The sequence below is a fragment of the Pyrus communis genome, chromosome 3 (genome assembly GCF_963583255.1).
Source record: "Pyrus communis chromosome 3, drPyrComm1.1, whole genome shotgun sequence".
Taxonomy (NCBI): domain Eukaryota; kingdom Viridiplantae; phylum Streptophyta; class Magnoliopsida; order Rosales; family Rosaceae; genus Pyrus; species Pyrus communis.
The window spans coordinates 2,094,943-2,235,157 of record NC_084805.1 but is presented as its reverse complement, the minus strand read 5'-3'; the positions used below and the strand labels follow the sequence as shown (position 1 = coordinate 2,235,157).

At 35.8% G+C, this 140,215-nt stretch overlaps 13 protein-coding genes and 2 pseudogenes across 18 annotated transcripts; 7 read left to right on the top strand and 8 right to left on the bottom strand.

Moving 5' to 3' along the window:
* The first annotated feature begins 660 nt into the window (after nt 1–660).
* LOC137727612 (uncharacterized) lies at nt 661–1,171 on the top strand (annotated as a pseudogene).
* A 2,525-nt stretch (nt 1,172–3,696) lies between these two features.
* Nucleotides 3,697–4,908, bottom strand: LOC137727607 (uncharacterized mitochondrial protein AtMg00810-like). Its single transcript, XM_068466438.1, has one exon. The coding sequence runs from the start codon at nt 4,906–4,908 to the stop codon at nt 3,697–3,699; it is 1,212 nt and encodes a 403-aa protein (XP_068322539.1).
* Nucleotides 4,909–13,718: 8,810 nt separating this feature from the next.
* LOC137727791 (pectinesterase inhibitor-like) lies at nt 13,719–14,246 on the top strand. Its single transcript, XM_068466612.1, has one exon. It carries the CDS (start codon nt 13,719–13,721, stop codon nt 14,244–14,246), a length of 528 nt encoding a protein of 175 aa, XP_068322713.1.
* Nucleotides 14,247–34,932: 20,686 nt separating this feature from the next.
* LOC137728901 (ethylene-responsive transcription factor ABR1-like) lies at nt 34,933–37,745 on the bottom strand. Its single transcript, XM_068467697.1, has 2 exons — nt 36,718–37,745; nt 34,933–36,188 (listed from the first exon to the last, which is right to left on the bottom strand). The coding sequence occupies exons 1-2, from the start codon at nt 37,271–37,273 to the stop codon at nt 35,404–35,406; spliced, it is 1,341 nt and encodes a 446-aa protein (XP_068323798.1). The 5' UTR covers nt 37,274–37,745; the 3' UTR covers nt 34,933–35,403.
* Nucleotides 37,746–60,302: 22,557 nt separating this feature from the next.
* On the top strand, nt 60,303–62,393 carry LOC137727602 (tRNA(His) guanylyltransferase 1-like). The gene is made up of 6 exons (XM_068466431.1): nt 60,303–60,406; nt 60,520–60,768; nt 61,232–61,486; nt 61,682–61,851; nt 61,995–62,080; nt 62,165–62,393. Exons 1-6 carry the CDS (start codon nt 60,303–60,305, stop codon nt 62,387–62,389), a joined length of 1,089 nt encoding a protein of 362 aa, XP_068322532.1. The 3' UTR covers nt 62,390–62,393.
* Nucleotides 62,394–62,588: 195 nt separating this feature from the next.
* Nucleotides 62,589–65,470, bottom strand: LOC137729008 (prohibitin-1, mitochondrial-like). The gene is made up of 6 exons (XM_068467824.1): nt 65,336–65,470; nt 64,864–65,045; nt 64,090–64,206; nt 63,651–63,821; nt 63,276–63,488; nt 62,589–62,993 (listed from the first exon to the last, which is right to left on the bottom strand). Exons 2-6 carry the CDS (start codon nt 65,032–65,034, stop codon nt 62,799–62,801), a joined length of 867 nt encoding a protein of 288 aa, XP_068323925.1. The 5' UTR covers nt 65,035–65,045; nt 65,336–65,470; the 3' UTR covers nt 62,589–62,798.
* A 967-nt stretch (nt 65,471–66,437) lies between these two features.
* LOC137728964 (uncharacterized) lies at nt 66,438–78,598 on the bottom strand. Its single transcript, XM_068467780.1, has 21 exons — nt 78,047–78,598; nt 77,816–77,945; nt 77,089–77,420; nt 75,987–76,068; nt 75,571–75,892; nt 75,013–75,071; nt 73,527–73,616; nt 72,706–72,797; nt 72,483–72,581; nt 72,296–72,373; nt 71,446–71,530; nt 71,310–71,368; nt 71,101–71,170; nt 70,847–70,938; nt 70,330–70,392; nt 70,052–70,118; nt 69,367–69,633; nt 68,071–68,187; nt 67,271–67,423; nt 67,044–67,190; nt 66,438–66,731 (listed from the first exon to the last, which is right to left on the bottom strand). Exons 1-20 carry the CDS (start codon nt 78,490–78,492, stop codon nt 67,095–67,097), a joined length of 2,799 nt encoding a protein of 932 aa, XP_068323881.1. The 5' UTR covers nt 78,493–78,598; the 3' UTR covers nt 66,438–66,731; nt 67,044–67,094.
* A 1,111-nt stretch (nt 78,599–79,709) lies between these two features.
* LOC137729004 (uncharacterized) lies at nt 79,710–84,114 on the bottom strand. The gene is made up of 9 exons (XM_068467821.1): nt 83,816–84,114; nt 83,601–83,684; nt 83,279–83,388; nt 83,091–83,141; nt 82,502–82,645; nt 81,576–81,665; nt 81,025–81,131; nt 80,579–80,663; nt 79,710–80,159 (listed from the first exon to the last, which is right to left on the bottom strand). The coding sequence occupies exons 1-9, from the start codon at nt 83,925–83,927 to the stop codon at nt 80,061–80,063; spliced, it is 882 nt and encodes a 293-aa protein (XP_068323922.1). The 5' UTR covers nt 83,928–84,114; the 3' UTR covers nt 79,710–80,060.
* A 1,615-nt stretch (nt 84,115–85,729) lies between these two features.
* Nucleotides 85,730–88,746, top strand: LOC137729310 (protein NONRESPONDING TO OXYLIPINS 2, mitochondrial-like). Of its 5 annotated transcripts, none has more exons than XM_068468219.1 (4): nt 85,730–86,001; nt 86,103–86,221; nt 86,686–86,727; nt 88,507–88,746. In XM_068468219.1, exons 1-3 carry the CDS (start codon nt 85,850–85,852, stop codon nt 86,703–86,705), a joined length of 291 nt encoding a protein of 96 aa, XP_068324320.1. In that variant the 5' UTR covers nt 85,730–85,849; the 3' UTR covers nt 86,706–86,727; nt 88,507–88,746. The 5 variants fall into 5 exon arrangements, with proteins under 5 accessions (XP_068324320.1, XP_068324321.1, XP_068324319.1 ...); XM_068468220.1 differs by lacking the exon at nt 88,507–88,746 and adding an exon at nt 87,652–87,831; XM_068468218.1 differs by lacking the exon at nt 86,686–86,727.
* A 1,731-nt stretch (nt 88,747–90,477) lies between these two features.
* On the top strand, nt 90,478–95,767 carry LOC137729180 (protein LIKE COV 2-like). Of its 2 annotated transcripts, none has more exons than XM_068468031.1 (7): nt 90,478–90,795; nt 91,604–91,656; nt 91,760–91,869; nt 92,301–92,468; nt 93,226–93,323; nt 94,372–94,498; nt 95,320–95,767. In XM_068468031.1, the coding sequence occupies exons 1-7, from the start codon at nt 90,691–90,693 to the stop codon at nt 95,424–95,426; spliced, it is 768 nt and encodes a 255-aa protein (XP_068324132.1). In that variant the 5' UTR covers nt 90,478–90,690; the 3' UTR covers nt 95,427–95,767. The 2 variants fall into 2 exon arrangements, with proteins under 2 accessions (XP_068324132.1, XP_068324133.1); XM_068468032.1 differs by having other exon boundaries at nt 95,290–95,417.
* An 809-nt stretch (nt 95,768–96,576) lies between these two features.
* Nucleotides 96,577–99,258, top strand: LOC137728079 (proteasome subunit beta type-5-like). Its single transcript, XM_068466966.1, has 8 exons — nt 96,577–96,706; nt 96,837–96,972; nt 97,092–97,221; nt 97,511–97,617; nt 97,897–98,031; nt 98,111–98,214; nt 98,752–98,852; nt 98,929–99,258. The coding sequence occupies exons 2-8, from the start codon at nt 96,856–96,858 to the stop codon at nt 99,045–99,047; spliced, it is 813 nt and encodes a 270-aa protein (XP_068323067.1). The 5' UTR covers nt 96,577–96,706; nt 96,837–96,855; the 3' UTR covers nt 99,048–99,258.
* On the top strand, nt 99,079–100,314 carry LOC137727601 (citrate-binding protein-like; annotated as a pseudogene).
* A 1,737-nt stretch (nt 100,315–102,051) lies between these two features.
* Nucleotides 102,052–105,258, bottom strand: LOC137730234 (NAC domain-containing protein 82-like). The gene is made up of 5 exons (XM_068469300.1): nt 105,096–105,258; nt 104,102–104,483; nt 103,699–103,976; nt 103,046–103,456; nt 102,052–102,599 (listed from the first exon to the last, which is right to left on the bottom strand). Exons 2-5 carry the CDS (start codon nt 104,262–104,264, stop codon nt 102,285–102,287), a joined length of 1,167 nt encoding a protein of 388 aa, XP_068325401.1. The 5' UTR covers nt 104,265–104,483; nt 105,096–105,258; the 3' UTR covers nt 102,052–102,284.
* Nucleotides 105,259–107,841: 2,583 nt separating this feature from the next.
* Nucleotides 107,842–108,904, bottom strand: LOC137729767 (large ribosomal subunit protein uL6m-like). Its single transcript, XM_068468788.1, has 2 exons — nt 108,791–108,904; nt 107,842–108,407 (listed from the first exon to the last, which is right to left on the bottom strand). The coding sequence occupies exon 2, from the start codon at nt 108,391–108,393 to the stop codon at nt 108,085–108,087; it is 309 nt and encodes a 102-aa protein (XP_068324889.1). The 5' UTR covers nt 108,394–108,407; nt 108,791–108,904; the 3' UTR covers nt 107,842–108,084.
* A 4,194-nt stretch (nt 108,905–113,098) lies between these two features.
* Nucleotides 113,099–119,414, bottom strand: LOC137727384 (cellulose synthase A catalytic subunit 2 [UDP-forming]-like). Its single transcript, XM_068466251.1, has 14 exons — nt 118,839–119,414; nt 118,152–118,347; nt 117,828–118,063; nt 117,621–117,723; nt 117,341–117,524; nt 116,695–116,961; nt 116,207–116,552; nt 115,820–115,957; nt 115,583–115,708; nt 115,277–115,489; nt 114,898–115,165; nt 114,570–114,766; nt 114,119–114,469; nt 113,099–114,040 (listed from the first exon to the last, which is right to left on the bottom strand). Exons 1-14 carry the CDS (start codon nt 118,917–118,919, stop codon nt 113,459–113,461), a joined length of 3,288 nt encoding a protein of 1,095 aa, XP_068322352.1. The 5' UTR covers nt 118,920–119,414; the 3' UTR covers nt 113,099–113,458.
* Between the last annotated feature and the right edge of the window lie 20,801 nt (nt 119,415–140,215).

The window sequence follows — 140,215 nt, the reverse complement described above, 5'->3', positions numbered from 1 at the left end:
GAACAAAAAAATTGACAATATCACCTGATCCAAAGCCGGAATGAACCTTCTCTTCGAGCTCCTCAATCGTGTATAGCAGCGGAAGACCTAGGATCGACAACGGCAGTGAGCCAATGCCGGCGATGATACCATATTAACACTATTGATTTACAGAAACCTTAAGGAAGGAGAAGCTAAAGAACACGAAGAGGAAAGTAAGAGAGAGAAACTTTTGTGTTGTATTTCTTAAGAGGAAATATTACATCATCCATATCTGAGTCTCTAAGACCTTTCTTATATAGAGACTAAGATGTACAGTTTTACACTTTTACCCTTTCAACTAATTCCAACAACCTCTAACTGTATTGAAGATAACTCCCACTTGATTCTTCCTGATTCAGTTTTTAACTAACTCACTTTATTTGGTTAATAAGGAACACTAAAATATTAGTAAATCCATAATACTCAACTAAACCTTTTAATTGAGCGCATATATATATATATATATATATATATATATATATATATATATATATATATTTGGATTGATGTTGCGTCGATTTGGATCCGTCCCATTAATATAACCAAAGCTAAGACTCTTATGAAACCCTAGCAACAGCCATATCTCACTATTATTTATAGCATAATCATATCGGCTTTTCAAATTACAAATTCCATACGATGGAGTCCCCTCTTGGTTATGCGTTAACATTCTTCTTTGCTTGTAATCTGTTTTTTCTCCTCATCTCCTTCACCATCCGATGCATCAGCAGATCAATTGGTCGATGGTATTTGCCAAAAATCCATAAATAATACTGAGTGCATGGAAGTTCTCCACTCCGATCCATTGAATCGGCATCCACTTACATATTTCTTGCTCAAGTCGCCCTCGATCTAGCCATAGTGAATGCAAAAGATAGCAAGCATTCATCAACAATTTGCTCAAGAGTGATCCATCGGAGCCTATTAAGCAATGTGCTGCTTCATACGAATCAGTGGGTGCTTCATTCCGGAACGGAAAAGTTGAGGTATACGAGGATCCTTTGACGGCCAACTATGAGCGGGAAATGATGCGGGTAACTGTGAAACTGTCTTAAGTTCTAAAGGAGTAAGATTTCCTAAAATATCTGCTAGAAACCATTTTGTACTGTTATATAGTAGTATTGGGGATGTAATCACAAAGTCAGAATGATATTGACTATCTGTTTGCAGATATATTCTAATTAAAAGAATCAGAATTTCTTCTAATACAAGGCTTTTTTTCTTATTCATTTTTGGCAACAAGGGGTGATTTCTCCTTAAAATATATTTCTCACATCAATTTATACATAGATCTAATATTATATAATTTGTTAGCAAACCAACTGTTGTCCGATTCTACTGTACAAGTACAAAGCGCTCTTAGTTTCGAATGATGAGCAAGCAAAATTTTGAGCTTTGCGAATTAAGTCGATTAAATTTACCTTCTAAAACCCCATGCAGGGCAGCCGAAAGTAGCGATTACAGTCAGGTGTCCTCCTTTCGAGTAAATGGAAGTGTTGCGGGGTGCAAGTCCAATCAACCATTCAGGTATTTTTATGATGTACGTTATATGGCTACTTGTTTGAGGACTGTTGTGTTTTCCTTGCTATTTATATTTAATACTTTCTAAGGATGTAAACGTTTCCATTATTAAAAAAAAAAAATGTTTGCAGTCCTCAAGCACAAAGGAGCACATACATAGTAAAAATGATCACATAAATGATTTACTTTATCTAAGTGACACTATTTTGTAAAATATTTCAACGATTCAAATAATCTATATTTTAATTTAACATTCATATATTATCCTTACAAAAAATTAGACAAAACCATTACGACATTCAATTTTAGTGAATAACATAGATGAATATGTTTCTTGAAAGAAATACTAAAATGACTACCATTTAATTCAATGGTCATATGACTACCATTTAGCCCAACTTACTTATAAGCTCATGCAAGGTCCCTCCTCCCATCAATATGAGATTCATTCTTAACACGCCCCCTCACGTGTGACGAATTTTCAAGACTAACACGTGGACAACAAAAATGGGTGACGTGGAGCACGTGTGGCCATTAGGCTTCACACATAGGACAACATGTTCTGATACCATAAAGAAAGTTGAGGTTCCACCATAAAACCAATTGGCAATATGGGGAGTAGGCCAACCTCTTATAAGCTCATGCAAGGTCCCTCCTCTCATCAATGTGGGATTCATTCTCAACACACCCTCTCACTGGAGGCAAATTTTTGAGAAGATTACGGTCTAATGGTATTCTTCTTCACTTGTAAATGCGAGGTCTTAGGTTCGATTATCACCAAATGCGGGTTTGAACCACATTATTGCTAGCCCATTGTGAGGCTAAGCCAACCCTCCTCCTTAGTGTAGATAATATCGTTTGTTCAAAAAAAAAAAAAAAAAAACATATCATGAACAACTCGGACCTAAAAGGTTCATTGCAAAGTAGATCGAAAAATATTACAATAAAGCATCACTAATTGCAAAGCAATAAGTAGACTTCTAGCACTTAGCCGAGCTCATCGGGAACCACATGAAAATCATATGAGAACAAAATCTCAAACCATAAATTGGGATAGGGAGTACGATGCCCATGGGTCGATCGCATCACCTAATCACTTGCCACGGAAATCTCAAACCATAAATCGGGATAGGGAGTGTGATCCCATGAGTCTATCACAACATCTAATCACCTGCCACGATCCCATAACACCAAATGAAGTAAGTCCAGCAAATCAAACGCTTCAACCTTCACACATAGATCCAAAATAGTTAGTACACCAAAACGAAAATCACAATCAGGCACACTCTTATGGAGAGCAATCAAATTAGCACAACTCTCCTACATAGAGAAATTAAACCAAACTCTAGGACAATTCCTGCAAATTATTAAACATAGAAAAAATAAAAGGATAAAATCATGTCGTCACTCCACATCCTCTGAACATTCGAAAGTCATATCACTGCACCGGTTATACCCAAAGTGTTGTACTGACTAAACTTGAAGATGATAACTGGACTCAACCTTGTGTAACTGTGTGCATGGACCAAAAGATGAGGATTGTCACATGACAACGTCGTTTTACGGTGGTAATTCAACACCAAATAACGCAAACGAAAAAGCAAGAGAGAAGAGATTGAGAATGATTTTCAAAGAGGTTGCTGCTGACCCCAAAGTCAAAGGGAGGAGTCGGCTGCAAATAATTTTTCCTTTGCCTTTCTGTAGACGGCTAGGGTATTTAGAATTGGTCGCGTAATATGGACGGTTGAATATTCGAAATGCAGTGGTGGTTGTGACCCACAAGAAGTCTGTTAACTTTTGAAGTTTGTGTATTTTGTATTTTTGTTATTGTCCAGGAACAGAAACATGATACAAATATATAGAGGAGTTTGAGTGAGTTGCAAACTACACTCAACACTCAAGACTCTAACCTAGAACTTCCTTGAATCAAGCTGAGAAGTCGGCATAGGAAATATAATTAAGCTCCTTGAATTAAGGAGCTGCCAACCAGCTGCCAACAAGATAAGACTCTTATACATAATTAAGCTCCTTGAATTAAGGAGCTGCCAACCAGATAAGACACTTATACAACTAGATAAAGCACTACTAGGGTTGACACAAACCCTATTGCACAGATAATATACAATATACCCAGAGGACTTTCAATACTCCCCCTCAAGCTGGATCCAGGAGGTTGATGGATCCAAGCTTGCCGAGAAGCCGCTGAAACTGAGGTGATGCTAAAGGTTTAGTGAATAGGTCTGCGAGTTGATCGTATCTTTTGACAAAATGAGTTTTGATGACCTGTGATTGTACCTGTGCACGGACATAGTGACAATCAACTTCGATGTGCTTGGTTCTCTCGTGGAAGACGGGGTTGGACGCAATGTGTATTGTCGCTTGGTTATCACAGAAAAGAGACATGGACTGAGTAGTAGAGACACCTAAGTCGCACAGCAAACCTTTCAGCCATATTAGTTCACAGGCAGTAGATGCCATGGCGCGATATTCAACCTCAGTGCTGGATCGAGCAACTACGGCTTGCTTTTTACTTTTCCAGGTAACAAGATTGCCTCCCACAAATGTGCAATACCCCGTTGTAGACTTACGATCAATAGAGTTGCCAGCCCAATCAGCATCACAATAACCTGTGATCTCAGTGCTCTCATTCTTTTTCATGATGATGCCACGACCTATTGAACCTTTGAGATACCGAAGTAGTCTCTTGACAAGATTAAAATGCTCCATGGTGGGAAAGTGCATAAATTGGCTAGCAATGCTTACTGAATAGGCTATGTCAGGCCTTGTAATAGTCAAGTAGATCAGCTTACCCACAAGACGCTGATAATAGCTGATGTTGGGCAGTGGTTGCCCTTCCAAGCTAAGTTTGAGTTTCGTGTCAAGGGGTGTATTGACAGGTTTAGCATCACTCATGTTTGCTTCCTTGAGAAGGTCAAGAACATATTTCCGTTGGCTGAGAAAGAAACCCTTGGGAGAGGTAGCCATTTCGATGCCAAGAAAATATCTAAGTATGCCAAGATCTTTGATGGCAAAACGTTGTTGCAGTGAATGCTTGAGCTTAGTTATTTCATCTATGTTGTCTCCTGTGATGATTAAATCATCGACATAGACAAGAACGACCAGTTTCCCAGCAGTGCCCGTGCGTACGAACAATGAAGAGTCTGCATTGCTTCTTTTAAAACCAACCGTTGTGAGGACTGAACTTAGCTTGGCATACCAAGCTCTTGGTGACTGTTTAAGACCATAAATTGATTTGTGCAATCTGCACATAAGATCAGGTTCATGACTTTGAGGATGGCCTGGGGGTAACCTCATGAAGACTTCTTCTTCAAGCTCACCATGTAAGAAGGCGTTCTTTACGTCCATTTGAAACATAGGCCATCATTTGTTAACAGCAACTGAAAGGAGTACTCTTACAGAGTTCATCTTTGCAACAGGGGCGAATGTTTCTTTGTAGTCCACATCAAATGTTTGAGTAAAGCCACGAGCCACTAATCTTGCCTTGTGTCTTTCTATGGATCCATCTGAGTTGAATTTAACCTTGTATATCCACCTGCAACCTACTGTCTTCTTTCCCTTAGGCAGTGTCTCAATGCTCCAGGTTTTGTGTTGATCAAGGGCATGCAGTTCATCTTGCATGGCTTGCTGCCAAACTGGTGATTGATTTGCTTCTTGGAATGACTGAGGCTCAACATGCTCAGATATAGTACACAGGAAAGCAGTGTGTTTAGGAGACATTTTGTGATAGGATACGTAGTGGGACAGTGGATGTCTTGGTTTGTAAGTGACAAAGTCTTGCAGTCTTGCTGGAGGATGTCTTTCACGAGTAGGATTGCGTCGAGGTGCAGTCGATTGCAACTCGTAGGATGATTCCTCAGGAGTAATACTGTGGATTGATTCAGAATTGTTGGTATCATTACTTGAGGCTTGGTTGTCATTTTCAGTAGGGATATTTGTGTGATGAACAGGCCCCATTGCATCAGGTACTTCAGTGGCAAGGGTTTCAGTTCTTGGCAATGGAAACAAATCCAAGTAATTCTCCCCCTCACTTGAACTATCTAGAGCTTGGCTGTAATAAGGGTTAGTTTCATGAAATCTGACATCCTTGGAAACAATTAACCTCTTAAGTTGTGGATTGTAACATTTGTATCCCTTTTGTGTGGATGAGTAACCAAGGAAAATGCATTTGGTTGCTCTCGGGTCAAGTTTGTCTCGATGCAAGGACTGAACATGGACAAAACAAATGCATCCAAAGACTTTAAGGTGTGACAGGTCTATTTTCCTGTTCTTTACAATTTCCATTGGTGATTTGAACCCCAAAACCCTGCTAGGTAACCTGTTGATCAGGTAAGTGGCTGCCATAACACTTTGAGACCAAAAACGTTTAGGTACATTCATTTGAAACATCAATGACCTAGTTTTTTCAAGGAGATCTCGATTTTTTCTCTCGGCAATACCATTTTGTTGAGGTGTGCCAACACAACTAGTTTGATGCATGATGCCATTGTTGCTCAAATATTGAGTCATGACTTGGGACATGTATTCGGTGCCATTATCAGACCTTAGAGTTTTGATTTGAGAGGAAAAATGATTTTTAACAAGACTATGAAAGTCTTTAAACACTTCCATCACTTCACTCGTTGATTTTAACAAATATAACCAAGTTGCTCTTGAATAGTCATCAACAAAGGTTATGAAATATTTGTAACCATCAAAAGACTCACTAGTTGGTCCCCATACATCCGAGTGTACAAGTTCAAAAAGATGAAAAACTCTAGACAAAGATGAATGAAGGGGTAGCTTTGTTGCCTTTGATATGTGGCAAGTTTCACAATGAATTTGTTCTTTGTCTAAATCTGGAAACAATGTGGACAAAACATGTTGAGATGGGTGTGCTAATCGCTGGTGCCACAAAAACTGGTCTTGAATGGAGACATGTACGGGTATAGACTTTGCTTGTAATCCACTGGGAGAGCTTTTCGAGATGTAATAGAGACCATCTAGGTAAAATCCCTCACCAATCTTCCTCTTGGTGACAAGATCCTGAAAAATGACATTTTCTGGTGAAAAAATGGCTAAGCAGTTTAAGGAATTTGTGATTTTTCCTACTGAGAGAAGTTGGAATGGAAACGAAGGCACGTATAAGGCCATGGACTCTATTTGATCAGATATCAAGTGAATTTTTCCCTTGCCTACAATCCTAGCACCTTCACCATTAGCTACAGACACATGTGATGGTTTATGAAGTTTCTCGAATTTATGCAATTTTGACACTTGATTAGTCATGTGATCTGTGGCACCTGAATCTACAACCCAAAAATCATGCAACTCATTCATTTTAAGAGCAGTTTTGAAAGCATTCATGATACCTTTCATGCCTTGTTGAGGTAAGCGATCAGCATCAGCCAGGAAACCAGCAAACTTGCCAAGCAATGCCGAGGTACTTCCATCTTCATGTTCAGCAGCACGATCTTCCCTACCCTTCTTTTGATGGAGATAGGCTGCGAACTCATTTATAAGAGTAGCAGGATTTGCAGTGAACTGTTTGTATGGATCAGAACTGTTGAAAGATGAAGATGATGAGGTGTTGGCACGAGGATGTGCTCGACTTGTCTTCTGCGTGGTTTTGTCCTTCATGAAATCTGGCTTAAGTTATGGATGGAGAATCCAGCACTTATCTCTCACATGCCCGATGTTGTCACAGTGTAGGCACTTTAGATGGGGGTTTTTTCCTTTGTATCTTTTTTCATTTGTCAGATACGCCCTAGCTTCAGTCACAATGGTTTTTGTACCATTGTTCATGACTTTTCTTCTTACTTCCTCGCGTTGGATGGTTGCACGAATGCTAGTGAAGGATGGTAGCTCAGGATTCATGAGGATATGGCTTCTCAAATCCTCATAGTCTGAGCTCAGACTAGACAGCAATTGAAATATCTTATCTTCTTCAGTTCTTTTAAGAAGCACCGTGGGATCAGTGGTGTGAGGTCTATAGACATCCAGCTCATTCCACATGCTTCTTAGAGAACCAAGATGTTGAACAAAGGTTTTACCTTCTTGTTGAACGCTGGAGATATCCTTCTTGAGTTGAAAAATGCGGGCAGAATTATTTTGATTACCATACATCTCCTTCACTGTTGTCCAGAGAGTGAGTGACGACTCGGAATAGCTGAAGATCTCAGCAATCTTCTTTTCCATGGAATTAAGCAGCCATGACATAACCAGCTGATCTTTGCAAAGCCACCCTCCATATTCAGGAGAAGTGACTCCAGGAGCAGGAAAGCTTCCATCGATGAAACCCAGTTTGGATCTTCCACCTAGTGCGAGACTAACCGCTCTTGCCCACGGTAAATAGTTGAACTCATTCAGTAACACTGAACTGAGTCGTTGATTTGGATTGATATCCATTTCAGAGATGTGAGTGGAAGGAGAAACAATGATGCTCTCTTCCTCCGAATGCTCATCAGCCATAATTTTGCTGAAGAGAAATCACAACGTAAGATATTCAAAGACAGGCTTCAGAGGGATGCCTGCTCTGATACCATGTTAACTTTTGAAGTTTGTGTATTTTGTATTTTTGTTATTGTCCAGGAACAGAAACATGATACAAATATATAGAGGAGTTTGAGTGAGTTGCAAACTACACTCAACACTCAAGACTCTAACCTAGAACTTCCTTGAATCAAGCTGAGAAGTCGGCATAGGAAATATAATTAAGCTCCTTGAATTAAGGAGCTGCCAACCAGCTGCCAACAAGATAAGACTCTTATACATAATTAAGCTCCTTGAATTAAGGAGCTGCCAACCAGATAAGACACTTATACAACTAGATAAAGCACTACTAGGGTTGACACAAACCCTATTACACAGATAATATACAATATACCCAGAGGACTTTCAATAAAGTCCTCAAACAAGTTTATTTGAAGAATTCATCAACAGAAGAGGACTCTATAAATTGAACCAGTTACTTATTTTTTGTGTCATGTTAATTTCTTCACCAAAAATACTTCCTCCCTTATATGGCAGGCAGTTTATTATATTTCATATGTATTTGGTCACCTCAATACTTTCGAGATTGACCGTAATGCTAATTAATTCACTTCGAGAGTGCTTACTTTTATTTTTATTTTTCACAAACGATACTAACACACTAAAGGGGGGTAGATTTAGCCTCACAATATGCTAGCAATAATAGTTCAAACATGACTACTAGTGACATTTAAACTGTATCTAGCAAACATATATATATATATATGCCACAAAATTCACCTTTTTGAAGATGTGCTTCCATTTGATATTAGAGAATTTGTCCACCAACCACCTAATACTTTCAACAATGGTCATGAGATTCTAGGGCACAGAACAGGAGCCAAGAACAACTTGAATCGTTAAAGAGGTGTCTCCTTCCACCATGATATGTGAGAAACCTTTCTACAAGGAGTACGCCAATCCATCTTTCCACGCTCAAGCCTCAGTTGCAGAGATAGTAGCTCTATCCAGGTTAAAAGCTCCAGCACCGAGGGTGTGCCCATTCTCATTTCTAACCACAAAACCCGCACCCGCCTTCTGAAGCGCCACTGAACCATCAAAATTCAGTTCAAGGAACGTGTCACCCGTGCAAATTGCTAGGAGCGTAGCAGGCAACACTTCTAAAATGCTTATTATCTCATCCTTCCTTTTGCTATTCCATTGATTAAAACCCTATTCATTTTCAATTTTTGATCAAGGTCCTTGGGTATTAATAACATCATTAATTATTTCAATAATAAATTTTTTTTTATTTCTAAATATATTCATTTAATGTTAAAATGTTTATTTCTAAATATATTTATATTTATGACTAAATTTTTTATCATATATTTTTAGTTTTAGTTTGTAGCCATTTTTAATTTGTAATTCTTTTTAATTTGTACCAATTTTCTTTTCAGTTTTAATTTGTACCCATATATTAATTTCTTTTGGTGCCTATATTTTTCAAAGTTTATTTGTTATATGTAAAATGTACTCATTCTTAAATATACCAATTTGTTGTATGTAAAATGTACAATTTTTTTTATATAAAATCTATTCATTTTTTTTTCTAATCCATTTTTAAACTTATATGGGTACATTCTTTTTTCTTTGATTTTAAAATGTATCAATGTCAAGTTTAATCGAAGAAATTTACTAATGTTATTAAGCCTAATATCTTCTTTTTTTTTTGTTGTGATTTTGAAGAATGTACCCATGTTTTGATACAATTAATTTTTTTGATGAATGTACCCATGTTTATACACACACACACACACACACACATTAGTATATTTATATTTTAATATTTTTAATCCCACAAATTATGGTTTATTTATTTATTTAAAATCTCATTTATATAAACAACTAAAATTTCTAATTTTTAATTTAAAAAATATAGTAACGTACATAGAAATAAAGTATCACATTAATTTCAGGGACCTTGATCAAAAATTAAAAACCAACAAGGTTTCAATCAAAGAATATTCATAACTAAGGACCACATCCAAAGTCTCCCTTATATATATCATCCAAAATTAAATATGGGTACAAATAAAATAAAAGTTTAAAAAATATGGGCACAAAAAGAAATTAATATATGGGTACAAATTAAAACTAAAAATAAAATTGGTACAAATTAAAAAAGGATTGCAAAATTAAAAATGAGTACAAACTAAAAATGAAAATATATGATTACAAATTTAGCAATAAATATAAATATACCCTATGTAACATTTCTAACAATAAATGAATATATTTAGAAATAAAAAAATATTTTCTTATTGAAATAATTAATGATACTTATTTTAAATATTAAATAATTGTTTTTTAGTTTTTAATAATTTTTTAATAGAAAGTATGTCCCGAATCAAGCCACGTCAGCACTTAACAGAAAAACTAACAGAAAAATTGACAGAGGTATGACATTGTCACAAATTTGTAAGATGCGGTATGACATTGTCAATTTTAAAAGATGAGGTATGAAATTGTCGTGACCCTAATAGTTGAGGTAGTTTTTTGTACTTTACCCTTCTTTTTTTTTTAATTTTACTTTTATTTATTATTTTAATATTTAAAAAATATTAAATATTTTTTTTAGTTTTTAATAATATTTTATTAATTTTTTAATAGAAAGTGGTCTCTGTCTCTTGCCACGTCAGCATTTAACAGAAAAACTAACAGAAAAATTGACGGATGTATGACATTGTTACAAATTCGTAAGATGCAATATGACATTGTCAATTTTAAAAGATGAGGTATGAAACTGTCGTGACCCCAATAGTTGAGGTAGTTTTTTGTACTTTACCCTTTTTCTTTATTCTCACATATACAATTCACATAATAGCAATATTATGGATATAATGTATAAACAATTTATGTAGAATCTAAAATTCGTAAAACGTAAAGTTGGGTCATGCATTATAGTGAAGGTTCATGCAATCAAGGTTGAAAAAATATCGAGATAAAAACAGTTGTTTTAGAAGAACCTGGATTGCATGATGAATATTGTGAACGGGTTTGTAGAAATTCTTTCTTCAATTTCAACTATCATCTTCAAGCTTATATCATGTTCAACATAAGAAGAAAAAAAAATTGAATCAATAAAAGTATATGAATTCAATAAAATTAAAATTTAATCAATTAAAAATAATTGAAATGTAATACTCCCCTGATTGAAGATAAATAAATTCTCTTTAGCACAGTGTGAAGATCGTGCTGATAACGTGTTGTGACCTATATTTAACTGACAGGGGAAGGAGAGCTGGCGGCATAGAGAGAAAAAGAGTGGAGAATAGGCTTGAGGAATTATGTGCTAATTCCCCAGTTCTTATGCCTTTATTTATAGTAATAAGGAGGAAAGAAACTTACTCTTCAAGTAATACGAAGTCTATTAGGAAAGATCTTCTAGATCCCAAAGGATTCCTAATCTATCTCTACTTAGGATTTACACAATCACAATATTGATAAGAACATATGTCACAACAAACTTCTTATTTTATAGGGGCTTTTTGCATAAAAATTTCGTATATATTTATTGCACGGGTAATTAAGTGGGATAAATTTGATGCTACTAGTGCTGGATCGTATCTCGTCTCTCTAAAACTTTAGCATGGTTCCAAAGTGGGTTTTCAAATTTGGCCCCTTGTCACTCTAAAAATTTAACATGGTATCAAATCAGGTTTTCAAATTTGGACCCTAAAAATTGAGTTCATTTACAAACATGACCGACGTAGCTCTGCTTGTGGCCCACTCCAAAGTGGTTCGATATAAGCGGTATGTTGAATAAAGCAAAAAGTCACACATCAGTTATCAAAAAACAAATAACAACTTATATCATATTGTTCAACTTAAAATTTTTTTTTTTTGAACAAACGATATTATCTACACTAAGGGGTGAGGGAGTGGACCAAACCTCACAATGGACTAGCAATAATGTGGTTCAACTTCTAATTGAATCAAGGCCTTTTGCATAAAAATCCACATTGATTGATTCAATAGGTGAATAAGTGGGATCAATACCATTGCTATTAGTAGTGGACTGCGGCCCCGTCGCTCTTAAACTTTAAAAAAATTTCACATCTGCCATCCCACAAAACAAATCACGACTTCTATCAAATAGTTTAACTTATAACTGAACCGATGCCTTTTGCATAAAAGGACTACACTTAATGTTTACATAGATGATTAAGTGGAACCTATCGTTGTTATTAGTAATGGACCAATTCTATCTCTCTAAAACTTAAAAAAAATTTACCTCCAACAGAAAGGGATGTGGTGATATTCATCTTCAACGGGGAGGGTAGTGGTGATTCGTTCAGTGGCGTTAGTTATGTCAATTTGTGCTATGTCATGCTTCAAAATTCATGTCAATTTGCGTAGAGCAAGTGGAAGGGATCATGTTTTGCATCCTCAAAATTCCTGTCAATTTGTGTACAGGAAGAGGAAGGGATCATGTTATGTCATGCTTCAAAGGGAAGGGTTCATGTTATGTCATGCTTCAAAATTTCTGTGAATTTGTGTAAGGAAGTGGAAGGGATCATGGTGAGATTTTGGTGGAGTGAACGAGTTGCAAATTAGATTTGATTCCTTCTTATCATGAGTTTGAGGTGGTGTTGGAAAATATAAAGGAAAGTATTATAAAGATTTGATTTAGGGGGGTGTATTCAATTGGGATTTTGAGGAATTTTGATTCTTTTAATGAATCTAGGGGTATTTAATCAGGAATTTAGGTGATTCTCTGAAATTCAATGTGTATTCCATCAGGATTTTAAGATAGTTTATTAAAATCCTTAGAAATACGGATCTATTCAATTAAGATTTTAAAGAAGTTTATAACATTCTAGGTGTATTCAATTAGAATTTGATTTTAAAGAATTTGACAAAGTTGAGGAATTAGCGGGAATTGGAGAGATTTTGTAGTGTATTTGAAGCATCCACAAATATCACCTCTCCCCAAGAGATTTTGAGGGAATTGAATCAAAATTTTTCATGGAATCTCTACAAATCAATTAGACTCCATAAAAATCCATTAAAATCTCTCAAATTCCCAATTGAATACACCCCCTTAGTTAGGGATTTGATTTGAATTCGTCTAGGTTTTATTGTCATATGGACAAAAATGTGACTTGATTTATTTCCTTATAGAGAAGATTAAGGTAGTCGAGTTTGTGAGTGAGTTTATTGAAGAATTGCCCTATGGACTTTGTGGACATAGACATAAGATGAGAAGGACAGTCTGCTTCCGATCCTTATTATTTTTATTTATTTTAATAAACGATATTATCTATATTAAAACAGAAAATCTAGGTTAAGCCTCACAATGTGCTAATGATAATGTGGTTCAAATTCGCCATTGGTGATAATCGAACCTAAGACTTCTCACTTATAAATGGAAGGAAATATCACTAGATCGTAATGCTAAGTAACCTTTCGATCCTTACCATTAAGTGAATCATAATCTCAATTTTTCAAAAACTGCCCTGAATTGGTCGCCAGATTGCATGCATTGTATGAATCGTGATAGTATCTCATTAATATAAAACCTAAAATAAGACTCTTATGAAACCCTAGAGCCATATCTCACTATTATATATAGCATAATCATATCAACCTTTCTATGAAAAAAAAAAATTCATATTAACCTTTTAAATTACAAATTTCCTACAATGGAGTCCCCTCTTGGTTATGCGTTAACATTATTCTTTACTGGTCATTTGTTTTTCTTCCTCTCTTCTCCTTCACCAGCCAATGCATCAGCCCAATTGGTCGATGTTGTTTGCCAAAAATCCATAAATAATACCGAGTGCATGGAAGTTCTGCACTCTGATCCTCGAGTAAAATGGGCATCCACTTACATACTTCTTGCTCAAGTCGCCCTCGACCTAGCCATAGGGAATGCAAAAGATAGCCAAGCATTCATCAACAATTTGCTCAAGAGTGATCCGACGGAGCCTATTAAACAATGTGCTTCTTCATACGAGTTAGTGGTGGCTTCATTCCAAAGCGCAAAAGTTGAGATATACGAGGATCCTTTGACGGCCAACTATGATGTCAAAATTGCAGGCGATGATGCGGGTAATTGCGAAACTGCCTTAAGATCTAAAGGAGTTAAATATCCTGAATTATCTGCTAGAAACCATGTTGTACTGTTATATAGTAGTATTGGGGATGTAATCACCGGTCAGATTGATTGACTACCTATTTGTGGATCTATTCTAATAAAAAATTAGAATTTCTTCTAATACAAGTTTTCTTTCTTATTGATTTTGGCAACAAGGGGTGGTTTCTCCTTACATTCCTCACGTCAATTCATATGCATGATACATAGTTCCAATATTATACACTCTGTTAGCAAACCAATTGTTTTCCGATTGTACTGTACAAAGCACTTTTTTTATTTTTATTTTTTTTTTTTAATTATGAGCAAGCAAAATTTTGAGCGAGTAATGGTGGAATCAGACGCACAAAATCAACTAATAATAGTGTTGCGAGGAGCAACTCTAATCCACCATTACTTGCTTGAAGGGATTCTTTATGAAGTATGTAATATGGCTACTGGCTTGAGGACTGTTCTGTTATCTTCAAATGTATTAGGTTACCTGAATACATTGGAGATTATATGACCTTGGCGCTAATTAATTCCTTAAGAGATTTGTGCTCACTTAAACTTTCTATTATTTCTCTCATCAATATATTCAAATTATATCAAATAAGCTATAAAGAAATTTAAGCAGTGATGAGAGAGAATAATTAATAAAATAATAATTTTAAAGTTTCAACGGAAAAGAAAAAATTAAATTGAAGACACCACCCCCCCCCCCCCCCCCCCCCCCCCCCCCCCCGGCGCGTCCCCCCGGGCAACCAATATAAATGGAGTTAATGTGTAAGGAATTTCCTATCCTTGTCGGAACAATACCAAACGAGAAATTTTATATGAACTCATTGAACCTCTTTCTACACCCAACTTTTTACATCCATATTGTTTTTAATTAAACTTTCAATATTTCTTAAACCCAAATTTATTGCCTAAATTATTCTCACAAACCCAATTCAAAGATGTAAATTTAACTTTACACCCATTTAAAAAATAAAAAACGAAAATCAAATGAAAAGAGCTGGGAAACATGCCAAAACAATGATGCAAAGAATGTAGATGTTGGTGGTTTGGCTAATTAGAATTTAGATTGCAAAGCAAGACTAATATTGTCAGTAAGATATTATATGAACGCAGACATGAGGAACTTAGCTAATCAATGCTATCTATTATCTAACTGTGACTCTCGAATTAAGTAGTAGCGGTTTGATATGTAACCCAATAACACAAAGCTAGATGTTATGGTTATATGTAAATTAAGAAGTAGAAGACTTGGTAAATGGTGTCCAAAAAGAATAAATACTAGGTAAACTTATACAGCTAATAGTTAGAATGTTAGTGTATGGCATATAAATCAATAATTCAACTCTCGCATAAATAAATTCATATTTTAGTTGGAGGATTAAAACTTTTAAAAATCACTCTCCATCCGTCAAAAATAACTTATTTTTTCTTTTTGAAAGCGTCTTAGGGTTTTTGCTAGAACAAAACGCACGTTAAAAGTTATGTAATGGTTAGAGTTTAGTTATTGATTGTGGGTTTATTAATAAATCTTATTTTTCTTGTTAATTTTATCTTGTACTTGATGGTAATTATGCAATAGGGTAATAAAGATATTTCACATCTAAAGTTTAAGTTGGGTGTAGAAAAATGTTAAATGGGTTCAAATAAAATTTCTCATACCAAATACAATTTGAAGTTAAGAAATGACCTAAACGGGGAACAATATTGAACCAAATACCATTTGAAGTTAAAGAATGTTCTAAATGGGCTAAAGCATTTGTCACAAAATTAACCTCCCTCCAAACATGATGATTGAAGCAATCTGTCATTGTAATCATAGGAAAACTCATGGAAAAAATTTCAAAACTTTTAGTTTTAACCAAAAAAATATCTAATAACTTTATTTAATGATAAGGATACGGAAAAAAAAAAAAAAAAAAAAAAAACCTAATGAAGGCGCGTGCAACTCAAACCCAACTGATACCCATCATTCTTTTGATAACCTAGCCAGCACCAATTCCTCTATTTGAAAACCGCAATTCCATGGATATATGCCATCAGAGATTTCTTTTACTGTTTGCACATAGATCTCCATAGGTTGATTTAGAGGTGGGCATGGTGCGGTTCGGTAATTGGTTCCATCTTCAAAACGGAATTGGAATCGAAAAATATCAACGGTCCAGTTCGGTGAGGTTCTATTTAAATTTATTACTAAAATCATATGGTTCGGTCCACATCGGTTTCAATTCAGTCCATACCGGTTTCATTCCGAATACTAAGTCATTTGAATACCAAATCAAAATGGTATTCAAAGCAACTCAAAATGGAATAACGAAGATTCCACAAAAAAGTTGTGCGTTATTTCCCATTAAAGCCTATGTTACAACGATTGTATATGTTAATGCATACTACAAGTGACATGAGATGACATAAGGAATGATGCGTAGATGACAATGTTATAAGGCATCCTATTGACGAAGAGGCATAGAAAAGGTTTGTTGGATGTACCTTGATTTTACAGTTAACCCGCAGAATGTCAGATTGGAGTATACCACTTACAGATTTAATTAGTTTGGGGTTCCCTAAAATTACAGCACTTGGCTTATCACTAAAGATCCAGGATAGTCCATTAATATTTATTTGTGGCTGTTGGTCAATGAGCTAAAGGATTTATAGGAAAACATCGTTCGTACATATGATAAGTTTACTGGAAATATGTTCACCTTGCGAGCAGCAACAATGTGGACTATAAACAATTTTTTTTCGTGTATACAATGATTTCCAACTTCAGCACTAAAGGTTATATGGCATTTGCAGTATGCAAGGACAACGTAACATCTTCTTGGCACGTGGGAAAAGTTTGTTATCTTAGTCATCTTAGATGGTTGTTATGGGATGACGAATGACGTCAGAATGATAAAGCCTTCGACATGCACAACAAAGACTCGCCCAAGACCTAAAGAATGGTTAGGAGATGAGATTTTGGACTAGGTAAAATGTTTGGATTTTGGTCTGTTTAGCAAAAGGGTAAGTAGGACCAAACTGACTACACATCTAAACTGGACACACAATAGCATGTTATTTGAGTTTCCGCACTGGTATAAATTAAAATGAGACACAACCTCGATTGTATGCATGTTTTGAAAAATGTGCTTTGATACACTGATCGGAACAATTCTAGACATTAAGAAAAATCAAAAGACACAGTCAAAGCTTGCCTCAATTTGAAACGAATGGGCATAAGGAGAAGTTTATAGATGAAGAGGGATGATGACAAACTTAGAAAGAGTCTTTCATTATTTACGGTTAAAACTTGATGACAAGAAAAAGTTTTTAAAGTTTCTATTCTTCGAATATTGCACGTTGCAGTAGCTTGGATGGCAGTAAATTTTCTGGACTAAGGAGGCCTGATTTTCATGTGATAGTGCAACGCCTTCTTCTGCTTGATATTTGAAACATCTTGCCTCTTAATGTAGTGAAGCCAATTACGTTGTTGTCGAGATTTTTTTTTGCAATTGACTGCAGGGTCATTGCGAAAGTCGGATGTTAAAAACTTGCTTGGTGACATTGTGCACGTCTTATGCAAGTTCGAACATATACTTCATCCAAAATAAAAAGTTATTCACTTGTTGGATGAAGAATTGCTTGTCAGACCAATCAACTATCGATGAATGTATCCAATAGAAAGATATTTCATCGTCCAAAATTTTTTATTTTTTGACTCATGATCAATGGATGCTTTGAATAATTTGTACCATAACTTTTTATTTTTACAAGCTTCTTGGTGAGTTAAAAAAGTGTGTATGAAATAGGGTGAAGCGAAATGATCAATTGTGGAGGCATGGACACATATGAGTTGCTTACTTTTTGTGCAATGCATCTACAAGATGTTTAGACGGCTTTTAATCATCCTCAATGGAATAATGACGATGGTATTAGCAAAGAGAAACCTTTTGTTTTTGCCCAAAACGCACGACTCTTTGGCGATTTAGTAAAAGGCGAGTCGTTTTCCCAAAAGTACATGGTGCTAGCGCATTGGTTCATACTTAACAATTGTGATGAGACTATGTCATAACTTGAGGAGAATAAACAGTTGTTGAAGCTAAAGCATCCTTCATATTTATATGCCAAGAAACACCTTGAATTGTTTCCTTTTCAGTGTAGGTATCAAGTAATATATTCATGATGTATTGTTCATTATTTGATATATTTGAATGTTTAAACGATCTCTAATTCAAATTGGTCTTCAAATGAAGTCTAGATGCATTATTCACAAATGCGGAAATATTTGCAACCCCAACATCGGCGATACAAGTATTATCCTAAGACCTATAGTATTTGAAGTCTAGACTTTAATCAAATGGTTTATGTAATATACGAGTTGACTAATTCATAAAGTAGCATAAAGGAATCATATATTTTTAATTCCGACAAAATTTGAATCGCAAAAGAAGACTTTTCATAATATGAATTTGTGGAGCTAAAAATAATTCGAAAAATTCTAGAGCTGACTTGTGAATTTTTATTTATTAGTGAGGCCCACATTCATTCTCCTAGCAGTTCAAACAACAAAGAAGATTACAATTTCTCCAATCTTATTTGCCCATGACAAGAAGAGAAGGTAAGAGAATTTAAGGTAAAATTAATAATTCATTACTACCTTTAAGCTTTCCTAAATGACGACATATTCCTTTAAGACATCTCTAAGGATTATTCTCGAGCGTCTTTAACATAGTTTGACCAATCAGACGTTGACAGATGGCATGGAAACCCTACACATGTGGTTGGCTTTATCCTCTATAAATACCTTGTTCTACATACTTCTCGAGTAAGTTGAACAAGGTACAATTTTGTCAGATCTGAAGACGGCAAAATTTTGCAACTCCAAAATCCACATATTATAGTAGGCCTTGATTCACATTTTAAAGAGTTTTTTTCCCTAATCTTATTTGATTCTATGATTAATCTAATATGCAATACCCTTACTATTTTGTGAACCTCATTCTACATGGTATAAAAAGTAATATTCCGAAAAGAGTCTTATTCAACTCTAAGAAGTCCTTTTTTTTAGTTTTATTATTAGAGTTATTATAATCTAATCTTTACTAATTAATGAAATCCTCTTTGTCAATTAAAAGAGGGTGAAAAAAAACAATTTAGTCTTCTATCTCACAAAAAAATTGATGGGCAATAATGTAATTTCATAGGTCCAAATTTTACTGTTTTTTATTAAAGTCTCACCTATATATGATGTTAAAATATATTCAATATTAAAATAAAAAAATAAAAAAAAAAAACCAAAAACCAAAAACAAAAACCTCCCACTCCCCCCACGTTTTCTCTCTCTCTCTCTCTCTCTCTCTCTCTCTCTCTCTCTTTTTCTCATTTTCTAAAAAAAAATGTGTTCATACACACAAAGTGTGTAGGCAAATACTAGTATCAATTTAAAAAAAAAAAAAAACTAAAAATGACACGTTCCTATAAATCTTGCGTCCCATGAACGACATGTTCAATTTAAAAAACTAAGAATGACATGTTCCTATAAATCTTGCATCACATGAATGACATGTTCAATTTAGAAAGACTAAGAATGACATGTTCCTATAAATCTTGCGTCACATGAAAGACATGTTCTATTCTTATTGAGGAAATCAATTAATATTCATTTGAGTCATTTTCTTGACTCAATTTTTTTCACGGTCCTTTTGGTGTGTCTTTAATTTTAAAGTGGCCCATGTGGTAAAAAAAGTGGTCAAATTCGTTAACAATGTGGATTCAATTATTAATTTCCGCCATTCTCCTGTTAAATCTCCATTAAAATATGGGAGAATAAATGCCCTTCATCCCATTAGTCGTCTCTTCTCCGGCAAAGGATGACTCACTTGGTTATTCTAGACAAAATTAGGTTGAAGGTTGATAATTGATGAGGAATTGTCGTAAGTGTAAACTTCTAAATATGTTATATCCAATGTATTTTATATTCTTTCAATTCATTAATAAAAATTATCATTTCTAATATAACTTTATGTATGCTAATGTCACCGGCGGTGGTGGGTGGCGTGGTTGGGGAAATGGAGAGAGATCGGATCCTTTTCCTAGGGATCCTAAGGATCCCGTGATAATGACCATTCATCGTACATTGTGCGGTCAGAAATCATTTCAAAATTTAAAATTTAAAATTAAATATAGATAGTACCTAACGCAAACTGTTCACACGATTTACAATGAATGGTCACGATCACGGGATTCTTATGATTTCCAGGAAAATGATCCGGCGAGGATCTTTTTCCAGCTGTTGTGGCTGAGATGTGTGGTGGTTTTCTTTTTCCGTTTTTCTTTGTTAAATTTGTTGACCAAATTGACATTTTTGTCCCTACAGGTCGAAAATGTATTTTTACAACTTAAGATTGTTTAAGAAAATATTACTTTATTTTGTTAATTTTCTCTCCAAAGATGGCCAAAAATGGAAGGGGAACTAATGTTCGAAATCTTGGCGGGATAAGTTCTTATAACCACTAGAACTGAACTTTTCATGATTGTTTCTCTAGTTGTAGAATAATTTAATAACTAACATATTGCGCCGTGAGTTCATTAATTCTACACGTACGAAAATAAAAAAGAAAATAAAAATCCAAACATTGGCAAGTTGTGGGAACAGGGATAATCATCAACCAATTAGTCGTATAGTACAGATGATATACATTTGATAATAATACATTTGCTAGTAGTACAGATGATATACATCGTAATCTCTAATTGTTGCCTCGTATATATTGCTGCTGCTAATTACACAGCTTCCATTAATTACTTCCTATGTAAAGTCACTCCTAGACTAGTATAACATAACATTGTATTATTCTTTGTAAACTTACGAAAGTAAAAGCTATTCTTCCAGTTTTAACCTATTGTTAAAGATCAACACCAGCCCAAAGAGCCCACATTTAATCCAACCCAATCTATTTGTGAAGAAGCTCCTACATAACTCTAGAATGAAAAGTTGGTTAATAAAAGATATTCAAGAGTAGTCTAAACACTTGAGCTTAAGAAATATCTAGAACAATGGTGGGGTCTCCACACATGCAAGATTACTCTAGAAAATTCTAGTAAAGAAAGATCGTAGAATTAGCTAGATATTTCTAGCATGATGTTTCCATGCTTTTTCAAGGTTCCATCCATGCCTATAAAAGGTGAAGGCATCTACTCCATTTGTATCGAAAAAGAGAAGCAACCAAGCAACCAAGCAACCAAGAAGTAAGAGTGGTCTTCTAAGTGAGTAGCTTTTGTGAGGAGTGTGAATGGTCTAGAAATTGTCTCTAGAAAGTGAGAACAAAGACGTAGTGAATTGAAATAAAAAGAAGCCCTAACTACTAAAAAAAATCACCAGATCCTAATTTTAACAAGTCCGCAAATTCTCATGTTCCTAATCAACGACTCCACACCTACATCAATTTGCTTCATTATATTATTATCTTTTATATCAATTTTCTTTGGTACGGTAGGTAACACACATGGTTGAGATTTCAAGTTCTCGTATTCACATGTTATAAATTCTTTATTTTTTTAAGAAAGACCCCCACACCTATAATCGTGTGCTTTCATCCGTCACCATAATCATAACTATAACCAACATATTAAAAGACTCCACACCTGTTGTCATTTACTTTATAAAAGTTGTCAATAATCTACTAATATTACGTTGAGAATGTGTTAATATTATGTCGATAATGAAGATATTTTCGTTAAAAAGGGCTAGTAGAGATTGTGTGATGGGAGGTGGGCTATTTTTGGTTGGTGGATTTGTAAAAAGGCTAGCAAGCCCAATTTTCCTTAATTATTTGGTGGATTTATATTATAGGTCACTATAAAACGGTCGGCTTGAGTTCTTAATCAATTTCTATACATTCAAATGTCTAACAAAAGAAAAATTAAAGACTAATATAGTTTCATCTGCATTCAAAGCCTGCATTTGTTTGAATCTGACCGCAAATAGAGAAGAAAATTGAGTCTTTTGGCTAGTACAAAAAGAAACTTTTGTTTAAAACTAAAATTGAAATAAAAAGAAACTTTTGGCTAGTACAAGGAACCAACCAAGTGAGAATGCAAACGCAGTGACGGAACATTAATGGAAATTTTTAATTCCTATAATGCGTTTATTAATTTTAAAAATGTCAAATCGGATAAATGGTCTATGTGATCATAAGGTATTCGGAAAATAATCTTTATGGTAAAATAATTCAAATTTAAACTTATGTGGTGTACTTCGTTAGCAAATTTAGTCCAAAATTGTTTTTCTGGTTAAATATCCGTTAAATGCATGGATAAAATTGTAATTTGACATGTGCACTCTTCCTCGTCTCTCTGATAGACACATTTTATCCTTAGAGAACACAATGATCACCACCACCAGCACTAAAATCCTATACTACCATTGCGATTACCACCACCATTGTTGTCGTTGCCACCACTACCACCACCGCACTACAATCGCGCAACCACCACCACCACCACCACTGTAACTACCACCATAACCATACCCACCACCACTCCCACCACAACTGCAACTGTCTCTATCATCGTTGCCACCGCCACGACCACCACAAACACAACTGCCACCACTACTATCACAACCACAAACGCAACTGCCACCGTTGATGTTGTCGTCGCCCTACCATCATTATTACCTTTGCAACCTAACCACCACACCCTTTCATTGGTGGCGCCACCACCACCACCATCGCCCACACTATTACATCCATTTTTGTCATTATATACAATTATAACATTTTTACATTAAAACTTACCAAACATTTTCCATTGCTTTTCATACTTACAACACTTTTATAAATACAATTATCAAACGCTTAACTGCTTTATTTTACACCTGATTATTCTTAAAGCACAACAACAACTGTTTTTTATTTTTAAAGCCCAACAAGTCCAAACTGGCCCTTACAAAGTGCATATTGAATATAAGTGGTCTTTGAATCAGTTTTGTAGTATAAATTGCAGCAAAATGTCCATAAGTTTTATTTTTTTAGATGTATAGGGTTTTGAGATGTTTAGGTAGATTGTGTACAATGTTATACTCTTTGATAAAGACCTACAGTGAGAAGCTCCCATGCAGAGATCGATGATATATATATATATATGTAATTGAAGGCTTCAGTAACAATAAATCGAGGCTTCATCAGAACAAAAATAAGGAGAAAAAAAAAACAAAAACAGAAACAAATCATCAACGCTAGAAGAATAACAATAGATGGTCCCCCCCCTTCTACATACCCTACTAATTTAGTATCATACCCGCCTTAAGGTTCTTATATATGTACTACTCCATTCATTCATTGCTTTACCCAAACAAATAATTAATTACAAGTTTATCTAGCTTCTTTAATTAGCTAGCTAGTCTTGGCCAATGGAGTCCTCGCGTATGCTTGCAGTGTTCTTCGCTTGCATCCTCTTATTATTTTTCTCTTCTTCTACACCAGCAGATGCAAGAGCATCTCCATTAGTTTGAAGTGTTTGCAAGGGTAACCGAGACTCTTTCGGTCAAAACTACACTCAATGCGTAAAAACTCTTTAGTCCGATGCTCGAATACGATCGTCGGCAACATGTAATGATCTCAAAGAACTTGCTATAAACATTCTTGAGGTAGCAGCAGAAACTACAAAGGACTCCAAAGAGTTGCTTTACAATTATCAACCCATGATCAAGAGCAGCAAAGAAACCAAAACAACTCAACAATGTGCACAATCGTATGGATAAGTGGCATTGTGTTTCCGAGGCACGTAAGATGAGGTAAACGAAGAGGACACCATGGCCAACTATATCGTAGCAAGGATCTTTGAAGACATCGGTGCTTGCGACAAATGTTGGTGGATAAGCATGGCAGCTAGATCACTGATGCAGCGCAGCAGAAGAAAGGAAGAAGAAGAAGAAAAGGTCGAAAATGTTCCAAGGTGTTCGAGTAGTTGTTAGTCAAATAATGTAATGGATGAACAAGATTATAACATCTCAATGGTATGTAGCTTGCCATATATCTAGTTTGTTAGGTGTTAAATGAAAACATATGAGCTGCACATGATCGCAGTCACGGTGCAAGCGTGTGTGCATGGGTAGCAACGGTTATAAACCCCACATTGTATGCCGACTTTGGTGGATCGAATCCAACGTAGATTCGAGGGAGCAACGTACTACTTCTTCTCGAAAGTTCATCTCTAATATTCAAGCTTTGAATCCATTTCAATTACTTGTTGAATTGATTATAAATACATAAAGAAATCTAGCTCAAAAGTTGATCAAACACTAACATGGCCTCAGAGCCAGGTTGGATTTGAATTTGGGAGTGAATCTGTGAATCTGTGAATCTGTGAGTGTGCGTCTGGGTTTTCAACGAAGAACTCAGAAGCATAAAAATGGCTTAATCTAGCACTGATCTTCATGCACTAGTATTCACTAAAGTCAATTACAAATTCTGGTGTATCATGATGAAAACAATTTTCAAGTCTCACAATATGTGGAGCTTTGTTGAAGATGGCTTCACATTGTCGAAGGAAAGGAAGGAGACAGATGAGAAGCAAATCATTGATGATCAGTATCTCATCTCTAGAGATGCAAAGGCGTTAGGACTGATACAAGGAGCTGTGGGTGATGAGATCATTCCTAGAATCGCAAACCAAGAGACTGCAAATGATGCTTGGGATGTTCTTACGCAAGAGTTCAAGGGTGATGCTCAAGTCATGGCTGTGAAATACAAGGTATTCACCGTGATTTTGAATATGCTAGGATGAACATGTTTGGTGAAACCTTGCCAAACAAGAGACTAGTTGAGAAAATGTTAATTAGTCTAACCTTCTGCATATGATAATATTGTTTCTGTCATTAAGGGACTAAGAAATTGGATGAGATTAATCCAAATGAGGTTGGTGTAACTTTGAATGGATTTGAGCAGAGGTTGAAAAGACATACTAAAGATGAGGATGTGAGTGATAAGGCATTTAGCAGTCTTAGTATCCAAAACAAAAATGGATAACAGACCACTGGATACAAGGGGAATAAACCTTTCAAATTTAGAGATACGAATGGTGATTTTAAAGGTAATGATAAGTCTTAAAATGTTGTCAAACCCTGGTTTAACAAGGAGAGTTTAACAAGGAAAACACAAAAGATGCATGTAAAATCTATTGGAATATACACTATGGTGAATACATGTTCAAAGGGAAGCCTAAGTGTCATAACTATGGCAAATTCAATCATTTTGCCAAAGATTGCAAAAGTAAACCAGTTCAACAGGTTCAAGTTGCACAAAGAATGGAGAAGGAAACTTCAATGTTCTTTGCTTGTAATTTTGCTATAATTGTTAAAAGTGAACATGTCTGGTATATTGATAGTGGATGCAGCAATCACATGACTTCACATGAGTCAATGTTGATTAATCTGGATAGAAGTGTCTTAAGAAGAATCAAAATAGGGAATGGATAGATTGTTCAAGCTAGTGGGAAAGGAACCTTGGTATTGAAACCAAGAAAGGTACCAGACACATTAAAGAAGTAATGCTTGTTCGAGGACTGGATGAAAATCTCCTAAGTGTGGGGCAAATGATGCAGCATGGTTATTTTCTATTATTTGGAGATGATCAAGTTGCAATCTTTGAAGATAGAAGTTTAAAGAGTCATGTTGTTACAATATAAATGATTGGCAATAGGTGGCTCTAAGGCTGCTGGCAATCTGGGTCAAGGGGTGAGCAAAGCCCAGCAAGCTTTGGGCTTGCTGTAGGCAGCCTAAGGCATGAAATGGACCCAGCAAGCATGTGTACTTGTTGTAAGGTAGGTCGTGACTCAAGGCAAATCCCAGCAACATAGGGATTGCTGGTTTTTGAGCCATAAGCGCGAGGGCGGAGCCCAGCAAGCAGCTGTAGGCCGTGCTAGAATGTGGGTTGAGGCTGCATTCCCAATCCAAACCAATCCCAGGTTAGAGGCCTGGTTGTTCTCGCATGCATCAAGCCTAGTGGGATACTGCCTTGGTCCAAACGTCAAAACAACATCGTCTTGATGGCGTGCTCAACTCTGCTGGGTTGCAGGCCAGCGACGATGAGTCGCGGCTTATGCCGCAAAAATCCCATATTTTAATATATTTTTTTCGACTTTTTCTAGGGTTTGAAAAACCCTAATTGCTTTTAATTTATTTTTATGCTTTACTCACAAATTCCACATAGCAAAATAATAATTGTGTAATGGATGAAACGTGTGTGTGTGTGTGTTGACAAATATATGAAACATATACAATATATATGTCAAAAGGTAAATATAAATATAGGAGGTTCATGTGACATCCCACATCGCCCGGGGGAGTGATTGTAACATCCCACATCGCCCAGATGAATGATCCTTATATGTATATTCCCATCCCTACCTAGCACGAGGCCTTTTGGGAGCTCACTGGCTTCAGGTTCTGTAGGAACTCCGAAGTTAAGCGAGTAGCGCGCGAGAGCATTCCCAGGATGGGTGACCCATCGGGAAGTTCTTGTGTGAGTTCCCAAAAACAAAACCGTGAGGGCGTGGTCGGGGCCCAAATCGGACAATATCGTGCTACAGTGGTGGAGCGGGCCCGGGAAGTGGTTCCCCCTGGGTCGGGATGTAACAATTTGGTATCAGAGCCTAACCTTGGCCGAGTGTGTGTCGAAGAAGACGTCGGGCCCCTAAGGGGGGTGAATTGTAACATCCTACATCGCCCAGGGGAGTGATCCTTATATGTATATTCTCATCCCTACCTAGCACGAGGCCTTTTGGGAGCTCACTGACTTCGGGTTCCGTAGGAACTCCGAAGTTAAGCGAGTAGCGCGCGAGAGCATTCCCAGGATGGGTGACCTATCGGGAAGTTCTTGTGTGAGTTCCCAGGATGGGTGACCTATCGGGAAGTTCTTGTGTGAGTTCCCAAAAACAAAACCGTGAGGGTGTGGTCGGGGCCCAAAGTGGACAATATTGTGCTACGGTGGTGGAGCGGGCCCAGGAAGTGGTTCCCCCCGGGCCGGGATGTGACAATTTGGTATCAGAGCCTAACCCTGGCCGCATGTGTGCCGATGAGGACGTCGGACCCCTAAAGAGGGTGGATTGTGACATCCCACATCGCCCAAGGGAGTGATCCTTAAATGTATATTCTCATCCCTACCTAGCACGAGACCTTTTGGGAGCTCATTGGCTTCGGGTTCCATGGGAACTCCGAAGTTAAGCGAGTAGCGCGCGAGAGCACTCCCATGATGGGTGACCCACTGGGAAGTTCTCGTGTGAGTTCCCAGAAACAAAACCGTGAGGGCGTGGTCGGGGCCCAAAGCAGACAATATCGTGCTACGGTGGTGGGTCGAGCCCGGGAAGTGGTCCCGCCCGGGCCGAGATGTGACAATTCATGCATCATGGAAATGTATTCATGTTTTGTGGACGTTTCAAATTTCTTTATTTTAAGTGTACCTGATTGGCAGAAAACAAATAAAAGCCTTTGACTTTTGTAAAAGAAAGCCTCCCCCACGATTCTTCAATTCCTTAGCTTCTGACAAGAGCATGCTGATAACGTGTTGTAAGCCTAATTTACTGAACTATTCTAAAGGAATAGAGAAGGGGAGGCCGGTGGCAAGAGAGAGAAGAGAGAGATTTAATTGTGAGTTGAGTTGTATTTCATCCCATTGTACCTTTATTTATAGTAGTATAGAAGGTTAATTCTTTACCCTAATAGGATTACAATTCTAATAGGATAATATCTAACTTAGAGAATATTCCTAGATATCCTAAATAAACTAGGATTTATATAATCACACTCGTATATTAAATATGACTACAACACTTTAATTTTTATTGGAATTGAGGTTTACTCTTTTTAATTTCTTACAAAATTTCTTTTATATTTTAGGCCATGAAATTAAATAAAAGTAAAATCTCTAATTCAAACAAAATTCATGTGAAGATAACAAAAAGGGTGTGCTTATTATTATTATTTTTTTTTCATTTTATGTATTTAATATTATTTTTTAAAAAAAACAATATTATCTACACTAAAAAGGAGGTGGTGAACTTGGTCTCACAATGAGCTAGTAATAATGTGGTTCAAACTTACTTTTGGCTAAAATCGAACCTACAACCTTTCACTTACAAGTGAAGAGAAATATCATCAAACTATATCTTTCTTCCCATCACCCTTTCTCAACCTTTGGCCATTTTTCTTAAATTTCTTATATTTTCATTGTATTTCTAACTAATAACCAAAAATCAAAAACTATAAACGAAATAATTATCACGATTAACTCTACATTATTGAGTTATCAATTTAAAAGTGTCAAGCTAAAGCCTGACCTATCCCGAGAGTTGAGAGGATCCCGTTTGCCCATAACCACAATGGTAGTTGAACCACAAATCATGATTCCTCCAAAGCTGTGAAATCACACATTTTGGCGGTTTCTTTCGGGGCAATTATCAATAGTTAAAGACAAAGAACTAATAATTATAGCAGGTGTCCAAATCTGTGTATACCAAACTTGTGCCATATGATCTCCAAACCGGACACGTCTGGCCATAGCAAGGATACGTATCCCTCCTATCCATGTGCATGCTTCCCGGGATTATATACAATTTCTTGCAATTAAACTAAATTACATTTCTAACCATTACTTTAATTTAGTATCTTTCTTCGTTTATAAGTAAGAGAATTAAATTTAAATACATAAATTACAAGAATGTCTAATATTTGTATTGTGTTAGGTACTTACAAATAACTTCTTCTTAAAAAAGTAACTATCTATGTGCTTCACCACTGTAATCTATCGTTTCGGAAGTTAGAAAAACTCATATAAGCATTGTAATCTTCTCCGAACCACAATTAACACGGGGTTGACACCTAACAACTATCTGACGCATGTGCGGCGGTCCAATCTCCCGTTACTTAGAGTAGAATATGGTGTACCAAAAAAATTAAATTAAATACTTTCAAACAATCCACATTGTGTCATCAACCACGATCACTACCTCTCTTCACACGTGTCAAGTGGGACCCGCATTCTATTTTTTGAGTTTTGACCTACTTTATGGGTCTCGCTTTCTACTGTGCTCCCAAGTGGAGATTACCTCTTCGAATAAAAGCATTTCTTTCTTCGCCAAAAAAGACATTCTAAAGGAAAGAAATTGACACTGTGACACGCGAATCTTGTGTCATACGGAAACTTCAATTTCAGATTAACCATGCTGTACGAAATCAAACTATGATGTAATCATCCGACTATTAGACATGATAATACAAGGGAATGGAAACTTGCAGAAAGCAATAACTCACTGACTTGGTTTTAATTGATTTTTTTTTTCTTGACAATATCATAATAATTTGATCTGAATCTTAAATGCAAGTAGTTTATAGCTTATTGGTTAAGAGTATGTGTCTCTGCCCTCAACATCTCGTATTCGAATTTTCTTTTCAGTAATTTAGTGTAGATTATCCTTATCGTTTGTCTCAAAAAAAAAAAAAAAAAAAAAAGTATCGTCCAGAAAACGGCTTCAAAATATATTGTAGCAATTTTTTATTATTAAGTGAAGTGGAGGGTTTGAAACTATTCAAGAATCATGCATCTTTGAATAAATTGGGCAAATAGAAAATTATATTATCATTTAGTTGTGATCAAATAAATAAACAAATATATCGATAATGCGCAAACATCAAATTTTCAAGGTGAAAATTTTGAGTGATGCCACAAAATAAGCCAACAATAATTTGCAATTCAACTTAAAACCTTCAACAAACATGTTAAAATATGTTGAAGTATCCAACTGAGAAGATGTTATCACATGCATGAAACAATAATGTCATATAAAAGTAAATTAGGACGGTTTAATATAAAGTAAACTCTCTCACAAGTAAAAAAAACTCCTTGCGCGACGAAATTTTGGACGACAGAACACACATCATTGTGCAAAGTCACTTTGAGCGATGAAATTTTGCACAACGAAACAAACATCATCGCATAAAGTTACTTTGCACAACGAAATTTTAAACTTCGTCGTGCAAAGTCTTTACAAAAATAAAAAATTATTTTTTAAAACCTTTGCACGATGAAATCCAAATATTTCGTTGCCTAAACCTATTTATTTTCTTTTTTATTTAATTTTATATTATAAATTTTAAAATATAGTTATTTTCATAAGTTTTTATTATTTTTTTCAAAACTTTGCGCGATGAATATCAATATTTCGTCACCTAAACCCTATTTACTTATTTTTTATTTAACTATATATTTTATATTGTTAAACTAAATTATTTTGTTTATTTTTTAATATTTTCTTTGCGCGACAAATCAACATTTGGTCTCCTAATTCCTATTTATTTTAATTTATTTATATTTTTAATTGTAAAATAAAATTATTCTCTTTTTTATTATTTATAAAAAAAAATTTTAATTTTGCACAACGTGTGACATCCCACATCGCCCAGGGGAGTGATCCTTAAATGTATATTCCCATCTTTACATAGCACAAGACCTTTTGGGAGCTCACTGGCTTCAGGTTCTGTAAGAACTCCGAAGTTAAGCGAGAAGGGGGCTAGAGCAATCCCATGATGGGTGACCCACTGGGAAGTTGCTCGTGAGTTCCCAAAAACAAAACCGTGAGGGAATGGTAAGCCCAAAGCGGACAATATCGTGCTACGGTGGTGGAGCGGGCCCAAGAAGTGGTCCCGCCCGGACGGGGATGTGACACAACGAACCTATATTTCGTCGCCCAAAATCCTTAAATTTGGGCGGTCGCCAAAAATGGAAGCGAGATTTTTTTTTAAAAAATTTTTTTTAAGCCTTTGCATGACCAACATTTCATCATGCAAAACCTTAAAAATTTGGGCGGGGGCCAAAATTGGGACGCGAGAAATTTTATTTTTTAAATTTTTTTAAGACTTTGCGCGACCAACATTTCGTCAAGCAAAGTGTTACGGTTTTTAAAACCAAAATAACTCCTCCACAATTTTCTCAATGTCTTTCTCTATTCTCTTACCTTTCCTCTATTTCCATTTCCCCAAATCTGACCCTCTCTCTCACACTCACTCCTCTCACTTAATCTCTCTTCTCTATCTCTCACGCTCACTCACTATCTCATCTCTCTCTCTCTCTCTCTCACTATCTTCTCTAGCTCTCTCACACTCATTCCTCTCTCTCATTCTCACTCACTCTCAATCTTGCCAAAAGGTATTTTCTCCCAAATTTTTAATTTTTTTCATTAATATGTGTTTTTGGAGTTAATTAATTGGGTTTGGTGTGGAGCCAAGTTTGGGTAGGATTTGGGGTATGCCAATTTTAGGGGAGATTATGCCGATTTTTGGGTATTATTTTATGTTGTTTTTTGGTTATTTGACCATGTTTGTTTTGTTCGTAGGGAATCATCAAGACTTTGACGGCGAAAGTTGAGGAATAGGATGCTATCGGACCATATCCCCTGCCACTACCACCACAATAAACTTGTATTAAGATTTTATTATTGCACTTTGTTAATTTATGAGTACATTTTAAATATATTATATATATTGGATAATTTGGTCACTATTTCTCATATGTAATTTTATTTTGAATATATCAATTTAAATTAAAGTAATTAAAAAAATAAAGTCATACAATTAAATTAAATTAAAATAAATAAAATTTTGAAAAATCTTGTGTGTGATGAAATTAAAATAAAAGAAATCATAAAACAAAAAGTCAAAAACCTTGCGCGACAAAATTTTTCGTCGCACAAAATATTAAATTAATTTAATTTAATTAAAAAAATTAAAAACCAAAAATCTTTGCGCGATGAAATATTTCATCGCCCAAAGTACCTTCGCACGACGAAGATTAGTTTTCATCATGCAAATCCTATTGTTATGAGCTTTGTAAGACGAACCATGCGCGACAAAGGTTTTATTGTGCAAGGTTTTGAGTGACGAAATCATACTTTGCGCAACAAACTTATTTCATCACACAAGTGCTTTTTGTAGTAGTGTCAATATAGTCATAATGTTAGGATTAAACCAATTTTATAAATTTTGGGAGCTTATTAATTGATAGAGGAATACTTTTAAAAAAAAAACAACAACTTTTTGACTTATTTATCCTTAACGAAAGTTGTATGATACAAATAAATGATTAGTAGTGGAGCATGCAAATTTTCAAAATGTAGCATTGAAAAAAATGAGACACCTAATATTGAAAAGTAAGTGCATACATTTATGTAGCGCTCTCTTTGATATTTCTGCTTCCTAAGTAAATTTTATAAAACATTGTCCATGTTGGCGAGGTATCAATCCTAAAAAATAAAGCATTGTCCCAAATAGCTTTAGAGAAAAATTTTACTTCATCTTAAATTTATCTTTGTGACATTGCATAATTTTTTGTACCCTTTGACAATTTTTACTATGTAGAGGTGAATTTTCTTAAGACGGTACCTCAAAAGATTATAACTTATTACAATACGGAGTTTATTCTATACATAACTGACTGAAGTAGAGACTAAATTTTTTTATGACTATAAGGAGATAATTCCTTTTTAGAGTTATTATGTAGAAGTTTTACCGTAATATGAAAATAAAAAGAAGCACACGTTTCTGGTAAGCTGTTGGGAATAATCCATAAAATAATTTGATATATTTAGATTTGATCTTCTTGTATAAGATAATGACCATCCTTATATCCCCTCAAAATGTTTTTTAATGGTGAAAACAATGTTTATGATAAGGTTTGGGTGTCCTAATATGACACTAAACCCATAGCTTTTATAATGCTTTAACAAAGATTATAACTTGAAATGGGGCACTTGAGATCAACAACTAAAGCAAGTTATAAACCAACAAAATTTCAGATCAAGCAACAATCTTAAAAGCAAATGTTTAGCACGTTTATTGTATCTAGAAGCACGTTCCATTCGATAAAAAAAAAAGAAAGAGACACATTTCCTTGAAACGTAAGATTATTGTTAGACGTGGGTCTCATATATGTGCATGGGGTTCCATATTTTAAATACTATAATTATATAATTGTCTTGTTCTTAATCTACTTCATACTAAAATTTGATTATTATCACTTAGTACTACAGTCTAGTAATTTTTTTTCACTTATAAATAGAAGGTTTTAAGTTCAACTTAAGTGAACGGCGAGTTCGATACCAAATTATTATGGTTGACTTATTATGCGACTTTAACCCCACGCATCTAAATTACTAAAATGTACAGGAATTTGAACTTGAATGAATATAGTAGAACACATTGTCCTAGCCAATTTAGATAAACTCATGTCCACCATTTGAGTTTTCTACAGATGAACTGCAAGTCCTCTTCGCCAGTTCGCCATAAAGGAACGAAGAAAATAGTTGCAGAAGCTTAGGCTTTCAAGTGTCAAAGCTTAGTGGAATGGATAACCTATTCTAACTGTATTTCTCATTGATTACCAAGTAAACAGACGAAAATTAAACTACCTCAAATATTCAAATGTAAGACTGATTCAAAATCTGTACAGAGTTTGAATTGGTTTTAGTTTGGGCATTCTCTTTGAATTTTATAATTAATATTAAATGGATAGTATTTGGATTTTCTTATAGGATGAACTTAGTTTACCACTTGCAAATAATATATGTTCATGGTAGATATTTTAAAATCGAAATCTTTCAACTTCTTAATCAACATTAAATGATCATCCTTACAAAAAATCAATCGAATAATCGAATTAAAAATCGCGATCCATATCCTATTAATTACATCGAAATCGGGTAAAATATGAGTCAAAATCTAATCCATTTACATATCTAAGTCAAAGTTTTACTTTCAAAAACAATCAAACTCTTAAAATTTCCATGCAACAATCCGCCAACAGATTAAATGCGCTTAGGCCAAATCTTTGTTTTTTCTCTCCTTAATTTGATACAAGTGTTTTTCTCTAACAATATTAGTTTCAGTGAGAACCAAGTCTAAAACGTTAAAAGAAAAATAATTTACTGTGTGGACCTCATTTTACTAGTTTGCTTTTGTGTGCCTAAAATTGTAGGAGTGGCAAGCTTGATATCCTAAATTTAGGCCTAACACATACGAGACACGAACCTCTCATGTCGTGCTTCGATACATGCATACACGTATATGTTTTCACTTTTGTTTGGCTACAATTCGTTACTAGTCGTCTCAGTATTACAAAAGAAGTACAAAGCTATGGGGCCTAATTTTTCTTGTATTAATATTTTTTTTCTCGAAATGTTAGAAGATGCTCGAAATTCAAAGTACATTTCTTGATATGGTTAGGCTCGAGTCACTCCCGTATTAATTTGAGCCTAACACATGCTTGAAATGTTAGAAGATATTCAAAACTTAAATTACTTTTCATGATATAGCACTCAAGTCACACCCATATAATTATGAGCCTAACACATACTTTGGATTCAAATCTCACCCCTGATAAGATGTTTGGGGGTAATAACTGAAAAGAAAGGACACCACTAGATCTTGTGATACATTCATCCCCTCCAATATGATGGGTTTGAGTCTTATCCATATGCCCTAATTTGGATAGGATCCACCATGAATTTACAATTTAGTATTCTTTGTTCAATTTGATCCTCATCCACAGTTTAGGTGTGAAGATCAACACAAACGGGGTAAGTTGGTAATATTAGAAAGGAGCATATTTGGATACCGATAACACAAAGGATAACCATGAAAGATCACCATCAGCACAAAATTATTATACACAACACACACAGAGACATATATATAACATGTAAATGTATCCTTTAGTTAATAAATTTGCAATTTTCTTCCACGATACATACCACTGATCGATTTAGAAAATAAACTATGTATATATTGTATATATAAATCTAATTAATCTTTACAATGTTTAAATCTTGCGTAAAATCTGTACTACTAACCAGTGGTATGTATCATTGTGATAATTTGAATGTAAAGCAAGATGCAGAAACGTTAAAAAAGAAGGCTTCTACATCTTTCCATAGATGATGACTGACAGAAGAATGTAGACATCAAATCTTTTGAGATCAAACTAACACCTAAATCCTAAGTGCCTCCCTTGTTTTTATCTCTTTGCTTTATAAATATGACATAAAAATCCAAATAATAATTAATAAATAAAACAAAAATGCAACGTGCAAAATACATGGTGTATTTATGATATTAAAATCAAAACCTAGTAACAAGAAAAATATTCTAAATTAATAAAATAAAGGAAGGAAAGGAAAAAAAAAAAAAAGTATTCATGAAAGTATCAACCGGATGAGGATGGATTGTTGCTGGAATGTGACCAAGATGGTGCCTGGAAATCAGACGAACCGCCCTGATTCGGATCCTGTGGCTGCAGGAAAAAACCCTGTTGCTGATTCTGCTCAGAGAAAAACAGAGGAAATGAAGAAGAGGAGGCCGAGGACGGCAATGCAGAAGATGGAGTGGATGACGTTGTAGGTTGTAGCAAAGAAGATTGAAGTGACGCCAATTGGGAATTGTAGTAGTACATCTGTTCCAGTAAATTTGAGTCGGCGGAGTTTTGAAGGAGCTGAGAGTAGTCAAAGTAATCTCGGATGGGGTCAGAGGAGGGATGAAAAGCTTGCTGAGGGTGATAGAGTTGCTGTTGTGGCGGTTGTGGCGGCGGAGGCGGCGGCTGCAATGGCTGAGCTGATTGTGTTGGTCTAGAATTTGAATTGAATGTTTGGACAGCTGCTGGTGGTTGGATGAGTCTGACGTTTTCTGGGAAGTTTAATTTAGCTCTGTTTCCTCTGAATCTTAGAGCAGCTTCATCATAGGCTCGGGCGGCGGCTTCGGCCGTGTCGAATGTGCCGAGCCAGACTCTTGCAGCTTTGTGTGGATCGCGTATCTCAGCTGCCCATTTACCCCACGGCCTCTGTCTAACTCCCCTGTATCTCCTCCTCCTCTCGCCAGTTTCTCCAAATGAAACAGATTCTGCACTTGATGGTGTGGTTGGTACCGCTGTGGTAGCAGATACGGTGGCCGTCGTGGTGGTGGGGGCGGTGGCAAAATTTGTAGTTTCTTCTGTCGCTGTATTGAAAAGCACGTATATTAATTATATAGATTATTCATCTTGGTGTATGATGGCACTGTTTCATTGGGTTTTTCTTCTTCTTTTATGAATAATTTTGGAAAAAAATACATTCAAAATGTAAACTTGTTAGCCTAAAAGGCTCAAGAAATGAAAGTTTTAATCTTTGCAGGATTCAGCTAATTAAGGTAAACAAGTAACAACAAACTGCATGCAATATTGGATAATATATCATGTTATAGTAGAAGAAAAAATCTTTGCAAATCTTCAATTTATTTTTCCACAAATAAATCTCATGAGAAAGAGAAATAATATGAAGGAATGAATTATTTTTATGTGATTAAAATGGCATTAATTTATTTTTTTCTTCTCAAAACCATTGATTATTATTAAAAATGGTTGAGAACATATGATAAAGAAAACCAAGTTCTAAAAATAAAAAATAAAAAACAATAATAATAATTATAAAAAAAAAAAAAAAAAAAGAGTTTGAAGGATGATGATTTGGATTATAGATTGAAAACTGACCCGTTGCACCACCAGATGAAGACTCTGATTGTGTTCCTCTGTAATCCCTATAGCCACCTCTAAATGCTCTATTACCAGATTCCATGAATTGGCTTTGAGCAGAAGCAGAAGCAAAATCTTCTTCGCGCCCTCTCTTTTGACCGACCCAATAGTGAGAACCAGAAGCACTTGAAGGAAAAGCAGCTGACAAAGGAGAAGCAGAAGATGAAGATGCAGAAGAATAAAGTTGGCCTAGACTAGACGTAACTCCACCGCCTCCAATATGCCCCCAGCTATCGCTGCCTCTCTGTCCCGAAACGACATGCGTCAAAGCCGACACCATCGCCGACATCTCCGTAGCCGCCCGACCGTACCCCAAAAACATTGTCGGCGTCGAAGGCGAAACATGTTGTTGTCCTTCTTGTTGTTGATACGGCGGCGGCAACTCCAATCCTCCGCCGTAGTTAATATTATTAATATTTGCATCAACATCGCTAGCGTCGTTTGGAGAGTCAAACCTGTCGTATTGACCGCCGCCTCCTGAGCTCCTTTGGTTCGCCACCTTCAGTAAGCACATGTAAAACCCAGCCGCTCTTAGCTCTTTTTATTTTCTTTCGATGTGAAGTTTTGATCGACGGAGAGAGAATTTTAAGGATGACCCGGATCGAGCTTTTGACAAATTATGAAGACTCTTCTGAGAGCAACGGCTATATATATCTGTGGACCGGTTCACGGTTCACAATTCGAACTTGACGAGCCGCCATTAAAATAGTGTTGCCTTTGAGACAATCTTGTTCATTTATCCACGATGCACCTTTCTAATAATTTTATTTTCTTTAACTTAAATTTTGGCACAATTAAAACTTGTGTTTTTGCAATTTCTTATGTGAGATGTGATATGTACCAAAACCCCATCAAAATATAGATCTCAGAAGCCGACTATGAAGGTAGTGGAGATTATGTTCACACAGAGGGGTTTTAATTCGATGCATATATGTACATGGGGATTATAAAGTAATGGGAATTCTGTCGGTTTACTTGTTGAAGAAAGCAAGAAAGAGGACGGTGTTAGAACTTGGAGAGAGAAACGAGAGAGAGAGAGAGAAGTTCATCTTTGAATTGAGTTCTGTATTGCAACGACTATGCCGACATTTAAAGCTAGGAATAGAATACTTTTTACTGTTGGGCTTCAGTGATTAGCCCATAATTGGCACTTTTGGAAACATGGGCTTAATTCGGAAATGTAATATTATTAAATGTGAAAATGGTCCCTGTGTTTTATCCTATTGACCAATTTAGTTCTTATACTTTCAATTTGATCAATTTGGTCACTGTGTTTATATCTGTTAGTCAATTCAAGACAATCTGTTAAAAGACAGTTAAAATAGTACTCAAATGAATTGAACGAAACATCAATTTCTAAAGATAGGCATCTTATTTGTTTAGTGGGTGTACATAAAATTACGTTTTTATCCTCACATGTGCTTGACAACTATCAATTTTACTGGTCCTTTAACGAAATGTCTTGAATTGGCTAACAAATGTAAACACAGGGACCAATTTGGCCAAATTGAAAACACATGGACTAAATTGGCTGATAGAGTAAAACACAGTGACCATTTTGACATTTAAGCCTATTCTTTTTATTGGGAAGATGCATTAATCTTGTTATTATTTGTCTACTTGCATGTTAAAAATGTTTTTCAACTAATTCGAATGGGAGTAATGTTAGAGAGTCCAATTTTTTAAAACTAATTTTATAAATTGTATGACGTGGTTGTTGTAATTAATTGAATTATTACCTAACTGTTGATTAAAATGTTTATTTCTTATTAGTGACACATCATATGATTTGTAAATTTGGTTGCCAAAATTAGTCTACCTAACATCACATTCAAATGTGGATGTTCTTGTTGATAAAGACAGCTTGTAATATTTTAGTGCTCTTTTTCGTTCTCTGAAGTTTTATCATATGATTTTTTTTCACAGTAATTTTTACTATCGAGGCTTGCTTTTATTTTTTATATTTTTGTTTTTAATGGAAACCACCGTAGATTTAGTTTTGACATGGAGTTCAGTGAGAGTTTGATTCGATGAGAATTGTTTTATTTTTTTCTTTCTTTTTTATTCACGTACCCTTATTTTCTTCAGGCAGATGATCTTTTAACTTATAGTGTTATTTACATACTCATTTTTATCTTACACATACTTTTGTTAATTTCTTACCATTCATCTTCTTCAATTCACTTAATTCGATAGCCGAAATTGAAAATAATGTATGAGAAGTAAAAATGAATATGTGGTTAACATTACCCAAACTTAAATCATACTTTTGTTATTGATTTTCACGTTTGAGTTTGAATGGACATTGTGGCTGTCCTTTATACTATTATTTGTACTATTTCTTAATTCCCTTGTACTAGCTTATGATATTTAAATAAAGCATCTTATTCCAAAAGAATTAAAGTTATGTACTTGGCATGTAATTTTAATTTTGGTTCTACAGTTTTTGCGGGACTTGGATGAAACCCAACTATTTAAAGGCGCTTGTACAATTTGTTGATGAATCATCATCAACCATTCATCATGCATGACGATGTTTGGGTGTGACCTTGATCACATTACTTTTTATTTTGTAGTTGTGAGCAAGATGAATATTGCTTAAGTCGTATTAATTTAAACGGTAGGAAATCTATATAATTCTCCTGCCTAATTAACTAGGAGGACTGGTTTAATTTGGTGGTTACACATTCACCTTCCAACCACGCGTCTTTTGGATTTTAATATAAAATTTTGGCGGCATATCTTAACAGGCAAACAATGAATATTTGAATACTCAAGTGTTCTTAAGCTTTCGATTAAGAAAAAAAAAAGGTGTTCTTAATCTATGTCTAAAATATTTTCTCTGGAATTTTTCCTTAGTTCTCTGAATGGATAGAATATTAAAAGTCAAAGATATAACAGGGTAACGTTTGCAACTTTGTATCACCCATAATGTGATCAAATCATTCGTTGATATGATGTTTCTAAACAAGGATCGATGGAGGTAAGAAATTAAATAAAGGGGTAGTTTATTTTCTTGTAGTATGGTGTGAAATTTACTAATTTAGATATCAAGAGTAGGCTAAATTTTTGTTTGTCAAGCCACTAAGTACTACGGTCAATGAAATATCTTAAATTCGATTCTCGTCAAATGCAAAGTTAAACCACATTATTGCTAGCTCATTGTGAGATTAAGTCCACCCCCTCTTCTTAGTGTAGATTATATTGTTTGCTCAAAAATAAAAAAAATTATGTTTGTCAAATATTAGACTTAAATTTTCTCATAACATGGTTATTTTAACACCCAAAGTTCCCATCTTTTAAAATTTCGGGTGTGCTAAAGTCTAGGGCAGCCACTAGTTGGCTCTGCTCTTGTTTACGGATCACTTGTCACGTCTTATACTATTTAAATATCTTTGATTTGAACACCCTAATATGTCATGTAACTGTAACATATCTTTAAATAATATTTAGGGCAAATAACAAAAAACTACCTCAACTATTAGTCTGACGATACTTTCATACCTCATCTTTTAAAAGTGACAATATCATACCTCATCTTACGAATTTGTGACAATGTTAGACCTCCGTCAGTTTTTCTGTTAAATGCTGACGTGGCTTAAGACGGAACCCACTTCCTAGCCAAGTGTATAAAAATATTAATATTTTAATTAAATATTAAAATAAATTATTTTAATATTTTTATTTTAAAACATGTGGGACCCACCCCCCATAATTCTCTTCCTTTTTCTTCCTGATCCGAACCCATCTCTCCTTTTCTTCCCTTTCTCCCATGTGTTCCATCTCTCTCTCTCTCTCTCTCTCCCTCCCTCCCTCCCTCCCTCCAATCTCTCTCACATCCAATCTCTCCCTTATCTCTCTCACCTTCACCATCACCTTCACCTTCATCCATTCTTCACCTTCTTCCCTCGTCCATTCTTCACCTTTTTATTTAAAAAAAAAATTGGACCAAAAAAACCCAGATTTTGTTTTTTTTTTTTTTTTTTTTTTGCAGCGGGTCCGTCGGCCCTGGGACAAGATCGGCGAGGCGACGAGGATGCAGGGCCTAATTCGGTGGGGCCCGGCACAGAGGATCGACGGGTGGGGAGACGGGGTGTGTCCGATTCAGGAGTGGGCTCGGGTGGGGAGAAGGGGGTAGGGAAGACGAACTAGGTTTTATTTTTTTATTTTTTTTTATTTTTTTAACTTTTCTGCTCAGGTCGAGGGCCGATTTCGACTCCAGTGTCATCCTCAACGCCTCCTCCATCACCCACGATAGGTTGTGTGCCACCAACAACGCTGTCATGGCTGACGACGATGCACATGAGAGGAAGGTTGGGGGGGACGGGTGGGAAAGGTTTCTGGGTTTTGGGATTTTGGGGATGCAGGTGCCCAGAGATAAAGAGAAGAGAAAGAGGTGAGAGAGAGAGAGGGTGGTGGAGGAAGGTTGGGCGGAGGGACGGGTGGAAAGGTTTTTAGGTGCGCAAAGATGGACAAGAAAGAAAGGCGAGAGAGAAAGGAGAGAGAGAGGGGTTCCACAATTTTATATAAAAAAATATTTTAATTTTTAATTTTTTTAATATTTAATTATTAAAAATATATTTAATTATTTTTTAATCCAATTGGATTAGTGAGTGGACCCGTCTCTAGCCACGTCAGCACTTAATAGAGAAATTTCTATTAACTATTAAAACTGACGGATGTTTGACATTGGCACAAATTCGTAAAATGAGGTATGACATTGTCATTTTTAAAAGATGAGGTCTGAAAGTGTCGTTTGACCTATAGTTGAGGTAATTTTTTATAATGTTCCCTAATATTTAAATAAATAAATAAAAACGAAAAACTAAAAGAAAATGCAAGCCTTGGACATTCATTATCTCCTTCAAATCACACATGTCCTTAAAATCATCACATCCCTTTCATAATATCTCTTCCTACTCAAATCCGCACCCCCCCCCCCCCCCCCCCCCCCCCCACCCTCTATTTTCACTGATATTCCCTACCACCCACCCACCCCCTCCAAATGCCTAGTATTCATATTTACCGCAGCACCGCATAGGCTCCATTGAAGTTTCTTGCCTCTATCTATCACACACTGTTTCTTCCTCCAACCTTTATGATGATTGTAGCCCAAATCTTTCCTAGCCTCTCTCCAATGCAGATATCACACCCCACACACCATTATTTATTTATTATTTTAAATTATGTTTTTTTTTTTAATTTTTGTAATTAATTAAATAGGGATTTAAAAGTCTTCTTTTAAAGGGATAAACATGTCATTAACATATTTATTAAATGGTGGGTGGGAAAATAAGATACTAGGATGGGAATATCAACACTCTTTCTTAATTAAGTTTGGCTTTAAACAATTTGTGTTTTTTAGATGCCTAAAATACCCCTAATTACTTATTTATTATCTACAATTAATTATATCGATATTATGTGAATTAATATCATGAAATATTTTTCAAACTATGAAAATTGAAACAGAGAATTAATGATTCTGGAAAAAAAAATGTGTAAGAGGTATTGATGTATTGGCCGGCGTATAAATTTTAGGGTGATTTTATGAAAAATCAATAAAAAGTTACAATATTAACAATAGATCAACAATATTTATATTAATTATAAATATGTCAATCATGTATTGTAATACTTAAATGCATTTAAAATAAACAAAAATTACAAAATCTGCAACTACAGCAGGCACCCACTTCAACTAACACTCTCTTTCTTATAATTCTATATTTGGAATAAATCAATACAGATCAGACACTGCAATGCAATGTCTGTTTCTTGATTTTGTTTTTTACATTTGGATTCAGACACTGAGTTATAGTGTCCATTTATTGGTTTCGTTTTTTCCATCACTCACACGCCTCCTACATGTTCCTTTGTACATTTGAATTCAAACACTGCAATGCAATGTCCGTTTCCTAGTTCTATTTTCCACTTTTAGATTCAGATACTGCGTTGCAACGTCCGTTTCCTGGTTCTATTTTTTCCATCACTCACACATCTCATACACTTCACACCTCATGCGACTCCTGATTTTACATTTAGATTTAGACACTGTAATGTAGTGTCCGTTTCCTGGTTTTGTTTTTTTACAATTGGATTCGAACACTGCAATGCAATGTCTGTTTCATAGTCCCCTTTTTTTTTTGTTTACTTGAGTAGACTCCTTCATGTAAACGTAGGGCGAGAGAGATATTGTCACATCCTAGCCCAAGCGGGACCACTTCCCGCGCCCGCTCCACCACTATAGCACGATATTGTCCGTTTTGGGCTTACCATTCCCTCACGGTTTTGTTTTTGGGAACTCACGAGCAACTTCCCAGTGGGTCACCCATCATGGGATTGCTCTAGCCCCCCTTCTCGCTTAACTTCGAAGTTCCTACGGAACCCGAAGCCAGTGAGCTCCCAAAATGCCTCGTGTTAGGTAGGGATGGGAATATACATTTAAGGATCACTCCCCCGGGCGATGTGGGATGTCATAATCCACCCCCCTTAGGGGTCCGACATCCTCGTCGGCACACCACGACCAGGGTTAGGCTCTGATACCGATTGTCACATCCCGGCCCCAGCGGGACCACTTCCCGAGCCCGCTCCACCACCGTAGCACGATATTGTCCGCTTTGGGCTTACCATTCCCTCATGGTTTTGTTTTTGGGAACTCACAAGCAACTTCCCAGTGGGTCACCCATCATAGGATTGCTCTAGCCCCCTTCTCGTTTAACTTCGGAGTTCCTACGGAACCCGAAGTCAGTGAGCTCCCAAAATGCCTCGTGCTAGGTAGTGATGGGAATATACATTTAAGGATCACTCCCATGGGCAATGTGGGATGTCGCAAATAAAATATACATATTCTAACTATTTATTGGATTCGGATCCTCTCAAGATCAGTTCTATAGGAATAGAAATCCAACGACCGAATCCTCTTCCCCCTCAACTCTTATTTCTCTCTCGCACCCCCACACCCCACCGTTGTTAATAAACCCCAAATTCAATTGCAGGTCATCTGTGCTCTAAGTCTGATTTATTTTTTCACTATCCCTTATTGTTTTAGTTTTTTATTTGTCATCTCTTTCTTCTTCTTCATCTTTGAGATCTCTCTCACTCTAATTCTTCTATAGTTATGAAAAAGATCTTTGCAACCAAAAGATATTGTTTGCACGACCCCTCTCTTTGTTGTTTCATTAACATCGGTTGAGATTTTTTTTTCAAATAAACGATAGTATATACATTAAAGCGGTGGAGGAGTGCGCTAAGCCTTACATTGGGCTTACCATAATAATGTGGTTCAACTTCACCTTTAGTGAGAACAGTACCTAAAACCTCTCACTTTTAAGTGAAGAAGAATATCATTAGGCCGTAGTCAGTGGTGGAGCAAGAAATCAAAGCTAGGAGGGGCCTCCAAGTCATATGAGAGAAATTAGACAAAAAATATATATAACTAATGGGAAGGTTCATTTTTTGTAGTGGAAAGAAAAATATTAATCAAAAGAGAGTAATGAAGTCACCAAAAAAAAAAAAATGAAATAGTTATATCATAAGCACTTAACTTCATTACAGGTTCTTACATTGAAGTTGAACAAATTAACAATCATGGTTCAAAACTGTAGTTATGAAAATTATCTTTCAAAATGGATTCTTTCTCTATTCCATGTATGCGTGGTTTCACTGTAAAACAACACTCTATCATACAAAATAGTGAACTAACTAAGAAAGGCTAGTTGATATAAGACTTTCGTTTCATACCAATACTACTTTAAAACACTTTTTTTCTTCTTTTTTTTTGTCAATTAGAGAAACAAAATAAAGGTAGTTGGGAGCAAAAGCGTACATAAGTCGAAGAATGCAAAGTATCCAACCAAAAACACACAAACAAAAGCTACAAAATGCTAAAACTTCAGGGTAGGCCCAGACCTTTCCTGGTCCTGGCTCTGCCACTAACCGTAGCACTAAGTGACATTATTTTGTTTTTAATGCTTTGATTGGAGCCAAAATTCAAATGTGGGTGAGAAACTGTTTAGAAGAGATGTGGTATAAGTTGTAAATAATTTGTAATACTAGGTTACTTTATTTTTACGTGTTAAATTTTGAATTTTTGTCGAATGTTTATACATGGAAATTTTTTTTCTAAGAAATATAAGTCATAGGCTAAACCAATTTCCTTCTCCTTAAAAATTGTCATGTGAATAATATCGTTTATTAAAAAAAAAAATGAGTCAAAAGGGCCTATTTGTAATTAATGAACCCTTAGTAAAACTATGACTTGTATTTAATTTGAAAAACCATCATGGTTGTGTAACAGTGCAAGCAACAGCATAATATTCCTTCCTTCTTTTTATGAGTACGGCAAATAAATGTCAACCCATATGCATAAACAACGGTCGTTTATATGAACACGAAATAAGAAAAAGTATGCAGAACCCCACATTGTTAATCCTAATTATTACAAAAGTATAAGTTGGGTATACTACACATTCCCAATTGTTTTTTTTTTTTTTTAATACCAAATTCATTTAGTGTATTTTTTTTCCCAACTTAAAAAGAAGTATTGCTAAAATAAGAGCTAATTTAGTTATTAGATTAAACAATTATTATTGCTTCGACACAAAATAAAAAACAGTCTCTTGAACGCATAAATGGTTGGAAATTAACATTCTAATCACCTTTGGTTTGCATTTAGTTGATGGTCTGCCGATGGTGAGAGAAGGTGTTGACGATGTTGCTGGGATGAAGGGTAGTTTAAAGAGTGAATAGACAACAAATTACATTATAGAAGTATAATCACAACCACAAGAATAATAAATAAAAATGAAATGGGGTTATGCTATTGATTTTGTTTTCTTATAGATCTTTAAAGGAGATGTCCAGTATAATATGTTAAAATTTTATTTGATGACTGATATGACAAATTGTATACAAATGCTAAATTCTCTTCTTTTCTAATGGATGTGTCAAATATTTATTTTATTATTTTATTGAGCCTAGAGTTACATTAACTATTAAAAATAATCAAAATTAATTGTAGTTTTTATTCTATTGGTTGTTAATGGGAATCATGTATTAAAAAATTCAATTAAATATATTTGACTCTTTCTTTGTTTACCATAAAAAATGCAGCTAGAAAGCAAAGAGTCAAATGACTCACATGCCACATCATAGATAGCTTATTTATTGAAAAACACTTGAATGTCTTTTAATTCTATTTGACATATTTGACATTTATTGTCTTAGTTGCTTAATTTGTGGATTCATGGTTTGTACCCAATATAGTACGGTCAAAGCACGTCTACCTTTCCTGCATGCATCATGCGGCATGTGCGCTACGAAACTCCATATCCTTTTTCACATTCAAACTCATATATAATAATATCTGACATAATAAAAAAAAAAATAAAACTCAGAATATAAAATCCTTGAGTTGAACTCGTTTAAAAGAGAGAAACACTATTTCAACATACGTCAAACGACTGACATAGTCAGGCTGGTCGAGGACCCGCCATTCTTTGTAAATTAACAGAAAGATTACTAAATAATTTTGACTACATATTTTTATGAAAATAAATATATTAAATCGGAAACTACGAGCTTCAAAGAAAATATATAAGAATGAAAGTCCTTAGAACCAGGATGGCCGAAGAGCAAATCCTAAATGTGTCCGGGGTTGATCATCAATGTCAGGGACGATGAAAGAATGCGAGCATTGATGTAAGATAACAGCCGTCTTCATAGACGTTCCATTATGATAGTCACCTTCTACCCAAGTACTGTTCTCACTCGTACAATCAAACATACAAGCACGATAGCTAATTAAATCAATGATCTATCCTGAATATTAAACAAACAAAGAAGAATAAAAAAACAAAATTAAGAGAGATGGATGAGTAGGATAGGCTAATTGAATAAGTGATCTACCCTAAATATTGAACATTCAAAGAGGAATCAAAGAAAAAAAAGTAACGAGGAAAGATAAAAAATAGCGTACATAAATGACTATATATTTTTATAATTTATATCGCAAATGGTCTTTTATGTTATGACAGCTCATCAATTTGGTCATTTATATTTTAAATTCATCAGTTTGATTCTTTATTTATTGTTTTGATCATCAATATTGTCGGACAATCTAATTTTGTTATGTAAAAATGTCCTTTATCTAATATTGTTAAAAAGTCCATTAGTGCGTTGATGTGGCAATAACTGGGGCCCACAAAACAAATTAAGACATAGATTAAATCAAAATAATAATTTATAAAAAAAAAAAAAAAAAAAAAAAAAAAACAAGTATAGTAAAAATTAAAGGAAAAATAAAACGTTGTGCTTGTGAGGGAAGAACCTGATGGGGACATCCGTCCCTCATTCATCACAATTCCATGGCTTATTGATTCGTTCTTGTGTTGATAAAAGACTGCATATTTTCTGCATCTTTTGTAAATTAAGACCGGGTCATACATACTAGCAATCTAGCATGCGAGAAAGAGACCATCTATGAAGCTTTGTTTCGTTTTTTCTGAATCAAAGTAATAAAATAAAATAAAAAAAGCTCCCTCACTCTCCCTTTCCAGTCTCTGCAAACCACCAACCACACACTTCCTAACCCAGAATCGGCCAGATTGACCCTCCCCTCCCTCTCCCTCTCCGGCTCTCTTGCCGTCGCCCCCTCCCCCACCCACCCACATTTCCCCGTTTCCCAACCCACTACTTTCTCTTCGTCTAAATCTTTTTTGGATTTCAAAATTTTAAGGCATTTTTTTAATTTCTATAATATTTTTAAAAATTAATTTTTTATACTTAATACACGTAGCAACACATGATTTGTTATGTTGATAATATACAAACGTCACATCAACATATTAATAGATTTTTTTTTAACAAGAGTTAATCACTTGAACAATTTTGACGACTAAATGAATAGTCGAAGAACCAAAGTTAAATAGTCAAAACATAGAAAAACCATGTATGAGTTTGCACTCTCTTTTCACGTTTTGCACTTTCCTCAAATCTTATCTAGTCATTGTATTGATCAAACATGAGTCAAATCACAAAGTTCAAATAGTGAGTGCAATACTTAAAAACAGAAGTGCGAAAGTCGTTACACTTGATTATACGGTATATAATTCATCCTAGGTTGGCGTTAAATCTAAAGCTAATTGGCTTGACGGAGCCAGATTATTATTCCAACTTTACTGGACCCTATGTTTGTACTTTGTACATGCTCAATCTTCTCTCTCATGATTCGGTGGGGCTTCTGCTTTATAGCTAGGATAATGACAATAGGAGCTTCGTGGCAAATGTGACCTTAGACAATAGGAGCCTCGCCGGATCCATTCCTTAGGGATCCTAAGGATCACGCAATCGTGTCCGTTTATCGTATATTGTGCTACCAGTTTTCGTTAGGTACTATTTATATTTGAATTTTAAATTTTAAATGATTTATGACCTCACGATATACGGTGAACAAACATAATTGCGTGATCCCTATGATCCCTAGGGAATGGATCCGGAGAGGATCCTGGTTCATATGATATGTGGACCAAAGGGTGCCGCTTAAAACATTTAGCAGCATATGTTTCTCTTATTTGAATGATCAGGGTTAAGCTACGTTAACATTTTATATTAATTTTTTTATAAAAATAATAAGATAACAAATAATATGTGAGAAGAGAAGATTGAATGGAATAAGAATAGAATGATAGAGAATTCTGTTCCACGCATGAATGTATCAACAGTCATCACCTTGGGGTGGTCTAAGAAAGAATGAATTTCCCTACCTACTTACCTAGTTTCTTAAGATATTGGTAACCTCCTTCGACCACGAGATGCTGACATTGACAATTCACAGGTTATATATGTTACCACCTTTTAGTTTTGGCCAAAAGACACTTAAATTTCCATCTTTGTCTTTTACTTACAGACGTGGTGCATCAAGTATTTCCCTTTCATTTGTCTATATTATTGTTTAGTTTTAAGAAATACTCGCTACATTCCTTTTTTTTTTTTTTTTCCTATACTTTTTTTTTTTTTTTTTTTAGGATTCATAATGTGATTTGAGGATCGAAAAAGTTTATTTCGCAGATCACATCATAAATGTGAAGTCTATTAAACATTCACGTTTATGATCATTAAGTAATAAACATTCACGGTTATGATCATTAAGTAATATATAAACTTAAAAAGTGAAGAGAAGAGAAAAAGAAGAATGTAAAAATAAAAAGTAGCTAGCATTCCTTTTTTAATTTACTAACAGATGTACAGTTCACTTGGGGCGCCATTCTCCAATATCTTGCACAAACAGACCTCTACAAAGCTAGACCCAACGCGTTTATGGAGGACTTAGGCCCACTTGCTATCATTTGAATCAGATTATAAAAGAAACTAAAATTCAACAAAATACAATTCAAATAGTATTGAATCGAACTATATTGCCCCACTTTACCACATAGTTTAGGGGATAAGTTGACTTGAAAAAATAGTTCATGGGAAAATTGGCACTTACTTGATAGTCTTTGAAGGGGGGAAGTGGGGACATCAATTTACTCTTTTTTATATGATGATATTAGAGGTGATGAATTTAGACTCAATCATGCAATGAATTATCCATAATTTGGTATCAAACTTGCCATTAAGAGGAGCCGAACCCAAACCCTCAAACTAACAAGTGATGGGAAAAAAAAATCCAACTGTATTGTTAATGACTACTCTTTTATAAAAAAAAAATTTATACGATGATATTGAGAATGGAGGATTTGGATTAAGTCATTGTTGACCCTAAAAACTACCAAACTTACGTGGCACGCAGGTCGAGTAACTAATAAGCTAACTACGTCCTTCGGTTATGTGCGGGGCGTGCCAACTCAACGGTTGAGCTTGACCGGGGAGTAAAATGTGTTGTTGTGTTGAGCGCGTTGCTGACTTCTTGATCCTACGATTGCGGCCGAGGAAGGAACACACCTTGGCCTTTGGGTTCAAGAGCCTGAAGACAAGGCTGGTAATCCTGCAAAGTTTACAAATTGTCAACACCGGGTACTATCACGGTGATTATATTCGTGAGAGTATAAGCATGCCAAACTGGCACCAGACTATACGGACACAAATACTCAAATGAGATGTAAGTCTTGATTGTAAATGTGGTTCGGCCATCGGAATGCCGAACTCTAAAACATACTTATGAATATCCAATCATAAAATAAAACTCAGCGTTCTATGTGCCGAGCCTAGGACCTGTAACACCTCACTTCGCAGATAAGGCTAATGAGATGACCTCTACCAACAAGGACTCGGAAATCCTTATCGACCGAGACTTGGATAAATAACCAATTGGCCTTGAAGCAGTGATATCTATTCAAACTGAAGTTGCTTCTCAATCGGCTAATTATACGGCTCCAATGTTGTCTATCCAAATTGACGATGTTGCCGGTTGCCTTCACAGTGCTGTCTATCCAAACTGAAGATGTGTTGGCAAGAAGAAAGGGGGAGAGGATAAAATCTCAAGGTTGTTGAAAAGCTTTGCGCAGGGCAATTTGTGTGTTGAACAGGAGAGGCTTGAATGATGCACTTCCTTCTCTATTTATAGAGCAAAACCCCATCATAACCGAACTAGAAATGTACTCAGATTAGAACTCCTTAACCCAATCTGATTAGGTTTCGGCCAGTCCTAGCTCCAATAGGACTTTGAACCAAGCTCCATAACAAACCAAATTCATCTCCTGATCCCAAGCACCTTCGATTTCAAAACTCCTCGTACCACTAGGAATCGACTACTTAACCGTTTATCTAAACTAATTCTCTTCGCAACAACATTCAACCGGCCCTAACTGGACAGCTCACAAGAAAATTCTAGATAAATGCCATTGGGTTGAGAATAATCCTAGGCTCGGCCCAAAATGTTATTTTGGGCCCAAACAGTCACACATTGTGTTATCTATAATTTGGTATTGAGCTCACCCTCCAGAAGAGTTGAACCTAAAGCCTGACAGTGACACAAGTTATGAGGAATACCACTAGACTATAGTGTTAGTGTCTTAACAACTTTTTTTTTTAATTTGAAAGCGTTTTTTTATCATAAGTGCAATTTGAACTACTGTCAACAAACAAAGTACAAGAATTTTAGGGGGCAAGGGAAGCCTCATTAAAAACCTTCAAAGAAGAGGCCAAAAGAGTGCTTCACCAACTTACTTACAACTTACAATTAGTTGTCATTCTCCAAATCAACTTCAAGTAAGGGGGATAGCCAAAATGGTTGCTCCTCCATCCATTCATTTTACTTTCACATTTACTTCCACACAATTTTTGTTTGTTTGTTTTGGAAATGCTAGCAACCCAAACTGAGTTGAATCGTAAAAAAGTGTTTACTAAAACTTGATTATCTTCCCAATTATATCGGATTTCGGCGGCCAAAAGTTGCGGTCAATAAAATAGAGAAGGAAATTCATGGAAAGTTTATGAAGATTTGGTTGGCTGTTACAATGATGGTGACCCCATTCCCACGTGTATTGTATTGTGCAACCTGAAGATTTTGCATTGGACATAAGCTAGTAATGCATGCATGAAAAACATAACGTTATTATCTTTTTTTTTTTAAATAAAAAAAAAATTTCCTAAGAGAAACATTTGATAAAATAATGTTTTGCACGAGGCGTTATAATAGTATATCATTCTGCTTTTGTTCTTTACTTTCCTCACTACATATATATATATATATATATATATATATATATATATATATATGTTAATGAGACCTTTTTAGGATTTTTTTATGAACTCTTCGTCACTTCATTATTTTGGCATAATTCTCGTGTCAAAAATTATGTCATAAATACGAGGATGTGAAGAATCCATAAAAAATCCCACTTTGAAAAAATCACCTTATCATTTCTCATATAAAATCTTTCAGATTATTGGCATCTCCTTTTGAGACCAACCAATTAATTTGCTGCCACCACTAAACCTTGTCAATTTTTAATTGGAATTAACTTGGCTGCTGAACAATTCAGCAGCCACTCATGCTTATATCTAATCCTGTGTGAACACGTATCCAAATTTTGATTTTTTTAATCAAATTTGGACACGTGTCTACACGAAATATAAGAAGGAGTGGCTGCTGAATTGTTCAGCAGCCAAATCTTGCTCTTTTTAATTTGCACGTGATTTTTGTTTTTTGTTTAAAAGAGAACGTCATAGATTAGGGATTTGGATCATCTCCTGAGCTAATGGAGAGGATCCTCCTGACCAATCATCATGAGCCATTGGATTTTTATCCAACGGCTACAATCATTATAACTTTAAAAGGACCTCCTGTTTGTAGCTGTTGGATAAAAATCCAATGGCCCACAATAATTGGTCAAAAGGATCCTCTCTATTAGCTCAGGAGAGGATCCAAATCCATAGATTAGCTCACCTTTGGAGACAGATTGACTGATTCTTTTGACCACTTTGTGCCATTCCATCGTACAAATAAAAATTATCAATTAATTTATGTTTTGTGGGCAGATTAGCAATGTTTTTAGACCTAAAAGACAAGCCTCTCATTTGTTTTTGTCGCCTCACACGTACATACATGGGGTTGGAACCGATAGAAGCTTAAACACCATAAACCTTAAAAACGTGAAACAAACGCTCTGATTAATCTTCAGGTGGGAAGCTGCCAAATTTCGTCATTATATACTTTTATTAATTCATATGAAATATTATAGGGTAAAGTACAAAAAACTACCTCAACTATTGGAGTCACGGCAGTTTCATACCTCATCTTTTAAAATTGACAATGTCATACCGCATCTTACGAATTTGTGACAATGTCATACCTCCGTCAATTTTTCTGTTAGTTTCTCTGTTAAGTGCTGACGTGGCAAGGGACGAGAACCACTCACTAATCCAGCTGGATTAAAAAATAATTAAATATATTTTTAATAATTACATATTAAAAAATTAAGAATAAAAAAAAATTCCTAGGGGTGCGCATCCCCTTTTCTTCACCCGCACCAATTTCAATTTTTTTTGTTCTTCTCTCTCCTCTTTCTTCTTCTTCTTCTCTTGGGCCAAAACTGGATTTGTCACTTTTTTTTTTCGTTCTTCTTCTTCTTCTTCTTCTTCTTGGGCCGAAACTGGGTATGAATTTTTTTTTTCTTTTTGTTTTTTGTTTTTTGTTTCTGGGTTGCAGGTAGAGGAAAAAGGGGACGAAGATGAAGATGAGGAGGAGGGGATGAATAAGGTTTTTTTTTTTTTTTACTTTTATTTATTATTTTAATATTTTAAAAAAATATTAAATATTTTTTTTAGTTTTTAATAATATTTTATTAATTTTTTAATAGAAAGTGGGCTCCGAATCCAGCCACGTTAGCACTTAACAAAAAAATTAACAGAAAAACTGACGGAGGTCTGACATTGTCACAAATTCGTAAGATGAAATATGATATTGTCAATTTTAAAAGATGAGGTATGAAAGTGTCGTGACACCAATAGTTAAGGTAGTTTTTTGTACTTTACCCAATATTATATATAAAGCAAAAATGAGTAATAATCGTGGATTATTAATTCATAAGTGGGATTTTTTTCAATGACCAAATGACGTGAAAGAAGGTGAGCTCGAGCATCACACGATCCTTTGTCGAACTACTGGTCAAAATTTTAATATATGTTTTTTTCTAGTAAATTATATTTAATAGATTTTGTAGTCAAATTATTAGATGGGTTGTTGTAGTTACTATCTTCTATAATGTAAAATCCCTCTCTTTGGGATTTTCCTTTCACGTGCTCACAGCATCAATTCTTTTCTTTATATAAGAGTAATTTGATATTATAAAGATATATATATATATATTACAAAAAAAAAATCTAATGTAATTACTATAATACTTCATTTACTTGAAACTAACGAAAGAATTGACGCAAAACCTAGCGCAAGGGCGTTCTATGTTTTATACAACCAACCTCACTTTAGTGAGATAAAACTTGATATACCTCGCAATTCGCTATTCTAAATATACAAAAATGTATAGAATATAAAATCAAGCAAGCTTGAGAGAGCAAGTGGTTAAACTTCTGTGAAGTAATTGACCAGACGAAAAATTCTTTCAAGTAGAAGTCCACAAAATATTTTTCCCCTAATTCCAAAGAGCACACACAAAGAAATATATAGGGCCATTTGGAACTATTTTTTAAATAACCAAAAGTTTTTTTGGTAAAAATATTTTTGAAACCAATCTTTAGTAAAATCTAAGTGGATCATAGAAGGCTTCAGGTTTGATGTCCCCAAAAGTGTGTCTCATTCATGTCTCCTTGCTGATATGTTGACACATGTCCTTTAATTTAACTTAAAACTTGACTTTGTTAACTTTATTTATTTAGCATTTAAATTTAAAAAAAATCCAAAATAATAAAAACACTGTTGGGTTAATGAGGTGAGCAAACCCAAACAATTCCGGTGGAACCCAAGCAATTTTGACAATTCCAGCAGCCTCGTGCATCTTGGATTTTGAGGTGCAGGAGAAGGACGAAGAACAAGAGTCATGTGAGTTGAAGATGGCGAGGGTTCCGTCAGCGGAACCACTAGCTAATCTCTAACCGGAGTAGTTCCACGACGAGCAGATGGTGCCTTTATCAAGTGCCACCAAAGGTGTCTCCATATCCGCGCAGTCACTGGAGCTCTGATCTACACCCACGACCTTGTCTTCATTAATCCTTAACTCCTAGAATCATTTTTGTCTTCATTAATCCTTGTTCAACTCAACACCCACGGAAAGAAAGTGAAGAATTCTATTTCAAATATGGCTTTTCATATCCTGTCCAGTGATTCCTTCACCTGCCGGCAAAAAGCCACAAGCCATCATCAAGTTCTACTAGAAAGCTTGAACAGATAAGTTTGTGCACTGAACAGCCACGTAAAAGAAGGTGAAGAATCCTATTTGGGTTTGCTCACCTCGTTAACCCAACTTTTTTTTTTTATTATTTTGGATTTTTTTTAAATTTAAATGTTAAATAAATAAAGTTAACAAAGTTAAGTTAAAGGACATGTGTCAACATATTAGCAAGGAGATACAAATGAGACACACTTTTGGGGACAACAAACCTGGAGCCATCATAGAAAAGCTTTTAAGTGTTTTCTGCTAGAAACACATATCTGATACTTCTTCCAAAAAAAAAAACGCTTAGCATTTTTGGAATTAAAAAAACATTTCAATCTTTATTTTTTTGGCAAACAACATTTCAATCATTTTAAAATCACTTCCAAACAATTCCATAATATTAGTCTCAGTGAAAGTCCCATCATCAACCTAAACAAATTCAATACGTATTTCTAAAAAGGAAATTGGGAATGTTAAACGTGAGTTGGTGATGAATATACCAAAACAGGTTTAAGTTCAAAGCTTAGATCTTAAAGAACATCAAAAAAAAAAAAAAAAAAAAAAAAAAAAAAAGTCACACAGACTTGACTTTATATATTTGGTGATAGATTGGATATATCCAGATTTTATGTTCCTTAATTACTTTTTTGATAGATAGGATTTGCATGCATGCATTGCCTCCAAGTTACGTTAATTAATCATTCTTTCTAGCTAGCTAGTTGTGACAGTGAGTGAAGTTTGTTGGTCCAAGTTCTGCACTCGGGCCGTATTGAATAATTACTGTATCATGCTTCTTCTTTTTTTTCCCTTCGTTTTCAATTTTTGGCCGTTGATTGAAAAGTAGTAAAATATCGGAAAGAATCATTTCGTATGAAAGTGGGGCTACTCGATGTGTCAACACATTCATAAGGGAGAGGGCTCTCACTTCTTTCTTCTTAAGTTGATGCCGCTTTAGAGCAGCCGTACCAACGAATTATGAGTTTCTTCTACAAAAAGAATTTCGATCGATTTCAAAGCGAGGGCAAGATGGTGCTTTCAGCATATGCGAGAAGTAATAATCATTGGAAAATGACAGGAATAGAGCACCATAAAGGTCATCTAAAAGCAACAATATTCTTGGGGAAAAAGCAATGTGAATTGCAAGACAGAAAATAATCTTGACAATGAAGTTATGATCATCAAAGATGACCACGTTATGATCATTATAATTAAGCATGTTAATTTCATGACATACAGATTTCGCGAATCAATCCAGCTAGGGGTTATGAACTTATAACACTCGCGATACTTTCCTTATTCTAGTTAATCAGCTTTATTATTCCGCACGTTGGAAAATTCCTGAAGGACCTGAAGCGATAGTGACCGCGATGTCCACATATACCATGGTGGAGTGAGTTGTATTAGGAATCTGAATCCCGTCAGATCTAGAACCAAACTTCGGCGTCGCAACACTCATGCAGATACTGTGGTAGTTCTGGATTATTTCGAGGATATAGTTAACAACATCGTGATCCTTCTTTATCTCCTTGATCGCAACTTGAAAACCTTTTTACCACAAAACTGTACATACTCGCACACAATGCGAAATCTCTGTTGTCGTTGTTGCTGAGAATGTTGTTAAACGGAGCTAGGCTTACATTCGCCTTTTCTTTTGCTAATTCAAGGGTGGCTATACCAACATCATTGAGATTCGATGCTGATTTAATTCGAGCATCTGGCCAGAGAGCCTTCATGCATACACGATAGTTTCGGATTTTGTAGTGTAGAACATCCTTGCAAACACTTCTAATTAATGGGGAAACTGTTGCATTTACAGGTGCAGGAGAAGAGAGGAACAAGAGCAACGAGTGCATACTTGTGGTGGTGGGGAGTTCATATTGGGAAATAAATTTCTCTGTGACTAATTAAAAAGGCTTAAAAATACAAAGCTAATTATTTGCCAGGGGTTGAAGCAACCAGTTTTTTTAGTACTATTTATAAGAAACCCAGGCTAGTGTATGAGGTATATGGGTCTAAAATTACGTGCATAGAAGGTGGGGAACCATATACTTCTATAGCGTTGATGAAACTGTCTCATTGTTTTTTTCTTTTACTGAAGCTTCGAATAAAAATTATAAGAGTAATGACGTAAAAAGATACACGTCTATACTTCATTACTTTAAACGGTTAAATTTTTTGTTAAAGATACAATGATCAAAATCTAACAGTTAAAACCACTTCAGAGTATAAGAACAAATTTAAGACTTAAAGTTCATCATCCCCATAGCAGTATCCAAATTTTTTTTTTTAAAAAAAAACACGTCTTGAAAATTGGTCAATTTCAAAGCCATTTATAGAACTCAAACTTAGTGTTAGGGTCAAATACACTGAGCATAACCTTCAAATTTCTGATTTCTCCCTCAAGCAAATATCAACTTTGAATACAGATTATTTACAAGTCAATGAGATAAATATTAGATTAAAATAACAGCTAGTTGAATTTGATTCTAGCACAAATTAAAAGTGATGCAAAATCTTCAGCCTGCACAATATACATGCAAACGGGATCACTATAATGCTAAAATCTGCTGTTGGGTTAGTAGCCTCGGATGTTATATATCCATCGTAACAGGCAACGAAACTTTCATAAACTTTCCAATTAGATGATCTTGCACTCGAGAGTCGTCAAGTAAGTGGGATTTCAGAATATCAATACGTCAGAATCAACAAATAAGACCCTCATTTGGACACTGCTATAACTACTGTTTCTGATGCAAGCATGTTATTTATGTGATTCAAGAGCTTGAAACCTACAAAACTCAACAGACGCATTTCCTCAAATAGCCTGAGCTGATCCTATCTCCGGGGCCGTTGGAAACTAAACTCTACCTTTCCGTGGTGAAGGAGCACCATTTCCTCAAGTTGGTAGAGAAAAATGTTCCAATGTATTGGATGATTCCAGCCTGCAAGTACATATCGTCATTCGTCAGTAACATGTAATCAACAGATGATGGCTTTTTGGTTGCAGACTTCACCTTAAGCATCAAATAAAAGGAGCTCGTATAGACAAAATAATTAGTAAACCACACAGACCGAGTGTACAGTTTCCAAAATGTAATAATGTATGCCATACTATAGAAATGTTCAAGTTAAAAAGGGCGATCCAAGCCAACAAGACTTCTTGCTTTGTGAGGCTTAGGGCAACACCTTTGCTTTGTATAGAGTAAGACAAACATTCATAAACACATTGCACTCCCACCCGGACCATATCTGTTACATTGCACCAAAAGATGGTGTCTTGTATCTTTTCAATCCAAACACCTTAATGCCAAACAGGTCTGTAAATTCCAGTATGCAGAAAAAGGATAGAAAAACACAAGAAATATATAGTTGTTATGCATTTGCAAGAAGCAGGCATTTTATTAAATAGAGGTTGAGGAGATCATGTGAACCATGATAATCCAGCCACTGTCACTTGCGGGATAACCTAGGCTGCAATCCTGACGATGGGTGAAATTATTGGCTTATATGCACAAGGGAAATACAGCAGCCTTGAGGCTCCCACCAAGGAATGTTTTAAAGTGGTACACTTAAGGCAATTTACATGTTCTACCAAGTGAGATAAAACATCAACGGTTTGAGAACTCATGAAAATTTTCAGGATGAGTTGCAACGTAGAATCATCCATGTTGTCATGTTGATGCAGTTGTTAAAACGGTAAAAGCCAAATAAGAAACTCCCAGAGAGAGAGAGAGGCTAAATGCAGTACAATAACAGAAAGAATGACACGATATCGATAAAAGATGCTATAGAGTCTCAATAACACAAAGAAGGACATGAAAGCAATAAAAAGATACTACAAAGTATGGCCACTCTCTAGGCACAAATCAATGGCCCGGTTCTAGGCACTAATCATTAGGAGTGAGTTCAAAAAACCGAAAATCGAACCAAACCGAAGCAGAAAAAAATCGAGTCATAACTGTTAAACTGAGCCGAACCAAACCAAACCAAAGTATTGTTAAAACAACGTCGTATTATAATTAATTATAAATTTAATATTTTTATTGCTAAACCGGTGTCGTCCTCCTTTCAATCTGAAAGGTAACCCTTACCCTTCCCCTGTACTCTGTAGTCTGAAAGGTAACCCTTCCCTTATCCTTCCCAAGTTCCCATTCCCTGCCTCCGCCACTCCGCGCACCTGCGAACTGTCTTCATCTTCTTCCTTCCCAGCGACCTGCGAGGGTGTGACCCGTCTCACTCTCAGTCAGAGTCGCCGTCTCACTCTCAATCTCTCACCCCCGTGACCCGTGACGGCGTGACCCGCGACCTCCTCTCGCCGTTTCCAGTCTCGACCCACGACTTCCTTTACAAGGATAGTCAGTCAGTCTCTCATGTTCTATAGATTTTCTTTGATGGTAATGCTTACTATTGTTGTCAATTAGAAGAATCTGATGGGTGAGGAAGGGGTTGTCAATTAGAAAAAATGTGAGGTTTTGATTTAAGGATTTGCAACCATTGGCTGTGCATCTGATGAATCCTGACAAGGAGGTGCTTCTACTTTCGCTGCAGCTGCCTGAAGAAAGTTAAATTTTAGGAACAAAGCAAGTTTCTGTGAAAATCATCGGGCCAAATATATATGTATAATTAGTCACTAATTTTGAGAAAACTTACTGAAGAAAATTAAATATAATATTGGATTTATTGGAGTGCTAATTAGAATTTCGTAATTATCATTTCTTACGTTTTAGGGTGCCAGATTTTTAACAGGAACATAATATTGTAAGTAATATATGTAAAACATCATCAAATCCTTAATTCCCATAAATTTCATTTCTTGATATACACACGCACATAAATTTTCAGATTTCAATTTTTTTCTTTTTTTTGAAAAAAAAAAAAAAAAAAAACCGAAGAAAAACCTAAACCGAACCGGACAAAACTGAACCGAAATTTCGGTTCGGTTTCGGTTTTGGCAAAAAACCAAACCGTTTTGTACCCAACCCAGCCCTACAATAAATACCAGATTTTGATCTGGTTGTCATAGGATGAATGTTAGTATGAGTACTGAGTAGCAGTGATGTTAGTATCAGTACTCAGTAGCGGTGTTGGAGACTGAAGGACTTGGATGCCTTTTCACCCTAAAAGCCCGATCTGGCTTCATATTTCAAATTTTGAGGCTGAGAGACGGTAAATCCGTATAATCAAACTATAAATTAGAGAAATTTAATTGAAGATGAGTTTAATAGTTTCAGTTCAGGCATGGCTTTGAATTTCTTTATTTCTTGAATACATGATCACATTGTTGATTGGCATCGTTTATTTCCTTCAGATTTGTTGATCATGTCCAAACGCCAAGCGAAGCTCACAGGAGCCGTTTCCCTTTGCTTCTTTGGCTATACATGGTTAGAGTGCTTGGAAATTTTCTTATGCCAATTTCGGAAAAATGAATATGCCAATATTGTTTACTTGGTATAATGGTGATTTGTGGAATTGTCTAACGTGTCCAGTCAGTGTAAAAGAACATATATAAGTGTAGTCTGATTGTGTTGGAATCTCCAGTTATCAATTGTAATCTGCGCAAAACCAGTGTCGTTCTAGAATTCATATAGCTGACCCCACTTAGTGGGGTGAGGCTTTGTTGTTGTTTTAATTGTAATCTGCACAGGTGTATACTTTCGCAAACTGATCGGTCACTGCTGTTCTCTGAGCTAAGTAGAGGCGGTGGAGATGGCAAACAGTAAATACGAGTATGTCAAGTCGTATGAAGTAAATGACGAGGTTTTCCTGCCCAATTTGATCATTGTTCGAATTGATGGTTGTGATTTTCAAAGGTGCTTACTACTTTCGTCACTCCTTGCCTCTGTGTGTTTGTGTATGAGTTTGAGACGATGTGGATGGTGACATGCTCCTTTTTCTTTTTATGTTAGGTTTTCCCAAGTTCATGAATTTCAGAAACCAATGACAATGGTTCTCCTGTCAGGAGACTTAGGAGAAAGTCAAGCATAGTCCATTCAAAGAATATAGCCGACAGAAGGTTTTGGAACAAGCAAGCCCATCTTCAGAAGGAACTCGGTAGCTTTACAAAGGATATTGAAAAAGTTGAACATGATTATATTAGGTCCTTCCAGTTTGAAGACAAACTGATCCCGTCAACATGGGTTGTAGTTAGGATCGATGGTTGCCATTTCCACAGGTAAACTGGTACGTGTCAAGGGAACGTAATTATGATTGTTGTTACTGTGTCTGTCTTCACTTGGGCTGCTAATTATTAGGGTGGTGGAGTCACCTTGTGAGATATCCTAACAAATGGTTCCAATCATAAATCTAAATAGGTTATAAAAACTTGGATTAGAACACTCTGTGAGGATTCCCATGTTATATTATCAAGTGGGTGCAACTGAAGTATTAGGTCCTTGTTATTTCATCCGTCGTGCAAATCAGACAGCTCTTTTAAATTTGTTTGTCATTCAGCTCATTAAGTACAAAGGAACAAGAATGGTAGTCTCGGCTTTAACAAACTAAGGGATGCAATTTTTCTGCCACACCGCAATTAACTTACAACTCAGAATAATCAAGTTTTCTTTATGGATGCATGTGATTTATGTTATTATCTCGAAAGAATCTAGAAATGATTCTCAGTTGTTTGGTTTTGGAAGGTTTTCTGAAGTTCATGAATTTGTGAAGCCGAATGATGAGCAAGCTATCAACCTTATGAATTCTTGTGCAGTGGCTGTTTTACAAGAGTTCCAAGAATTGGTTTTCTCTTATGGAGTCAGTGATGAATACAGGCACAGAATATGTTTCGTATCTGAACTTTGTCGTCTATATCATTATCATCTGTTATCTCATTGTTCCTGTTATTGCAGCTTTGTTTTGAAGAAGGATTCTCAATTCTGTCAAAGGCAAGCCAGGTTTTGCTTCCGTCACCTTTCTTATTTCATAAATTTCGTATGCTAACTGGATACACTATAATACTGTTTTCACTGGTTTACGGAACATTATTTCTCTGCCAGGGTCCTTCATAATGCTTATGCTTGAATCACTTTTCTTCCCTGCAAATCAGATTGATCTTTCTTACCTATATTGGAATTACTAAAATTTTGCAGTGAGATGGTTTCTGTTTTTGTGTCATTCTTCACTTCCATGTACGTTATGAAATGGAAAGATTTCTTCCTGCGGAAAGAGTTGAAGTACCCTCCTTGTTTTGACGGGCGTGCTGTCTGCTATCCGTCATATGAAATTCTTCGAGATTATCTATCCTGGAGACAAGTCGATTGTGAGTATTCAGCTCTAAATGTTCCAAAACATAATAGGATTAAGTCTTGTCATTCCTAATACGTAAAATCTTGAAGCAATACATGAGTTCAAATTTGTTAAAGGCGGTAAGGGTATTGGACTTACATTTCTTATGGGTTTCAGGCCACATTAACAACCAATACAATACTTGTTTCTGGGAGCTTGTTAAGTCTGGAAAAACAAAAACTGAAGCTCAGAAGGCCGTAAAGGTATATGTTGTAGTTGATCCAAAATTCGTTTTATCATGTTCTTGTCGTTGCCCTCTCGTAATGTTTTTCGAATTTGAATTGCAGGGTACTCAAACAGGAGGCAAAGAGAAATTGCTTAGGCAATTTGGTATCGAGTACAACGAATTACCGGTCATGTTCCGCTGTGGATCCTCTGCTTTCTGGGGCACCACAAGGATAGACAAAAACGGAGAATGTAATGGGAATTCTGGGAAAAGAGTTGTTGTAGAACATTGTAATATTATTGAAGCAAGCTTTTGGGATGCACTCCCAACAATTCTTTCTGGGTAACTGCTCATTCCGCCAAGCAATGGGGGTCCCTTTTTTTTAGCCATTGAACGTTCTGCTTTCTCCTGAGCTTTACAAATTGACCCGGAAATTTCCGGTAACATCAAAACCGCAAAGGCTCAGGAAGGGCATGACTATGAGCGAAACTTACAAATTATCAAACATAAAATGAAGCAAAATCTAGAAGGCAGGACAATGTGGATAACATGCGAAACACCTAAAAGTAATCGCATCAGAAAAGTTTCATTTAAGTGTTTCAGAATTTATCTCCGCGAACAGCAATTGCCATGCCAACTAACGGTGCATCAAAAGACTTGAGAAACTCTAAGGTCCATTGCTCAACTCTTCCAAGGAGATATTTCCACAATTGTACAATCTGAAACGAAATTATTACAAGTCCAACCTGCATTGTCTATTTCTTCTTGTTGATATCCAAGTTCATCTCCTGAAGGTTCAGCAACAGATCATCCGAGTTCAAGAAAACTTTGTTTGCTGAATTTGAGATTGTATGCGCAATCTCTCTGGCAGCTTCAATCTTCCTCAGTGTTATAAATGCTGGATTGTTCGCAATAGCTTCACCAATCAGCTTGGCACTAGTGGCCTCTCCCTGATCAACACAGATAAATGATTTAAGCAAAATAAAAAGGGGAACACCAATATTCATACAGGAATATTGCGACACTATGTCCATCTTATTCTTTACCCTTGGACGTAACTGGTTACATGTTATTTTATTCTATAATCTATATATTGGTTCATGCAACATGGCTTTCCCATAACTTTCAGCGAGGTATACGCTTAAAAACCAATAGTTTCGGTTTAACGGCTGGTAAAATTGCAATTAAAGATCAGTAGATATTATCTATTTTGAGAATGTGTTATAACTCACCTCTGCTCTGATGATAGCACTCTTCTTGTCTTGTTCAGCCTTGTCCACAACAAACTTAGCTCTCTCAGCTTCCTGTGCAGCCACTTGTTTGGCCTCAATTGCAGCCGTGAACTCCTTCCCAAAAGTGAGGGTGGTAATTGACACATCATCCAGCGCAATGTTGAAGTTGGCAGCTCTTTCTGTCAAAATCTTCCGTATTTCCCTACTAACAGTCTACAAATAAAAAGGACAATCAACACTACGGAAACATATGAACTTCTACCTTTTCATCTAAATAACCATACAAGTAGATAAGGTATGAAAAACGCGGAAGAAACTTCAAAGTGACTAGAAAGGAAAACGAAGACCGTGTATACCAAAAGCGTTGCTCCCTACCTCTCTCTGAGTAATGAGTTGACTAGCATTATACTGTGCAACAACAGCTTTCAAAGTTTCATGAACAATAGAAGGAAGGACTCTCTCATTGTAATTCTCACCAAGAGTCCGATAAACTGTAGGCAGCTGGTCTGGTAAAGGTCGAGTAAGCACTCGAAGCCCAATTTTCACCTGTACAGCACAACGAGAAAACCAAAATTAAACATTGAGGACGACAACTGCAGACAATATTGACTGAAATAACAAAATTATATCTATTATTAACTTGTTGACGAGTATTTCCAGATGAAAGGACATTTTTTTTAGCATGGGATACAGGTTTAAGCATATGAAACCACAATTTTTTTTAAAAAAAAAAAAAAAAATAGTTGAGCATATATCTCAAACAATGAAGTTGTCAAAAATCCATGTCACTCTAGGGAAGAAAAAAGAGATCAACCATTTGGAGATCACGGCTCCCAGAAGTACTCTCCACTAGATGAGGTCGTGCACGGACATCATAAATGATTGGCCTCTCAAACCATGGAATGATAAGGTGAGTCCCCTCCGGATAAACCTGAAACGTGAACCATTAGTATACTATTAAAAAAAGCCAAAAGCCAAAACATTTTACAACATATTTATATTGAAACAATAAACGAACACATTCTTAGACCTAAAAGATGTTTCGCATACACACAGTAACTCTACATCTGTGTTAGATTCATCCTATAAGGTAGACAAATTAAGCACATGACTTTGGAAAACCCCATTAGTTTTATAAATGGAGTGGCCAACCTTGTGTACGAAAAATTGTCTAACAAATGATACAATCATCCTGGACAGTTTCTCTTATCAAAGTTACCCCAGGAAGTCTGCTATTGCTACTCTATGAATATAGTTATTAATGGCCAAGAGCTTTCGGGTGACCTTTTCGATCAAATCAAGCCATAGTAATACTACATTTTAAAAATGAATGTCATTCAGAAAATCAACTGAAGTGTGGATCATATTAGCACTCAATCGTGGAATAAATTAGTATCTCGTTAAAAAACCAACATGCAAATATCATTTACATTCTTATACTCACAGAATTACGTAGGAAGAAAAAAATCACCAGACGAAAAAGATGTTTTTGCAAAACAAATAAAATGATGGATGGCGAACCACGAAATGATTGAGACGAACAATTCCTACACCGAACAAATGCAATAATACAGATTAGACCTATAACCTTGTCTTTGACACCGACTATACGGTTGAACACAATGGCTCGATGCCCTCCCTCGACATTGTACAGACTGTTGGCAGCTCCATACAATCCAAGCCCACCAATTAGCAAAGCAGAAATTGCACCACCACCGGGAACTTTCGGAACCTTAACATTAACGTTCTTGAAATTCATACTCCTTCTCGCTGCGAAAACATAAAGAATTGAAGAAAATACCAAATTGAACAAAAATAAAGATTCGGGAACGAAAAATGTCAAGCAGCAAAATAGTCCATTCGAAAACAAAAATCATGGAAGAAAAAAGAAAAATCAATATAAAATTGAAGCAATTCAGGCATTGATTAAATTTGAGCAAATAAAAAGGCGGAGCCGCGAGATCTGCTTCGATCCCGAGCCGCAAATGGTTGGGCGGAGGGCGGCAACATAGAATATCATCTAACAAAGAAGAGGGAGGTGGAAGACGAGTGAGACGAACCAGTGAGAGGTGAGGAGCGTGGCGGTCGTGACGGTGGGGATTCAGACCCCAGTAGCAGACGCAAGGGTTTAGGGTTTACAGGCGACGAGCGAGAACTGGAAAGGTTTAAGCCGTCCTTTCAGACTTATAAAAGGCCTAGAGTGTTGGCCAAGTTCCATCTCCACAGCCCAACATTTTTAAGGCCCGTTATCCCATTTTTTTTTTTTTTTTTTTAGACTTTTTTAGCTAAAATGATCTATGAGATTTGCATAACTCATTACTTTGGTTCTTGAGATTTGAAATCAATAAAATTGGATTGTTTATCATCAATCATTTTGGTAATTTCATGAAAAATCTCCATTAAATAACAGTAAATGATAAAATTACCCTCAATTTTTTGTCAAATCATTTTGGCCTATTGTTTGTTAAATTAAAAGTATTTTTATCATTTTGATCCCTATTTAACATAATTTTTCACAGAATGACCAAAATGATTTATGGTGGACAATCTCAATGACTACTTCTATTGATTTCAAATCTCAACGACCAAAATGAAGAGTTATGCAAATCTCATGGACCATTTTGGCTAAAAAGCTTTTTTTAATACAACGATATTCTACCACAAAAGGAGCAGATATTCAATTTTAAAGAGAGGTAAATTAGGCTAAGCCACACAATTAGGTATCAAACTCAAGACAAATATAATGCATCATCACCGTCCAAGATACTCAATTATTGCCTACGGTTTTTATTTCCTTTTTTATTTTTATTTTTTTTCAGCAAACGGTTTTTATTTCTTTGTTATGGAGAATTAATCTCCTAGCTAAGGCTAAGGCTAGGGGGTTGGGAGAAAAAAGGAGGGGGGGGGGGGTGTTACCTGTTTGATTTGATTTGAATAGTGTTATTCACATACATTTTTACCTCTAATACACGCATCTCAATATCTGGCAGTCGGATCAAATAAAAGAGGGTTGTGAATAACATTACTCTTTGATTGTTGCATTTTTTTTGTAGGTGTCATGGTATGTGCTTTGCAGGGGTTGTCATGGTTGTAGATGTAGGAACTTGGAGCTACGGGTATGTTGAATAAATTCGTGCAAATACCTTCAAAACTAGACGACGGAAAAAGATAAATTTGATACATTCATCCCCTTCACTGAAACAACGAAAAATGAACTTGTTCTTTACATATGGCTAAGAATCCATACGGTAATGTCGATTAATTCTACAAGGATCACTGAAGCAAAATGAGTTGCACGAAAAATGGGTGCAAAACGATTAGATGGTAAATTAAAAAGAAAGAAAAAGAGTATTTCTACGCGAACAAACTAATATATTTTCCACACGAACGTATGATGATCCATCAAAGATAGCCACCACATTCCAATTCCATCAAATATCGTTGTCTTTGGTGTTCCTGAAAATTACAAGGCCAAAGGTCAGTCATATAATTGTCTACGCTGTAACTTCACTTTCTGACAGTACTTGCCTTTTCAACTTCCAAGTCGAGTACTGTCAACGTGAAGCAACAGATGTCTTCTGCTCAAAAAATTTAGGAGTCAAAAAGGTCGTGGAATGGATACGCAAAACCATCAACCAGAACAAGTATTGCACACATGTTTATTTGGTTTTGGAAAACATAAAAGCTGGAATTACTCAGAGATTAGCACAACCAGCTAAAACACCTTCAGAAATGCTTACGAACTGAGATATTAAGTGCAGAACTAACCTTGTCTAAAAAGGTTCACACAATTCCAATTAGGCACTACCAATAAAAGCTCTATGTACTTGGGGAACTGGATTCAAGTTTTGACTTCACTTCGTCAAGGCAAGCTTCAAGATCCCGATATTCTTCCATGTCCACGAAACTCCCCGCCTGAAATACCCAATTGTATTTATTTAGTCAAAACAGAGATTCCACTATTCAATTTTTTTCTGAAATACCAATTGTCTTGCCTGTCTAATTATGTTCTTCAGGTGCATCTCAGCTGCAAGAAGTTCACGACGGCTACCAGAAGACGCAGAAATTTCCATATACACCTTGCAGAGTTCCAAGGATGATTGAGCAAACTTTTTAAATCGACCTTTATCTTTCCACAAATCAGATCCCTGACAGTAAATCATTGTGAATATATGGCACTATAACTGGTTTTGAGATTTGCATTTTCTAGAAAGAAAAAAAAAAACTATAAATAAATGAAAAAGGAAAACATATAAATCAGAATAAAAAGAAACTCCATGTTCATCACAGCATGCAATGCGCTTACCCACCGTGAACTAATGAGTAGAACTTTTATCACATATTTATGTATCGTTTTAATTGTTTTATTTGTTCTTCTACAAAAAATTGTGACTTAAGGTAAAAATCCACATGCTTCTGAAACTAGTCTTTCCAAGAATTTTATAATGCTCTAAATAGTGAGTACGAGACCATACAAAATGTGTCAATGCACATGCCTCACTCTTAACAATGCCACAGTTTTAACCTTGGTTTGTTTTTGTATCAGTAGTTGTTATACTCACTCTCCGATATATATAAATAAATAAATAAAGTAGAGTGTTATTAAGATCAATCAGGAAAGGAAGACTGAGATAACCAACAGATGCAAAGACACTGCAAGTGTTTAACAACTTCCCCACACGTGTAGAAAATATTTTCGGTTTTACAACCATATCCTACTTATTAACCCATTTTCAGTATAAAGCACTAAACTTAACGTTAGATAGAAACTTAAAACTAGAAAGCCACTGCCAACCTGGTATGATCTAACTTGCTTTAATAAAGCTTCCGAGCACATTGTCAGGTCTCCTTTCATTTTGTGCCACCGTGCATACAATCCCCAAATATCTGCTCCATTTCCACTTTTAACTACCTACAAAAGGGGAAAAAGATGAAAATATTACATGTTTTTTATTGGAAACTTAGTACTTAATCACCAACCAAAACAAAACTCATTGCTTCTTCTTCAGACATAAAACTCGCAAAAACACTATCAGACAGATGGACAAAGAAAAACAAAACTAAAAATAATAAAAAATGAAACAAAATCTTGAAGGAAACTACATAGAAGAAGATAGCTTGATAATTCAAAAAGCTTTGAAATAGATATTGTGCAACTGTTCTATACCATTTGATTGGCACACTCCATCCAACGTATACATATTCAAAAAATAAACCCGGAGTCAAATGCCCAGAAATTTCTTGTTAGTAAAGTTACACACCCTTGAGAGAGAGTGTGGGCGCTAAACTCTTATTAGTAACACATCGACAGAGTATGGAGAGCCACATATATGACTCGTGTATATCTAAATATGCCAGAGATCTAATACCCCATCTCTGTAGCAAGGTGCCCTAACCTTACTGGCCTTCTCATTTTCTACGCGAACAAAACAAAGAATTACACATCCTATACCCCAAATCGTAAACTATAACTTACCAACTAGTACTATGGTCTAGTAGTATTCCTCCCCCTTCAAGGTCTCGAGTTCAACTCACAAGGATGGCGAGGACGTATTACACTGTGATGAGTTTGATACAGTGGCTGGCCCATTGTGTAGCCTAGCCCAATCCCCCTCGTTTAGAGTAGAATATCCCCCTACCCTTAAGAGTAGAATATTGTTGTATCAAAAACTATAATTAAGTTAACCTATGTTAAAATCTGAAATAATTGCCAGCCCACTTCCTACTTAAGCTTTTGAGAATAGAAGAAAAAACAAGATTTACATTCGGTATCAGAGCAGACTTTCACCTCTCTGTAATAAGATTCCCACTATAAAGTATAAACTGAATTTGACATGTTTGACCACCTAGATATGGAGAGGAACCCACATGTGAGGCAAGTATTAGTATATAAAATGACAGTTAGACCTTGGCCAACATCATAACAACTAAAATTTAGAATATAGTGCTAAACCAACCATGACAAGCAATAACAGATGCCAGTAAACTGTCTTTGACTCTATTTGTTTCTCTTCATACAAACATATACGGTAAAAATTTGGGTGGGGAAGCATAAGCAAAAAACATGAAATTATATTAATGTAAGTCATACCTTCTGTAAAACTTTTCCGAGGAAATCTACTAAGTGTTTAATTTCCCGAGATTTTGCAACCTCAGATTCTGCATTTGATAAACCATTCCAAATATTTATTTGAGAATTTAGAGAACACTCTTGATTGGCAGATATATTCTCATCCATCATTGCCGGAGTCGTATTTGAAGACATTCTTTCCACCTCAGCCACAACTCTTTCCATAAATTCAGCATCAACTCTTTTATTATTAGTCATATCCAAGACCATCTGCACAGCCTCTAGAGCCTATAACAAATAATAAAAAAAGTAAGAACTGCTGAAAAGTAATACAGAATGATGGGAGTAATAACCATCCACACAAAGAAAACTGAAAGCGACAAAAGGATATAACAATGGAAGCCCTAAGATACCCAAACAGTGAATGTGAAAAGAAGGATTATAGATTTAATCTGAGGTATTTAATATTTATAGAACGTAAGAGCTTTTGTATTGAGTCTGATAATCATTCTCATCAAGATGCAGTTTTAATTACAGAAAGACTTGCCATATCACTTTAGAAAAAAAGAAGGAAAAACCCCAGTTTTTTGTATTTTCCTCAATATTTCTTTTCATAGCACTTTCCAATAAACAACCTACGGAGGCAAGCTTACACAACTACGTCAAGTAAAAATAAATATGCTACTTCTCCAAACCAGACAATTACCTGACCAATATTGCCAACGTCCAAGGCAACATGACTGTAGTTCTCCCAAAGTTGCCAGCTGTTTCGCCTGCCACAAGTCATGTTCAGTCAGCACATAATCCAAACTGTCAATGACAAATAAAAGTTTTCAAAAGTTTGGGTTTTTTTTTTTTTTTTTTTTTTTGGGGGGGGGGGGGGGGGTGGGAAGGGTGGGGGTTGTTGGTGTGGGGAAGGAAATGTGAGAGAGAGAGGAGAGAGTGATATAAAATAACAGTTTAGTCAACAGAGAAAGACAGAACTTGAACTTCAGGGCTTCTCTAAAGGCAACAAAGGATTCTTTATTCCTCTTTTTTATCATATGCCTGCAAAAGTGGTACAGCAAGAGGAAAACAATTAGTTTTAATGATTTTCCAAAATAATAATCAATAACTAATACATCATTACCGCTGTATTATTTACAACAAAAAGAAAATCAAAATGACCTCTCACTAACTTTTAATGACTTGGAACATATTCATCATTCATTATTCCATTTATATTGCGTAGAAGAAAATGTTTTATGCAATGTTTCGCCAATATTTCCTAGTTTTAGACATTGATCAAAGACATGAGCCCCCATTAATCAAGATGTCCAATTCCAAGATAAGATTTGTACATAAAATATGATTCAAAAGCTCAGAAGGGCTTCAGCACCCACAGTAACCGTAAAAAGCAAACACTAAAATGTTATGACAATATTAAGTGAGCAACAACAAACAAAACCAAAGAGGGCAACTTAAGAGTGGAATGTAAGACAGTAAGGTGAAGAAAGCATACAAGCAAGCAATATTATTCCATGCCTCCCCGTTTTCGGGATCAAGTTGAACAGCCCGAGTAAAGGCATCCAATGCCTTTTCAGTATCCCTAGCCTGTAATATCCCCTCAGCAATAAGTTTACAACTTGTAAAAAGGAATAAAGATAAAAAGAGAATATACAGTATGACTCTTCACATTTTCATAGATCATGACAATCTATAAAGAGAATATTAATGGAAAGTGATAAGGCAACATTTCATGGATCCCATAACTACCTTTAATGCAGCAGACCCAAGTGCAAACCAGCCATCAGGATACAAAGAATTCAAGGACATTGCAGACTCCCTGGAAAACGACATGCAGAATATGATTGAACATCTAAATCAATTATGAAATACAAAATTCTCATATAAACAATTCATTTCCTTCACATGAGGGTGGTGAGGGGGACAAAGGATTTAAAAGGAAAAAAGAAAAAAAATACCATAAGGTTTTTGAGATTTCGTAATCCCCTCTATTGTATGCACTACGAGCAAGAGACCGCTGTCAAATAGAAAAGAAATATTAAAAATCTATAATAGTGAAAATGTTTATTATACAGACAGAGTTCATGACATAACCTTTGCTCGAGCCGATCTATCATTTGAAACTTCCAAGGCTTTTTCAAAGCAGGCATCATCATTAGTAACATCACCCAATGAGCACCTATATATTATTTCCAAGATGGAAGCAATTTGCTCTTAGATATTCTGTCATATAAATACACAGATATGTGTAAATAAATAAAAACTACTAAACGAACTAAGCAAACGATTAATCGCATGCATGGAGACAACAAATAGTGGGGCCATCCATACTAAATAGAGACTCAAGACAAAAAAGATGGAAACAAAACGATGTGCCCCAAGTTAGTACTGCTATTAAAAAAAAAAAAAAAAAATCTCCATTTTACTTACAGGACGTATAAGATTTCTTTAAATCTGAAACTTAGTATGTTCTTTTGGTTTCAAGTCATGCATTACTATATAAGTAGCATGAAGATATGGATGCATCTCAATATGGTAAAAAAGAATACAAGCCATGGAAAATGGATACAGAAAATAGGGGACCTGGAAGGCCACGTCAAATTTAATAATCAAATAACAGTAAATTCACAAACAGTGCACAAAGATTAGGCGTGCAAACATAAAATATCTCATATTTTGTAGATGTAGATGGATCATTAAATAGGCTTCAAACTGTGAACAGAAAATATCTTACTCGTATTCAAAATTTCAAACACTCCAACTAATGAGGAAAATTAAAGGTAAATCTATTAGCAGTCTATTTTGAATAAGAGAAATGTCAAAATTTGCATTTAACCTTGAGGACTTTAGAAGAGACCAAACAATACATTTACTTAACTAACATGAGAAAAGAAATTTCTTGATAAGTTAAAACAATTCACCAATGAAAACTTAAAACACATACCATAACCTGGGGTCATTGGGTGTTTCAGAAAGTCGTTTCCTGATTAGTTCAACAGCTGCTGCTTTCTTCTCCAATAGGCTGTTTTAGTATGATAGCTCACATGAGACTATTTGGATACAAAGTTGAAAAATAAAAATTGATACATGTAGGAGACTTCCAATTTACAAAACTGTCATGTGCATCATACCGGTAGCAGAATATAAGATTATCCCATAACTCTAGATCCTCAAAAGTTTTAACCGCTTCCCCTATCAGACCACAGCTGACTAAAAGTTCACCATATTCCCTACAATGAATCCAGAAAAAAAAAAATACACAAAATGAGAACTTTAAATAAGAACCAACAGATAGAAGAATACAGAAAAAATTTGAGTTAAAAGAAAACCACTATGTGAAAGATGAATATATACTTCCGCAAGGCAGGAATTGTGGGGATATAAACGTCATAGCAGAAAAGAATCCTTTCCGCCACTCCTGGAGAAGGGTCAGAGATACCCTGAACCTGAAATAAATATAAATATTTTCTGACTTTGTAAAACGAACTTTCAAAAAAACTTGACTAACTGACATGCAAGAGAAACAGAACTGATCTTTAAAGCATGAACACCATAAAAAGAAGGAGGGATCAAAAAAGTGCTCAATCCATCAAACAACATATATTAAACAGGCTATTATATGTGTAACAACTCCACATGCAAGGAATCGTTGCCCAAGAAATAAGGTGACCACTTAGGACAGCGAAACCAAGGTTGTAACCTTGTAAGAGTCAACAGTACAAAGCATGAGCCAAATCAAGCTTCTCTCTTTACATGATAGTGTGTGTATTTGATGTGCATATATATATATATATATATATATATATATATATATATATATATATTTTACTAGTGGCTTGTAAAAGGTTGAAAAATAAGCCATGCTTAAAGGAAAGAAAAACAAGCAGGTGATAACATTAAAAAATTTGGGAAAATTAGATTTGATTTTTGGATGAGATTTTTCAAACTTCTTAGAAAGAGTGCATCAATAATGTAAAACTCTCACTGCCATGCTGTGTCATCTTTTAAAATTTCTCAGCTACAAACTAAAAAGGACATCTGAGGCTTAAGAAGTAAATGCATGATCCTGTGAGCTGGATAAATTTTATAAACAGGAGAAAAAAGTCTCTGATTGGGGAGAACATAAAACATGCCAAAGAAAAAGCTTGCAATCTTCAAAAAATGCCAGGTCATACCAATTTTTCCATCATCAGTAATGCACGTTCCTTTGTGCGACTACGTGCCGACTCCCACCGAATCCGTAGGATGTGACAGAAGCATCGTATCTGATGAAAAGAAAAAAAACTACACCTCATTACATATGACCAAGTTAGGCAATATCAATTAGATACAAAATAAGTGTAATTGGCAATAGAAGTTGTCTATTGAGGTGGGGAAGACATAAAACGAAGTAAAACTGTCAAGGTGCAATTACTATGATATGATAACATTTCAGATATGAACTATGTATTTTGGGTGCTGAAATTGTTTGTTTGCTGGATGAACTTAGTAAGTTCACAAGGATTAGGTTCCCAGAACACAGAATTACTAGTAAGAAAAAAATTTTACCTTTTGGAAAGTAGCCCCAACAAATGAAGACTTGAAAGTACAAAAGAAAATTCTAGAGCAATGTCACATGGTCTGGACCTGATGCTGACTGAGGACAAAGTCCCACATCCGTGAGGGACCAAACCATGCAAGGGCTTATAAGAGGTTGGAACTTGGGCTACACCCCACATTGCCAATTAGTTTTATGGTGGAACTTTGATGACCTCCTGTAAATTTGTAATACTGATGCGGCCATATGACAAAATTTTAGAGAAGGCTTACTTTAGTGAGTGTGGTTCTTGACTCTTGAAGATAAGTAAAATTTGTGTAATTCCACGTATTAGCACATCCACATGTCACATGGTATCGTATAAATCAGTCATTATTTTTTGTGTATAGATTAATCGACCAGGTCCACTAGATATTCAAGTGACTCCTGAGGAATGTTTTCTTAAGCAGAATTTTGTGTTTCAGATTTTTTAAAATAGAAAAGAAAGAAAAAAGAAGCAAATATTATTTTCTGCCACAAGGTGATGGTACTTAAACACCATAAATACTTCAGATTTATATATAGAATATATAGAAATATGTACATATGTAATACCTCAAGATAGTTCTTGAGAAACCCATATAGCAGCAGAATTCCTTTGGTGGCAGTACTTTTAAAGATCCAGTACTGATATGAGACTAGTAATCTCACCCCTCTTGGTAATTGTACATCTAAATGGTCTAGTAAGTTGTTATAGTGCCTAAAGATACGAAGGAGTACTCTGCGTAGACCTTATGTCACTTTCTCAGGAACTCTCCGGTTGATGACCTACGCAAGTTTTGTTTGCTGTTTTTTATACTAAACAGAGATTATCTCTTAGTGCATGTTTTAGCTAAATCAACTGGCACTTGGGAGACTTCATAAAGCTCACCGACCAAAATAGTTTCATTTCTAACAATATGAAAGATAAGTAGTCAAACTTTTACAATATATTGAACACTGAAATTGTTAACTGTCATCAAAAAGAATGATTCAAGAAAACTAGAAGATATACTGAAAATAATAAACCATAAAAGAATGATTCAAGAAAACTAGAAGATATACTGAAAATAATAAACCATACAATGTCGTGATGTCATACTTACAATAAAGTATGATGACTGCTGAGAATCAATTGCCTCTATGTACGGAGCCATTTCCCATCCTGAAACACACAGTGGGTTAATGAGAAATCAAGGAGTAGGGGGTCAACCGTATGTAAGAAAATTATTGTCCTCCAAGAATACAACTATAAAATCAGGGAACATGAAATTTAAATTTTGTTACTCCACTACGTGTACGTTGTACGGATATGGCCAATATACTAAATCGATAACTTTACCAGGTAAACAAGGTATTTCTAGCAAAAGAATCCTCAAGAATATGGACCTGAATAAGTTTACAACCTCACTCAAGTTCCTAAACTCAAGGTCACGTTCTCAAGAAGATGATTCTGATTCGTATACACCAAAAAATCTAGTACTTGCATACAAATATATGCTTGTGTTTCTACCAAAGCTAAAATAACACAATGCCCATCCCCGAACTTTATGACATGAACACAGGAGAAGTAGTCAGCTCTGCTATTCGCAAGCGCAGGCACACACTTTTAAGAGTACATATACGCATAAGAGTACATATATGTATATATAAAGGAAAATTACTTTGCATGTCATCATGCCGTGTGCTCTTTTCAATTAGAAGGCATTTAGCCAGGATCACTGCCTGATGGATTGCACTCAAAGCAGCAGCAGCAGTACCATCAACTTGAATGCCTTCTGGTTTAGTTCCAGAATTGTCATCATTCGCTAACAATTTTGGGGTCATCAATATGTCAGAGGCCTCATGGTTTTCAGATGGATGTATATTCTTTCTGCCAATACTAGAATCGCATGTCTCGGAGCCAGGGCTTTCTGAGGGGCAGCTACCGCCACTGCTCGATGAAGTTGGGTTTGCTAAAAGTATCATTTGTGCCTTTGGTTCTACCTTTAGGGAAAAATGATATGTAAAGATAAGAAGTAACTTTGATATTAAAAAAACAGAAATAACAAAATTCCTGTTGAATGCATTCAGCATTTACCTGATGTACAGTACGGAAGCCAAGAACACCTGTAAGAGAAAGCTGAAGACCAGCTGCTGCTTCAGCTGATTCAAAATGTACCCTGCACCACAAAGGACACTCAGAGACAATATTGATAACTAAAATAAAAGAATAGCTTAATCAGCATACAAATAAAAATACGGGTTGGTTTAACAACAATGATAAAGGGAAAAGAAAATTTTAAAAAGTGAAAATGTGGAGATTGTACTTCTTGCGAGACACCCAAATTAACTTCTCACTGACTGAAAATGAAACTTGTACTTCTTTTGAGACACCCAAATTAGCTTCTCATTGACTGAAAATGAAACTTCATGCAGTTGCAAACAAAATTACACCACCCCTCACCCAGCACACACACACACAAGAGCACACAACAATACCCCCATTATGAGGACATAAAAAATAAAATAAAATTAAAAGAAAAACAATTTTATGCTGCAAAACAAAAGTACCTGGAATGCTTAACTTATCTAATAATTATATAGACTATGCTTAATAAATTTGAGTTTTGGAAACCCTCTTTCCGTACCACAAAGAAAGGAACTGCATAAACTTTAATTTCTATAAATGTTTTTAAGATTACCTCCAATATGCTAACTGACTGGTTAATACAATTTGCTTTATTTACACATGTAAAATTATCTAAAATATTAATCAACCATTCAAAAATCTACTTACGCAGTAACACGCACATAGAAACTCATTCATATATGCTGAAAATGAATAATACAATGGATTTTAGTAATTTTGTGCATAAGTTAAATCTTAAACATATTATTCAACATTTAAAATGTGGGGAAATTTGTATAGTCTATAGACTGATGAGAACAACACGTCTCAATAAAATTTGAAACCTATTGTAACAATCCTAGAAAAAATAATATCAAGTACTTGTATTTTACTGGAGGAGTTAACAAGAAATATCAGTTCAACTTTATTTGAACATGAGCAAGAGCTTTCGCAATTACACAATAATACGATGGTAAACGAAATGGTTTCTTTAGAACGTTGTTATTAAGATGTTTAGTAATAACAAAATAACCAAATTTCCAACAAGATAAAACTATCCTTGACAAATCACCTGCATGACTCAACTCGTGCATAGGTGTATTCCATCATTCCAGCTTCCAGATTAATCGATGAGACAAGTGATGATCCCTCGCCGTTTTGTAAATTGTTACCCCAGTAGCTTGTTACTTTCTCCAGTGTACCAAAATGATTCAAAGTTTCACTTGTAAAGACTTGCAAAAGATTGAACAGAGAAGAAGAACGGTCATCAAGAATTCTTTGATGGAGAAGGGTGATCCTAATGAGCCACCATGAAATGCTCCTAATTCCATACGTAGAAGGCACGCTCGCTTCAAATAGCAAATCTTTCACCTTCATGGCCAACATCTTCGCATACACTATATACTACAAAACAACAACAAACCATTGCACATATCAATTATGGTTGTATATGAGTCTACAAGACAACTAAAAACAACTATCACTCAAGTTTTGTACAGAGTCAAAGACTAGAAATACCAAAGAAAAATGAAACTTGAGAAGAGACACAACACGGGCACACGCACACGCACATATAGCCGGAATTTGAATACATAGTTGCTTCTAATTATAAGTGATGAAAAATGAAGCAAAACCCAGTTCAGAATTCGTGTGAACTTTCGAAGAAATTATTGCACATGGTAAGTAGTTAAACTAATTAAGAAACGAGAAATTATAGCTCTGTCTTAAGGAAATACTCCAAGCATATAAATAAATTCACAATTTTAAAATTGCAAAAAAAAAAAAAAAAAAGTTGGTACCTGAATATTGATTAACTTTCCAAGCAAGTCAGACCCAGCAACCATAAGCTGATTGCGCGCCCAATTGTCCCACTCATCGCATTTGGGCACCGCCAGCGGCAGAGGACATTTCGGCAACCCCTCCAACGGTCTAAATTTCCAATTTTCCAAAAATTTTAATTAACCCACAAAGAAAAATCAACTAATTAACAAACAAAATATTAAAAAAAAATTTAAAAATTGGGGACTTACCCAGTGACGTTGCATTGAGTGAAAGCGAAAAAGGCAGCCACAGCAATGCACAGAACTACTATGACTCTATAGGCCTTGTCCTTGCCACCATCGTTTTCTTCCTCTTCACATTCCTTGGATACAAACGATTCCATTCGGTCGAGCAACTCGGAGTACACTCGGTCGGCGCACTCCGCTGAGTCTCCGAGAGATTGTATCGAGTCAGACTCGGCGAATTTGAACAGGACGCGTTCTAGGTCGGGGGAGGTGAGGGCTTGGAGGTATTGCCCGGACTCGATGGAAGTTAGGAGGTCGTTGATTAGAGGGTGGAGGGGGTGAGCGGGAAGTGTTTCATCGCACCTTTGAGAACGGTGTGAGAAATCGGACGGCGGAGATGGGAGGGTGCAGCGGAGGAGACGGAGCTCGTACAAGCGGAGGATGGCGAGTTCCGGCAACGTTTCGGACATGTTGCTGTGAGGTGTGGAGCGAAATGTTTCGGGTCAGTGAGAGAAGGGAGGTTAGGGTTTTAGAGGGAAGTAGAGCGCGGGGTTTTGGGTTTTAGAGTGGACTTGTGATTGAATGCGGTACGGTCTGTTGGAAAATATAAAAATAAGTATTCTAGGGATTTGATTTAATTAGTGATTTACTTTGATTTGGTTTAGATTTCTGTCTAGTGGCAAATTATGGCTTTATAAAAACCTTCTAATAAAGTATTTGTTGTAGTCTTCGGCTCGTTTAGATATATTTTTAAAATGACTGGAAGAGTTTTTAGATAAAGTGTTTTTGGATTCCAAAAGCACTTGAAGTGTTTTTTGCACGAAACATCAGTTATGTGTTTTTTCTAGGAAACATTTGAAGTACTTTTTCAGGATTTACTTGCATTTTTACTGAGGATTGATTCCAAAAATATTTTCACCAAAAGCGTTTTCAGTTATTTTAAAAGCACATCTAAACGAGTTCTTAATTTAGTTAGGATGTGATAGTGTGAATCCTAATAAATTATGATCGAATTCTACAAAATATTTTTGACAGTTTTCTTATTGCAATGTATTACTTAAAAGGTAAAGATTTTATCCTCTTCCTACTAAAAATAAAAAATAAAAAATAAAAAAAATGTATAATTCACCAAATTCTCTCCTTTCTCTCTGTTTGCCGCCTTCTCCCTTTCCCTATAATTCTTAAGTTGAATATGCTTACAACAGTGTTAAAGTATTGTAAATTGTGAAATTGTAGAGAATTATAAATTTATCAAAAATTCTTTATTTTCAACTCCAAGAAAATGTATTGCAATGAAATTCTACCAACGTAAGTCAAACCTTGATCTAGCAAATAAAACAAACTTTACCAACTCAACCAACCCTCACTAGCCAAGGAGAATTAAGTTATTGCAGGAGAAATAAGAAAAAAGAGAGTGGAGAAAAAAACGTGGGAAATTTTTAACCTTTGTCATTTACCATTTTGCCTTGATAAAATTGGGAGTTGAATTTTACACTACTCTCCCACATCTATTTTAATTTTTGACCATCGGATTGCATACAAAGACTGCATCCGTCACTCTTTTCACTCTTCGTCCCTCCTTCCAACAAAAAAATTCACTATTTCTGGTCCCAAAAAATGAAAATAAAATGATTATCAAACAGACTCGAACAATTGTCATTTCCACTCAAAATGCAGTCAAATTGTCAAAATTATGAATCGAAAACACTTGGGGCATAACATCTGTTTGTTTACATGATAGAAAGAACCTTGCGACGAGATATAACAAATATGTTAACAGAAAAGCGAACGAGTGAGTGCAGATAAAATTAAGACAACCACCATTTACAGCTGATTTCACCTCTCTCATCTATCTCTTTAATTTAAAGGAATAAGTTGGAAATGCAGCAAAAATAGTCGCCCTGAAGGAAATCGGGAAGACGTTAACAGGCTGTTTAGTCCCATGCTATGTTTCGATGGACCGATATAAAAGGCGAGTTGGTTGAACCATACTAAGGACCAGTTACACAAAATTGTTAACGAAAAGCGCCAAATATTATCAATCCCCCATATACTTCTGTTTCTTGGCTGTGTTCATATATGGTCTGATGACCCATTCATTCTGGGCTTCATCCTGATCCATTGTTCCTAACCTTATCTGCAACATCAAAGCGAAAAATAGAGTGTAAACACGAACAAGTAATGCTACGAAACATTAAACAGTCTACTAGGAATAAACATAACACGAACATGACCAATAAATCTAAGTGATTTGATTAGCACCGGCACGACTTAGTAAGGAGGTATTGGGTTCGATAGGTAAACAACACTTATCAGTATGCTTGGTGTGTGTCAGTGATGTTGCTTTCTTTGTATTAAACATAAAAGAAATTTAAAGTAAAAAATCTCAGCAGACAACGGGAAAATTTTGAGCAAATTAGGTAAAGCAAAAAAATTCTAACTAATATCCAGACGACATAATCAACAGCAATATGTGAATGCAAAATGAAACACGAGCCATATCCTTGCAAGAAGCACAAATTTCTCAACAATGAAGATACAGTAATGAGTACTAACCTTAAAAAGCCTCAATTCAAACCGAGGACCGATCTCCTTCAGCTCAATAGATTTAGGACCTCCAGGCTTCTCATAAGTATGGTGCCTGTAAGTTCTCAAATCGTTAATGGAAATACAAAGCAACCATTTTCACTTAGCAAAAATTAGATCCCTTGATATAAGAAATATAATGAGTACAATGGTACAATTGCTCCTAAGCAATGGTTAAAGACAACGGAAAAAAAAGGGGGAAAAGAAAATGCACAAAAAAGGAAAAAACAGTTATTAAAATATAATGACCAAATAAAACAGTTACATAATATATGTTCTGACCAAATAAAAGGCGCCCGAGTTCGTATCATTCAAGAAAGCCCTATCTACATTCACCAACATGTGCATTTAGTAGAATTTAAGGGAAATGTGAAAATCATTGTTGATATATCAACAACCATCCTTAACAAACCAACCTGAATGAAATGTAGTCAGCGCGATTGGCAAAAGTGATTATGCGTTTTGTATCCGGCTTTGGCACTGGAAAGAGATGCTTTAAAATATTTGCTGCCCTCTCACCCAACTACGAACAATCAAGAAAAGAAAATTGTATTCAATAAAAGAGTCAACAGGTTAGTCACTACAAAGGCCAACTCAAAAAGATGCAGAGATGCAAGTGTGCATAAGATTAAGACGTAGCAGGAGTGGATGGATCAGCATTAGTAGGAATAGTAATCAGAGAGAGAGAGAGATGAAAGATGGCCTCATCTAATTATATCACCATCAAGGTAGCTTATCAATAGCTCAATATGTAGTCATAGACAGAACAGCAACATTGAAATTCCTCACATGATTTTCATAGTAGGAGGTATATCATAAACTCTTTGGAGATAACTATAATCAATCATCCTCATCTCTGAACCTTATAAACTATCTCTAATTGGATCAATGGGGTCTGATCTATCTTGGCATAATGTACGGAGTAAAGTAAGTCAAGCTGCTGGAATCTTTAATTGAGCTATGATACCTTGGTCGTGAAATTGTCAAGTATCACGTGTGGATAAACCTGAGGCATCGTTCCCATGGCCTTCTTGTCTTTGATGTCATGTCTTGTGACCTATAACAACAGTACTATTAGCAGAGTGCTCAAAATAAATAAGTCAGAAAAGCAATAATGTATTCTACAATTGTTCATCATGATTGGCAATCTACAATTGTTGTCAGTATCAAACCTTCATTTTATGGTTCTTTGCACTAAGAAGCTGCTGCTTTGTTTTTACCAATTTTTTAAGGGCTTTGTTTTTATCATTTTTTTAAGGAATTAGAGTCGCTCAAGTTTCCTGGAGGACTGTAATAGTGGTACATGGATCTTTCGTGGGTGATCTCAAGTCATTGACTTGCCGATTATGATTGATTTTGAATCTCTGGATCCAAGTTTACCAATAAATATCCATTTAACTCTTTTCATTCAATAAAAAAAAAAAAAAAAAAACCATTCTAGTAAATGATTTAGAAGCTATGAGGCCTTCCTGCTGGGTTTAGGCAAACAGGTTCATCTCCAATGTGAGGCCAAGATTGATCCTCTTCAACTTCCTCTTCATTTTTTTCACCTTACACTCTAGCATTAACCAGACTTGTACAATCAACCATTGAAAATCACAAATTTGAAAACCCAAGGCCATATCTCCCAAAAGAACTGTTACTAGAAACCAAAGCATTCTCTGATTCCTGAAAGCAGTGAAATGAAATCCTTTCTAGCCCTATCCAAACCTCTAGATCATGATCCTTCTTTTTCATTTTTCAAAATTCTATCTTGGCCTCACTTTCCTAATTTTTGCTGCTGAAGGTCCTAAGAAATTCTAATTTGTCCGGATTCCTTTTCTGCTGTCCTACATTAGTCTTAATACCAAGGTATTTGTCCAACAATAACACAAAAATTATCACACTACGTACCACATTGAGTAGTTGAAAATACGCTGTTGGACCAAAAGGAAGGTGGCTTATAATCAAACCATCTGGTACACCACGATGTTCATGAACCAGCACAACATCCGTAAATTCGTGTGAACGGCATGTTTCAATAATTTCAGAAATAACCTGCAGGATTTGGAGAAATAAAATATCAATGTATGCTCAAGTATGAAAAGGGACCAAAGCATCAGAACCATCAACGATAGGTACCTCCTTAAATGTCATCGTGTTCTCAAGTAAGGGGGTCCATCTAGCATTACTTAAATGTCATTATCTTCCCACAACACATCGGTTGGGTAATGCATGTTGAATTGTTGATTCATAAGAAGTGATCAAACAGCACCGTGCAGAAAAATATGTGCAAATCAATTCAGAGTACCGCTCTGTCTATTGTCTATTTTCTAGTTGGAAGGCTAATACAAATAACGTATAATTACATAATGATTCATTAATACAGTTTTGATGGAGTAAATGATTCATTAATGGTTAGAAGGCTCTTTAAGTGAGAACAATATATTATATATCTCCATAATCAATAACAATATAAAACTAGGCAGAAAAGTGGACCAACCTGACCACCACGATTCATTTGTTGCGCATTGGGAAAAACGAGTTTCAGTTCCTGCAACAAAAGTGTCATTGAACAACAATCAATAATCAACACTGGCCTTGCATAATATTAGTACCACAAAGTGAACACAATAGAGCAGCAAAACTGATTACAACAATGTGAAACACAAGTAAAGAGGCTAAGCCAACCTTAGCAAATTGTATAAGAGGAGCACTCGGATCCCGGGAAGTAGTCAGCAAAATTTTCGGATCTCTCTGAGTTGCGTTTGCATACTCGTCATCTATATGTGACCTCGGGACTGGGATTCAGAAATGAAAGCCATGAAGAATCGACATCATAATCGAATGAAAACTAAAGAATTACATGTTCAAACTACCCAGAATATTACAAATTGTCAATTACACAAGAACTTGAATACATTACTACATTATTTACACACACACACACACACACAAAAAACTTTCATATATAAATGATCATAAATCGAAAAACTTTCATAAACCCCCATACCGGCAGTGTTTTCGTCCTCTAAATCGATCTCTTGACGAAGAGCAGCCTCCTCATTCCGAAGCTCGGTGGGTATCGGTTTCCCCTCTGCAAAGAAATCAAATGTCCCAAAATTGTTACAAATTCAATCACTTCCAAAACAAAATTTCAAATTAGAAACAAAGAACATACACACACATATGCATCTAGAGAGAGAGAGAGAGAGAGAGAGAGAGAACCTTCTAGAGCTTCTTTGATCTTGCGCTTCTTCTCATAGAGCAAGCGTTGTTTGCCTTCCAAGCTCTTTCTGTACAAGTACTCCTTCGTCAACCTAATTTTTCGGCGCAGCATACTTGCTCTCTCTGCAACACAACCTAGAGAGAGAAAGTGAAAACGAAGGGGAGAGAGAGTGAGAGAGTAGGGGTTTAGGAAAAATGACTCTGCGTTTTGTTGCTCTCTCTGTAACACAACCTAGAGAGAGAAAGTGAAAACCAAGGGGAGAGAGAGAGAGCAGGGGTTTAGGGATATGGCAGGTCACTCCCTCTTGCTTGCTCACCTGCCAGAAGGTGCGGAGATAGGGTTTTAGCACTTCAGTTCGAATCCTAGCCGTCCACTTTTTGTTCCGTTACAATCTTAGCCGTCAATGTTTGATCCCACGATTTCTATTAAAACTTGCCCATAAAATGACGAAATTGCATTAAATCCACATAGTTTACAATAACTCTCATTTTCGTCACTATAGTTTATTTGCTGCATTTTTGCCCTTGAATTTTGGTTTTTTTCACTTTAGAAATTTTGCCGTACTTAACACATTAGACTAATAAAAAAAATAAAAAAAACTAATGAAAATGTCTTGAAAACTTTGAGTTTTAATGATAAGAACAAAATAAAGGGTAAAGTGAATAGTATCATGATTGATTTTTTAGTGTAAAAATATGGTTTTTCGTTAAAGTGAACGGCACCGTGGGTTTTTCGTTAAAACTCTCAACTAAACACATTAGACTAATAAAACCAACATAATGAAACTGCAAAGACGAAAATACAACAAAAATAAAATACATATATAAATTTGAAAACAAGGCAAAACACAATGACAAAACGCTTATAATCCCATTCATAAAAAATAAAAATAAAAAATGTAACCCTTACCTTTGACTTTTAGAGAAGAAGAAAGACAAGACTGAATAACATACGTGATCATCTCACCATTTTGTTTTTCGGATTTAAAAAGGTTATAATAACAGCTGCAAAATTCCTTAATAATTCTTACTTCCCCTCCTCATTTCTTTGTTCACTTTCATGTCTAAAATCCTATTGGGTTGTACTTTAGGAGGAAGATGCAACAGAAGCCAATTTGTCTAGCAACAGAAGCCAAAGAAAAAAGAGCACCTTAGGAGGAAGATGCAACTCCCCTAAAAGTTCATGGTTACTTGTTCATATTAGCGCCTAGGATAAACACGCAGACAAACTTCACAGTAAAGTTACCATCACTAGTTGGTCTCCATATATACTTGTCTAGTTACGCAAACAATTCAAGTAATTTTGTGCTCAAATTCAAGCTACGTTAGAGCTTGACCCTTTTTTATAGGGAAACTAATGAAAATGGCTTGAAAACTTTGAGTTTTAATGATAGGGACAAAATAAAGGGTAAAGTGAATAGTACTACGATTGACTTTTTAGTGTAAAAATGTGGTTTTTCGTTAAAGTGAACAGTACCGTGAGTTTTTCGTTAAAACTCCTTTTTTTATACAACAATATATTTACAAATGAACATAGTAAGCTGTAGTACTAAGTGAAAGAGCTTGAGAGATTTAAATAAAGCAAAATGTGAACATCCAAATAATTGTAGCTTCACTCAACTTGCATACACTTAAGTAAAAGAAAAAACTCACGTACATTTTTTTCTTCACAATTTAAATTAATCTAATCTGTAGAAAGTAAATTTAAAATAAAACGCACTATCTAAATTAACTGATCTAACTCATATACATGTGATTCGTTTCTACTTTGCCATTGCACAAAAATAACAAGTGGCTGAGAATTTGACTCGGGCCAAATTTGGCCCAATACCGAAATTATATGAACAGACAAAGCCCAACCAACTAGTGCAAAAACTAAAAGAAGAAAATGGTGCCTTCAGAAACGAGTAGGGTTTAAGCGAACTGCTGCCTCCCTGCTTCCTCCCTGCTTCCTCGATCGACCTGCGATACATTCAACCTCCATATCCTCCTTCGCACTCTCGCTCTCTCTCTCTCTCTCTCGCCGAACAATAAATGGCTTCCTTCTGCAGATCAGCTCTAATGGCGGGCTCAAGGTCCATAGCTCGCTCAAGAGCTCTAAGCCAAACCTCCCTGAACTCCCTAAACCCTGCAGCCATGGCATCCCCGTTTGCTTCCGCCACCAGAACAATTCCTTGCGCTACAAGGTACAGTCTTCTCAAATCCCTCCAAGTCAGCCAATTTTGTCAATTTCTGTGGCTTCAGAAACCCAGTGTTAACAAATATCTGTTATTGTTATTGTGATTAGATTCGTTTCGGTATTGGGATGCATGGAGTCAATGATGCCGCTTCACAGTGCCATTGCTTCTGCTCGGCTTACATCCAACATTGCCGTCGATTCCACCTGCTGGAGCTCCCTTTCTCTTGGTAACCCACTTTCCCAATTTTTAAATATTTTAACTGAACTTTTTCTTGTTGAATTGTTTTCTTTATCTGTGTTTTTGGAATGGGTGTTTAATTTTGTTAGTTGCACGTATAGCTATATCGCTAACGAGATGTAGAGAGTGTTTTCTAGTCCTTTTTCGTGTGAATAATTGGGATTCGTTGGATTTTTTTAATGGTTGAGTAGACAAGATGAAGAGTTAAATCTCAACAAAGTTGTCCCTTTTATCCATTATCCGTCGTTCTCTCATTCATTTCCAGAATCAAAACTCGGTTCAGTGTCAAATTTGGATAATAATTCAAGTTTCTAGTGCACAGATGTGATTAATGCATTCTGTTCATTAACAAATAGCTCTTAAGCTAGTCATTTCTTGTCTAGTGGCGCACTGATTACCTCTTTCTGCATTGGGTGTCTATTTCTGACTCATTTTTTCAACATCGTGGTATAGGTCTTGCATCACCGTTGTGACTAGGCCCGCTGGCTATGTGAGGTAATCGGTGCTTAGGGTTTCCCTTCCGAGTCATGTCTTGAAATTTTGGACACTGTATTGCGTAGCTTATGCCAGCTCGGTTAATTCAGCTATTTAGTTGCTGCTGCTAAACTTCTGTTAGATTGTTCAGTGGTACCTTTGAGAACCGTTCTTATTCTGCTCTTGTTTTCAGTTTACATGAGTAATTCATGGAATTGCAGTTTCTTATTGTGGTATAAATGATCCACATGGATGCATTGAGTTTTCTTTTCAACTTTCTGTGGTGTGTATTTTGTAATGTGATGGTGAAACAACTAGATTATTGTTCAAGGCTTGAGTTATTTAATAATTGATATTTTGAGCAATTATATTACTACCTATGGTTATCAAAACGAAAATTATACATAAATAAATGTGCAAGGCTGGTTGTAAATCGATGGGGACGGAGAAATTTAAGCCTATTTAGGTGACAGCGTTATTCAGCCATACCTGTTTGCGTTCATTCTATTGTTCATCACCAATTTCCACTTAGCTTTGTAGCAGAAGAGTGAAAAATGGGATATTCTGTTGCAATTTTGCATATACTTAAAATATTCCTGATTGAGCCCTTGGTTTAGAAACAGAGAAAAATAATAAAACAAGCTAGAGATCTTCAAGTTAACATCTTCTTATTGTACTCAAAACATCCTGTCACCCGTATGGTTATGCAAGTCTGGTTCCATGAAAGAACCACTGACTTTGATTTTCACCTCACTAGAAATACGATGCAGTTAGTTGTCATTTTCCTTTTGAATTTGTTGTATTAAATTTAGGCTCATCTGAGACACATTCTTCTTCAACATATTATATCCTAGTATCCTACTCACCAGTACAATTTGTTTTTCTCTTTGTCGGTAGAATTTCTTCGTCTACTGATCTTCCTATTTGCTTCATTGGTTTTTCTAGAGGCTGCAGTTCCTCGGTGACAAGGACTCCATGCTCCGATCATTTCAGGCTTTCAAATTGGCTTGCATATTGGTTCCTCCATCCTTTGTTCTTTTCCTTTTTCCTATGCTTTATGGCAATTGCCTTGTGTAAGTTACATTAGGCATTCCTGAAAAACAGTTTTACTGTCTTGAATGTTTACATGCTAGTGTGCACATTGACATTTAGTCCAGTACCTTTCTAAGGACCACCGAGGACATTTGCTGTGTTTTTTGTTCAACCACAGCTTGTGTTAGTAAGTGATTTCGGGCATTTTGACTAACGTTAGACTTGAGATTTGCCTATCCTTCAATGTGGGACTTAGGGATAGTCAAAATCAGGAGTTTAGAAACGAATAGCTCTTCATGGGTTTTAAAGTGACCAATGACTAATAGAGAGAATTGAGATAGTCCCTTAGGAATCACCCTGATGTTTAGGAATTCGGTTTTCTTTTAGCGGTCCTAAGTAGTAAGTTATAGTCACATTAGTGGCTCTTCTATGACTGTTGCCAGTTATTTACTACGTACGAAATGTCCACACCAATGATTGCTGGACAAGAATATCTTATTGCACTGTCTGTTTTGAATGATGCAAATTGCTTAATTACCTTATCATTTCTGCTATTACTGCATATTCTGATCATCTGTGAAGTTCATGTTCTAATACTCTCCAATAAAACCTAATGACGGGGTTAAGGCACCCTCCACCTAAACTACTCAAACTTCTCATACATTAAGTGTGTGATCTCTTTTACATGTGCTTCTTTAGTAAATAGCAATAGCGTGATTTCTGTTGAATGAGTTCAAGCTCGGCTAATTATAAATTATTCTTGGATAGGGCTCCTCGACCGAAGCTGAGCATGAACCGAATTTAACCAAACAACCTTGCCCTGATTCGGCCAAGTTGTACTGTAGTGCTCTCCTTCCTTGTGTGCCCATGGCATATAAATTGCTATTTGTTAAACGGTTTCCGTTATCAATGTTTGTTTTTGCTTAAACTAGACATTTTGATTGTGACGGTTCGCGATGTAATGCTTGGCCTGAAGAATTAATGGAACAATAGGAATGTTGCATTCTCTTTGTATGGTTTGGTTACTGCTTACAAGTATAGGGTCTGTACCAGTTAGGTTCATGTGATGCACGAGCTTATTTGGGTTGAGGGCCTTCAGACCATGCTCATTAATAAAGGGTAAATGGCTTTGAACATTCTGAATTGTATCTTCTTTTCGGTCAATGCAAATGTTACGGCATTGTCCTTGTCCGTTCTCGTTCTGCCTTGTAAAAGCGGGAAGAATGGCCTTCTAGCATATATATTCGATTACCGAATCTATAGCGCAAGGATAACTACGAGTTGGTGATCTAGTCATAAATGGCGGATTAGGAGGCTTCCTTAAAACTAAAAACTAGAGGTATCAAGTTCGAAACCAGCTGCTGGTGTGGAAGCTAGACTTGTGGCCAGGGGGAGATTAAAATGCCTTTGTGAGTCTTCCTGCCCCCGAAAGGGGTGGATAATCATGGCTTGCCACTAGTTGTCTTCCTTTCAAAAAGAAAAAAAAAATCTATAGCTTATGGATAAAATGTGAAGATGTTATTGCAACTAACAAAACGTAGTGGCGTGTTATAGTAGGACGGGCTTTTAACAATTTTGGTGATCGTTCTTGTGTTGCGTATGGCATTGACACTCTTGTTTACAACATCAACTAATTCGGAACTTAATTTTAAAGCCATATTTGACTGGTATGTGCTTTGCCTTGTGTGGATCGTATTTCAATGGGAACTTGATGAGTAATACCGTTGAAAAATTCCTTTCAAAATAAAGAGTTCCAAACGGAGTAGACCATTGCTCCACATTATAACAAGTTTAGAGATTAATACTAACAATTTTTTAGTTTAGGGGCTGAACCTCCAATTGAATAATTCCATTTTGAGTTCGAAAGTTTACATAAATTTTATATGGAATTTATAATTTACATATTTGATGTAAAAGTTTGAAATTTCTTAAACTTATTACTATAAAAAATGGAATTGTTATTAGTACTTCAAAATTATTATTTTGAACTTCAAATTTTCTATAATTGAAAGAAAAATACACTTGTTAGGAGTGTAAAATGAAATTTTTGAAGTGCTAATAAAAATTTCTGAAAAAAGTTCATGTATATTCTTATTTTATCAAGTTTATTGTTAGTTTTATTGGATATGCTTCATTTCTTATTTTGTATATTCAACCACATTAAAAGTGATTATATTCATATGTACTATTTTATCTTGACATATGATTTTATGTTATGCACACCTGCATATGCCTGCAAACATACTTATATAAAATCGACTAATTAGAAGCATACCCAAATCTATAGCAAAACTCAGAAGAAGAAAAAATATTGAATGGTAAATACATGAAAGTTTGAAGGTTTCCAAAATCTTGCAAAATGTAGTTAATCCAAATAATGTATGCTTTTGAGATAAAATTGATTACGAAAAACCCAATAATCCGATATTCTAAATGAGAAATAATATTTAACAACGAAAGTTTTAGTATTAGCTTGAGCTTGAAAAAACATTAAACAAACCAAGCTTGAGCACAATGACATTTGTTTATGGCTATATGATTGCTACAAATTTCATGCTAGTATTTTAATTTTTAATGACGATGAATCACACGATAATGATCAAGAGTTGCTACAATGCCTTTATAAGTCTTATGAACTCCCGAGAAATGGATTGGCAGCAAAGCCATCGGTTGGTCTTTTATTTTTATTTTTATTTATTTATATAAGAAAGTTGTGCTGGAAATTGTCTATAGCTAGATCAAGAGAGAAACCAAAAAAGTTAATCGCGCAGCCAAACAGGGGCTCAGCAAAACAGTAGGAGCTTTACCAAGAGAGACAAGAGAGTCCACTCAGCGTCCGAGTCCGACGGTTCGTGGCAAACTGAAATCAGTTGCTCTTCCTCTTCTGCCTTCCGTCTCCGCCTCTCTGGTTGCTTTGCTGTGTAAGTAACACAACGACGGAGAAGCAGCCAAATGGCGCAAGCTAAAGAGTCCACGTCGTCGAGTCCGCTGACGCAAGCTGACTCTGAAGATGTTTCCAGGTCTCCGCCAAGCTCCCCCAACTCCTCCACTCGCAAGGTCTGTCTGTCTGTCCGTCACCTTCCCGCCACTTTAGAAAACCTCTTCCCCAATTTGGAAATTGAATCATTTTATTTTTGTGGCAGTTTGGGGATTTGATTAGAGCATGAAATTTGAAAGAAGCATAATTAATAGTTGAATGCTGAAATTTTCCTAATTAGGTTTGGGAGATAGAGAAATGTTGTATTAGAAACCTGCAAGAACAAGATGATTTTGGATTGAAAAATTGGGGGTTTGGAATCTGAATAAAATCATGGAAAGATATAATTGTTGGGTAGCTATGATTGAATTTGTTATGATGGTAAGTCAAGGGGCTTGTAGCTCAGTTGGTTCCCGGTCCCCCTTCCCCCAAGTATTTGCTTGTGTAAAGAAAAAAAAAATTGGTAAAAACTTATTTTGATCTCTTGGATGAACTACAAATGGGTAGTCTTGGGAAATGGATCTGCAGTAACAACTCGAAATGTAAAGTGTTGCTAATTTCTTCGTACTCGTTTCAAGTTTGAAGTTCCAGTTGTTGTGCAAATATTAATAGCTTACGCTTTCATGACCTCTATAAAGAATGTCATAAAAGGTTCGAAAAATGCTAAACAGAAGGGGCTGTAATAGTCCATGATAGTGGTGCGAAGTAGATTAAGTACCAGCGGGTTTTAAGCACTTATGTTAGTCCTTTTCCTCTATCTAGTCTTATTTAAAGTCATCATTTACTGAATCTGTTTGTGCCAGAGTTTTTGTTGGTTGTTTTTCAATGCATAAAGTATACCAAACACCTTGTGTCTTCAGTATAACATTTACCCTTGAATTTGATCAGGCATGCTATGCAGTGCTTCAGAGTTGGGTCTCCAAGAAATTCATGACTGGATGGTAATGTGCATAAATTGGGTTTGGTTATTTTCTTATTATATAATCTTTTGTAATATATAAAGTTTGATCGTAACAACAAAAGATTTGAACTGTGAATTTGCAGTATGGTTCTCTTTCCTGTCGCTGTTACGTTCTTCATCACTTGGTGGTTTGTTCAGTTTATAGATGGTTTTTCCAGTCCAATATATGCCAGGCTTGGGGTTAGCATATTTGGTATGACTCCAAAGACTTCTTACTTACATTTGTTTCTGCATGTTTTGAAATACCAGTAATACTTTTGACCAAAAAAATTGGGGAAAATTCTGGTGGTACCATATGCCTTGAATAGGTTTTGTGGAAGTTTCCAAGTAGTTCAAGTTGCAGTAACTATCGAAGAGGAGCAAAAAATTAGAAGAAGGTCAATGTGAATCATCAAGCCTCTTATACACCATTTTTGGGTAGCATTTTTCAGTTCATGTAGGGAAAATTTTTACAATGTGGAGTATCTTTAATTTATTTGGTCCAAGTAGAATCATATCTTAAGTTCATACCAAGTTTTGCTGGATAATGGATTAAATGTTTGTCAATTTCATCGTGGGTAGTTAATTGTTTAATCTATGTCCTTGTGTGCTTCAGTATTGATTACTTCTTTTTTATTGTTGCAGGCCTAGGATTTGTTACATCCCTACTTTTTATATTCTTGATTGGTATTTTTGCTTCATCATGGATGGGTGAGACAGTTTTCTGGATTGGAGAATGGTTCATAAAACGTTTGCCCTTTATGAAGCACATATATTCGGCCTCTAAACAGATTAGTTCTGCGATCTCTCCAGGTAATTGCTTTTATGTCAATTTATGTGTCCATTCTTATATGTTCTTGTAAAGCTTTTGCATGTCTCTGTCCTAATTATTTTAGGGTTTATATTTTCCTCTATCACATCTGGGCTATAAAGGCGCTTAGCTACTTGCAAGCATGTTGGCCTCACTTGATAAAGGCTACACCTGAGCTCGTTTGTTCAACAAATGAACCAATCCAAGCTTAACTTCAGGCTTGTAAAAATAACAATCCAAGCCCAGAAATTGGTTGGTTAAATCATAAGGCTCACCAACCTATCTGAAGTGGCTCTTTGTATGATTTTTCCGCCAGAAAGTATGCCATATAATGGTAAATTCTGATGCTTGAATGTTTTTGTCAACTCCCATGTAGGCTTTCACTACGCTGTTTGACTTAAGTTGAATAATCATGTGAACTTGAAAAATATAAGTTCCCTTGCTTGGGTACTAGGGAGACACAGATGATTCCCTATCTAAGATAAACCTCTGACCCCTGTTATTGCCATTGTAAAGAAAAAGTGGTGAGCGCACACATGCAATGGTCTTCCTAATTCAAACAAATAGTTTTGTTTATATTATTTGGTAGGCTGCATTAGTTTCTCCGGAGCTAGTAAAAGTTTGTGATGCCGTCTACTTTCTGAGTGTGTGGTGCATGGTAGATTTAGTGTATTTCTGATATGGAATTCATTCAGTGTTTTTCTTTTCTTTGTCTCCATTTAGCTATACTCAGAAATTAATTCTCTTTCTATTGGACAGATCAAAAGACCACTGCTTTTAAAGAGGTTGCAATTATCCGTCATCCTCGACTTGGTGAATATGCATTTGGTTTTATAACATCATCTGTAACCCTTCAGGTATGTTGAACTGTCCAGCTATTAGAAGATCTACCTTATACATGTTATGTTAGAACTTCATGTATAACCACCTCGACATAGTTTAATGTTCTATTTGTCAACAGATTGGTGTGTGTTTGGAAGAAGCAGGTATAGTTTGTATGTTCAGATTTTTTTTGTCCCAATTTTGACCTTGCTGGTTTTCCCCTTATATTAGAAGCTGGTGGTGGCTTATTGGTTGTTAATGCACAAGAGAGATATCTGTCAGAAAAACTATTTGATCCCCTTGAAAAGCAGTTTCTTGTGTCTGAAAAAGGTTTCCTTTTTAGCTGTTCTTTCTTGAAAAAGTAACGGTTGGTTAGTTTTGGCACCTTCTCGGAAGTACAGAACTGTTTTCTTTGGCATTATTATCATCTTTTCCTATACAGTTCATGTGGGAGATTTTTAAGTTCGTTAAATGTAAAGAACTGCTTAGAAGAAGGTGATGGATTATGTTGGTTGTTAATGCATTGGAGAGGAATAACTTTGGGAACAGCTATTTGATTCCCTCAAAAGACAGTTTCTTGTGTCTGAAAAAAAGGGTTTTCTGTTTGCTTTTCTTTTGTCGAAAAAGAAAAGGTTGGCTAGTTTTGGCACCTCCTGGAAGTACAAAATTGGTTTCTCTGGCATTATTTTATTTTTTCAAGTACAGTTCTTAAATTAAATGTAAAGAAGAATTTTTTTTATATTTACAGGTTGCTCTATTGTTATTTACACTTGTAGTAGGAAAATACTATGGATATCACCAATTTTTACTTGCAATCCGCAAAGCAATACTTGGTTTTAAAAAAATGTATTTGAATAAGATTAACAGCTATATTGCAACAGCCTTCTAAAAGGAAAGAAAGGAACAGTTATGCAATATAAGCTGCAAATGAAAGGAAAAAAAAATAGAACAGTTGTGTTGTGATGGTTAGCAATGGAAAAAATTAATACTCTAATAGTAAGATTTGGCTGTAGTTCATATTGGATTTTCTTATAATAACCATGAGTTACCTTTTGAATCTGATTGTTTTGTGGTTGATTACAGAGGGATGATGGCGACGAGGAGTTGTGTAGTGTTTATGTCCCAACAAACCATCTATACATTGGTGATATTTTTCTTGTCAATTCTGAAGAGATCATACGACCAAATTTGTCAGTTCGGGAAGGCATAGGTTTGTTCCCTCTTTTGTGGACATGCAGTCGTGGACCATATAGTCTAATTCATTCATGGACATGATAGTTTTGCATAAAATGTGTTTTGCTTGTGACTTTTCTAAATGCTACCTATGTTTAATATGGAACAAAAATCGATTGGTAATTTACAGATGTCTTATAGGTTTAGCAGGCGTGCTTTAATTTCTGTCAATAAAGTTGTCAATAGAGTAGTATACTGAAAACCCTAAACAGGAATAAAGTTGACAAACTCATAGCTTTAGATCAGGTGGCACTGAGGGAGAGGTGGGGTTAGGCGAGATTCAAGTCTTGATGTCATGCAAACAAGAAAAACTGTACAGAGGAGGCGAAGAATAAAGCTGATGAAACTCAGTTTTTCTCAAATAATGTTTGTTGTTCAAGAATTTTAAAGAGTTAGATTTAAAATGAAAAATAAATCATTTTAAGTTGTATGCCAGAAAAAAAACAAATCTTAATTGTATTATTGGTCCTATATCCTTGATTTGAATTCAGTGGAGGAAATTGGATTCAAGTATTTTTGCTCTATGTTAAGGATGGTTTTGTCATCGAACATGATTTGATATTTTTCAAACTGATCCCATTACTTGGGGTATATGTTCTCGTGCAACGTGATTGTTCTACTCTTATAACGGGTACATGTACTTTTTTGCATTTGCTGACTCCTTTCATTTGACCTGGAAGATGATTTTGTGACCAATAGTACCATTTATCCCTAGTTTTGAGCAGAGGCTGAAGAACTTTGTTGAGTAGTGCTATTATTTCATAACAGTTTGACAATCGTTTCTCGCCTGGAATGCAGAGATCATAATCTCAGTTGGTATGACGATGCCACAAGTGATTTCTCCGATCGAAAGGATTCCTAGGCAAAGTGACAGGATTCCACCGAACAGAATGGCGTCTCTTTAAAAACAAATGATACGGAGGGCTTATAGGACAGGTGCAGAAGTACGCAACATGGTATGTTCCTCAACCGGACCCCAGGTGTCGTACGTGATTACTAATCTGCTTGTTCACTAAACACAGCTAGACATGAGGACATGAGGACATGAGGACATGAAAAAACATGAGAAGAGCTTTATTTTTTCGTTCATGGATTCATGGCTAGGGTTTGCATTTTGAATTTCGTATTGTGTAGGAGTAGGTTATGCGATGTTTTATGTTACGTATTCTTTTTAACTGCTACGATGTATATTCAGTACACTTTTAATGTTGAAATGATGTATAGAAATGCTGTTATGATGATTTTATGGAAAGGTGTTTTCAAACCCCCATTTTCTCCCACTAGACACCACTCTATTTCTAGCAATTTGATTGAGTAAATCAAAGAAGAATTAACGGACATAAATTAGCTCTGTATGGAGCAAAGTCTTCAAGTTAATAAGTGATTTACAGTTTACGCACTGTCATTATTCTGCTCCTAAACATTCCTATCAATTTCTAGCCGTTTGATTGAAAAAATCAAAGAAAATCAATGAATAGGAATGAGCAGGGTGTGTTGAATGATAAAAATGGTGTGAGAATTATTTCCCTAAAATTTTCTATTAAGGAAGAAGGTCAACACGATGGCATTGCTGTTGTACGCGACTGCGCAGGGATCTGTAATTATAAATTCTTAGAATAGCTCTTGATTTAGAATTGTTTAAAATAAATAAATAAATCGTAAATTATAAAGAAAAATTGATTTTTGTATTTAGTTCTCAAGGAGCTGGAGTAGCTCAGCTGGTTAGAGCTGGTTAGAGCTTGTGGTTGTTAACCACAAGGTCGAAGGTTCAATCCTTTCTTGGTATTTTGTACTACAGTCTGGTAGTATTTCTCTTCACTTGAAGTGAGAGATCTTAGGTTTGAACTTGATGGATGACGAATTCGATACCAAATTAAGCTACCCATTATATTGCTTAGCTGAACTTCCTCTCTTATTAGTGTAAAAATATTGATATACTAAAAAAAAAAAAAAAAAAAAGTGTAAAATTGACCACTTAAAGAAGAAGGTAAAAAAAAAAAAACTAAAAGCCCATTTAATTTTGGTTCTATATAGCCCAACAAAGCCCACCATTGGCTCCAACTCGTCTCTTTCTTTTCCTCCAGCACAAGAAAACACTCGGCAGTCCTTCTTCAGCTCGATCTCACTCTCCGTTCTTCATCTCGACTTCTTGTTCTTCGTCTGTGCGCAATCATCAATCTCCAAGGTATTTTAACAACCCCAAATTTCTCCCTGTTTTTTCGATTTACATTACCCAGTCTATGAATCGATTTCTAGGGTTTATCCTGGAACGCGATCATCAATTTAATTTTTCATCTGAATTTTGTGCTTCTCAGAGGACTTTAAGAGCTAGCTATGAAGCTTGACACTAGCGGTCTCGAATCACACGCGCCGCATCTCTTCGGCGAGAGCAGTGGGTTTCTCGACGGCGTTTCGGGTCCTCCGGCGTTCGAGGTTCCTATTACCAATGATGTGAGTTTCGATATGTTTTTAGTGCTCTCTTTTCCGTCGTGGTTCCTAGTCTCCTCTGTGTGGTAGAATTTTTGGCTGATTTTTTGTTTGTGTGTTTTTTGGTTCTTCTGCTGTTTCAGTTTGATGGATTTCAGAAGGAAGCTATCCAGATGGTGAAGCCTGCCAAGGGGACAACCACGCTTGCATTCATCTTCAAGGATGGAGTCATGGTTGCTGCCGATTCTCGAGCTTCAATGGGAGGATATATCTGTAAGATGCTTGCTTTATCTCATATATTATGACATAATTGTATGCTTTGCTTTGTGCCACCAAGTGTTTGTGAAGATGTAGCTATTTACGGTTTCGAGATTTTCATGAAGTGCTCTATTAATCGAATTGGCATATTCCCAGAGTGTATATGTTATATCTGTGTACTGGTATATCTTGTCATGTTAGTTTAGGTGTCCTATTGTGTCTGTCATGTCTGCATACCGATGGATCTTATCTTTGTATACAGAACTTGGGTTCATATTTACAATCCTCTTCCTTATCTTTTCAGCGTCACAATCTGTGAAGAAGATTATTGAAATCAATCCGTACATGCTTGGTACAATGGCGGGAGGAGCTGCTGACTGCCAGTTTTGGCACAGAAATTTGGGGATTAAGGTAGTGCTTTTATTGTGTTTTCTTAATTTGAAGCTTACAACTTTAGACTTGTCATCTATAATTCTTTTCGAAGGTCTGGACTTATATTTATTCTATGCTCTGTATACTTTCATGTTGCTTGTACGAGGACTTGGATCATCAATATGATTGAGAAACTTATCACAACAGGAATTGTATAGTAGTGTAGTGGTGACATATTTATGTTCACTTACAAAGGGGATAACAATTGTCTTGTTTAATTTGACTTATACTAACAACCAATTGTCTTGTAAAAATCAGTGTCGGCTTCATGAGTTAGCAAATAAGCGCAGAATTTCTGTTACTGGAGCATCAAAGCTGTTGGCAAATATTTTGTACTCTTACCGCGGAATGGGTCTCTCTGTTGGGACCATGATTGCTGGCTGGGACGAAACAGTAAGAAGATACAAATCATGTCACATGAAATTTTTCTGTCATTTATACTCATGTAATGTGTATCCTTGTTGGAGTGCAGGGTCCTGGACTGTATTATGTTGACAGTGAGGGAGGCCGTTTGAAAGGAATGAGGTTTTCTGTTGGTTCAGGCTCGCCTTACGCTTATGGTGTTCTGGATAATGGGTGTGTGCTTCGCTTTCACCCCTTTAGTTTTGTTTGTCTATTGGTGCAATGATGTTGAACCATTTTTTCTGCATTGTCTTTATTAAGTATATAACAGAAGAATAGCAAGTGCATAGGATTTCTCTACATAATAATCACAAGCAAGTGTTTAGGATTTTGGTTATAGATACAAATCACAAGCAAGTGGTAGTGTAAAATGTACAAGTTTCCTTACTTTGAACGTCCTGGCTGGTTGAGAAGAAACGTTTGAAATAACATGAATTTAAAAATAGATTTGGAGGGAGTTGCAAAGGATGGGAGATGTAACTTGTCTACTTGAAATTTGCTTCCCTTATGCTCTGGCCCACTATGCTTTTCCTTTGCTTTGCTTTTGGTAGAGGTTCAATTTGTAATCAGGATAACTGGCTTATGGGAATCATTTAAGCCCCTTGCCCTGATGTTGTGGTTGTAGCACATAGCCATGCTTGCTGTTTATCATACTCTCTGTATACTTTGTTATGCACCGGTCATTCTACTAACTCAAGTTGATTCTGCTAGGTACCGGTATGACATGTCAGTCGAAGAAGCTGCTGAGTTGGCTAGAAGAGCTATCTATCATGCAACATTCCGCGATGGGGCCAGCGGGGGAGTGGCAAGCGGTAACTCTCTCTGCCCCTCTCTCTCTGCACATTCATGACTTTTTATTTGTTTTTTAACTGGGGTGTTTTTTATTAGTCTATCACGTGGGGCCAAACGGATGGAAGAAGCTGTCCGGAGACGATGTTGGGGAACTTCACTACCACTATTACCCTGTAGTGGCAGGCTCTGTTGAACAAGAAATGGTTGAAGTCTGATGGAAAATGGGAATACCAAGTGTAGGATTCCATGGCCGATGCTGGGTTTATATGTGAAACTGTTTGTTGTATTAGGATTTTAAGTTGACTTCACAACCTTGTGATCTTTATTACATTCAATTGCGGATTTCATATCATTTGTTGGTGATGTTATTTCATTTGAATTAGACAGCTGATCACATTCGTGTCCGGTTTTTCGTTCCCGGTATTCCATCTGTTGGTTTAGGCGTTCAGCAAATTGTGTGCATCCCCTTCTGCTATCAATTCTCTAGAAGGAGTAACTTACATTTCTGTTCTGCTGATCCCACTTATGGATTCACACCTGTGCATTTCACTGCACAAAATCGCAAATTACAGAAACCGTATAACAAGTTTCCTCATGAGCGTTACATCTACAACCATGACAAGCCCTTTCAAAAGCACAATCCAACCAGACCGCGCTCCGAAATCAGAATTTCTGTATGCATGTTTGTTCTCTCTCGTTTTTAATGTACTTCTAGGCTTATGCCGACCTTTGCACGTTTGGAACTGCTTTTGTACGAAGCACTTTTATTACAAGCACACATCTTGACACAGAAACACTATATTACAACATCAATTAATGTCCAATATTGTGATCCATTTAGGCTTGTATTCTCTCCATTTGAAGGTGCTCTTCCAAGTTTTTCTGTCAAAGATAGTTAGAAGCACTTTTGGTTGTCCACAAGCACTTTTCAAGTCCCATTGAATTTCTTTCTTATATATTAGGGAAGTTGATTTCATTTCATGCATGGACTTTGTTGTGGGGCTATGACTACACTTCCGGGGTTTGGCAATTTGAAGGCAATTTTCTTCAGGGGTCACAATAATGCAGATATTTGGTGCATCCAAACAAGCGACAGCTCGGCAACTGAGGGTCTATGATGGGGATTTGAAGTACTATGCTCACAGTGTGGTAGCTGCTAATATCTACGGTAAGTGGGTTAGGCTGAATGTGATTCACAACGTTGCTGCAGGGAAAGTGACAATTTTTATCGACGGGAAACGGAAGTTCGTCGCCAGAGATCATGGCCGAGCAACCTTTTACTTCAAGTATGGAGTTTATGGAGCCTTATATCGTTCAAGTAACTACATGCAATCAAGTTGGAGAGGAATCAAACTTTTCAAAAAAATGAAATATATATCCATTGAGGGAGAAGAGAAGGGGGAGCTTGATGTACAAAATAGTTTTATACAATTATTCTTGCCCGCGCGCTGCAGCGGGTCGAGAAATTTGTCATGTAAATAAAGAAATATACTAAAAGCTTTAATACCATGTATTTGTGCAAGAAAAAGAATAAGAAAAAAAAATCTTGTTTATTCTCTCCACATTAGCACAAGTAAAAATGTCAAAATGTGCCTGGGACTCTCTTGGTCTCTTCATGACTCCGCCTCTGATAGTCTCCCTAGCATTTTCCTTTTATGGAATAGTGACCAACAAAAGTATGGGATTCGCGTTTGTGACATGTAATGTAAGCAAAAACCATAAATTTAATAGAACGTGCAACAGATTGCAACTCAACAAAACATTTGAGGTCAATATTACAATATTGTGTAAGGGGGTAAATCTCAAAAGGGAGGGAGACTAGTTTTGTGTGACATTCATTGAGGGAGAAAGGAAGGGGAGCTTGGTGTTCAAAATATGATTGCAGATGAAATTGCTATTTTAGGAACATAATTACGACAATATTTGTGAAAAGTTGGGACTTTGACTACAAAGTGGTCACTAATCATAGATGACGAATTTAATATCAATTTATTATCTCACTTTTATATATCATCGTTGTATAAAAAACAAATATAAAGCGGTGTCATTAAACCTTTGGCAGGAGAAATCTACGAAGCAAAATCTTAGGCAAATAAGAAAAAGTGGCACGTACACGCTCCAGCGAGTCTGCAAACAAATACTCAAAAACAAAAACCCAAAACTGGCATCCAATCATGGTTGATTTTTCTTTGTTAATAGAGCTTATACAATTTGTTTTGACCAATAAAATGAAATGCACATTTTTGTCCCCATAAGATTAAGCACAACCAGTTGTTTTTACTAGTATCCATCGCTCTAGTTACTCCAATCCCAACACCTTTTTCTTCACCTTATTTCATATCTTACTCTTTCTTTTATCTATTGCAAGCAAAAAATCATGTGTTCTTTTATACAAGCAATATTTATTTTACAAAAATTTAAACTGCGGCGAGAAATAAAACTCAGGTACATGATGGATCACATTTGCTCTAAACAAAAACTTTTTTCATTCCCTATACTCTATTATGTCTCACTTTATCCCTGTGCTCTTCTTTAGTGTTTTACTTTGCTCATTCAGTCAACTAAGTTGAGAAAAATGTTTAGTTTTATTCATATGGTATGGGCTCTTTGGTATTTTCAACAGTAAATATAAGAATACAATAACTAAGTTGTCAGTTTATAATGACAACTTAGGGAAATTGAGCTATTTAGAGTCAAGAAAGAAATTTCCGGTAATTTTGGCGAAGGTTATAGGTTTTTTTTGTTTCCCATGCTAGAGTGATTTTTGTGGATTCAGATGTCCAAATGTGAGAACTAGTTTAAAAGACGAAAAAGTCCTTGCCACCCAAACAAAACTGATAGCTCCTTCAACCTAGTTGACAATATTGGATAAAGTGAGACACCATAATCGTGTAAATGAGACAGTAAGATTTTGTGTATATCTAAAAATATAATATTGTTTGTTGAAAAAAAAAAAAAAAAAAAAGCAGCCCCTTTTTTTGGATGTTGCTCCTAACTGGTTTTGTGACTCTTGGATTGACTAGAGAGACTCCGGGGGAAGCTAATGAGGTAATTTCATTAATCTCGTGGCACCGTCTCTTTTTAAATGTCAGTCACACTAGCACATAATGTTATTGATCCACAAGAAAACAATAACGTCGATATGTTGTGAATCTCTCTTGATATAAATAACAAAAAATAGATGCATATGTTATAACATAAGTGAATTAGTTATCCTGTATCATGTAAATTTTTTAATATAATATGATGACACAACCCAAATCCAACACAAAACTACCGAATTAGGATTTACAACTGTTGTGTTTTAACAATGAAAAAGAATATGCAGAATTAACTCGAAGGTTGTGTTTGATAAGGTGAACTTCTGCAAGTTGGCGAAACCGGTTAACAAGTTTTGATCTGAAAGACTAGAGGGCAGTAACAATTTCAGAAGTTCACGTTATCAAACACATTCAACTGGTCTCATCCTGAAAAGGCATCTCTTCCAGCAAAGTTTGAGGCTCACCGAAGATAGGAGGAGGCCGAGTGTGCGTAGAATCATGGTAATTAAATTGTTCGCCAAGATCATCCAGCTCCAAATATTGCCCATCGTCACCTAGCGGCATTTGACCCGTATCACAGACAGAATTAGGCAAACTGGAGAAACTACATCCATCTTCACCTACTCTAGCCACCTTGCCCAAATCTCCTAAAGTGACGTAAATATCATCACTAACGACGTGAGGTGTAGCGCTAGCATTTCCAATACGAACAACATTACCAAGCTCCTGCAAATCATGAAGAAGTTTTACATTCACGTACTTCAGAAGTTGAAAGAACACTTGCAAGATAATTTATTTGTACTAACGTACTTACGGAATTTAAATTCGTTCTATAAACAGATACAGATGCATGCTTATAAGATATTCAAGATGGTCCCGCCACCCAATTTTAAACTCTAGCTTCAACAAAAATAACATCTGTACTACAGTTATTAACACTGACTTCATGTTCCCAGCTTCCACATAAAAAGTCTAATTTGTATCTTTCGACAAGCTCATTGACATCGGTGACAAAGGCAAAAATGAAAACTGCATATTCATTGGAAAGCTATAGTAGCGACTATTCCACCACTCAAAAAATGTAAATTCATATCATGATTGGCGGTTCCACTAACTACTGAATCACGAATGTTATAAACTGTTTAGAGAGGAGAGAAGGGTGCATTACGCACCTCATTTTTTTCGTTTTCTTTGATTAAGGAAGGGCTTTCTTCCGAGAAGCAAGCCAATATTGACAGGATATCATCATCATTGGAAGTATGAGGCTCCTCAACTGTAGCATGATTACTGGAAACCAGTTGGGGAACATGGCAAGAAAGTTGTACAACATCTGATATGCACGATTCAGATGAAGGACGTATGTGCATACTTCCATGGGAATACGTGCTAGTAGTGGTGGAACTATTGTAGTTACTCGGCGGCACAAGGTTTGGTTCAGGCATATTTGCATGTGGGACTGCTTCTGAACAATTTTCAGCCTCATCATCACTCCAGTCTTCCTCCATAAGGGGCGCACCATATTGTGCACCATTTTTTGGCCCTGGCCCTTCTTTTTGAAAAATTGTACAGAGCACATACGATTCCTGTAACATGAAAATATTAGAAAAAGTAATCAACACCGACTAGCCATCCAAAGAAGTATAACAAACTGTACAAACCAACAGTCCAATTCAGAAGCATGAAAAAATTCTAATCAGTTGAAACATTCAAGAATAACAAATCTTTACAAAAGGAAAGTATATTACAAAATCATTGCAGAGTGCCAAACTAATTTAACAGAAAACAAGGAAGAATACAAAATAATGAGAGGAAAAGTATCATTTACCTGAGGCACGCCACGATTAGCTAGGTCCTTAGATTCAAGCCTATACTCATGCATAACCCAGTCTGTTCGCTCTCCTTTTGGAGCTTGACCTGTATGAAAAATCAATGTTTTTATCTTTCCTGCAACTTCACCATTGTAAAGAACAGATCTGTCATTTCCCGTGGCCTTCCAGTACCCATATTCAGTTGTACGTTTCGCTCTAGCCCCAGTTGGATACTTCCTTTCTGTCGGACAAAAGAAGTACCATTTTAAATCTCCACTTTGCCAGCTAGATTTTTCTGAAAAATTAAAGCACAACAGTCAGAAACTACATAACACAAAGTAGGAAACCCAAGGTTAATTAGAATGACAAGGTATATGACAGTAAAGGCAAGAAAGAAGATAAGTTAGAATGACATATTACCTGGAAGATCCCAAGGAGCATACTTATGAATGTCGACCTCTGCAACAAAGTTATAAGGGAGTCTTTTCCCCATTACTTTCCTCTTCAAATAATATTGTACAAGCTCTACATCAGTTGGAGAAAACCGAAAACCAGGAGACAACGATGATTTCCCTTTCCCCATCAGAAAATACAAATGTACACTCTCAACTATCTGACAATAGCCTTAATTCCCAATGTGGAAGTTCGTCGCAAAATGCGAAGAACACAGCGCCCCGCCCTCAAGTCCAATGATGGAACAAGATCTTCCGCAAACACAAGAGCCTACCTCGGTGCATAAAACAAAACAATCGAATAATTGATGGATGTTTGTCGTTGAGATCAAAAGACATTGGATGCACCCCTGTTATCCAACACTATTAGACACACAAACTCGGAAAAAGCAGCAGAAAACTAGAGAAAATAACAGAACTTGATATCTGGAAAACACAATTCGGGCTATGCACTTATTAAAATTGAACCGATGAAAGCAACACATTTCACATTTAAGATAATGAACCCTACGCACAAACTAGACACGACAATTGTCGACAAAAAATTAAATAATAAAAAAAGAAGGAAAAATCAAAACCAGATCATAAAACCATCAGAATCATCTTAAACAATTAAACCCAAATAGTAAAAACGATCACGAAAGCCGGACAAGGGTAATTAAAACCCAACAGAACCCTAGCCCGCCAAATCAACGTACTTTAATCCACTTTCATCATCTTTCCACATTCACATCCGGAGTTTACCAAATACTCTGTAAGGGAGACTGCAGATAGAAAAACCCTAATTTAAGAAAAAGGAAAGACATTTCATAGCTTAGAGAGAAAGAGAGCGTGATGAGAAAAACCTAACGGTGAAATCATTAGGGCTTGGCGAGAGAACGAAAACAAAATGATCAAAACCTAAAAAGAAAAGGAAAATGCTGAGGTCGACATAAACAGTGAACGAAGAGAGAAAAATGTACCTTACGATGGAGGGAATTGGCGACGGCGGAAGGAATGGGGAAAGCGGCGTCGACGGCGGGAATGGGAGGGCGGGAGTGGAAACGCAAACTGGAAGAGAGATCTGCTTCGGGCGAGTTCAGGTGTACTCGTTCTCCATGATCGGGGTTTAAGGGGTTTAGGGGTTTGAATCCTTTGACAAAAATGTTTCTTTTTATTATTTTATTTTTTTGGCGTAACTGAAACAGAGTTTTTATAGACATTCTGGCCTGACCCAGATGTAGTTGGCTTTAAAATCCTCTGCCCAAATGCAGCCCGGACCTCCCTCTTTCGATTTTCTTACTCAACTCTCAATTTTTTTTTTTTTTTGATACAATCATACATTTACGCTATCAGGTGGGTTTATGAGGTTCGAACTAATGATCTCCCCCTAACAAGTGAAGAAAAATAATACTAAACTGTAATATCAAGTAACTATTCAACTTTGAATTTGTTTCTTAATCCTTTTAGAGCGTGCCAATTTCTTCACACCACATCTTAATACATCACTTTTTTTTTTAATTATTCGCGCTACGAGAAAGGGAGAAAATAGTTGGCAATTTGATAAAAAAAATTAACAGACTTGACAGTAGGGACAAACACAAAGTTGGCAGCTTTCCAAGGATGGGGTTCTCTCCCTTCCCGTTTTCCTTTCCCTCCCGCCCTCCCCACTTCTCAAAGTCCTTAGATATGTTGTTTGCACCCTCATCGAAATTCCTCATTTCACATTAGTGGGATTTAAGTACTAAAGGACGAAAATAAACTTTTCGACCTGTTAATGCAAAAAACTGTTAAGGTTAACAAGTAGTGGTATATGGTGGGTGACAGGGTTTAGAGTAGGAATGCAATTGGTTGAACGAGTTAGATAGTCAACCCATTCCTAACAAAATTCCTAATTCGAGTTTGAGTTAAGGTTCATGCAGGTTTATTTAGGTTCGAATTTAAATTGAGTTCGGCCTTACTCGAGTTAGGTTCGATTTTGTGCAACTTTATCAAGTTCAATTTTGTAACACATTAATTTATAAGATAAATTAATCTCAAATTTTTGAACAAAAAAAAAACCATTTAAAATTCAATTTTACACATCATCAACCATACAAAAGAGAAACCAAATAGCGTGAGACAAATTTCTAAATGTTCAACCATGCAATTTTGAAACTAAATTACAAGAATACAAAAGTTTTAACCAAAAGACACGTAAAAGCAACACCATCATTTACTATTCAAATGAAAACCAACAACAAACTTCAAGTATAGCCCTTCGAAAGTTTGTAACTAGCTTATATAGTAGATATGAATAGGTAACATGTGCATAAGCAATTCAGGCAAGAAATGGAGTTAGGTTTGGGTCCACATGGGTGGAAAACCATTAACCGGACCCAACCCAATAAATAATCTGGTTGAAGTCGTGTTGAGTTTGTGCAGGTTTTTACTTCATTTTAAACCACCTGATTGGGTTTGAAATCGAATTGGGTATGGATAGATTTAAATTGGCCAAACCCAAGTTGCACCCCTAGTTTTGAGTAAGAAAACCAGGAGGTTTTAGGGTTTCTCAGGTATCTAAGGTTTGGAGGTTCTTTCACCTAAATACAAGAAGAAAACAAGAATCAAAGGGTACATGTGTGGCACCGGCCTAACTGCTCTGATGTCTTTGACAATATATAAGAGGTAGAGAATAATCTAGGGTTAAGAGAGATAAGGGTTTGTATTCTTACTTTTTTGCTTAGCCTTCTTTAGGTATTCCCCTCCATCTTACATAGGCCTCGGCATACAACAACAACGACAACAACCAAACCTTATCCCATTGGGCCTCAACATGATTCTATAAAAATATTTTCCCTCAATCCTAGAAACACCATGTTCAAAAATTATCACAAAGCATCAAACAATTAAAATTTGGACTGCATTAGCTTTTGAAATAGGAGCAGGTATCGACCCGAGCCTAGCATCCGTAGCCAGTTCAATGTAAAAACATTCTACTACTACGTTTGATAAGAAAATGGAACATGCAATATATGTGAGACCATCAAACAAACATTAAAGCAAGAATCATAACACTTCTTTTAGATAACTGAAAACAGCTGCAAAGATAAGCACAATATAAATCCTCAAATGCAAATCCCAGCTCGAACGAGTAGAAACATACACAGCATCATCCATATACACTGCAAAATTTAATCAGCCACTCCAATCATTTCCAGAACCAAACAAGTCATCACTTTCAATCTCGGAAGCAAATCACCCAATGCCTAACAAATGAGAATATAAAATTGCAAGGAAACATAGCAAAACCAGAAATGGCCACTGCCAAATATTTCAATATGATCGAATCTATCTCTACCTAGAGTTCAGTTCCAAGTAATCCCAAAAGTGTACTGGACAATTATCGAAGTATTGATGCTAACTAAATGGAACCTCTGGAGTTTCAAGCAAAGTTCCGATCAAAATGAGGACGCGTGTCGTGTCCTTTTACATGGCAAACTCATAACGAGTCAAAAAGTCACTGTTCCACGAGTGATGAAACAAATTTATAAGGGAAATTGTAACTTCAAAGTATTCAACACGTTCAGAATGTGTGCATTAACACCGTGCAACAATTATTCCTTTATCACAGTATACAATTAGACCTTCACCTACCTCATTTCTTATCAGTTCAGTGACAACTAAAACATTGACATGCGATTTTGAAGGCATGATTCTATGATCTCATAGGCTAGTCCTGTCCAAGAATAAATCATCAGAAACATCTAAATTTAGTGTGCCGTGAAGTTTAATTCATCTCCGCTGTGGTTTAGCAGTAGATGAAACCGGACATCCAAAGTGCAAAATCAGGAAAGCCGCAAAAGTACAGACAAAGAAACCTAAATGAGGATAGTTTGAAAGAGAATCCCAAGCCACTAGAATCTTTTGATTACAACCAGAAAGCAAATGGAAAAGATTACCAATTTCCAGCATAAGGTTTGAGATATCCAATCACTTAGACTTCTTTCCTTGCTTCTTCTTAATAACTTCGTCGACATACATTATACCCTTTCCCTTGTAGACCTCGGGTGGCTTACAACTACGAACGGCGGCAGCAAACTGGTGCACCCTATCTTTATCAATTCCGGTGCAGCAAACTACATTGTTCTTGAAGCAGAAAACCCGAACAGCAGGAGGAACGGTCAATTCAACCTCATGACTGTAACCCAATTTCAGATACAACATGCGTCCTTCGGCTTCCGCTCGGGCCTTGTAACCCACACCCACAATCTTAAGAAATCGAAAAAATTTGGCTTCCATTTGAATAGATGCTCCTGAAAACACCCAAACCCAGTAATCATTTCGTCTTACTGTTATCAAATTAAGCTAATTTTAATCCTGTTTCCTTTTTTTCCAGTCCACAATCTTCAGTTATTAAATTCACATTTCAAACCACATCCTAGCAACATCCACGTTCCGATACAATAAATTGGAAAACAAAATAAAAAACCCAGAAAATTATAAAAATTCAAAATTTTGATTGACCCAAATTTTCTTCAATCTCACCGAGCACTAAAAATCCAGCATGCATGTTATGTATGTATAAATCTGTTTATATATACTAAATATATATGTAGAGAGAGAGAGAGAGAGAGAGAGAGAGAGAGAGAGTAAGCAACTGGAGATTATTGCAACCACTAAGAGGTCTTAGGCATACCTATTAGCTGCTGAACCCCTTAGAGTGCGGCAGTCGTCGTCGTCGGCGTCGGCGGAAGGCTGAAGTTTTAATGGGTTCAGAGGAGGAGGAGGAGACAGCTTTGAGAGACCCAAGGAGACGAGTGTAAAATCGAAAGTTGGTTGGGGATGTGAAATATATTGGACTGCATTGTTGATTCAAAGCCCAATGTTTGTTCTCTGGATCGGACCTAAAGCCCAATAATTTCAGCATACTGCATTGGGCTATTGATCAAATTGATGAAGCGCTGATCCAATGCGGTAACCGACTGATTCCCGCACCTTTTTTTTGACCTTTTACTCTCTTTTTCTAATGAGCTCCCGTACATTTGTGGTAATTGGTATGAAATCATAACATTTACATTACTATACCATGTATAGTTATTGTCACGTTGAGAATCTGTGATATTTAGGTGCAACTATTAGAATTAGACTTGGCAAAATTGTGCACTACTCGATAACATGATACAAACACGTGAAAATATCAGTATATAGGTCGAGCCTTAAAGGGTCATGTTGATAACAAATGGACTCGTTAGTGACTCATTAGGAAATTATGTTAATGTATGTTATTTTTATTTAAGATATTGAATATATAAATTGGATATGAACATTTTTCTCAATTAATAATTTTATCTCTTTTGAATGTTTGGTTATACACATTGCTTGTCACACAATTGGTTGGGGATTTGGGACGGAGTATTTAGGCTGAATTACATAACCAGTCAATCATAATAAGATATCGAACTCACAAGGGCTATGCAGTACTAGATTTATAGCGTTATTTGTGTCATATGATTTTTTTACCCTTTATGTTATCAAATATGAACCGGACAATGTGAAAATTATGAATTACCCTTTTGATCACGACAACCCGCCACTTTTAAACGTACGTTTAATCTTAAAGTAACTGTTGGGTTGGTTGAATTGCAAACGTAAATTAATGCGTTACTATTTGAAGGGAATTTGGTGTTTTGTTTCATATGTTCTTCATTAACTAGTGTTGGTTGCATTGTCACGGTCCTCAACTGATCACAAATAAAGTGTTGCTTGCATATCAACATCGGTTTATGCCTTGTGAATATGAAATAGTCATATAACCAGAAAAATTAACCATAATAATTACAGCAATGCAAAAAAAGTTACCGCCAATTGGTTTAATTTTGTACATAATTTTGTTTAATTAATTAACTTTTAGTTTGACTTCAAACAACTTCAGTTGCTGAACCAAATGGTTGAGTCTCACATAGGTTAGTTTTCTGGTACAAAAGTTTTTCATACCGCAAACAGGTATTCGACGTCCTATATCAATTCTTTCTCCTTCCAGGGCCGAGGGGAGAGCGAGAGTCGAACTCTGATCAGACAGAGTTCTTTCGTTGCTACCCGCATGCAGAAATGGTTGCTCCAGAAACCAATTATACTCATCATCAAGTACCCCAAGTAACCGTAACAAAAGTTGTTCTTTCGTTGCTTGCTGTTCTAGGGTTTCTTCTCTACTTGTTTGCCGGTCTTGTGTACATGTCGGAAACCTATTCTCCGAAACCCAGATCCCTTACAGTGCTTTTGCATTCTTTGACGACATCAAACTTCCGTCTCAAATCCAGACAGCCATTGAACGCCAGCGAATGGGAAGCAACCATAACGATAAAGAACTACCACGCGGATAACATCAAAATCCTCATCAACAGCCTCGAGAGCGTCCTCTATTACAAAGACAAAGCAATTTCATGCGCATCGCAACCCAAAGTGCCAATACGAATTCAGAGCCATAAACAGCGGACAGTGAACCTGATATTTAAGAATTCATTATGTCCGGATGGTCCTTCTTCGAATCCTGCGCTAAATGACGAGGCGATTAGAGAAAGGTGGAGATCAGGACGTGTGAGGTTTAGCATGCAGATGAAGATGGTGCTTGCATCTGACATTATTAGATCACCTTTTTTTGGCAGATTTTCAGTTCTTGATTATAGGTATTTAGAGGCATTGCATGTTGAGTTTGTGCATGGAATAAGAAAGGGGAGATTGGTTGGTGGTGATGTACAGATGAAGAGAAATTCCACTTTGTCAACTCACACTTATTAATCAATTCCTTTTAGATTACTTATTTGATTCTTTTTTTTTCATATTATTTTTCTTCGACGTTTGGGGTTTAGGGTTAATTGAAAGGGTGAATAGATTTCTTGTTCGTAATCAATCAATTTTTTTCTTTCTAACTTATTCAGAAACCCAGAAATTCATACATCTCTGGTGATCATACATCTGTTCTAGAGTTAAATTATCAAAACATATATATTTAGACTGGGTTGAGTTTTAACAAACTAAACGTAAACTCAGATTACAAGCGGTGGATATATTACATCTTCATATTCAACTCATTGTGTCCCAGATTTAAATTATTCCCCTTCCCGTATTATAGCTAGCATAAGATAGCCTTGCCAATCTTGATGGCTGACTCCAAAATTTAGGAGACAAAATTATATGCGTAGAGAATGAGATCCACGCTGATGCCGGTGAATACGCAAAGCATTCAGTGGGTCTTTTGGGGGTTCGAGGCAAAAAGGGGATGGATGATTCGAGGTCACAGAGGAGGAAGAATGGAAGATGTATTAAGATTTGAGAAATATCAGAGATGGATTAGTGGTCCGTCACTAATCACACTGACAAGGTCCCAAACTTAATTCATTACTTGTGGAATTTGACATACGTAAAGTTTTATCATAAAAAATCTCGGTGAAATAGAAGTGAGACAATTTGATTTAAGTTGTGGTACGTTATGTACTCGTGTGAGACTTTTTTACGTTAGTCAGCTAAAAATTCTTCAGCACCCCTACCATTATGTCCACCATATACTACCACCATCTTGTCATTGTCTTCACCACTGTCACCACCCTTGCTAACCTTACATTGTGATGCCACTACCACCATCTTTCCATGGCCGTTGCCACAATCTTGCCATGCTCATCACCACCACCTTCCACTTCCACCTCTAAACACAACGTCGTCTACAAGCACAACCATCACCACACCCCTTGCCATGCGTCATCAGCACCTCTAGAGACTTTTGATGGAACAACAATTTTTTGTATGCTACTATAATGGATTGCTTCTTTCAAATATGAGTATCTGATGCTAAAATAAAATGTCTGCAAAATGCAGTATCATGCAGTTCATTCTATGCATAGAGATTTTAAATTCTATCTCGGCCACACGTTGATCTTTTAACATTGTGTTTCGAAATGTTTTTTGAGCTGTTTGGATCTTCAAAATGAAGGAACTTTAGAAGGTAGATTGGAATGGTTAAACTTGTTTTTCAGGTAATCCATGGGTGATTTTCCGATCGATTGCATCGGAAATAAGGTTTCCGATTTTCATTTCAAAGATTTATGTGGTTAAATGTAGAACCCAAGAATAAACTATCAAAACTAACAATAAACATGATAAAAATACACAAGTTTTAATTTTTTGTGATTCTTATAGTGTGAGTTTGTAACATTTTGGGGAAAAAATGGAAATTTCAAAATCTTTAAATGCATTCCAATTTCTAACCAAATTATTCGGGACTCAGATTTGGAAATTTAATGACAAAAATTGAAAAAAAAAAATCCAATACCACTTGCAACCTCCCTAGGCTAATCTGTTAAAACAGATCCAAATTCCCTCCTCCCATTTTCTATCTCCTCCAGTCCTCTTTTATTTGAAGGCTCACAATGACGTCATGTCAACATCTTATGTTGACTTCTTCGTAGAGAGAGACGGAGGAAAGTGAGGAGGGGAGGGGTTAGAATTTGAAGGAGAGAATTCTACTCCCATCTCTAGATATGTAGTGGTTGTAGATATGGACCTGATGTGATAAAAGCGACAATGGTAGTGGTGGCAACGGAAGTGGCATTGATCTGACATGATGTTAACGGTGGCAATGGTGGCGGCAATACTCACAAAAGACGTGAGTTTGATGTTAATGGTGGCAATGGTGGCGGCGATACTCACAAAAGACGTGAGTTTGCGCATTCCGCCACAATGACATCACCATACCATTACACACAAACTTGAAGTGCGAATTCAGAATCACACTTGCAATCAAAGATGGAAAGCACAAGTGAAGTCCGACAGAAGGAAATGAAACCGAACATTTATTGAGAGTTTGAGAGTTGTTCTAAATAAGCACACATACAAGAACAATTGCCTTGTTTTGGCAAAACACATTCTGGACATCTCAAAAAAAAAAAAAAAAAAATACATGACCTAAGACAGCAGCAGGGGTTCTCAATAATTACTGCACAAGACGACGACGTTTATATATTAACCCCTTATTCAAAAAGGGAATAGAAATTTATAAATCAACACTGAAAAACTCTTTTATCTTCTCATGGGATTACAGACAGAACTCAATACAATCCCCCTTCCAAAATCCATGTATCAAAGAATTAACGAACACTTTGCAAAACAAATTCATGTGTCTGATCCAGTCCCTTTGTATCTACACGCAACCAACCGCCCACGATTGCTCTAACCGTGAAGATTTATCCTTGAGAACAGAAACTGTTTGAAACAACTTTACCTTCCTTCGGCCGCGCGCTTGGAACTTGGATCTTTTCTTGCTTTCTGTCCAAACAGCTTTTCTACACAACTCACACTGTATAGCGTGCGTACCTCAGTTACAATCCAGCCCGCAAACTTCTAGTACAATGCCACCTTTGCTCACAAATGGGTTGATTCGGACCCATAGCAGGGAGAATATGGATGCCAGAAGAATTGACCACACCACAATGATGGTGGGAAGTCTCTCTTGTCTTCCCACCAAACCTTTTAGGAACGGGTAAAGATGGACGATGACCCAAATGGCAAAGAACAGCCTACCAAAGAGAGGACCCCATGTTTCATAACCATTGTTGATGGCATCCGAAACTCCAACTACGACTCCAATTATGTTTATGATCAATAAGCTCATGGGCGGGATCAAAAGTGATGTCCACTTGAAGAGGTATAGGTCGGAAAACTCTCCGTCATCTGCTGCTTTGGATGTGACAGTGAAGTTTGTGTTAACACCACCCAAAACCTTGAGCAGACCCTGGATGAGTGCGAAGAAGTGTGATGATGCACCACCAATCACCCAGAACTGTTCATTCCTCCACCAGTCGTGGATGCCAACATGTCCCCACTGCATCTCGAGTACGCTCGTTGCAGCAATGGACAAGAAGAGAGCCATAAAAAGGATACTGGCATAGTTGCTAATCTGTTAATCAGAGAAAGCCAATATTAGCTGAAATCTAAAAGTTTTGATGCATATGTACATATAGAAAGAGGAAATTACCTCAGGGACAATAAATTTCCCAGTAAGGAGACAGACAGCTGGCAAGGAACAGTAGGCAAGCAAGGGGATGGATGTCAAAGGATAAACAACCGAGTTTATATAAGAAAAGCGCTCCAACCATTTCAAACCACATCCGTATCCATACCAAATAGGGCAATGCCTGCTCAACAAAATTTCAACAGATCCCAAAGCCCACCGAAGCACCTGGTGAAGCCGATCTGAAAGATTAATAGGAGCAGAACCCTTGAATGCAGGCCTCTTGGGCATGCAATACACAGATCGCCAGCCATGGCAATGCATCTTGAAGCCCGTTAGGATATCCTCTGTAACAGAACCATAGATCCACCCAACCTGGAAAATAATTAAGATTTAGAAAACGGAAAAATGCCAAACATCAAATCTTAAGCACCTGAGAGTCCATTAGTCTAGTTTCTGAGATGTTACAGCATACCTCTTTCCCCCATTCTGATTTATCTTCATAGCCACAGCTAATGACATGGATGGCTTCCTTCAAGAGTGATGCAGAACTTGTTCCCTTTGGAACTCCACCGTCTTCCATAAGTGTTGAAGCAATGAAAACTGGCGACTGTCCAAACTTTTTCTCAAATTTTATTTGGGGAATCAGGGATGACTTCTCATTATCTATTCCTGCAAATAGTTATAGTAGCAATGTAAATATCTGAGTTAATCCACATTCGCAAGTATATTGAGCAAAGGAAATTAAAGATTAATCTGTAACAAGAAAACAAACAATGGTAGTCATGCAAACAACTTCTTACCTTCAATTCCCTCTTGAATATTTTCTAGTGCATGTATCTGCTTTGAGGTATCCTTGGTCTTCTTCTTTTTATCATTTGACTTGGATTTCTTGTTCTTCTTTCTAGATCCACAACACATGCAGCACCATTTTGGCCAACAATTGCAAGTCTTCCCTGGTGGTTTTTTCTTGGTAGGAGCATCATATCCGTAGAGTGCCTGCCTTCGGAAGACACACCCGGTTCCGACATAAATGGGCCCTTGGATCCCATCTAAACCTTTCATATTGATCTGCATTCAAATTATGAAAAGAAATTAGCTTCCACCGGAAAGAATCATGTTTTTGAAACTGACTCTCACACCTACTTTTAGAATAAAATAAACAAAGAAAAAGGCCCTTACATCAAAGAATACAACGTTGCGATTTGAGTATCTATCGTGAAGATCAATCCCATCAAATCTTTGAGGAAATTGTACATAACAGATCTTCTTTCCTGATTGGGGGTCCATCATGAAGCACATTGCTTCACGAAGAGCTTTGCTGTTGTTTATGTAGTGATCACAATCAACATTCAGTATATAAGGAGCATTTGAGATGATTGCTGATACCCGCACCTAGATTTTGCCAAAAAGTAAATAACAATTAGACAAATGAAAACATAAGAAAGTTCAGAGAGAAAGAGTTCCCAGAGAGAGGGAGAGAGCTACCAAGGAATTCATAGCTCCAGCTTTCTTGTGGTGATCAAAACCCGGTCTCTTCTCACGAGACACATAAACAAGACGTGGTAATTCATTTCCTTCTACATCACGAACACCATTTTGACCAAGGAAAACCTGCAAAAAAAATGATTAATCTTAGGAATACTCAATCATAATGTGTAAAAGGGCCTGCAAAACATTTGGATTTGCTCTTCAACATAAACGTATTAATGAACTGCCCCTCACCTGAATCATCCCTGGATGATCCCTGACATTATTTCCAGGCCATGGAGTCCCGTCCTGCATTGTCCAACCCTCCTCAGGAACCTTCTGTGCTGTTGCAACCAACAAATTTATCCGAACTTTGAACTCTTCATACTCCCTCTGTACCAAAAAAATGACAACACCCGATCAGAGACGTCATCAGCCAGCACTTACCAGAAGTCTCATTATAATGATGCAAAGAAATATTATGAAAATTCTTTTTCTTTTTTGGGTACCGAAAGCTTAGAAAAATGATTGTCTTTCGTACCAACAGTTAGTGACACCTATCCTTTTTCATTTTGGATTACTTATCCAAGAAACTACATGCCAGGCAAGAAACTTATCAAACAGATGAAGAAGGTTGTTAACCTTAATGGCTCGACGTTCCCTGACAAATGTCGGATCGACTTTGTCTCTCAGATAGTCAACTTTTTGAGCAAAATACCACTCTGGGGCACGGGGTTCAATGCTGAACTTCTTGCAGAATGGAACCCACTTTCGTGCGAACTCAGATGTCTCTGAGAGGGCTTCAAAAGTAAGCATTGCAGCACCATCATCTGATACGTAACATGCAACTTTGTCAACTGGATAATCTACGGCAAGGATGGACAGGACCGTGTTTGCTGTGATAAGTGGAGGTTCCTTCATAGGATCAACAGTACTAACAAACACATCTAGATCAGCCAACTCAGATGGCTTCCCTTCCTTCTCATACCTGAATAAATTTTTTTCACACTAGATTAGAGCAGATTTCAAAAAGCTGCATCCAATGAGAAACAAGAGAGAGAGAGAGAGAGAGAGAGAGAGGGAGGGGAGGGAGGTGAGGGAGGGAGGGAGAGAGAGAGAGAGGAGGCTACCTCAATGATAATCGATCAAGGTACGTTTCTCTCTCAATTGGATACCACTTAGGAAACTGATCCAATATCCATGACATGGCAAACCAAATCTCACATATTATAGAAGTTAACCAGAGTCCATAGGCATTGTTGACCGGGTGGAGAATTCTATAGTGAAAAAAGAGGCCAAGAACTGTAAGACGGAGTAAGATTACCATCCTATAAGGATTTATCTTGCTAGAAGAAATAGGCAACTTCCTCGAAAGCGGCTGCCTGCCTTCATCCATCCTGTAAAAAAGGAAAGTAAAATCATCAGCTCTCTTTGGTTGAAACACAATTATAACACTTTTTAAGTAGTGACGGAGCTAAGTTTTAACCTTATGTCAAAAAAGACAAAAAATATTGCACCATTTGGATTCTCCACTAACATGCATGGCAGTAAGTTGTTTACATCGAAAACTTATTTCCAACACCTAACCAGTATCCGTTTTGATTCATATCAAGTAGCAACATATTCTTCTCTCCATAATTGATGTAAAGAAGAAAAATACACAAAAAATAAACTAATAAAAAACGTAACCAATCTCTAACACCTAAAGAACACAATTTCACACAATAAGATAAGGAAAGTCACAGGAATATCAACATATTCTAAAGTAACACCTACTTTGGTAAATCGGGATCATCTGGTTCTCCGTTATTGTCTCCACCATTATTTCCTCCTTGGTGCTTCACCACTTGAAGTTTCTCATTTTGCTTCTTCTTCCAGTCCTCCATTCTCTCCTTCCAAGCAACAGTTCCATAACCATACACAGCTAAGTCTTTCTTAGGATCCATTGGCCTCGGTGGAACTGCATCATCAAGGCAACAATCAGTCAATCACACTCTTCAGAACGAATAAAGCGGACTCAACAGCCACAAAACTGTTCCGACTTAAATGAACTTACAGGACATAAAGGAATCAGAAGATGGCATTGGATGAACCCGTTTTCCGCGACTCATAAATGGGGGAACAATAAGAGCATGCTTATCAGAGGCAATTCCAACATCCTTCACCGGATAGAAAAAAGAAACAAAAGAATTTCAACTTATCAGACACGATCAATTATTGCAATCGCTGACAAAGAGAACATCAAGCAGTTAAACCAATTCACCTCTTGGCCATAGGTCAGCAGAGGGATCTCGGAGGCAATGGAGGCAGAGTCAAACTCTGCTGGTGTGCTAATCCCGGAACCGTTGACATGCGAACCCCTTCCAATGTTAAGGCGAGCAGCCAGCACTGCCTCTGCAATGCTGTGAGGATCCCTCCTCTCATTGCTAGCAATATCAAACTCATTCTCCAAATCATCAATGTCATCCTCTTCTTCGTCGCCTTCAACTCTTTGACTCCCTATCAAAAAGATGAATCTTCAGTACTCTTTTTCGAGAATCACCATGAATGCTCGGCATTAAATTTGTGAAGACAGAGAGAGACTCACCTTTGATGCGCTTGTATCGGGTTTTGCATTGCGGGCAAGCTTGATTGCCCTCGCGCCTTTCATACTCATAGCAAGATCTGCAAACGGGGAATGCACATTCATTGCAAGCAACAAATGGCTCCCCATCCACTGTAATCTCAATCTCATCTCCACAGATCTGGCAAATCTGCCCACTCAGTTCTTTAACAGATGTTACCTGCAAATTCGTAAAGTGCCAAAACGTTATCAATCTCTGTCAGATCAGGAAGATTAAACAATTAACAAAACAACAAAAACCAAGAGGGCAAAAAAATCCTCCATTTGCTAGCTGATTTCCTACAAAATCAACTGTTGCGGAAACACAATTGCAAGCTCTATAGAATGAAAATCCATTTAATCCTCTAAAACCTCAAAACTTTTGTAATTGCAGCTTGTAAATCTGAACTGAAAGAGAATTTTTTGCTACAAATAACTAGCAAGAGGTGGAAAATGGCATAAACCCATCAGAAGAAATAGAAGGAAAAATCCAATGTATTAATTTCAGGATCTAACAAATGCTAGAGAGAGAGAGAGAGAAAGGGAGAGAAAGCATGAGCAAATGGGTATCTGCAAAATGTAGAAAATGTACAGATTTGGAAGGCTGTTAACATTTTGCAGTAGCAGAAATTGAAAGGTTGAGAGGGGAAGGGGGAGAAAGAGAGGACTTACTCTTGAAACCTCATCAGCATTGATGAGAACAAACTCATTCCTGTTGTGAGAACCTGCAATAAGTCTTCCTTTGGTATCCATAGCTGATATCACTCAGTCACCCTACACAATCTGAGAGCCTTCAATCTCTACCCAAATAGATAGAGAAGAGAGAGAAATCCACTTCACAGCACCACTTCCTCTGCCTTTCTCATCACTCAAAACCCCCAAAAAACAAAGCTTTGCCTCCTTCTTCCTCTCTCTCTCTCTATGTATGTTCTCTCTCTTCTCAGGCACCCATTACTAGAAAGAAAAACCCCACATTACACAATGAATAAAATCACGGCTTTGCAGACAGAGAGGTAAAGAGAGAGAGGGAGGCAGAAATAAAGAATGAGTGAATATAAAAAAGGATGAAATTAAAGAAATTAGAATAAATAAAGAAAATTAAATTAGAAAAAAGGGTTTTGTTTGTGAGCAATGAATGATTCTTTTCTTGAGAGAGAGAGAAATGTAGAGAGAGAGAGACCGAGTCCTCTAAGAAATTTGCTGTCTTGAAAAGAACACTCGGTGGCTTTCGATCTGTGACACGGTTTGCTGCCAAATTATAGAGAGGAGAAAGTAAAAAGATTAAAACTTTTTTTCACCTCTAGAGAGAGAAAGAGGGAGAGAAGAGAGAGAATCTGAAAGCGAGTGGGCGAGTTGAAAATTCAACACTCAAAACACAGAAGGGACGAGATTGGGACAGAAATGAGAGGGGAGGGGGAGAGAGAGAGTACATTGATGATTATTTAACTGGATCTACACACTCCTAAATTCCTAATTAATTAACCAGAAAAAAAACTAATTCTCCAAAAATAAATTAAAAAATGTGTTTTAGGGTGGGACCCAGATTATGGAGGACAGGGCAGCAGTTATGGTGGTCGGGCCAAGGGCCGGGGTGCCCCACCGGAGTGTCGGTGGCGCAGTGGAATGTGGAGGAGGGTGGGACAAGGGGTAGTTCTGTAAAATAACACGCAGAAAAACAAGAAAAGAGTTTTCCAACAAAAAAAAAAAAAAAAAAAAAACAAGAAAAGAGTTGGGCTTTTTGTGCGAATTGTCGGTGGCTTCGGTGGATATCGTCCGATTCGGTTCGATACTTTCTCTCTCTTCTAACTCGCTCACTCTCTGTCGGTCACAGTCGGTGTGCTGTCAAATGAGAGAGAAAGAGAGAGAGAGTTCGGAAGTTGTTCTTCGGAGGAGGAGAGAGAAAGTGAGAGAGGGAGGAGGTGGAAGAAGCGGCAGGTCAGTCTCCTCTTCCGTTGCACAGGACACATTAGTACTTGGGTATCACGTGCGACTCGTGCAGCGGGTGCCCGAAATACGGAAAAGTCCGGTAAAATATCGCGATAAATTTGATGAGATTCTGCCCTGCTGTCTATGAAAGGTTTACAAAGTGGTGGCCAACTATTTCATAGCTGTCCGTCTACCTTCCTTGAATTTTTTTTTTATTTATCAATAACATTAAAAAATGTTTGGTTTAAATTTTTTTTTATGCTTGGTTAAGGTCATTTAGGAAAAAAAAACATACCTAAATAAGATTAAATTTTATTTTGTATTTATGTGAATTGAACTTGAGGACATTTTTCAGCAAAATAAAGACTTGACCAAATTAATATTAACTAAACGAGAAAGCCAGTCTATTAGGCTCATAGTTGGAAAGCAAATTGACAGTTAGTTTTAACGCGTCAAATTAACAGACTAAGCAATTTAAACGTAACTCTAATTGGTTTATATCAATGTTTGCAAAGAGCGTAACGAATTAATTTGTCCATCTGGTATAGAATGCGGAATTGGCGAGCTACTCCGTAGTGAAAGTCAACCATGTAGCACAATGGGGGGTCGAGAGTACGAGTATGAACATTTATGTATTAATTTGTAGTATGTATGTGTATGTATATGTATAACAGTATATGTACATATCTGTTGTTTCAAGCGACAATGTTGGCTTGCATCAATTGTTTGGTCGTTTTCCAAGTATCATTCATTGCAAAATCAACAAAGTCAAAATTGTTTTCGTCATTTGATTACATCATTATCATTTTGTTTCGGTGTTTTTATTTTATATTTTAACTCTTGAATTTTGAGTAAAGTCACACTCTCTAATGCCGTGTTTACATATGGGGAAAGGATATGGGATTCCCCATTTCTGATTATTCCTCCGTTTACCAACTTAAGCGGAATGAACAGTTCTGCAAGCCCTATGTAAAATCAGGAATTCAATTCCTGATATTGTTGGAATTGTATTACCTAGAAGAATGGATTCCGAGGAGAAGGCTCCATCCGGAATCAAATTTTCCTTCCCAAAATGCCCTGCACCTTTAGTACCCCGCCATCCTTTCCACTAGCTCTCTGCTGCTCTGCCACCTCCTTTCGCTCCATCACCTCAAAATCCTCCACGTCCTCCTCCATAGCTCCCTTCGATTTGGGGCTTGGCTGCTATTCAACCCAACAAACTCATCGCTCCATGCGCTTCACCTTCATCGTCTGCGCCACACCTTCCACCTCCCCGTGTAGCCATGCCTTACTCCTCTGCCACTGCCTCACAAAACCCAACCACATTTCCCCCAAATCGGATTCAAGAATTTATCACCCAAACCCCAGATAATAAACCCACATATCTGGTGAAGAAATCACTCAAAACCCAGAAAATCTTGAAATTGAAATACTTGGCAGGGAGGAGGGTGATGATTATGGGGTAGGGGTGAGTGGGAAAGATGAAAGCGAGGGGGAAAGGGGAGGGAGGAGTTCTTATTTTCTGCTAGGGAAAGTCTGTTAGATGAAGGTTTAACATTTTGTGAAAATGTTATTAAAAAAAAATATGCGAAAGAAATAAAACAAAAAGAATAAGGACATTTTAGTAATCATAGTGATATCTATTCCGATTCAGGTGAATTAGTAAACAACTTATATGAATTTCGTTTCATTTTTACTCCGATTCCAGAACATTTAAGTAAATAGCTTCAACAGGAATCCGATTCTAACTCCTCCTCAATCCAATTCCTCCTCAATTTAATTCCTCCTTAATCTAATTCCTCATCAATCTAATTCCTTCTCAATCTAATTCCTCTATTTTGATTACGGTTACGTAAACGAGCCCTAAAATAATAAACCATGTAGGAAATAGAATAAAAATAAATAGAAAGCATAAAAATGTTTTTACATGCACCCTAACAAAATAAATAACAAATGATGAGTTGACTGGCGTTCACATCCGGATAAAATTCAAGAATTTATTCCGAATGAGAGTAATATTATATGTTTATTCATTTAGAGTGATGATGGAGAGACTGAAATTTTAAATAAATTTTTTGTAAATTACATGATGTGACGATTGATATATGAGCACCACGTCCAAAAGCCTATCTAATCTCCTAACACTAAAGGGTTTAGAGTTAAAGAGATAAATGTACTCATTGGTGAGGAACATTTAAATTCAGCTGTACACCTTTTTAAGGAAAAAATTTACCAGTTTAAAGAGATAAATGTACCCATTGGTTGTTTGTTGTTTAAAGAATGAATAAGGTAGTTAGTAGATTAATTGAGTTGTATACTTATCCATTTACCTAATATGATGGGCTATTTACAAACAAATCACTCAATATTCTATTTTATTGTTAAAATTAAACATGAGCGCTGCTATGCATACTCACTCGTTATATTTTTACTTTACAACTAAAATATAGATGATAAATTAGTATATTGTGGAAAAATAAGACTATTGAGTGGACACAGACACACTTTTAGTCGCTTAAACAAATGTTTTGAAGTAGAAGAAAAGTTGAGCCCGACTCATTCTTACTGCAATATAAATTTTGAGTTTTGTTCTTTTATATAATTTGAATTTTTTAGTGTTTTTCATTGACATCCGTTCAGTATTCTTCGAAGTGCATGTTGTATAAATATATATTACAGAATTGCCTCATAATAACGTGTGTAAAATTTGTGCAAAAAAATAAAAATCGCTATATTTCTTTTAACTAGCTATACATGTACATAGAAAGTATTATTATTGGCCCTGTAAAATTTTAATCGCACACTCTAAAATTTCTATATCTAAAATGAAATATATACTAGCAAGAAGTGCACAATGAAAATTTTGAAATCCTAATAACAGTTTCCTAAATATATTGTCCATTGTATTGTATATATAGTATAGTTTTAATGAATTAATAACTAGTGACAGCCGCACATGGCAAGAGACAAAAAGGACCGATGTTAAGTTGAAGTAGTTAGGCAACCACTACGAGGTGGCATAGTGGTTGGGCACAAATTTTAGGTTTATATTTTACACGATATTTTTTGAGTTCGTATTTTGACGTTGGTGAATCGTACTATGGTGGTCAGGGAGGCTGAAATACCTCAATAAGTCTTCTCAACTCCCAATACATTAGACTGTCAAGACGAAACCATCAACTGGTTGTTTTAAAAATAAAATTTATTTTTGTAGTAGTAGTTAGGAATTTGATCAAATTGTATAATTTGTATTAAGTATATATTTGACGTGATATCTATTGGTGTTGGGTCACAGTCATAACAGAAAATCCCAATTTCCAAATCGGAAGAAAGAAATATAAGTAGCCACTCCCTTTGTCTCTTTACGCCTCTTTTTGTTTAATTGTTGGTGTGCCATTAATTTATACAAATTAATTTTTTGCAAGTATATCTCTAACAGATGGAATTTTATGTATTTGCCTAGTTGGTTGGCCCTCTTTCTTCTGTAAATTCCATTCTCGAACTTTTTCCTTTGTACCAATAGGTTAATAAAGAAAAACAAGTTCACATACCATAGCAATTTTTTTTATATATTTATCTTATATAAAAAGTGAATTTCCCATAAAAGAAAAACAATATATCCCATAAAGAAGACCAATAAAAACGGTAACCCTATTCTTGAATGAGGGTATGAGGGAAATAACCTTAGAATTTGGACAAAAGTTCATAATTTATAAATTGACATGAACCAATTCACTTGTTTAGATTCATAAATATAGAAATTTAGAATATTTTGTAACTAATGGATTAGATTTTGACCTAGATATGATCTGAATACGATGTAATTAATAGAATATGAATCGCTACTTCCAATATGATTATCTGAATAAGATCAGAATTTGATAGTCTGATTACAAATGGATCCTGATATGGATCGAGGTTGACCGATTAGACTTAGTATAACATATTATTTAATTTTTATATTGTTTATACTTTTGTGTAAGAGTAGTTTAAGTTTTTTATGAAATAAAAATACACTTATATCCTATTTTCTTATTATTCAACATAAAAATTTTAAATAAAAAAAGAGAAATAATATAACAAAAAAAATGAGGTTACTAATGATATTGTAATCTTTTCTAGGTCTTAAATTAAATCTGATAATAATCCAATTCGATCTGGATCGACAAGTCAGATCGGATGATCCGAATAGGTATCAAATATGTTAGTTTGAATATAAATGGATCCGAATATAGATCAAGGTTGATCCATCCATTTTTTGGGGGGGGTCAACTAGATCGATCTTCTGCAACCAACGGGACTTTGCCGATTGAGTTGTGCAATATTGTGATGTTCCAACAGCTAATACTAATAATGATAAGCATGAATGATATTATAACATTTGTTTTTTCCTTGCACACTTTTGCAAAATCTTAATCATGCATCTTCATACTTTAACCCGTCGAATGTCTTATACTTAACAATGCAGGATTCCATGAAAAAGATTGAGGAACTAATTAATATGTGCTTCTAATTCCATGATATTAACTAAGTTAAACAAAATGGGTCGATTGAAAATAAGACGAAATGTCATTGAAAACAACCCTAGATACTATAGCGATGTTAATTGCTGGTTTGGAATTGATTCTTTAGAAAACACTTATGTTTTGTAAGTATTTTTCTTGAAATTTTTTTATTAGAAGTACATTGCATTTTTTTTTAATAAACATGTAAGTTGCCCACTATCAAGGAACATCTAACTTTTTTTGTCAAACATGATTAGAAATGCTTTTGATGATTTGAAACTGCTTTTAGTTATTTTAAAAGCATTTTCATACAGTACACTACTACTAATTATTTGGTCCAAAAATGGTTGAGTTGCATATACATATTGGTAGTGTCACTCATCACAATACTTTATACCAAGAATAATATTACATCATCAAACACTAGATCATGGGAAATGATTTTTGTATGTATAAATATATATATATATATATATATTTATTGTTCTTCTGTATATTTCTGTTTAAACCCTTTTTCTTTTCTTTTTTTTGCTTTATTCTATTCAAATGTCAAAAATAAACTAAAATGTACACGAAAAAAAAAAGTATGTGAAAATCACTTTCCTCGAACACAAAGAGAAAGAGGGAGTATGCCCAGGCAGGCAAGAATGCATGTGTGTAAATTAGAATCCATGGCACGACAAATTGGCAACAGGGAATTAAATTTACAGAGATATATATGTATATTTCCAAAGCATATCCATGTGTATGATGAAGGGTGTCACATGTGCATAGTGTTTCTTCTAGAGGCTGACTGCATATTGCCATATGCATGCTTTGCTCCACATGAATTAAACAATTAGGTCAAGTGGGTTATTTGGATGCTTCTCTTACAGCCACCCCATTTATTTGCTAACTTATTGTTTGATATCCGATATCCTTAACAGAAACAGAACCTTTTAAGATCTTGAAAGTTGAAAGTGAAAGGATCAAACTGAACCATGCATGCCTCTCATGGACTCAATTATTGATGATATATATCCAGCTGATGCTCCACAAAAAAAGTTAGATTAATTAAAATTTTATTATTCAACCACTTAATATTACGGGTCTAGTGGTATTCCTCTTTACTTGTAAGTGAAAGGTCATAAGTTTGATTGTCGCCAAAGAGGAATTTGAACCACATTATTGCTAGCCAAATGTGAGGGTAAGCACATCCCCTCTCCCTTAGTGTATATAATATCGTTTGTTCAAAAGAAATTTACTTTATTCAAATATTTTGATCGAAGTTCAACATTTAAATATTGCACCATCTAGGGAATTTAACTCCCGCATTTATGAATTCTATATAACTCACATATTATGAAATTTAAACGAATTCAAATAGTATTTTGAAATATAATAATTATTTAAAAATCAATAATAGAGTAATATTGTTCTTCACATAGTTATAGTAAAAAAAATTAATGTATCCACGTAATTGTTCATATTTTTAAAAAATAATTATTAATATATTTTAAACATAAAAATAAATACATGTATTAATATGGGTACATTCATAAAATAAAAAAAAATATATGGGTACATATCAAAATTTAAATTATGGGTACAAATCAAAATTTTAAAAAAAATATGGGCATAAAAATTAGAAACACATGGGTGCGAATTAAAAACTAAAAGAATATCGGTAGAAATTTAAAATGTGGGTACAAAAAAAAAGTATGTGGGTATATGTCATGATTAAAATTATAGGTAACTTAATTTTCTTAAAAAAGATGGGTATAAAAAGAATTGAAAATATACAAATTAAAAATAGAAATATGTGCAAAATTCTAAAAGAATTATTTATAATTGATTAAATAAGTTTTTCACTTTTAAAATTAATTTAATATTCAAATAATGATGTAGACAAAGATAAAAAAATGTTGATAAAATAAATAAAATACGGTTTCAATTAATCATAATAAAAATGAGAACTTAATTTATCTTTATAATTATTATTTTTATTAATAATCACTAAATGGCAATGTTGACCTTTGGAGTTGCCGACACTCGGGAGTACTCGTTGCTAATTATAATTTAATATGTAATCAGTGGACCAAATGCTTTGCATTTAGCTGGGAGTGTAAATATTTTAAGCTATAAAATTATATATACTTGTGGTTAGTTAAAACGTCGCACATTCGAATCATGGGAATACATGCGAGAGCGACATGTAGATTTGTATTTACTGAATAATGATACCTAGTTGTGGGTGACCATATTGAATCCTACATTAAAAAAGAGTATGTATATATATATATATATATGATATATGGTATATATAAACACACTTCACTTCTTTTTTTTTACATTAGTGAAGACTAATATGACTTTATTTGTGTAAAAAAAACACAAACAAAAACAAAATGATTGTTTCTTTCTTGAAAACGACAACTTTGGTTTTGATTTGGTTTTGATAGCTCAATGTCGTTCATGAGCACAAGTGCACGATGATGATAATGACGACGGTAGTGCATTGTTTGGTTTGGTCCATGAGGTCTGCCCTGGCTTTGCCTTTTTTTGGGTGCAATTTACTTATTTGGCTTTGTTGTTGTTGTTATTGTTTTTTTATTTTTTGACTTTTTAGTCAAAAATGGTCTATGAGATTTGCATAATACATAATTTTGATCATTAAGATTTAAAATCAATAAAAATGGTTCATGAGATTGTCCACTATCCATTATTTTGGTTATTCCATTAAAAAAAACTCCATTAAGTTAAGAGTATAACACATAACTTTGGTCCCTGAGATTTACAAACACATAATTTTGGTCCCTAAAATTTGCATAACACATAACTTTGGTTCCTGAGATGGTCTATCATCCATCATTTTGATCATTTTATTAAAAAGCTCAGGACCACTTAACAGAGTTTTTTAAATGAAGGACCAAAATAATGGATGGTGGACAATCTCAACGACCACTTCTATTGATTTTAAATCTTATGGACCAAAGTTATGTGTTATGAAATTTTCAGGGACTATTTTGGTTAAAAAGTTTTTTTTATATAGTAAAAGTACCGTATATATAGACCTCAATACGTGTAGATGAAGGCCTTCCCTCCCTATCTCGATGCCTTTCAATTTGGCGTTAAGCAGAAAGTACTGCATGCGTTGTCAAACGCCACCACGACCAATGAACATAATCAAGGCCAAAACCCAAGGTCGGTTCGGCGACCATGAGCAACTTCAATTGGAGTCGAATTCTTATAGATGGATTTTGTGAGTCATCAACTCTGTTTTGCTTTACTGTTTTATTTAAAGGTCAAATGTACGTTGTAGTCTAATGCAGTATCAGAGCTATATGATAAGTAAGATTAGTTTATCTTTAATTTGTGGTGAGACACTTTATATATTTAAATAATATAAAAACATCATCAAGGCCAATGTTGACAATTCCCCAATTTATTTATTTTTTTGGTCAAACATAAACTTCATTCATAGAAAAAAATGTTACAAGTGACAAACTTAGAGTGTGTTTGTCGCACCGAACTATCTCAAAATAGACTAATTTCAGGGACTAAACTGCATTTACTTAGATTGGACTAATCAGTGTAAAAATTGTGAAGTGTTTTAAAAACCTAATTACTTTTCTCCTTTGATCTTATCGCAACCAAATAATTAATTTTTCTACATTGGAATTGGATTGAGCAAAAACTCCCAAATAAAATAGTAATTTTCATAAAAACACATTACAATTACAAACTATAAAATTCAACTTTTCGAAAACAAAAACCAAAAAAAAAACTGAGTAGAGCTTACAAAATTACAAAGTGAAGCCCTTCAAATACTCGGGATCGCGCTTATCCCTCTCCTGAAACTTCTTAAACCACGGGTCCGAGATATCCATCGGCACCACTTGCTTGCTGCCATCCATGATGGCAGACGACTGCATTACAAATTCTCCCTAACCTTCTTCATTGCCAACCACTTGATTCGCTTCTTGGTAGTAATGTCCAGCGATGGTAGCGTCACCATGACCTCTATCAACACGCCAATTTTAGCCGACAACGACGTCGTGTCGGCTGTGAGCTATAGTTGTCCTCCAGGCTCGGGCCAAACACTGTCAATGGCCTGGCCATGGTAACAACGCTGAAGAACAAGAAGGCAAAGCCCGGGGATTGGATGTCAAGGTTTGGTATGCGAAAGCTTAGGACTGGATGTCAGGCTCGTTTCCTTTTTAGTCCCACTTAATACCAAGCAAAAGTTTGGGACTAGATAACAGGGTTTAGCGAAGCTCAGAGCGCCTTTTAATCGAGGTGAGTCTCATTTATTCTAGTTCAAGACCATACCAAACGTTGGATTACAATCCTAATTAAGCCAGTCCCTCGTAAAGAGGGGTAACAAATGCACTCTTAAAGAAAGGTTCACTACTACGAAACCATTTATTAGTGTCGCTATGATAATCGACAAGAAACATGGATTACTATCGAATATTAAGCAAAATCCGATAGAAAATACTTTAAAACCGACAAAAATTGTGTCAGATATAACCGACAGAGAATAAATTAATAATGAATAAATAAGAGCATTCTTTGTCAGATAAAACCGACATAAAATATATAAAATCGACAGAACTTGTGTCGGCTATAACCGACAAGGAATATATTAATAATAAGTAAGAGCATTCTCTGTCGGATAAAACCGACAACAAATATATTAATAATAAAAAAAATAAAAAGGATATGAGAGCATTCTCTGTTCTCGTTCTCGTTCTCGTTGAGCATTCTTCTCCCCTTCTGCTTGAAATGACCCAACATGCTTGAACCAGATTCTGCAACTAATGAGCAAACCAGATTGAGCTAATAAGGTACACCGTATTCTTCAATTCTTCAAGATGGAAGATACTCATGAGAGATTAAGACATCAACAACATTTAGCAGTATCTCTTCCCTCTTAACATTTCTACAACTAAAAAATAAGGAGAAAAAATGGCGCACTCCACCAAAGCTTCTCTATATGCTTCCCTTCCTACAATTCATCCTGAATATACAAAGCACAAGGTACAAAGATCAGTAAATAGATTAGTAGTATTAGTTGAGTAACCGCAAAAGGAAAGAAGCCTACATGTTTCTTAGACTCCTTGACATTCTCTTCAGTTGAGTCCAGTTTAGATTCCGCATCATCTGTGTTGGCATCATCCTCTTCCTCAGCCTGAAAAACCACGGCAAAGCTGTTAGGGACCGCAGAAAAAGATGACAGAGCTGATAAACTCTCAGGTGTCAGTTTCATATGCTTACATCAGAGTCAACTAGATCTTTTGCATCCTGGTAAAAGGATTAAGGTAACAAGTTAATAAGCATGAAAAAAAAACACGATTACTGATTGTGAAAATAATTTTGGACTACTCGAATAAATGCCTGAATATCTATGAAATCCCAATAAGATGGAGCCTTTATTGATATCTTCCAAAATATGAATTATTCATATCCAACAAAACACATACATTAAATCATAGGTGGAAGCATGCGGAAGGACTTATAGCGCTTTGCTTGTCTCTATGCTCAAGGGCTTGCATAGCTTTTGCCTTGTTCATCCATGGTGATTGAAGCGAGAAGGAGAAGGGGAGAAGAGAAGGAGAAGGGAATGAGGAGAGGAGAAAAGGGGGAAGGGAGAAGCATCGGCTCAAGGAAGAGATAGAGGGGTTTTATTTTGGAAAATTTTCTTTACTGTTGGTTAAAACCGACAAAAACATTTTTTTTAAAATAAAAACCGATAGAAAATTATCATTACTGTCGGTTATAACCAACAAAAACAAAATGGCGGCAAAAATCCCTCCAAATTTCCCTCGGAAAAATTTTAAATCCCCCCCCCCCAACCCAAAATTTTGTTACGATTTTAAAGAATAAAATAATAATTGTTTGGTTTAATAAATAAATAAATAATATGTATTTAAATAAAAATACATTTTTAAATTTTAAATAAATAATTGTTTGGTTTAATAGATAATTTTTACTCTTTTGGTTTAATAGATAATAACTCGTGTAAAATATGCGATAAAAAAATTAAAAAAAAATTGTACAATAAAAATGTCATCACACAAACTAAATATTGTCTAATCAATACATGAAAAACATAAATAAAAATTTAGCACAAATTACTTTTCCCACTTCAAAATTTAGGCAAATTTAACAGAGATATGCATTCTACGAAACTAGTTTCCATGATCTAACCGTCAAACTTGTTTGTAGATACTACAAGATCGCATACGTTAAAAATGGCAAAAAAAACATTTAGAGATGAGGTAACGGAACAAAAGTTTTTAACGGTTATAAACGAAAAATCACAATTTAAAGGTTATTTTCGCTCCGACTTTGATGATTTTTTTACAGCTGCACTCCTCAACCCTATAAGAATGCAATGAACGAATTCGATTTTCAATTTAAAATATTTACACTAGTGGATAAATCTTATTTTATACTTAATGGAAGTATAATATTAACTCTAAGTGTTTGTTTAATATACCGTTTTGACGCGATATGCATTCTACGAAACTTTTCAACGATCCAACTGTCAAACTTATTTGTACACACTCCAAGATTGCATACGTAAAAAATCATAAAAAAAAAACATTCAGAGATTACGTAATGGAACAAAAGTTTTCGACGGTTATAAACAAAAAATCACAATTTAACGGTTATTTTAGTTTCGATTTTAATGATTTTTTATAGTTACACTCCTCAACCCTATAAGAATGTAATGAATAAATTTGATCTTCAATTTAAAATATTTACATTAGTGGATACCACAAAATCTTATTTTATACTTAATGGAAGTATAACATTACCTCTTAAGTGTTTATTTAATCTACCGTTTTGACACGATACACATTCTATGAAGCTTTTTTCAATGATCTAACTGTCAAACTTGTTTGTACACACTCTGAGATCGCATACGTAAAAAATCACAAAAAACAAACATTCAAAGATTAGGTAATAGAATAAAAGTTTTCAAAGGTTATAAACGAAAAATCACAATTTAACGGTTACTTTAGCTCTGATTTTGATGATTTTTTACAGATACACTCCTCGATCCTATAAGAATGCATTGAATGAATTCGATCTTCAATTTAAAATATTTACATTAGTGGATACCACAAAATCTTATTTTATACTTAATGGGGAAGTATAACAGTAACTCTAAGTGTTTGCTTAATCTACCATTTTGATGCGATATGCATTCTATGAAATGTTTTTCAACGATCCAACTTGTTTGTACACACTTCGAGATCGCATACGTAAAAAATCGCAAAAACTAACATTCAGAGATTAGGTAACGGAACAAAAGTTTTCAATGTTTATAAACGAAAAATCACAATTTAACGGTTATTTTAGCTCCGATTTTAATGATTTTTTTACAGCTACACTCCTCGACCCTATAAGAATGTAATGAATAAATTTGATCTTCAATTTAAAATATTTACGCTAGTGGATACCTCAAAATCTTATTTTATACTTAATAGAAGTATAACATGAACTCTTAAGTGTTTATTTAATCTACAGTTTTGACGCGATACACATTCTACGAAATTTTTTTCAATGATCTAACCATCAAACTTGTTTGTACACACTCCGAGATCGCATACGTAAAAAATCACAAAAAAACAAACATTCAGATATTAAGTAACATAACAAAAGTTTTTGACGGTCATAAACGAAAAATCACAATTTAACGGTTACTTTAGCTCTGATTTTGATGATTTTTTACAGCTACACTCCTCGACCCTATAAGATCTTCATTTAAAATATTTACACTAGTGGATACTTCAAAATCTTATTTTATACTTGATGGGAAAATATAACATTAACTATAAGTGTTTGTTTAATCTAGTGTTTTGATGCGATAAGCATTCTACGAAACATTTTTCAACGATCCAACCGTCAAACTTGTTTGCACACACTTCGAGATCGCATATGTAAAAAATTACAAAAAAAAAAAAAAACATTTAGAGATTAGATAATGGAACAAAAGTTTTCGATGGTTATAATCGAAAAATCACAATTTAACGGTTATTTTAGCTCCGATTTTGATGATTTTTTTACAGCTACACTTCTCAACCCTACAAGAATGCAATGAATGAATTCGATCTTCAATTTAAAATATTTACACTAGTGGATAAATCTTATTTTATACTTAATGGAAGTACAACATTAACTCTTAAGTGTTTGTTAAAATATTTAAACCATGTGTTTATTTATTTATTTATTTATAATCAATATAATATTTTAAAATAATAAAATAGTCAATTTTGTCGGTTATAACCGCCATAATACTAAAATAATAAAATAGTCAATTTATGTCGGTTATAACCGGCTAATCACTATCATTAACTAAAAACCGCTGGAATATGTTAAAAATAATTTTTTGTCGGTTATAACCGCCAAAAACTAAAATAATAAAATAATCAATTTCTGTCGGTTATAACCGCCACAATTAACTAAAACCGCCGGAATATGTTAAAAATATTTAAAAATTGGCGGATATAACCGGCAGGATTTTATTGTTATCCGACACTAACTGAATAATGTGTCGGATATCTTTTATCCGATATAATGGCTTATTAAACCGCCACCATCATTCAACATCTAAAGCTAATAATGTAGTAGTGGTTGCTAGTAGGTCAAGTGGACAAAGAAACCTAAGCAAAGTACATGATGAACCAATTAGACTTCGTTGTTGACACAAGACGCCAATGCCAAAAGCATCATGTACCTTATCAATCCATCGTTCGAGTCAGCTGATACGCAGTCAACGCCAACAAAACACAAGGGCCATAAAACAAAACCATAGATGCAAAATAATACCAAATGAACAAATCTAATTCTTGACTAAACAAAAACAAAGATGCACAAAGAATACATTAATTTGCCTCTAAAAAGCTCAGCAAAATATATATAAGCAACTAAAACCAGCAACCATATTCACCACTCGAAGACCAGCAAGGGAAGACTTCTGATGCCAACAAAGCAAAAAGAAAGAACACCATCAGAAACGTAAAAGGAGGCGGCCCGCATGCCTAAACCAGCTGCAAAACGGTTTCGCACACCTTCATATAAGTGAGCGACGACTCGCTCTCGAGGTGGGTAGCAAACACAGTGGCCAACAAAGGCTTCTCAATTGAAAGCAAGCATGTAGCAGGTAATTGAAGGATTTGTGGGCGGAAGATTAGGAGGGTAGAAGAAAGCTCTCGTGTGAAGCATAGAGGAAAGATATCTAAGTAGTTGTTTGGGTTAGGGATTAGAGATAAATTTGAGACTAATTTAGTTCTGGTGCAACAAAACCGAAATTCTCCAAGAGGTGAGTGAAAAATCAAAAGAAGGGGACGAAGCACCCGATGGAGTTTTGAGCTCCCATTGTCCCACATCGGGAAACAACAATTTGTCAAAGGCCTTTATAAAGGTCAAGTCCTTTTTATTAGTGATTAGGTGTTAGACCATTTGGAATGAGGATTGAGGTTTGGGCCACTAATTATGTGGATTAGGCTTGATGATTATACTATAATATTAATATAAATTAATATTAATTAATCAAGACAAGGGCCTTGGGCCACTTGGGGCCAAGGAATTAAAATTAATCTGATTAATTAGTTTTAATTTCGAATTAAATTAATTTAAAATGTTTTGATTAATAGACACAACTCTTTGGAAAGAGTTCTATAGCTTCAGATACATCTAAAAGGTGTTTAAAGAGGTATGAAAGAGCTTATATAACTGAAGTCCTCAGTTCCATAAAAAATCATCTTTTCTTCCTCCTTATCTTCCGTACAAAATTTTCAGAGAGTAAACACAAAAAGCAATTCGCTAGAGTTCTACAATCCAGTGCGGGTTGTAGAATTAGGTAGTTGTATCCTGGTCAAGCAGACGTTATAGAACCATAAGCATAAGAGTGGGACGGAAATACTGTTCGAAAGACATAGCTTTTGCGCTAGCCTCTACCTTCAATTCATTCAAGTTAGTATCATTTTAATTTTTTGTAATTATTGTGTAATTGCATTCTGTATTGCAAGTATTTTTGAATAATAAAGTATAAGTATTGTATTTCTATTATTTTGTTGTTTCTAAATTGTTCTCCAACAATCTTCGAACATTATATGGAACAATCAGGAACTAAACCTCATTCTAAGAAGCCTGAGAAATTTAAGGGCGAAGACTTCAAAAGATGGCAGCAGAAGATGTTGTTTTATTTGACAACATTGAGTTTGGCTAAAGTTTTGCCCGAGACAGTGCCTACTGCAGATGGAGGAAATATTTTTTCTACAGAAGCTTTGATGGCCATAAATGCCTGGAATCATAACGATTTCCTCTGCAGAAACTATATTCTCAATGCATTAGATGATTCGTTGTATGATGTCTATGTGGGCAAAATAGCCAAGGAACTTTGGGAATCACTTGAGAAAAAAATATAAAACCGAGGATGCTGGTTCAAAGAAATTGTCGTGGGCAAATTTTTGGACTACAAAATGGTGGATTCCAAGTCCGTTGTCTCTCAAACTGAAGATCTCCAGAAAATCATCCATGACATTCATGTTGAAGGGATGGTGATCAATGAGTCTTTCCAAGTGACATCCTTTATAAAAAAACTGCCACCTTCTTGGAAAGAGTTCAAGAATTATCTCAAACACAAACGTAAGGAGATAACCCTTAAGGATCTCCTTGTAAGGCTAAGAATTGAGGAAGATAACAGAAAAAAAATGAGAAGAGCCTGGTTTCGAGTATGGAAGCCAAGGCTAATGTTGTTGAAGGAAGTTCATCAACGCAAAGACCTAAATTCCAGAAAACTAAGAAGGAAAAACACTTTGTCCCTGATGCAAAAGGCAAAGACTTCAATAAAATCAAGGGAAGTTGCTGGGTTTGTGGAAAACAAGGCCATAGGGCTCAAGAATGTCACCATCGAAGGGATCAAGGTCCTGGAAATCAAGGCAACAACAACCGCGCGAACCTGATTGAAAACAATGTGGATGCTTTGGCTGCAATGATTTATGAAGTCAACATTGTATCTGACCATGCTGATTGATGGATAGATACAGGTGTGACTCGCCATGTATGTGGTGACAGAAATATGTTCTCCACATACCAGAAAATCAAGGAGAACGAGCAACTGTTTATGGGAAATGCATCTGCATCAATTGTGGCTGGAATAGGGAAATGTGTTCTGAAATTCACTTCTGGAAAGGAATTAACCCTCCTTGACGTCCTGCATGTCCCCGATATAAGGAAGAATCTTGTTTCTGGTCCTATCCTTAGTAACAAGGGATTCAAACTAGTTTTTGAGTCCAATAAGTTTGTACTAACTAAATGGGGAATGTTTGTAGGGAAGGGTTACCTTGCTGATGGATTATTCAAACTAAATGTACTTGCTAATACTATGAATGAAATAAATAATGTTTTTGCTTATATTGTTGATTCGTCTAATTTATGGCACTCTAGGTTAGGACATGTAAATTTTCGTTCTTTTTTTAGAATGCATAATTTAGGTTTGCTGCCCAAAATTGATTATCTAGATAATGTTAAATGTGAGACTTGTACAAAATCGAAATTTGCAAGTCAAAGCTTTAAATTAGTGCATGAAAAATCCAATGATTTATTAGATTTAATTCATAGTGACTTGTGTGATTTTAGATTATATCCAACTCGTGGTGGAAAGAACTATTATGTAACATTTATAGATGATTTCAGTAAATATTGTTATGTTTATTTACTTCATAGTAAAGATGATACCTTGGATATGTTCAAGACATATAAGGCAGAAGTTGCGAATCAACTTAACAAGAAGATTAAAGTCTTAAGGTCCGATAAGGGAGGAGAATATGAGTCTCATCCATTTGCTGAATTTTGTGCCACACATGGCATAATTCATCAAACAATAGCCCCTTATACACCGCAACAAAACGGTGTTGCCGAACGGAAAAATAAGACTTTTAAAGACATGATCATTTCTATGTTGAATAGCTCTGGGCTTCCACACAATTTGTGGGGTGAAGCTTTACTTACTGCAAATAAAATTTTGAATCGAATTCCACCTAAAACGAGAAAGGAGTCACCATATGAATTATGGAAATGAAGAACCCCAACATTTAAATTGCTTAAAGTGTGGGGTTGCCTGGCAAAAGTACAAGTCCCATTGCCAAAGAGAACAAAATTAGGGCCTAAAACTATAGATTGTGTTTTTATTGGTTTTGCATCTAATAATTCAGCTTATAGATTCTTAGTTTTTCATTCCGAAGTAAGTGATATATATGTCAATACTATTATAGAATCTATAAATGCAATATTTTTTGAGGATATATTTCCATACAAAATAGGCAAGTCTAATTTATTGAGAAAGATATTACATGATGATGTATCTGAGGTTAATGACGAACCTAGAGAACATGATGATGGTTCATCCTCGTCTAGAGTTCAAGAAGAAGAAGAACTTGAACCTAGAAGGAGTAAAAGGACAAAAATTTGAGAGGACTTTGGGCCTGATTTTGTGACCTTATTAACCGATACATAACCTCAATCATTCAAGGAGGCCATGTCCACTCCTGAAGCTCCATTTTGGAAGGATGCAGTTAACAGTGAGATAGATTCCATTATGCAAAATCATACATGAGAATTAGTCGATTTGCCTCCTGGCAATATGCCAATTGGGTACAAATGGATCTTTAAGAATAAATTAAAACCTGATGGTACAATTGACAAATATAAGGCTTGTTTGGTAACTAAAGGATACCGTCAAAAACATGGTTTGGATTTCTTTGATACATACTCGCATGTAACAAGAATTACGTCAATAAGACTGTTGATTGCTATAGTTGCACTCCATAACATGGAAATACATCAAATGGATGTAAAGACTGCGTTCTTAAATGGAGACTTAGATGAGGAAATATATATGGAACAGCCCGAGGGGTTTGTGGTTAAAGGTCAAGAACACAAAGTTTGAAAACTTGTGAAATCACTATATGGGCTTAAACAAGCTCCAAAGCAATGGCATGAAAAATTTGACCATATTATGATCACACACGGTTTTAAGATAAATGAGTGTGATAAGTGTGTCTACACAAAAACTCAAAATAATGCTTGCGTTATGTTGTGTTTATATGTAGATGATATGCTTATAATGGGAACTAACAAAGAGATAATAAATTGGACTAAGAAGATATTGAAATCAAGTTTCGATATGAAAGATCTTGGATTAGTTGATGTGATTCTTGGTGTAAAAATAAAAAGAAACCAAGAAGGATATATTCTTACACAGTCCAATTATGTAGAAGCTACAATTAGAAAGTATAGTCATTTGGAAAGTGAAGATGCAATTACTCATTTGATGCCAATAGCAAACTAAAGAAGAATAAAGGAGATGCTATATCTCAACGTGAATACTCACAAGTTATTGGAAGCCTTATGTACATAATGAAATGTACAAGGCCTGATATAGCATACTCAGTGAGCAGACTGAGTAGATATACATGCAATCCTGGGCATGATCATTGGGAAGCTTTAATTTGAGTATTGAGATACTTAAAGCATACAATGAATTATGGATTGCATTATACAAGGTATCCTCCTGTGCTTGAAGGATTTACTGATGCGAATTAGATATTGGATAATACTTATACGAAATCCACAAGTGGATATGTATTTACTTTAGGAGAAGCAGCAATATCTTGGAAATCTTCCAAACAAACATGCATGACCCGATCAACTATGGAATCGGAATTTATCGCTTTCGATATGTCTGGAGGAGAAGCTGAGTGGCTAAGAGATTTTTTGGAAGATGTTCCCATATGGCCTAAACTTGTAACGACAATATGTATACACTGTGATAGTTTAGTTGCACAATATCGAGCTAAAAATAATGTATACAATAGGAAGTCTGGACAAATTAGATGAAGGCATAATACTATAAAGCAATGGCTCTCTAGTGGTGTAATTTCTATTGACTATGTTAAGTCAAAAGATAATATTGCAGATCCACTTTAACACACCCCGACCCGGAATGTCCACTAGGACTCCGAATCGAGCTGTGTTGGCCGACACCTGAAGGGTGAGGAAGCCATAAAGTGTGATAATGTATAAAATGTGAATAAATTTAAACCTAAAAGTGCCTATAAACACAAGTACGTGGTGAGCGGTTTTTGACCCATTTCACACGTGATACAGAGTATAAGAAAAGTACAATGAGGTAAGATAATAATTATACCATCACAAAGAGCCACTTGAACTAAGGAGTGTCACCAGTCCTCGTCGATACAAAAGTTTGCTATTAGAACTTGAGGGGTGCAAAAGTAGAAAGTGTGAGTGAGCAACACAAAGATTTTCAAAATCATTTCAATTATCAAAGGTAGTAACTCCTCGCCATAAAACCTGTATAGTTTCCAGAAAATCATACTATGTATAAGTATGAAATCAAAAGTATACTAACAGTAAATCTAGAAGTATACCATGACTCAACATCTCAATAGCAATATAATTAATCATATGCTTAATAACCCATACTAACTCGCAAGTCGGAGTCACCTATGGTGACCTGTATGACTGCACCCATATCTCATCATTCAATGCTAGTACATAAGTCGGAGTCATCTGTAGTGACCTGTACGACTCATTCATATCTCATCAATCAATGCTAGCATAAGTAAGAGTCACCTATGGTGACCTGTACGACTCATTCATATCTCATCAGTCAATATCCAAGTAATATGTCAGCCGGATCCACCTCTTGTGGCATGTACGGCTAAACCCATAGCTCATCACATATCCCTGCACACGAGTCGGAACCACCTTTAGTGGTCTGTACGACATGACTGGGTGTAAATAAGTACGCTGAAGTGCTACGATCACGTAAAGATTGTGTGAATAATCGCGGGTCACCTATGAGTTGGAACCATCTGCAGTGGTCTGTACGACATGACTGTGTACCTACATTGGATCCAAGGTGAATGTAAGGTGCGAGAGATGAACATCACGTGAAGGGCTGTGCCCTGGCCACAAGTAGGAGCACTAACACCGGGGTGCAGGTTTATGAGCTCTAACTGCATCTATTATAACATGTACGACTCCTAGGCAACCTATACGATAGAGTCATAGTTGCCTATTATTACAACCTGTACGACAATGTCGGAGTTGCCTAAAGTATAAATATAGTTATGCCATAACTCGATCATTTCAAGTAACACCATAAACTTACCTGAACTTACCTGTGCGTCATTCGTTCCTCTTACCACTTCAAAGCATTCATAGTAATTGCTTACAGGTAGTATACATATGGATATGCCAAGATGCAATCTAATACTCAACCATGTCATAGCATTAACCAGTATATACATATATATATATACATATATATATATATATAACATGGCGAAATATGCATAATCTGTAATACCCCACTCCTAAACTATTTATTTCGGGAATAATTATCGAGAACAAGTCCAACTAAATATTAGTTTAATTAACCATCATTATTTACGATTCTTTACTTCAATCTCTCAATTCCTCACACATTGATTTATGGCCAACATTTAACCACCAAAATCATAAGTTTAAATCTCACCTGATGAGATATGGATGAGTCATACAGGTCACTATAGGTGATTCCGACTTATGTGCTAG

Coding starts and splice junctions, on each gene's coding strand:
- LOC137729004 (XM_068467821.1), bottom strand. CDS start 83,927: ATGCTGCGCCGAAAAATTAGGTTGACGAAGGAGTACTTGTACAGAAAG. Junction 83,389..83,600: donor AGAGGACGAAAACACTGCCG/GTATGGGGGTTT, acceptor TCTGAATCCCAG/TCCCGAGGTCACATATAGAT. Junction 82,646..83,090: donor AAATGAATCGTGGTGGTCAG/GTTGGTCCACTT, acceptor CAAATCCTGCAG/GTTATTTCTGAAATTATTGA.
- LOC137727602 (XM_068466431.1), top strand. CDS start 60,303: ATGGCAAACAGTAAATACGAGTATGTCAAGTCGTATGAAGTAAATGAC. Junction 60,407..60,519: donor GATGGTTGTGATTTTCAAAG/GTGCTTACTACT, acceptor CCCAAGTTCATG/AATTTCAGAAACCAATGACA. Junction 60,769..61,231: donor GATGGTTGCCATTTCCACAG/GTAAACTGGTAC, acceptor TGGTTTTGGAAG/GTTTTCTGAAGTTCATGAAT.
- LOC137727791 (XM_068466612.1), top strand. CDS start 13,719: ATGGAGTCCCCTCTTGGTTATGCGTTAACATTATTCTTTACTGGTCAT.
- LOC137727607 (XM_068466438.1), bottom strand. CDS start 4,908: ATGGACGTAAAGAACGCCTTCTTACATGGTGAGCTTGAAGAAGAAGTC.
- LOC137728964 (XM_068467780.1), bottom strand. CDS start 78,492: ATGTCCGAAACGTTGCCGGAACTCGCCATCCTCCGCTTGTACGAGCTC. Junction 76,069..77,088: donor GCACGAGTTGAGTCATGCAG/GTGATTTGTCAA, acceptor TTTGTGGTGCAG/GGTACATTTTGAATCAGCTG. Junction 70,393..70,846: donor TGGAATAATATTGCTTGCTT/GTATGCTTTCTT, acceptor CCACTTTTGCAG/GCATATGATAAAAAAGAGGA.
- LOC137729008 (XM_068467824.1), bottom strand. CDS start 65,034: ATGAATTTCAAGAACGTTAATGTTAAGGTTCCGAAAGTTCCCGGTGGT. Junction 64,207..64,863: donor TAGTCGGTGTCAAAGACAAG/GTTATAGGTCTA, acceptor TTCACGTTTCAG/GTTTATCCGGAGGGGACTCA. Junction 62,994..63,275: donor GTGCTATCATCAGAGCAGAG/GTGAGTTATAAC, acceptor TGTGTTGATCAG/GGAGAGGCCACTAGTGCCAA.
- LOC137728079 (XM_068466966.1), top strand. CDS start 96,856: ATGAAGCTTGACACTAGCGGTCTCGAATCACACGCGCCGCATCTCTTC. Junction 98,215..98,751: donor TATGGTGTTCTGGATAATGG/GTGTGTGCTTCG, acceptor TGATTCTGCTAG/GTACCGGTATGACATGTCAG. Junction 98,853..98,928: donor CAGCGGGGGAGTGGCAAGCG/GTAACTCTCTCT, acceptor GTTTTTTATTAG/TCTATCACGTGGGGCCAAAC.
- LOC137728901 (XM_068467697.1), bottom strand. CDS start 37,273: ATGTGCTTACTGAAGGTGGCGAACCAAAGGAGCTCAGGAGGCGGCGGT. Junction 36,189..36,717: donor TTCATCTGGTGGTGCAACGG/GTCAGTTTTCAA, acceptor TTTTCAATACAG/CGACAGAAGAAACTACAAAT.
- LOC137730234 (XM_068469300.1), bottom strand. CDS start 104,264: ATGGGGAAAGGGAAATCATCGTTGTCTCCTGGTTTTCGGTTTTCTCCA. Junction 103,977..104,101: donor TGCTCCTTGGGATCTTCCAG/GTAATATGTCAT, acceptor TTAATTTTTCAG/AAAAATCTAGCTGGCAAAGT. Junction 103,457..103,698: donor CTAATCGTGGCGTGCCTCAG/GTAAATGATACT, acceptor TTCATGTTACAG/GAATCGTATGTGCTCTGTAC.
- LOC137729180 (XM_068468031.1), top strand. CDS start 90,691: ATGGCGCAAGCTAAAGAGTCCACGTCGTCGAGTCCGCTGACGCAAGCT. Junction 90,796..91,603: donor CCAACTCCTCCACTCGCAAG/GTCTGTCTGTCT, acceptor GAATTTGATCAG/GCATGCTATGCAGTGCTTCA. Junction 94,499..95,319: donor GTCAGTTCGGGAAGGCATAG/GTTTGTTCCCTC, acceptor CCTGGAATGCAG/AGATCATAATCTCAGTTGGT.
- LOC137727384 (XM_068466251.1), bottom strand. CDS start 118,919: ATGGATACCAAAGGAAGACTTATTGCAGGTTCTCACAACAGGAATGAG. Junction 116,553..116,694: donor CTTGATCGATTATCATTGAG/GTAGCCTCCTCT, acceptor AAATTTATTCAG/GTATGAGAAGGAAGGGAAGC. Junction 114,041..114,118: donor GGAAATTTATTGTCCCTGAG/GTAATTTCCTCT, acceptor TCTGATTAACAG/ATTAGCAACTATGCCAGTAT.
- LOC137729767 (XM_068468788.1), bottom strand. CDS start 108,393: ATGGAAGCCAAATTTTTTCGATTTCTTAAGATTGTGGGTGTGGGTTAC.
- LOC137729310 (XM_068468218.1), top strand. CDS start 85,850: ATGGCTTCCTTCTGCAGATCAGCTCTAATGGCGGGCTCAAGGTCCATA. Junction 86,002..86,102: donor ACAATTCCTTGCGCTACAAG/GTACAGTCTTCT, acceptor TATTGTGATTAG/ATTCGTTTCGGTATTGGGAT. Junction 86,222..88,506: donor CTGGAGCTCCCTTTCTCTTG/GTAACCCACTTT, acceptor ATTCTTGGATAG/GGCTCCTCGACCGAAGCTGA.